At 37.9% G+C, this 111,413-nt stretch overlaps 11 protein-coding genes, 2 long non-coding RNA genes and 2 pseudogenes across 22 annotated transcripts; 5 read left to right on the top strand and 10 right to left on the bottom strand.

Moving 5' to 3' along the window:
- Positions 4,560-7,805, bottom strand: LOC18785910 (annotated as a pseudogene).
- On the bottom strand, positions 10,081-12,252 carry LOC18786738 (caffeic acid 3-O-methyltransferase). 2 transcript variants are annotated; one of them, XM_020556323.1, is made up of 5 exons: positions 11,713-12,252; positions 10,918-11,234; positions 10,748-10,812; positions 10,280-10,611; positions 10,081-10,211 (listed from the first exon to the last, which is right to left on the bottom strand). In XM_020556323.1, the coding sequence occupies exons 1-4, from the start codon at positions 12,165-12,167 to the stop codon at positions 10,315-10,317; spliced, it is 1,134 nt and encodes a 377-aa protein (XP_020411912.1). In that variant the 5' UTR covers positions 12,168-12,252; the 3' UTR covers positions 10,081-10,211; positions 10,280-10,314. The 2 variants fall into 2 exon arrangements, with proteins under 2 accessions (XP_020411912.1, XP_007218135.1); XM_007218073.2 differs by having other exon boundaries at positions 10,081-10,611.
- On the bottom strand, positions 14,805-17,048 carry LOC18784748 (protein DMR6-LIKE OXYGENASE 2). The gene is made up of 4 exons (XM_007219443.2): positions 16,665-17,048; positions 16,322-16,569; positions 15,915-16,236; positions 14,805-15,162 (listed from the first exon to the last, which is right to left on the bottom strand). Exons 1-4 carry the CDS (start codon positions 16,875-16,877, stop codon positions 14,908-14,910), a joined length of 1,038 nt encoding a protein of 345 aa, XP_007219505.1. The 5' UTR covers positions 16,878-17,048; the 3' UTR covers positions 14,805-14,907.
- On the bottom strand, positions 39,608-44,783 carry LOC18787303 (caffeic acid 3-O-methyltransferase). Its single transcript, XM_007220801.2, has 4 exons — positions 44,242-44,783; positions 40,400-40,716; positions 40,256-40,320; positions 39,608-40,140 (listed from the first exon to the last, which is right to left on the bottom strand). The coding sequence occupies exons 1-4, from the start codon at positions 44,706-44,708 to the stop codon at positions 39,844-39,846; spliced, it is 1,146 nt and encodes a 381-aa protein (XP_007220863.2). The 5' UTR covers positions 44,709-44,783; the 3' UTR covers positions 39,608-39,843.
- On the bottom strand, positions 50,111-51,203 carry LOC109947138. The gene is made up of 2 exons (XR_002270111.1): positions 50,609-51,203; positions 50,111-50,518 (listed from the first exon to the last, which is right to left on the bottom strand). It is a non-coding gene; the product is annotated as an uncharacterized LOC109947138 (long non-coding RNA).
- On the top strand, positions 53,008-57,364 carry LOC109947670. 3 transcript variants are annotated; one of them, XR_002270458.1, is made up of 3 exons: positions 53,008-53,612; positions 54,158-54,214; positions 56,796-57,364. It is a non-coding gene; the product is annotated as an uncharacterized LOC109947670 (long non-coding RNA). The 3 variants fall into 3 exon arrangements; XR_002270457.1 differs by lacking the exon at positions 56,796-57,364 and adding an exon at positions 55,410-55,493; XR_002270456.1 differs by lacking the exon at positions 56,796-57,364 and having other exon boundaries at positions 54,158-54,334.
- LOC18786099 lies at positions 54,445-56,800 on the bottom strand (annotated as a pseudogene).
- Positions 59,276-61,667, bottom strand: LOC18785681 (protein DMR6-LIKE OXYGENASE 2). The gene is made up of 4 exons (XM_007219283.2): positions 61,267-61,667; positions 60,938-61,185; positions 60,446-60,767; positions 59,276-59,684 (listed from the first exon to the last, which is right to left on the bottom strand). The coding sequence occupies exons 1-4, from the start codon at positions 61,477-61,479 to the stop codon at positions 59,430-59,432; spliced, it is 1,038 nt and encodes a 345-aa protein (XP_007219345.1). The 5' UTR covers positions 61,480-61,667; the 3' UTR covers positions 59,276-59,429.
- On the bottom strand, positions 65,613-69,033 carry LOC18785894 (protein LHY). Of its 5 annotated transcripts, none has more exons than XM_020556508.1 (9): positions 68,699-69,033; positions 68,286-68,340; positions 68,079-68,190; positions 67,924-67,985; positions 67,188-67,421; positions 66,768-67,080; positions 66,307-66,527; positions 66,033-66,227; positions 65,613-65,951 (listed from the first exon to the last, which is right to left on the bottom strand). In XM_020556508.1, exons 2-9 carry the CDS (start codon positions 68,322-68,324, stop codon positions 65,829-65,831), a joined length of 1,299 nt encoding a protein of 432 aa, XP_020412097.1. In that variant the 5' UTR covers positions 68,325-68,340; positions 68,699-69,033; the 3' UTR covers positions 65,613-65,828. The 5 variants fall into 5 exon arrangements, with proteins under 5 accessions (XP_020412097.1, XP_020412094.1, XP_020412095.1 ...); XM_020556507.1 differs by having other exon boundaries at positions 65,746-65,951; positions 66,307-66,951; positions 67,039-67,080; XM_020556505.1 differs by having other exon boundaries at positions 66,033-66,224; positions 66,307-67,080.
- LOC18785550 (protein LHY) lies at positions 72,772-80,013 on the top strand. 2 transcript variants are annotated; one of them, XM_007218867.2, is made up of 9 exons: positions 72,772-73,109; positions 73,463-73,494; positions 73,728-73,919; positions 74,007-74,118; positions 74,378-74,439; positions 77,366-77,599; positions 77,692-78,957; positions 79,082-79,273; positions 79,355-80,013. In XM_007218867.2, exons 3-9 carry the CDS (start codon positions 73,881-73,883, stop codon positions 79,754-79,756), a joined length of 2,307 nt encoding a protein of 768 aa, XP_007218929.1. In that variant the 5' UTR covers positions 72,772-73,109; positions 73,463-73,494; positions 73,728-73,880; the 3' UTR covers positions 79,757-80,013. The 2 variants fall into 2 exon arrangements, with proteins under 2 accessions (XP_007218929.1, XP_020414050.1); XM_020558461.1 differs by lacking the exons at positions 72,772-73,109; positions 73,463-73,494; positions 73,728-73,919; positions 74,007-74,118; positions 74,378-74,439 and adding an exon at positions 76,227-77,085.
- On the bottom strand, positions 80,310-85,950 carry LOC18785484 (serine/threonine-protein kinase ATG1a). 2 transcript variants are annotated; one of them, XM_020558463.1, is made up of 14 exons: positions 85,257-85,950; positions 85,001-85,118; positions 84,590-84,648; positions 84,125-84,192; positions 83,324-83,417; positions 83,150-83,230; positions 82,884-82,995; positions 82,662-82,716; positions 82,438-82,536; positions 82,226-82,359; positions 81,788-82,149; positions 81,182-81,470; positions 81,025-81,095; positions 80,310-80,905 (listed from the first exon to the last, which is right to left on the bottom strand). In XM_020558463.1, the coding sequence occupies exons 1-14, from the start codon at positions 85,506-85,508 to the stop codon at positions 80,669-80,671; spliced, it is 2,031 nt and encodes a 676-aa protein (XP_020414052.1). In that variant the 5' UTR covers positions 85,509-85,950; the 3' UTR covers positions 80,310-80,668. The 2 variants fall into 2 exon arrangements, with proteins under 2 accessions (XP_020414052.1, XP_020414051.1); XM_020558462.1 differs by having other exon boundaries at positions 82,226-82,536; positions 85,257-85,949.
- Positions 88,309-91,435, top strand: LOC18785489 (probably inactive receptor-like protein kinase At2g46850). The gene is made up of 3 exons (XM_007219388.2): positions 88,309-89,137; positions 89,756-89,839; positions 90,059-91,435. Exons 1-3 carry the CDS (start codon positions 88,360-88,362, stop codon positions 91,129-91,131), a joined length of 1,935 nt encoding a protein of 644 aa, XP_007219450.1. The 5' UTR covers positions 88,309-88,359; the 3' UTR covers positions 91,132-91,435.
- Positions 92,621-94,989, top strand: LOC18785999 (soluble inorganic pyrophosphatase 1). Its single transcript, XM_020558663.1, has 9 exons — positions 92,621-92,798; positions 93,401-93,527; positions 93,661-93,689; positions 93,767-93,832; positions 93,908-94,015; positions 94,201-94,266; positions 94,354-94,474; positions 94,594-94,675; positions 94,807-94,989. The coding sequence occupies exons 2-9, from the start codon at positions 93,401-93,403 to the stop codon at positions 94,847-94,849; spliced, it is 642 nt and encodes a 213-aa protein (XP_020414252.1). The 5' UTR covers positions 92,621-92,798; the 3' UTR covers positions 94,850-94,989.
- LOC18785044 (soluble inorganic pyrophosphatase 1) lies at positions 96,376-98,756 on the top strand. Its single transcript, XM_007218342.2, has 9 exons — positions 96,376-96,622; positions 97,049-97,168; positions 97,266-97,294; positions 97,428-97,493; positions 97,584-97,691; positions 97,838-97,903; positions 98,003-98,123; positions 98,221-98,302; positions 98,485-98,756. Exons 2-9 carry the CDS (start codon positions 97,051-97,053, stop codon positions 98,525-98,527), a joined length of 633 nt encoding a protein of 210 aa, XP_007218404.1. The 5' UTR covers positions 96,376-96,622; positions 97,049-97,050; the 3' UTR covers positions 98,528-98,756.
- Positions 99,498-109,736, bottom strand: LOC18784994 (endoribonuclease Dicer homolog 1). The gene is made up of 20 exons (XM_007220511.2): positions 108,070-109,736; positions 107,837-107,950; positions 107,465-107,675; positions 106,943-107,337; positions 106,632-106,863; positions 105,925-106,097; positions 105,673-105,795; positions 105,411-105,571; positions 104,974-105,207; positions 104,734-104,884; positions 104,468-104,650; positions 103,919-104,080; positions 103,739-103,834; positions 103,006-103,634; positions 102,170-102,270; positions 101,885-102,084; positions 100,899-101,810; positions 100,587-100,751; positions 100,094-100,467; positions 99,498-99,964 (listed from the first exon to the last, which is right to left on the bottom strand). The coding sequence occupies exons 1-20, from the start codon at positions 109,189-109,191 to the stop codon at positions 99,787-99,789; spliced, it is 5,916 nt and encodes a 1,971-aa protein (XP_007220573.1). The 5' UTR covers positions 109,192-109,736; the 3' UTR covers positions 99,498-99,786.

Here is a 111,413-nt window from a genome sequence, read left to right on the forward strand (position 1 = left end):
ACACGCACTGCCGGTGCGTGTGGCGGCTCGTGGGCACTGTAGCAGAGGGGCATTTTTGTCCCAATGCGATCACCTTGATGTCACGAGCGCGTAGGTGTGCTCGGATTCCAATTTGGTTGACGTTCGAACCCCAAACGAATTTCACATATTAGGAGTTATTCGGGTTTGATATGTTCGGACCGTTGGATCGACTCCATTACAATATATGTTAATCTAGACAATTCTAGGATCGTAGGAATTCGTGGATTGTGAATCGGAGCCCCGGATGTTCTGATTCAATAACTTAAAGTTTACGTTTTACGATAACCGTCCGATCGTGTGATCGTAAGCGATCTAACCGTCCGTTTTCAAACTTGCGAGACGGGTATCTTAGACCTTGTGAAACCTTAAGGGCTCGTTTGGTACACAGGACTGTCTTGACATGGACTATGCTTAGGGACTGGCTTGGCTTGGCTTGGATTGGTCTAAGTTGGATAACACTTATCCTGCGTTTGGTGTATGCTTGGACTAGGACTATAATTTTTTTATTTTTTCAAAAATATATATATGTATTTTATAATATATATATATATAATATATATGTATATATATGTATATAAGTATATTATAATAATATTATATATTTTAAATAATATAAACCATACATACATATATATATGTAAGTGTATATAGGTGTATATATGTATATTATAATATACATGGGTATAATACATATACATATATTTATATATATGTACGTATATTATAATATATAATATATATGGGTATGTTATAATAATAATAATAATATACATGTATATACGTGTATATATGTATATTATATATGTATGTATATATACATATATATTATATATCATAAAATACATATGTATATATATTATATATTATAATATACATATATATACATATATACATGTATATATACGTATATACATGTATATAATATATGTGTATATAGGTGTATCTATATATTATAATATATACATGGGTATAATACATATACATATACATATGTATATTATAATAGATAATATATATGGGTATGTTATAATAATAATATACATGTATATACGTGTATATATGTATATTATAATATATATACATATAGTATAAATATATAATGTATATGTCTATATACATGTGTATATGTATATATACTTATATATGTATTATAATAATATATATTACATATACATGTATGCTATTATTATAATATTAATATGCATATGTATATGGGTATATTATAATAATAATATACGTGTATATATCTATATGTATTTATATATTATATATGTATATATGTGTTTATATATATACATGTATATACATGTATATATGTACCTTAATATATAATATAATATATGTTACATATATACATGTATACATGTATGCTATTATTATAATATTAATATGTATGTGTATATGAGTATATTATAATAATAATATATGTGTATATATCTATATGTATTTATATATATTATATATGTATATATGTGTATATATATACTTGTATATGTGTATATACATGTATATATATACATTATAGTATATGTGTATGTAATAATAATAATAATAGTAATATATGTTATTAGTATTACAATATAATATATGCATCTCATACATTGGTAAACATAGGACTAGCTAATCCTCCCTTTCTACATGGGATTAGTAGTCCCCTCTTAAGGAGGTGTTTTTGGTGGGCCCGGTATTAGCAATCCCATCTAAGACTAGAATTAAATGAAACAAACATGGTACTAAATTTAGTCCAAGCCAGTCCAAGCCAAGCCTGTGTACCAAACAACCCCTAAGGAGCTTTTGGATTGTGAAACGGAGGTCGTGGGTCCCGTGGGCCCGGTTGACCTAAATTGGGAAGTTTGACTGCCTGTTGACCGAGTGTCTCTTGAAGCTGTTCCATTGTCCGAATTGGGTAGTTGGACTTTAGAACGTCTCATTCCTAATACACTTACTAGAAACCTGGGAAATTAGGTTATTTAATTCAAAGTTCTCGTTCGAAACACTTCGTATTAATCTCGTACACGTATTCTGAAATAGGTACTTCGACCACGCATACGCAGCAGGCGGGACTCTCTGAGGGTCAAGCAGCGTGGGACTATCTGTGAGTGGACATTTATTTTCAAATCTTTTACATGGTTTTATGATGGGAAATATTATGCATGATGTTTTAAATGGTATATTGAATATATTAATTATTCAATTGTTGAAAGTGATTATTTTTATGATGCATTGGAAATATATTTTTGGGTTTTGGCATATTTGAGTATCTTGAGTATGTATATAAGGATTTTGAGAATTTCTATATATGTTTGGCTATGTGTGGGGTACTTGGGTTGTTGAGATGAGATTGTGGAAAGTGATGAGTATAGAATGTCAGTTCGGAGTGCTATAAGCACTACCCTATGTACCTCCTCGGATTTGGAACTTGGATACGGAAACTTGAGATACTTGGAATTGTCGGAACTCAGGGCATCCTTGATGGAATGTTGCTGTAGACCCTTGATTGGGTAGTCTGCGCGCGTAGGACTGGTCACAGAAGTACGGGTTTTGAGGCTATCGATGGTACGTGCTGGCTAAGAGTTGGCCCCCAGTTGGACGGCTCGTTCCCTAGTCACATGGTGAATTGAGGAATTTATTTACTGGGACTCTGCCATGGTGACTAGTCAAACAATCCCCTGGTTGGATTGTTTCCCCGGTACAACTAGGTGTGGTTATATCATATTATATAATTATATATATAGCTATTCATTCGTTCTTGTTTCTCGGTGAGGATACTTCCTTATCGGTCGTGCCAATAGGTACGCTTTCGAGAGTTTAGTTGTGGGATTGTAAAATTTGGATGGTGGGTTTGTAAAACCTTGCTTTATGGATTTCGGACTTGGCATCCGGTATTTGATTTTGATTTGATATATATATATATGCTTGATTATGATGGTTTTGGGATGCATTTGGATTTCTTGCATGGTTTTCTAAACGGTAGGGTTATATTACGTTGGTTTACACTGAACTGAATTTTTATTTTTGTCCACTCACAATTTTCTATTTTGCGCCCCCCAGCCAGTAGTTGACTGAGCTCCGCAGCAGAGCCGGATCGTGTGCTTCCGAGCCTTGAGCCTTCGTAGGACTCTTTCTTCATGTTATTTCCTTTGAACTCTGTTTTTTTTGTTGTAATTGAATTTCTTAGACATGCTCTGTTATCACCCCTGTTAGGGTTTGATTTGTGAGGCCGGAGGCCTTTGTTGTAAACTGTTTATTCGCTTGAAAACATGCTGCTGGTTGGGATTATATTATGTATTTTTATGCATGTTGGATTTTGTTGGATTTGTTCAATTTATAGGGGAGACTTTGCCAAAATTTTTGGTAGAGAGTTTTGAGTTTTTAGTAAGTGGGCCCAACATCGGGGTGATGTCAATAACAAAGACAGGGTCCGCTCCGGTTTTCGGAAAATTTCGGGGCGGGTCCTGTCATATATACCTATGCAATAGGCAATAGGCAATAGGCAATATGACATAAATGATTATTAGCCGATTCAAGTCATAAGGGGCAACATTGGAACGAAAAATGATTTTAAAAATAAAATAATAAAAGATTACATCAAAAAATATTAAAAAGGAAAGTAATTCTATATGCCATAAAAGTCAAAGGACTTGGATCAAAGTCACCAAATATGAGGATTAAACCCAACTCCTCAATAGGAATTTGGATTTATATCAACTTTTCTATATAATTTAGAACATCTTTGACATTTTCATCAATATATCGCTAATTAACCGCATGATTCATCTGAATAGTAACCTTACTTAAGATAATGAAATGATCATATGACTAATACGAATGTCCGCATGAGAGGTCCATATATAGCACCCCCACTATAGAATTTCGCAAGGAAGCGCCATTCATTTGTCACAGAGTACTTGGACACACACCAGGGCTAAAGGCTTAAAGCCGTCGAGCCTTTTTGGCTAAGATATATAAAAAATGCCAATCTCAATTTAACTTTTGAACTCTGTCTTTTGTGTCCAGAAAAGGAAGATTAGAAAGATTTGTTTTACTCGTTGACCAAAGCAGAATGAAAGATTTGTTCTACTGGATAGTTGATCTCTTTCATTGTCTTCTCTTAATACATAATTTCCAAACCTTTAACCTTAAGAGCATCCACAACACAATTTACCTTTAACCTTTAAATTTCCGAACGGCCGACTTCTTTCTTGTATACTTCTATGTACCTGAAAGATGGATGGTTGGAGGGCCATTCATGCATTTAGTACTCCTCGAGAGGGTAGCAATGGAGTCTGAGAGTCTCCAGTAATCTCTCCACTTTATGGCAGATGAAAAAACTCCTTGTTGATAAATATGTGAACATTCTTCACTTTGTCTGCGAGATACATGTAACTATGGAACAATAATTCATGTCATTGCGTTTCTTCTGTTACTTCACAAGGGAAAGATAAAAGTAAAATAATCTGCCGACAAAATGTTCCGAGTCTTAAATAATTTCTTGCTTATAGACAAGAAACATTTGCAAATATTTTAATAGGCTTGAATTGAGTGTTTTTGTTATTGATGTGATGTGAGCACAGGCTCGGAACACTTTCATTTTTGTGTGTAAGCTTTCATATCACTTGGCTAATTAAAGAATTCCATAACCCAAAGGTTACAGACAAAACATTCATATCTCAGCACCAGTTGCCAGGGCCATGATTTCTTGTTCTCCTCTCCTTCGCTCCCGGAATTTGAGTCATCATAATCACATCAAGTTGGGAAGTGCTTTTCACAGCAGTGCTAGTATCTGGTAGGGGTGGGCGCGGTCCGGTTCGGTCCGGTTCTCACCTCAAACCAGAACCGAAACCGGTATTATTTAACCGGTCTGGTTTGGTCCGGTTTAAGCAAAAAAAATTTCAAAAACCGGCCGGTTCGGTTCTAACCGGTTCCGGTCCGGTTCTGGTTTTGAACCGGATTATTAATTTTTTAATTTTTTAATTTTTTTAAAAAAAAAATTTTTTTTTTAACTTTTTTTAATAAAAAATTATAATAAATAACTTATTTTTTTAGCTTAAAAATGAACAAATAATCCAATTCATACATTTAGAAATTTTTTGAAGTTGAACTTGGAAAATTAGTGATTATAAAAGTTAAAAAATGGCATTAGATTTTAAAATTTTGTAAAAATATAAATATAAAATATATGACCGGTCCGGTTCGGTCCGGTCCGGTGCGGAGAGATGTAAAACCAGAACCGGAACCGGTTGGAACCGGTTCGGTCCGGTTCCGGTCCGGTTTGTTGACTTTTTTGGTCAACCGGTTTTTTTTCCGGTTTTTTTTCACCGGTTCGGTTCGGTGTTCCGGTTTTCCGGTCCCAATGCCCACCCCTAGTATCTGGCATAGCTGGAAGTAGTTCTTCCACAACAATCACTTTTCCATTGTCTGGAATAGCTTTGCAACAATTCTTCAACAGCTTTAGGCAGTGCTCATCGCTCCGATTATGAAGTATCCACTACAAACAAATGTATCAGAAGACAAGTAGAACAGCTTCATATATATAGTTACCATTGTTAAACTATAGAAGAAAACCAAAATTTTAATTAATGCTTGAGAAATTCAAAAATTACCTTCAAAAAAATGGCATCCCCACTTGGAATTGGAACACTAGCAAACATGTTCCACACCTGCAAAAAAAATTTAACTCCCATTTTATGCTGCAGACTGCTTCCGATGAAGCAAAAACTAAGATTTCACATTGAATCAAATAAATTAAAGTCCTACCAGGATAGGAAGGGGATGATTTACGACATGGGGCAAGTCGTAGTAGATACCCCTTATATGGGGATATCTAGATGTGACCAGATTAAGGGTCACTCCAAAGCCACCACCAACATCAATAAGTTGTGTGAGGTTCTTGTCTTGAAAACCCTTGTAGATGTGAAGAAGTTTCTTGATGACAATGGTGGTGTGGTTAAACATTGCTGTGTTGAACACTTGATTAAACCTGGGGTCCAAACCTAGAAACTCAAAAGTTTGCATGCCATGGACCCTGTTAAATGGAATTCCTCCTTCAACAACTGCATCTTTCAGTTGAGACCCAATTAGTATTATAATTAGCACAAACTATGTGGGTTGTTTCTTTGACTTGGGGAACATATATAAAATTTGAATTATATAGGGACTTTCTTCTATTATTGGGTGGACGATTTATAATTTAATAGTTACTTTCTTAGCCAAGATCCCAGACTAACTTTAATTATGCCATTTTAAGGAATGAGATTGTCTATAAATTTGGGTATAATAACAGTGAGCATGTCTCCTTACACCCAAATTCAATCATTCTCCCAGAGTTTTCTAGTTTCTTCATTATACTAATTTTTTTTTTTTATGTAATGCATGTGCCAGTACATTAATCAAACTAAAATAGATAAAAAGGGTGAAGATTTGGGACACACAAAAAGCTACACTTCTTCTTGACACACCTTTTCAGCCTTTAGATGTTTCTTCACCCTACGGTTGAAAACAAATCTGATATTAGAAGCTTATTTATTATTTTATTGGTGTCATTAACCCAATGCACACAGTACGAGACTACCTCTACATTAGGAGAGAATTTTTTTTCCTACAAAGAGAAACTATCGTGCAACAACGGGGAAAACATTTTTTGCTATTCCCAGTCAATAACATAATGACATATGAGATAACTTATCAACGTATTATTGTATTATTGGCCGGAAATAATAAAACAGGGATATCCTTATTACAATAAAGTATTTTTCCTACATTAGCTGTATATTCTCTTCCCCCTCATTTATACCAACCATTTTCTCTCTCTAACTATTCAGAACAACCCTGTTCTCTGTCACCATTTTTTCTTTCTTTAAAGCACACGTTCCACTGTGTAAAAGCAAGAAGAAGATGAAGATAATGTAATTTTGTGATTCCTTCTGCCAATGAAACCTTTGTATTATGAAGTCCAAGCCTCACCTCACCTCACACAACTATTGCCTTCAACTTGTTTAAAAAACAGAATATAAAGTTATCAAAGAGAAAGAGGACCCATTGAAATCATATAAACATATGCTATGTAGTAACTGAGGACTCGTTTGGTACATCAGACTGTACTGGCTAAATGTCTTCATAAATATATGAATTGTTTTTTAAATATCATATTTTTTGAACTCTTAAGGGCTGAAAAAGTATGTGGAAAAGTGTGGCTTTTTGTGTATTCCTCCATCCCGACTCTATAAAAAATTAGTAATAAATTAGTAATAAATGAATAAAGGAGAAAATAAAAGAGTATAACTTAATTAGTGGCAGGACCAAGAGGACTAAATTAACCAGCTTTCCATGAAGACCTTGTCTTGATCCAATGCCATCAAGGGGCCCAAAGAACCACCTTCTACATCATTCACAAAGTACTTAGATACAGGGCCAAGGCTATAGACCCTTTGAAAATCAGACCCACCATTTTCATCCTCATTAGCAGCAACAAGAGAGCAATGGAGAACAGAGTGGCTGGCGAGGAGCCTGAGGATCCTATCCATCATCATGGGTGCCTCAGAATTCCTGGTGCCAATCTTGGCTGCGATCTCAGACAAAGAGAGCTTGGCGCCTGGACCCTCTTTGGCTATGATGTCAAAAACGCCAAGCTCAATTGCTGATTGCAGAGATATGGACAGCACAGAAGAACCCACCAGCTGCATGGCATAGCAAAAGCTTTCTTCTTCCTCTTCCTTTGTAATTTCATCCCCAGGCTCAACATGATTTATTTTGGGATGGCTTTTCCTCTCCAATGAAGAAGCCATTGTTGAAGATAGAAAAGTCCCACATTTGAAACTTACTAAATAAATAAACATTTATAATAAGTGGTTGCAGGGCTGTCCCACCCTAAGGGCAGGGTAGGTAGCCGCCTACTTTATTTTTTGCCAAATCAAAAATTACCCAATACCCAATACAATTAAATTTCTTCTGCCAACTTAAACCCAACCCACTCAATTTTTTTCTTTTAACAAAAACAATAGACCAATCCACTCAAACTTTCTCCTTTAACAAAAACAATAAAAAGCAATATAAGCATGTGAAAGTTGTACGGAAATTTTTTTCAATGTTGACTAACATTGTGAATTTTGTTAGTGCTTTTGCTAAGCACTGTAATGAGTTAAATTTAATTCGAAAAGCTGAACTTAAAGAGATGTTGAATTCTGGGGAACTTGAGACAGGTAGAGGATTTAATCAAGGTCGTAGTTTGAAACGAGCTGGAGCCACTCGTTGGGGATCTCACTTTGCCTCTATTACAAGTTTGTTGAGTTTATAGAAAGAGACTAAAATACTTCTCTAGGAAATTAGTGATTATGGACCTACTTTCTATGATGTCTTTTGAGTTTATGTTTTCATTTCTTTTGATGGATAAAATTATGGAATTAACCAACTTTCTTTGTCAAATGTTTCAGACAAAAACTCAAGATATTATAAGTGCTTTAAACTTTGTTGAAAACATAAAATCAATTCAAAGATATGAGGGCACATGGCTGAGATGATTTATTCATGAGTGTGGTATCATTTTGTGAACAACATGGTATTGATGTTCCTGATATGAGTTTTTGTTATATGATGGGCGCACGTAGTTCTTGTCAACAAAAAGATTTTATTACGGTTGAACATTACTATCACATTGATGTATTTAATTGTAAGATCCCACATCAACCAACGGAGAGGGGGTGATGTGCCTTATATGTGCACACCCGCATCCATCTAGCACGAGGCCTTTTGGGAGCTCACTGGCTTCGGAGTCGTAGGAACTCCGAAGTTAAGCGAGTTGGGGGCCAGAGCAATCCCAGGATGGGTGACCCACTGGAAAGTTGCTCGTGAGCTACCAGAAACAAAACCGTGAGGGCCAGAGAGGGGGGCCCAAAACGGACAATATCATGCTACGGCAGAGCCGATCCCGGGATCTGACATTAATGATGTGATAGATTGCATGTTGAGGAAGTTACATGATAGATTTCCATAGCAAACAGTTGAACTTATTATGTTGATTTCAGTCTAAGTGACTTGAAAGCTTTAGAAATTGAGTTGGGGTATTTTCAAAATGATATACATCGCCTTCCTTGCTTGAAGGATCTCACCACTCTTCCTCAGTTATGTCAAACTTTGGCAAAAAACTACCATTTGCTTTACAGGTTGATTCATTTGGTGTTGACTCTTCCTGTTTCTACAGTAACAACGGAACGAGCTTTTTCATGTATGAGAATTATTAAGAATAGACTCCGAAGCACCATAGCTAATGAATTCCTTGCTAATTGCATGATTCTTCACATTGAAAGAGAGTTTGCTAATAATATCGATAATGAAGAGATATTTGAGGAATTTAAGATTTCTAAGCCACGTAGGGTAAAGTTTTAGATTTAAATAGTTTAGTTTTGTGTTGCATTCCACTTACTTCTTATTTTTATTTTTTTTTGTTAAGCTTTTATTTATGTATAGATATGCATATTTGAGGGTAAGGCTCATTACGTCCCCCCTGACTTGGTGTATCTTCTTATTTTTATGAATAAAATTTACTCGTACCGACGAGTTTTCAAGGTAAGTTTCGCCTACTTGACTTTTGAATCCTGCATCTGCCACTGAGTGGTTCCACTCCAAATAACACCAAGATCTTTTGTGATAAAACTCCACACATATTGGGTTTTAAGTGGATAAGTTGGGAACAATATCGGTGTTGTTAATAGTAAGTCACTGACCCGTCCCTCTGAAATTTAACATGATATCAAAGCGAGACCACGACCTAGACAACAACCATGATAGCATGGTAGAGGATGATGTAAGCCTAACTTATGTTTTGCCTAAATTATGAAACAAGGTAGTTGTCAATGTTGATTTGACTCAACATTAAACCACTCAATTGAAAAGTCGACCAAACCTTGAGATCTTTCCTTGGCGCAATTCGTCATTCACGGCTCGATGGTGTGCAGTGTGCACTCGTATAGCTTAAAAATATAAAATGCCTTATCGATACTTTTATTGAATATATAAATTTCAGGGAAGCTTTGACGCCGAAGATTAAAGAAACATACAAAGATATAATTGGGAGTTGCCAGAGCAAACCCGAAAAGTAATGTCTTATCATTACGTTTCTTTTGTTACTTTAGAAGGGGAAGATCAAAGTAAATTAAGTAAAATAATCTGCAGACTTTAGGTGCAGTACTCTGAGTCTTCATTATTTTCTTGCTTATAGATAAGAAACATTTGCAATCTTTTATTAGCCTTGAAGACTTAACACCTTCATTTTAGTGTGTAAGTTTTCATATGCCTTAGTTACTTAAAGAACTCCATAACCCAAAAGTTACAGACAAAACATTCATATCTGATGCCACTAAATCCAGCACCAGTTGCCAGGGCCATGAATTCTTGTTCACTCCTCTCCTTCCCTCCCGGATTTTGAGTCATCATCAACACATCAAGCTGGGAAGTAGTTTTCGTAGCAGTGCTAGTCTCTGGCATAGCTGGAAGAAGTGCTTCCACAACAATCACTTTTCCATTGTCTGGAATAGCTTTGTAACAATTCTTCAACAGCTTTAGGCAGTGCTCATCGCTCCAATCATGAAGTATCCACTACAAACAAATGTGTCAGAAGACAAGTAGAACAGCTTCATATATTTAGTTACCATTCTTAAACTAAAACAAGAAAACCAAAAATTTAATGCTTGAGAAATCCAAAAATTTAATGCTTGAGAAATCCAAAAATTACCTTCATAAAAATGGCATCCCCACTTGGAACACTAGCAAACATGTCTCCTCCAACATGTTCCACACCTGCAAAAAAAAATATTTAACTTCCATTTTATATGTTGCTGCATACCACTTCGGATGAAGCAAAAACTAAGATTTCACATTGAATCAAATAAATTAAAGTCCTACCAGGATAGGAAGGGGCATGATTTACGACATGGGGCAAGTCGAAATTGATACCCTTTATATGTTGATATCTAGATGTGATCAGATTAAGGGTCACTCCCAAACCACCACCAACATCAACAAGTTGTGTGAGGTTCTTGTCTTCAAGACCCTTGTAGATATGAAGAAGTTTCTTGATGACAATGGTGGTGTGGTTAAACATTGCTGTGTTGAACACTTGATTAAACCTGGGGTCCAAACCTGGATACTCAAAAGCGTGCATGCCATGGACCCTGTTAAATGGAATTCCTCCTTCAACAACTGCATCTTTCAGTTGAGACCTGTGAATTTATTATGTGTAGAAAGTTGGAATTAGATACCCTATTGGCTATTTGTATTATAATTAGCACAAACTATGTGGTTTGTTTCTTTGATTTGGGGAACTTCATAAAAGTTGAATTATATAGGGCCTTTCTTCTATTATTGGGTGGACCATTTATAATTTTAATAGTTATTTCCCTAGCCAAGATTCCCAGACTGACTTTAATTATGTCATTTTAAGGAGTGAGATTGTTTACAAATGTGCGTATAATAGCAAGTCTGTCCCTATACACCCAAATTCAATCATTTTTCAGTAGTTTTTTGGTTTCCCCATTATACTAATTTTAATATAATCATGTGTAATGCATGTGCCAATATGTTAATCAAACTTAAATATATATAAAAACATAAGTAAAAAAATTAAAAATAGATGAATAAAGGAGGAAAGGAAAGAGGATATAATTAATTAGTGGTAGGTTAAAGAGAGCTTAAACTAACCAGCTTTCCAAGAAGACCCTGTCTTGAATCAATGTCAACAAGGGCCCCAAAGAACCACCTTCTTCATCATTCACAAAGTACTTAGACACAGGGCCAAGGCTGTAGACCCTCTGAAAATCAGACCCACCATTAGCAGCAACAGCAGAGCAATTAAGAACAGAGTGGCTGGTGAGGAGCCTGAGGATTCTATCCACCATCACGGGTGCCTCAGGGTTCTCTGTGCCAATCTTGGTTGCAATCTCAGACGAAGAGAGCTTGGCGCCTGGACCCTTTCTGGCTATGATGTCAAAAATCCCAAGCTTAATTGCTGATTGCAGAGACATGGACAGCACGGAAGAACCCACCAGCTGCATGGCATAGCAGAAGCTTTCATCTTCCTCTTCCTTTGTAATTTCATCCTCAGGCTCAGCATGATTTATTTTGGGATGGCTTTTTCTCTCCAATGAAGAAGCCATTGGACTGTCTATATGTTTACGTTCTGAAACTCATTGCTAGTGGAATGGGTTTACTTATAGCTAGGAAACATAACATACAATTCACGTGGCTCTAGTATATAATATTAAGACAGTTGGAATACCAATTTAGTACTATATTGTTAATATTTAGCTGAGTTGAGACTCAATATTGTATTTCAATTATTCGCACTATCTATGTTTTAAGTATTCCTTCAAAAATTATCTCGATTAAATGGTTGTCATTTTAATGTCATTTTTGTTCATCACAACTACATGTCTTAATGTTTTTAATTTATTATGATCTTTTTAAGTAAAATTCGTAGCAAGCCACACAAAATGTCCATTACATCATGTTATTCCGAAAATCCATCAATAAAAGGAGACTTCCACCTAATATGTTATCTTTATTATAACTTTTCCCAAAGCGACAATGTATCATCAAGGATGGTATATGTCTATATGGTAACCAATTACCAAACAACTTTTACCAAAAGGGTAGGTGTTGAGCGATTGATGTGATGAATCCACAAAGTGGCAGTGCCGCCGAAGGACCCCATAGCATGATGAAAGCCTAAACTATGTTTCACGTGGTGGTACTTTATTAGTGGATTTTGGAAGGATGATTTTTAGAAATTGATTTTTCTTAATCTCTACTTAATGGGCTAATTTTGCATGCTCACCAATATTAATCTCGATATGATCAAGACGTCTTTGACATTTTCATCAATATATATATATATATATATATATATCGTAGATCTTGCTACTAAATTTTGTTATAGCAGTTTATGAAATAAGGATATAATTTAAAACATCTTTGACATTTTTATCAATATATATCGTCAATTAATTTTAAGTTTGATATTCATATTCCAATATATTGTAACAATTTTTCGACAACTTTAAGCAACATGGCACCTTCAGGGCATCCCGTCTACTTAATCATATTACAAAAATTCAACTGGAGGGGAATCAAAAGAAATGCTTTGACCATATAAAATGTTGACAGAGTAATGAATTAATAAAGTCTTACTAATTACCAGCAGGGCATGTATGAAGGGGCATTTCCTATGCTAGCATATAGGTTTTATTGATCTTTGAATGGATATTTACAAAATAGACACTTTAAATTAGTGAAATACAATGCAAAGTGAATCCTACAAGAGTATCCCGCAAATAAACTTATTTAAGGAATTCTCAAACGGAATCTATATATATATATATTTATATGCACATGCAACATTAGCCAATTAAGTAGAGATAAAGAAAAACCATTTGCTATAATACCCAATCAGCAAAACCAATTTACAAATAGCAAATGGCAGAGCATCTTCTTCTTTTAAAAAAAGAAAAAAGAAAAAAAGAAGAAGATGCTCTGCCCATTTGCTCTTTGTAAATTGGTTTTGCTTACTCAGAGGCTTTGTCTAATTCACAAATGAATAGTTTATCATAATAACATTAAATAGTTCACACGCGCTATGCAAGTGTAAAAGAATAACAGTTTATAAAATAAGGATATAGTTGTCAAATGATGGTTGACGATGGCAGTTTGGTAAATAACAGAGCCTGTCTAGCTAGCGAACTCCTAACCCCAAGATCACCGACAAAGCATCCACAGTTGGCGAGGCCATGATGATGAGTTCTTTCTTGCTATGCTTTTTCACTCTCAACCACGATTACTTTTTCATTGTATGACCAATTGATTGATTTTGAGTTCTATATTCACATTCTAACAAACTAAAGTTTAACATGTCATTGCCACCTCCTACATGTTCTACACCTGCAAATTAATAATTCAATCAAGACTTCGATGAAAATAGAGCATATATATCTAAGAAGATCGGCCTTGAATATGTTTGTAAGATCAGTAGAGTTACCGCATTACTCATTTTATTTTAGTTTTTAATATTAACAATTGTTCTTCATGAAATTCGAACTTAAAACTTCTTCAAACCAACATAAAAATTCAGCGACACTAAACCAAATGATGATTGACGATACCCTAGTATTGTTAATTATAGGCCATGACTTTTTATTTATTTATTTGGTTGTGATAAATTGATTGTACAAAAAACCAAAGTATACATATAAACCCAATTCAATCAAGAATTGAATGTCTGAATAAAAAACAAACCAGAGCTGTCTTGAATCAGTTACCCAAAACGATTGGAGACCCAAACAGAATCAATGCCATGACAAGGGCCTAAGGAAGCACCATTCATTGTCACTGGACACAGCACAAGGTTAAGGAGGTGGCAATGACATGTTATAGACAACATGTAGATACAGATTGTATTAATCTTTTAAGGGTATTTGGTTTTTGTGATTAATTATTGAGTATAATTATATCGCTAATTTTCAACAACAAAAGAAGTTTGTCAATGAAAAAAAAAATGTCAACCACCAAAAGAAGGTTCGAACTCTTCATTTAGATTTGTCCAAAAAAAAAAAAAAACTCTTCGTTTAGAGGGGAATGTGGAGTCAAATCAATTAGTTATTCAGAAGCCCCTTTAATTTAATTAATTACCCTTAATTTGTGGTTAGAGAAGACAATATGAAAGAGATTAACTAAAGTACCATTGTAATAATTTAATAATATGAAGGACGAAAAGTAAAGTTTGGTCTTAGTCTAGGGACCATTGTTACAATTTTGCCTATAAATTAATACTAGCAATTAGAAGGTTTGAGCGGGTTCAACAACAACAGCATGGGAAGAGATTATTGAGAGATTAATGAATGATTAAGCATGAGAGGTAGTCTGAAACAAGTCCAAAGAGGATCGAGTGTTGAGGCCTCTGTCCCAGAATTTCTCATAGAACTCAGCGTAGGTAAAGCTCCTGTAGAGGGGAGGGTGATGATCATCAACAAGTTGGGGGGCTGGCTCCATCACAGCATCATACGATGGGCAATAGAATGTTGGGATGGAGATCCTTTCCTTGTCGCAATTCACCACTGCTCGATGGAGTACACTCTTATAACGATCATTACTAACAACCTGAACAAAAAAAAAAGAAAAGAAAGGTTTTTTCCACTAAGACAAAGCAAACTAGAACTTGCCCTGGGTAAACAGAAAAGTAAATGGTGCTAGCTGGTACTATTTCTTGATTCATAATTGACTACAGCCATGAAAATCAGTGACGATCCAATGCAAATTGCTGGAACATTTATATATTTTATAGGGAACATACACGTGAAGAAGCTTCTATGTGGTCCAACCCAAAAATTTGTTGAAATTGATTTAATTCAGGCATCATGAAGACCTACTTAAACACGTTAAATACTGTGAATGGTCTAGTCGAGTGAAAAAAGAGCTTGATTTGTAGATTTAAGATCTCAAATTCGAACTCTCATGGCATATTGGTTGTGTGTGTGAGAAAAACCTCCTCTCTTATAATTTAGAGTATCGCTTATTAAAAAAAGAAAATAAAAAACACGTAAGAAGGCTGATGATATTGGTGATGATCTCATCTCATGTAACTGATCAACATCATATGAATTTACGCACTTTAAAGCATTTTTTATCTGCCTGGATCTGGCTGTATTGTATATGCTTATTTTTGTGACTCAGATCCCTAAACACTATTTTCGACCCTTCATCATTTTCATGGCTACCCACACTTGTCAGTCATGCAAGCCAATGGTACATACGCGTCAATTTAACCATCACTGGTTGAGATTGCGTCACGGGTCGAATTTTTCCCTATAAATTATTAAATAGGTTCAATAAATGGGGATGATTCTGCTGACCTGGATTTGATCACCAATGTTGACAATGAACGTATGTGGCATGGGCTTGACTGCAACCCATCTGCCATTGTTGAAGACCTGCAAGCCTGCCACGTCATCTTGAAGGAGAAGGGTGACGACATTAGGATCAGCATGACCAGGTAAGCCATAGGTCAGCTCCGGCTGATGGCAAGGCGGATAGTAATTGATGGCCATGTGCTGCCCATGCTTCCCCAATGCCCTGTTCATGTAATCCTTTTCTAAGCCTAAGCTTTCTGATATGGCTTCCAGAAGTCTCTCTGCTAATCCTTTGACATTCCTGCAATACTCAGCCACATCTTCCCTGCAAAATTTCAAATCTAATTAGAGAAGGCTCTTAATCCTAATTAATTTGCCAGATATTCTAACATATGTTAAGTGTATGTTACCTGAAAGACGGAGGGTTGGAGGGCCATTCATGCATGTAGTCCTCGAGAGGGTAGCAATGGAGTCTCAAGTAATCTCTCCAGCTGGAGACCTTCTCAGTTTTGACATTGAAACTGGTGGACAGTCTTGTGGTCTTCAACGGGTCGTCGGAGAAACACTTGAGCCTTTCATTTTCTGGCAGATGAAAAAACTCCCTTGCTACTTTCAACATGTTGTCGATCACGACCTCTTCAATTGCATGGTTTTGGACCTCCAATATTTTAATTTTACAATGAAATAATTAAATTACATTTTTACCTTAATTAAAAAGAATTTATTAATAATGCGTGCTTAATTATGTGTTACCTGAAAGAAACCATAATTTTGGCAGGCAAGGCCTATCTGGTTGATTATTTCATGGCGCCTCGAACCGTCGAAACCGCGGAGATTGATGAGAGGGATGGAATGATCGGAGGGCTGGACTTGGTCGAGACTTGGACGATCATGTACAGGCCGGACATAGTTGGAGGGAACACAAGTTACACCAGAGGCAAGATCGGATAATAATTTGGCAGCCATTGTTGTAACACTACAAGTTTTCAAAGTTTTCAAGGATCCCTGCTGCTGCTTGCGCTTTGATCTCCAAATATTTCTTTAAGCTTTACCAATATATAAGGTGGTCAGTGAATATCTTCAAACGAAAAAATAAAGATAAAAATGAGAATAAAGAAAAAGACAAGAAAAATAAGTGAAGGGGTGTAATTACAGGATCCTCTTGTGTGTTTTATCCACGCTGAGATATAATGTTACATGTATTATATTTACAGATGGAATATGCTATTAATTCAAAATCTGATAGATGTAAGATATCATAAGATTTCGAATTAATAGTACAAAGTATAGTTTTATTCTTTAATATTATTGCATTCTCATAGGCTTGCCAAATCTGAATATTGTATTTTAGGCATGAATGAATGAACAAGTTTGGCAATGTTCTATACAAAATCAGCATAAGTATTTAATATTGCTATACAATCTAGAAAGAGAGCATTTCAATGATCTTTTTGTTAGCGAGATCCTAGTGTAATTAGGAGATTTACTTCCTAATATATTATGATTCTATTTATTTCCTTTTGTATAGATATTATGTAATTAAGACTTTATCTTAGTTTTCTAGTATAACCCTACTAAGGTTTGTACTATTATATTATAAATACCTCCTTTTGGAGAGTGAAATATAATCTGAAAATATTCTACCCACTTTGTTTGACATGGTATCAGAGCAAACTTTTCTAGTGACCTGTATGTTGTGCCCACCCGTATTCAATCCCCATGTTTTTTTTCTCTACCTGTGCCGTGTGTGCCCCCCCTCTGGGTTTATGAGTTGTGTTGTCGTGTTCGTGCTATTCCTGTCTTCGTGCATCTGCCGTATTTGCGCCTCTGCTGTGTTCCGCTGTGCACTCTGCTGTGTTCATACCTCTACTGTGTTCGTGCCTGTCTTCGTGCATCTGCTGTATTTGTACCTCTATTGTGTTCCATTGTACACTCTACCGTATCAGTTGAATTTCTGCTGCAATCATGAGTGATTGGTGTTGTTGCTGCTGCTTCTAGAAATTTATGTGGTTCAGACTGTATTCCAGGTACTGGCTCCAATACTTGGATAATTGATGCTGGTGCTTCTGATCATATGACTTATGATGCTATATTTTTTGATGAGTTGTCTAGTAAAACCCGTGACACATACATAACTAGTGCTAATGGCTTGCCTTCTCTAATTACTGGCAAGGGCACAATCTCTCGCACTCCTACTTTGTCCTTGTCTCGTGCGTTACTCGTTCCCAACATCCAATGTAACTTGTTGTCTGTTGGCCGATTACTTGATACACTTAATCCTTCTGCTACTTTCTATCCTACACATTGCTCTTTTCAGGATCTCAAGACTTGCGAGACGATTGGGTATGGTAAATGGATAGGGGGTTTATATTATTTGATATTGCCTTCTGCACCAGTTCGTGATTGTGTCGTTCATACTGTTCAAAGTTGCTGTGTCAAGGACAAACAACAAATTTTGTTATGGCATCGTCGCTTGGGACACCCGTCATTCAGCTACCTTAAGCGTCTGTTTCCATATTTATTCCACTCTTGTGATGAGTCCAGTTTTAAGTGTGAGACATGTATTTTGGCCAAGATCCATAGCACTGTGTTTCCTTTGAGTGACAGCAAAGCTGAAAAACCTTTTGATTTAGTGCATTCAGATGTATGAGGACCTGCTCGTGTGACTTCTAATGGTTTCCGTTGGTTGTTACTTTTATTGATGACTGCACTCGCCTAACATGGGTGTATTTGATGAAGAATAAACATGATGTTGCTTCTATTCTTCATGAATTTTGTGCCAGGGTGTCTACTCAGTTTCATGATCGAGTCAAAGTGTTTCGAACTGATAACGGAGGTGAATATGTGAATAATCCCTTGACCCATTTTTTTCGTAATCAATGCATTATCCACCAAACTATTACTTCATTCACTCCTCAACAAAATGGTGTTTCTGAACGCAAGAATCGTCACGTACTTGAAGTTGCCCGCTCTCTTCTATTGGACATGTTTGTTCCCCATCATCTTTGGGGCCATGGTGTTTTGGCCGCAACCTATCTGATTAACCGTACTCCTAGTCGGGTTCTTGATTTCAAGACTCCACTCGATGTATTGTGTGCCCATATTTCTCCGGTCTCTGTCTCTAAGTTGCCTCCGAAGGTGTTTGGGTGTGTTGTCTATGTTCATGTCTACTCTCACCAACGGAGTAAACTGGATCCATGCGCTCTCCGCTGTGTCTTCATTGGTTATTCTACTACTCAGAAGGGTTATAAGTGCTATCATCCTCCTACTCAGAAGATACATGTTACTTTGGATGTGACTTTTCATGAAGAGGTACCGTATTATGTTCCTCCCTCCTCTCCAATTCAGGGGGAGAATGGGAGTAAATTGGAGAGTATCGAATTGTAGGATCTTGAACTTAGAGATGTGGGTGAGGATGATACAAATGATGATCTCGGAGAGAAAACGACCGGTCGCCCAGTAGATAGCCACCGATCGCACAGGTCTTGAGTAGAAGAGGAAGCACTCTGCCTAGAAACGACCCGTCTCCCAGATGGGCATGACCGGTTACGTGACCCAATGCCTGACGATAATACACTATGCCTGGAAACACCGATCACCCAGAAGATAGCTACCGGTCGCGTGACGCTGATCTGGATACACTCTGGCTGGAAATGACCGGTCGCCCAGATGGGTGCGACCGGTTGCCTGGGTCAACTGATGCTATTCCGTGTGTTTCGTTTGATACAATACCCTCCTATGCACTGCCATTGCTCCAGTCCAATCGTGATACTGAGTTAAGTGAGTTAATTTCTGATGATCTGTCTGTGTTTACTTATCAATTACCCCTACGAACTACTCGTGGGAAACCCAAAGTACAATATTCTCCTGATATACATGCCAAATCGAAATATCCCATTAGCCATTATGTCACAACTCATCGTTTATCTAAGTCATATGCATCATATTTGTGTCAATTATCTAGTGTATGTGTGCCAACTAAACTGCAGGATGCTCTATCTAACCCCAAATGGACGGATGCCATGAATGTGAAAATGGATGCCTTAAACAAGAATAAGACGTGGGATCTAGTTCCTTTGCCACAAGGGAAGAAATCAGTTGGATGCAAATGAGTGTTTACTTTGAAGCATAAGGCTGATGGTTCCATTGATCGTTACAAGACTAGATTGATAGCCAAAGGGTATACTCAGACATATGAAGTGGATTATCTGGATACATTTGCTCCAGTGGCAAAGCTCAATATTATGCATGTGCTTTTATCCCTTGCTGCTAATCACGATTGGCCCTTATTGCAATTTGATGTCAAAAATGCATTTCTACATGGTGACCTCTAGGAAGAGATTTACATGGATCTTCCTCCTGGTATTCATGTGACCTCTAAGGAGGGTGTTGTATGTAGACTGCGGAAGTCCTTGTATGGATTGAAGCAATCTCCAAGAGCGTGGTTTGGAAGATTTGCTACATCTATGAAGAAATTTGGGTATGTGCAAAGTAATTCGAATCATACTTTGTTTCTGAAGCACCGCAAAGGTAAATTGACAGCTTTAATAATTTATGTTGATGATATAATTGTAACTGGAGATGATCAGACAGAAATACAGAGTCTCTAGAAATATCTGACATCTGAGTTTGAGATGAAATCATTAGGTGACTTGAAGTATTTTCTCGGGATTGAAGTTGCCAGATCTAAGCATGGTATTTTCTTGTCTCAAAGGAAGTATATTTTGGATTTACTTGCAGAAACTGGAATGTTGGATTGTAAACCAATTTTTACTCCTAGTGAACAGAATCACAAGTTGGGGTTATATCCTAATCAAATTCCTACTGATAAGGAGCGCTATCAACGGCTTGTGGGGAAATTAATTTATTTAGCTCATGCACATCCTGACATTACATATGCAGTGAGTGTAGTGAGTCAATTTATGCACTCGCCTAGTGAAGACCATATAGAAGCTATGATGCGTATTTTGAAATATCTCAAAGTAACTCCTGGCAAGGGGTTAATGTTTTCCAAGTATGGTCATACAGATGTGGAAGGATACACAGTTGCTAATTGGGCAGGTTCAACTACTAATAGGCATTCTACGTCTGGGTATTTTACGTTTGTTGGTGGTAATCTTGTTACTTGGAGGAGCAAGAAACAAAAAGTGGTGTCTCGATCTAGTGCTGAGGCTGAGTATCGTGGGATGGCCCATGGCGTATGTGAGTTATTGTGGTTGAGGAGATTATTGAGAGATCTTGGCTTTGGACCTAAGAAACCTATGGATTTATATTGTGACAATAAGGCTGCGATTGCAATTGCACATAACTCGGTGCAACATGACCGTACAAAGCATGTGGAGGTTGATCGAAATTTCATTAAAGAGAAGTTGGATGCGAAGATTGTTTCCTTCCCGTTCATCAGTTCTGAGTATTAGTTAGCCGATGTCCTTACAAAAGCTGTTTCTACCAGTAACTTCCTCAACTCGCTTGACAAATTGGGCATGTGCGACATCTTTACTCCAACTTGAGGAGGAGTGTTAGCGAGATCCTAGTGTAATTAGGAGATTTACTTCCTAATAGATTATGATTCTATTTATTTCCTTTTGTATAGATATTATGTACTTAGGACTTTATCTTAGTTTCCTAGTATAACCCTACTAGGGTTTGTACTCTTGTATTATAAAAACCTCCTTTTGGAGAATGAAATATAATCTGAAAATATTCTACCCACTTTATTTGACACTTTTTAGGTAATTTGTTAGTTTAGTTTCAATTGCTATAGAATCTAGTAAGAGAATATTTCAACGAGTTTACAAGTAATTTAATACTTTAATTTCTGTTTCTTTGAGCCTATCCTATATGTTTTAGAATTATTCTATAATTGTGGAAAATTCATGAGCTATCCTTTAATTATTTATTCATAGATCTTATTTTAAAGTTCGTAATTCGCAATTCGCAATTCGCAATTTGTAAATGAATAATGCTACTCTTATCATCTTTGAGTGCACTTTCTTATCCAACTTGTTGTAATTATTGAACCTCCACTTGCAAAAATAATCTTTAAACGGTGACTAAAAAATGAATGATTATGAGTAATCAAAACAGGATGGTATTATCCTAAAATCAAAGGTTTTTTAAAAAAATATCTTTTTGATGTGTTATATAGAGTTATTTGACATACATTACCAAATATTTAATTAACTAAGCCTTTCCATTCAACACCAACTCCAAACAACCTTTCCAAGTTCTAATCGCACTTCATCTGTCTCAACTTCATTTTTTTTTTTAATTTGACCAAAAAAAACATCTGTTTTTCAACACTATACACTTCCTCCACCTATTCTACATTTCAACCACATAAGTACGCTCTAACTTTTTGACCCAAATTATTTTAGAAGCATCTAAAAATAGTATAAGAAAATTCAATTCAGCTGCTTCAAATAGTCTATGGCATCAGCTAGGGGTGGCAGAAATCCTCGCAGGAGCAGGTCCCCAACCCTAATAGCGGAAATTTTGGGACAAAACGGATATCGGGTACGAGGATCCCCGAACTTGAAAAATCCCCAACGGTTATGGGGCGGGGATAGTATTGACGTCCTCGTCCCCGAACCTGACCCGAATATATATATATATATATATGTTTATATTTATTATAACTCTAAGTTAACCTCCCTCTCCTAATTCTTCCTAATCTTCTCTGTATCTCTAGTCTCAAGTCTCTCTGTATCTGTATTTAAATTGTATCTCAAGTCTGGATTACAAGTCCACCGTAATCTTTTTTCTCTATATAATATATATGTGCTTGGCAAATGGCTTCTTTATGTGTAGAGAGAATGAGAGAATATTGTTTAAGTTGAAAGTCTCAAATTCATAAAGAGGCCTTCGGTGGAGATTTGTTCTCAAGAGAATCTTGTCCATCTGCTTTGTATTCATTTGATTTTATGCACACATTAAATAAAATAAAGGGGGGGGGGGGGGGGGGGGGGGGGGGGTGGGGGATTCGGGGCGGGTATGGGAAATAGTCTTGCGACAGGGACGGGGATGAGGATTCCCTTAAACCTATTAAACAAGGATGGGTTCGAGGAAGGGACCAGGATGGAGAGCGGGGACGGGAATGGTATTGTCATACCAGACTCCTATCCGAGCCGTTGCCATCCCTAGCATCAACCTAACAACTTGATTACCATAAGAGACCATCCCAATAACACATTTTCTTTAGATATATATACATTTTCTTTATGGTAGGAACCTTCCAACCAGATCAGTTGTATTTCATCTGCAGCGTCAACTCCTCGAAACTTAAAAAACTAGTTGATATTTCAAAATACTACAAGTATCTTCAAACATTTTACCATAGTTGTTGTTTTTGCTGAGTTAAATGCTAGAACTATTCATTTGATTTGACCAACCAAAATGGCGTTTGGCATCCTATTTAAATTGGGAATTCAAAAACTTTGATTTTTCTTAAAAACAAAGAGTTCTAAAATTCATTAAGATTCAAAAACTTGTTTTGGTATCCTATTTGGTTTTTATGTAGTTCACCCCATATCGCACACGATAGACCAAAATAGTCCCTTTGTGAAAATTCCTAGTTTCATTGTTTTGTTTTCAATTTAATTAATTGTGTCCCTCTGATAAAGAAGGTGTGAAAATTCGCCAAGAAATTGAAGGACTACGACATCTGCGGGAATCGAATTCCACTCTTATGTTCTTCAATATCTCAAAAAAGGTTAAGCTTTAACTTTTGGTTTCAAGAAATTGAGGAACGGTCAACCTGCTTTCGTTTTTCGGTTTGATAAGAAACTCTGAAAATAGATGAAAATGTACTAGTAGCAATCCCGGCCCTACCCAGGGGCAGTCAGTGTGATTGCCTTGGGCCCATTATTCAAGGGGGCCCCAAATTTTTTTATTACAATAGGTGTTATATTATATTATTATAAATTGATTTAATATTTTTCCATAATTTTTAGGAACAAGATATTGAGATGAATCTGAAATTTTGGAGTTAAAGGATCCATGACAAGAGTTTTAAAAGAAATTCTTTGATATTGGTGTAGGGGTCTTTTTCTTCCGGAAGCTGCAAATGGGCTGGGCCGCCGTAAAAGGGAAATTGCTGAAATTGCCCCCTGTGTCTGAGTTCGAAAATCAAGCCCCAAAAGCGCTTCGAAAAGGCAGTAGAGCCTTAGGAAGCGTTCTGGTTACCTTCACTAACTAAAACAACAGCAACTTACAGATGATTTCTTGATGCTTACAGATAAATTTTCTAGCTTGGCATGAGAGGCTTGTGGCATGGAAACAAAATCAGCATGAGTTTAGCACCAAAGAGGAAAATATGGTTTTCTAGGGAGAAAGGGGAGTGTTAAGGTGAAGAAGAAGAGGTTTGCAAGCAGATTTGGCTGAGAAGAGAGAAAGAAAGAACCATGTTCTTCCGGCAGCTTGACAGAAATTCTGTCAGATGTGAAAATGGCCTGCCATAAGAAGAAAATGGAGATGAAGGGTGAATAGTGCACGAAATTGCTGGGTTTTGTAGGCAAGAGAGGAAACTTGCTCTCTGGATATGGGTTGATTTTCGTTGGGTAGAAGAGGCCTCATTTTATAGCCATTGGAAACCATCACTTCCTAAGAAACCCTAATGGCTTCTACCCATTTTGGCCAAGCTTTTCCCTTCATTTCTCATCTCCTCCCTTGACTTTTCCTATCTTGGTGAAATTTCCTCTGCCTATTTGCACAAAATCAGAGATTTTGAGGAGCTCAAGGCCCCTTTCCTGCAGCTATTTCAGTGGGAGACTTCCATTCCCAGCCATCTCCTTCCTTTCTTTCCTTCTTTTTTCCATGGCCAGGTCTGATTGGGGAAGGAATTGGGGTATGTATGCTGGTTCGAATGGTGCTTCTCTTCCTGGCAGCTTGCACGTTAGTATCCCTTGGTTCTTCGGGTGTTTTGTGCTTGGAACTTGTTCCTTCCTATGTGCTGGAGCCTTCCAACAACTCTGCATATGTGAACATCTTGCTCCCTTCGTGGCTTCTGTTTTTTCAGCAAGGGGCTGATGATTTTGCTGCTTCTCATTTCTAATTGTATGGGCCTTCTAAGATAATGGGTTGGTTTGTCAAAATAAATGGGCTAACCTCAACAAGTGTTGGACTATTTTTGTTGATGTGTTGGGCTAATTTGGTTAAGCTAATGGGCTATTTCCTCCTTTGTGCTCACCCATATGTTTGGGCCTAAATGGGCTTGAGTCTCGAAGCTCCCAAGCAACTCGAGACTTCCATTTCTCAGCCCATTAATGGGCCTCATGTTGATTTATTACCATCCATACCACAACCCACTCAAGCAAGCCCCGAGCATCTTGCGTAGCTTGGGCCCACTTAAGCTTGTAGTGTGGCGTGTTGCTTATTTACTTGGCGTGGCATGTGTGCAAGCGCATATGACGAACTTTTGCGTGCCCAAATCGGGTTTCTTCTCAATAAGGTATTGCATTGGGCCGAGAATTTATTTGGGCCAAACCATGGATTTTTTGGGCCTCAACAATTGGCTTGACTTGCATTCTTGAAATTCTTTGACTCACTGGTATGGTATCCATAGTTGAACATTTGTTTTCATTATTTAGGAATATGGAAGTCTAAAAATATTTTCGAATAAATACTTTCTCAAAAAACCCAATGCTTAGTTGATAAAACAAGAAATATACTAGTATTAGTGATTAATGTGTATAGGGCACACTTTAGATTTTCGCCCTGGGCCTTTGAAAACTCAGGACCAGCCCTGACTAGTAGAACCAAACAATATAAAAGGAAACCTGTTTTCTGCTCTTTGCATGGTTTGAATCATGAACTTCTTCGTTGACACAACGTCCTTCTCATCATCATTATTAGCCTTTGCAATGTTTGAATGTTGAGCTTCCACAGCTTCCGTGTGTTTTGAGTCCAATTGTTGATCCCGCAAGGAAGGAATTTGCAGAGAACTCTCCCCTCTCTCTCTCTCTCTTGGCTGGAGGAGCTTGACCAGTATACATTGATAGAACTGGAACCCCGGTCAGAAGATGGGAGAACAGCTAAAATCAGTTTGAACAGGAAGCAGTCTATGGACTGCCCACCAGGCAGTTGCAGCAGTTACAGTGGCAGTAGCAATTGCTGCCATATGAGAAATTATAGAGTGGTACCGTACTACCATGTCAGTTGGTGATACTCCCACTCAAAATATGCTATATGTAATTTTTTTAATTAATTATTCTTTATTACAGCTGGACTTTATTTTTATCCGCTGAAATAAATTAGAAAAATAAAAAACTTAAGAAAAAAAAGAGAGAATATCCCAGCAACCCAACCCTTACCCCCACGCCACCCCTCTGTCGTCTTCTCCCGACTGCCATCAACAGTCATTAGTAAGAGAGCCAAATCCCCACAGCCTAATAAATTTTTGCAACAAGGAAACTTCATCATCATTGTCAATGAATCTTAATATATGATGGAGTTTATTAGATCCAATATAATACCCAACACAATCAACCCTTTCCATATCAATTTCATGCTGGTCGATTTGTAGCCTGTTTGTTATAGACCCACCTCCCATCCCAACCTTCTTCACATCTGCTAGTGAGACCTTCATCAATGACAAAATATATATGGATCTTGGGGTAGTCACCAAAAGGTTGAGAAAGTTGAAGAACGGCAACAGAGAGAGAGAGAGAGAGAGAGAGAGAGAGAGAGAGGGACGGGGCGGCGACCAGAGCGGCGGTGCGGGGTAGGCATGTTGGGGTGGGCTGTGGCTATGCTCTTTTTTTTTCCATTGTTTATTTTCTTAATTTTATTTTAAAGGGTAAAAATTAGGTTAATGTCCAATTGTAAAATAAAGTTTGAGTTGTTAAAAAATAAAGACACATGGCATATTTTGAGTGGGAGTATCACCAGCTGACGTGGTGATACGGTATTACTCTATAATTTCTCCATACTTTTGGGGTCTTCCCTATTTTTTGCATTTGCATAAGGCCAAAATGCGGCTGTAGAGCTAGTCGTAGAATGGGCTGCAGGATTTTGTAACTGTTTGGGCCTAAATTCCACGCACCAAGCCAAATGACATTAGTCCATATCAAAAGGTAGGAGTTTGGGCTTTATTTAAAGTCAGAAATCAGCCCAAATGGTTTTTAGAGGCCCAAACTTTTATAGACCAATTAGCAAGGATTAAATTCACAGATTAAAGATTAACTGCCATTAAATGGTAATTTAATCTGGACAAATCAAATTTCTAAATTGATTTCGGGATTAGGCCCAGCTTCTAATCTCTCCAAAAATGCAAAAATGGATCATCACTGTTGATCTCAACCCCAAAGATCAAGTCAGCAGATTTTTTGAAAGATCTTTTCTCAAAAAGAACCCACGTGACTTTGAAAGTCAAAGCTTTCAACTACGCAGAGGAAGTGATAGGGAGTTAGTAAAGACAAGTTAACCAGAAGAACACTCTCCATGACCATTTAAAATGCCAGAAAAGAGGGCGGCCAAGTTCCCTTTCTATACTCATGAGGGCTCTACATCAAAGAAGGTTGTATTTTCAAAAAACACAAACAAGAAATAGGAGAGTTGTTTATCAGAAAAAGTAGATGGACCATCATAGAAACTAACTATTGATGGTTCTTTTTTGCCAGATTAATAACTTCCCCCTTTTTGCATTGGAAAAGGAAAATCCTTTTCAAAAGATCTGCCCCCAGATATTAAAGAATAAACCCCAGTTCAGATTCTCTATAAATATGAGAGGAAGTGAACAGGGTTGAGGGACAGCCAAAAAATCAATCAAGACAAAAACTCTCAAGTTATATCAACAAATTCAAAAGAACAAGATCATTCAATCTCAAAAGTCTTCAGACTCTGAAGCAATCTAGCCATTCAGTTTGAAAATCCATCATACCCCAAAGCAAAATAGCCAGAACTTAGGTTTATGACTTCATTTCAATTCAAAGAAACAGTTTACAAAGGAAACGAGATTTCTCTCATTACAAATTTGGTTCAGCACAAGCCAAATCAAGCATAATTCGGGCTTTTCATAATATGAAAACCTCAACAAATTTACAGCGATGTCTTGACCTCTCAAAATTGCAAGAATAGCTCTTGGATGATTCGTAATCAAGCAGAACATGTACTGTTATAACACCCCCCGTTACGTACTTCAAGAGGTGCGACTTACCCTACCTACTTGGGAGTTATTTACAAAAGATTGGTCAAATTGGACTATAACTGAAATGGAAAACCAATAGAAATTAATTCCTTAAAGAAACTCAAGAGTCACCAAAAAAAAATCGTAGCTCAAACGAAATAAGTACATCTAGCGAAAGCAAATCAACTTAATTAAAAAGTTATGTGTCAACCTCTTATTTTTCTTTCTCTTTTCAAGCTAAGTCTAGAGAACGGAAATCTTATGGGACCATGGCCAAGGACTACTGCCACCAAGCATCCTATTACTCCTCAATAACTTCGGTACCTAGAACCACAATAAACTACTAGTGAGATAAACTCAGTAAGTAGCTAGAACATGCTTCAAACAAGCTCAAACAAGCTCAAACAATTACAAATATGCTCATACGCTTGTGCACCTAGCATGAGAAAGAATGCATAGCCTTAACTTATCCAAATTGCACTTAGAGTGATCCTTCAATACTAGAGGCCTATCAATACTTTTACTGACAGATAAAGGGGCCTTGTCGTCACCTGTCGGCAATACCTACAATGTGAGCCTTATAACATTCTTATTGTCACCCGTCGATGACACTCAGGTTATGTGCCTTTTAACTTATTGGAAGTCATCCGTCAGTGACACCTACATTGTGAGCCTTAAACTTGTTGTGCACCCCCACGCACGAGGCCTGGCTCATAGTGACCTAGGATTCTCTAGTAGTCCTTACTTAAACTAAGCCACAGCCAAATGGTGTACTAAGACTTGTACATGACCTACTCATACCTACTTGCCATGGTTTAGACACACTTACATACACCAATCCAATGAACTTAGGTAGAAGTCAAGTTACTTGCAACCATACAAACATCACAATCAAATGATATAGCCATATATACAGTTACTTATTTACGTACGTATAGGCACACATTCACATTGTAGGAGTTTTTTCGTTCCGGCAGCTACTATAGGCCTGGGCTGCTGTAAAGAGCCAAATGTGTGAAAATTGCCCCTTAAGTCTGAGTTCAAGGATTAGACCCCAAGAGTGTTTTGAAAGGGTAGCTGAGCCTTAGGAAACACCTTGGTCTTCTTCACCAATGAAACCAACAGGCGCTTATAGATAAATTCTTTGCTTAGCGTGAAAAGCTTATGGTATGGGAGCTGAGTATTCGTGAGTTTAGCATGAGAGAGAAAGAGAAGGCTTGGGTTTCCTATAAGAAACAGAGGCTCAAAGTAAGGATTTTGTAAGGATTTGCTGAGGGGAGAGAAAGAAAGAGAGAAATAAAGACAAGAAGTGGGTAGTTTGAGAAATTTTCCTACAGACTGACAAAAAGCTTGGTCAAACTCTGTAATGGCTTGACATAGGAGAAAAAAGAAGCAATGGAAGAACATGGCTTGAAATCGAAGGGTTCCAAGGATGAGAGGTGAAGCTTGCTCTCTCTGGATGTGTTTATCGGAAAGAGAGGAAGAAAATAGAAGCATGGGTGACTTTAGCAGATTTCCAGCAACTTGATGAAAGCTTCGTCAAGCTCCTAGGTTGCTTGACAAAAGAAAAAATGGGAAGAGATGGAGGAATATGGCTCAAATTGAAGTGTTCCAGGGATGAGAGGTGGTGATTGCTCTCTTTGGATGTTGGTTTTGGGAGAGAGAAGAAGAAGATGGAAGAACAAAGCATGAAATTGAAGGTTTCCATAAGGGATGCTTGCCTTCGATCGATCCTCACGATTGCTGGGAGGCTTGCAGCAACCAAGGTGAGTTTTGAGATCAGATCTCAGATCCAATCTGAGATGTCTTTGCTGGGTAGAAAGTGCTTCCTTTTATAGGCACTGGAAACTTTAATTTTGTCAAGCCTCCCTCCCCATTTTCTTCACTTTCTTCCATTTAATCTTGTTTGGTGAAATTTCCCTAGCCTGAACCCATAGGCACACAGCTTTTTAGGGTTCCAAGGTCCTCAGGCAGCTGGACTCCTCCATGTGGGTGAGGCGCCACCCACTTTTGTTTCATGTTTTCTCACCAAAGCTTGAAGAGGAAAGAATGGGTAAGGGTGCTTGATCAAAAGGGTGATCAGCACATGGGTTTGCTCGGTTTTGGTGGTTTGGTTGTGATCTAGTTTTAACAGAGATGCACGACGTTGGATATTGTTTAAGGTGTTGGGCTGGGCTATTTTATTTCCAGCGGCTTGTGAGTTCCCTTTGATTTCGTCAAACTGCTGGAAGCTTTGGCTAATGTGGGATTTTCTCACGTGTTATGGGCTATTAGGTTTTCTTAAGGTAATGGGGTACTAGGTTTGCTCTCATACTTACCTATATGTTTAGGCTCAAGGAATGGGCTTGAGTTTTGGTGCTCCCAAGTGGCCCAAAACTTCCACTCCTTGGACCATCAACGGGCCTCATGAATACTCGTAACCATCCATACCACAACCCGCTCAACAAGACCCAGACATTCGCGTGGCTTGGGCTCACTTAAGCTTGTAGCGTAGCGTGTTGCTTATTTGCTTGGCATGGCATGTGTGCAAGCGCATATGACGAACTTTCGCGTGCCCAAATCGGGTTTCCTCTCCGTAAGGTATCGCATTGGACCAAGAATATATTTTGGCCTAGCCTTGAATTTTTTGGGTCTCAACATTAGCCCCCTTGATTATTGGGGCCATGAATGTGTAATGAAATGGTCCAAATAATCAATTTGAAGCCCAAAATAAATGGCAGTGGCATGGCATGGCATGGCATGAGTTTAGGAACAACTCAAGGATGACTAGTTAAATGTCTCTGAAATTACAGCCAGATTTTTGTCCGGGAAGGTTAGAGGGGTGGCAATGGTCCCGCTTAAAACCTAATTCTTCTTAAACACCGAGGGTATTGCCTTGAGGAACTTTCCTAGACACTGTAATTTTAGAGGTCACTTACTAGAGTTACCAAGAGTTGGCCTATTTTGTGGCATGACAGAGAAGAAGATGCTTGGCGGATTAGCTCCAAATAACTTAGCTTGCATGATTTATTTGCTTGAGTGACTAGAGAGGCTTGATTTTGCATGGTTGTGATTTGCAAGAGTTGCATTGATTTGCACACTTGATGTTGGCATGTATTCTTGGTATTTGGCTTGATGCTTGGCATTGGCACTTATGCTTGATTTTGGATTGATGCTTGGCATTGGCGTGTATGCTTGATTTTGGCTTGTATGCTTGGATGCTTGGCATTGGCATGTACGCTTGATTTTGGCTTAATACTTGGCATTGCTTGGCTTTGGCTTGTATTGAGTTTATAGCACCAGCCCCAGAACACTTAAATTTGGCAGAAAAAACCTCAGTGAAGGTGATAGCGTGCGACATGATGGCTAAATAATTGAAGAATGCTTGAAATAGGGCATGTGCTGGAAGGGTATTTGAAATAGGGCATGTGCTAGAAGGATATTTGAAACATGGCATGTGCTGGAATGATGTTTGAAATAGGGCATGTGCTGGAAGGATGTTTGAAATAGGGCATGTGCTGGAAGAATGTTTGAAATAGGGCATGTGTTGGAAGGATATTTGAAACAGGGCATGTACTGGAAGGATGTTTTGTTTAGCATGGAATAGGTTCTGGAAAAACGTGACTTGGCTTGGCATGATTAGCTTGGATTTGGATAATCTAATGGTTGAGTTAAATCAAGATATAGCTTGATCTGGCATGAGGGTTCACTCTTCCGGCAGAATGAATATAGAGCTTGTGTTATTTTTCAAAAGCATCTTGTACAGCGCATCATTATCTTCAATGTTTTGCTTGGCTTGAATCTTGGTTATTGGGGTTTTGGAATTGCTGGTGGTGGTGATTGCAATGAATTCCTTCCTCAGCCCCCAAGTGCACCATAATCATCATAAAAAGATTTGATTAGCATGAGCTGCAAAAACTCTTGTTCCGTGGACTTTTGAATATTTGTTTGGGACATTGCATGGCGTGATGAACTTAGGATATCCTTTTGTTATAATGGTGAAAATTTGGCATGATAGCATGGCTTCTTCTTTGGTTTGAAAAAATTTGCTTGGCACGAAGCCCTCAAGTATTTTGGAGTTTGCATGTGTAGTTCACTCAATGGCATGAATGATAGATTTGCCTAAGCCCCTAGTCCTCATACAAGATCTGGTTTTGCTTGAGAATGAAGATCTCTTTATTTTCTCTAGTTTATTGCTTCTGATTGGAGGTATTGGTGAAGATAGCGGCCTAATCCCCAACAGAGTTGCCAATTTATGTAGGGGCTTTTTCGTTCCGGTAGCTATTGATGGGCTGGGCTGCCATAAAGAGCAAATTGGTGAAATTACCCCTTGTGTCTGAGTTCGAGAATCAAACCCGAAGAATGCTTCGAAAGGGTAGTGAAACCTTAGGAAACACCTTGTCCTTCTTCACCAATGAAACCAACAGTTGCTTACAGATAAATATTATGTCTTGGCATGATAGGCTTGTGTCATGGAAGCAAAATTGTCATGATTTTGGCACTAAAGAGAAAACTATGAGTTCTTGAGGGGGGGGAGGGAAATGGGTTGTTAAGGTAAGAGAGGAAGGGTTTGCAGGAAGGTTTGGATGAGAATGAGGGAAATAGAGGAGAATGGGTGGCTTAAGTATTTTTCCTGCAGCTTGACAGAGGCTTCGTCAAATGTTAGAGCAGTCTGCCATAAGAGGGAAAATGGGGGAGAATGATGAATAAAGCGCGAATTTGCTGGGTTTTGCAGGTGAGAGAGGAAGCTTGCTATTTGGATGTGGTTGTGGCTAGTGGTGAAGTAGTGGGTGTTTTGGGTAATTTTTCAGCAACTTGACAAAGGCTCTGTCAAGCTCTGGAATGACTTACCAGAAGAGAAGATGGGAGGAGATGGAGGAATAGGGCTCGAAATTGCAAGGGTTTCAGGGATGAGAGATGATGCTTGCTCTCTCTAGATGTGTTTATCAGAAAGAGAGGAAGAAGATAGAAGGATGGGTGACTTTAGCAGATTTCCAGCAGCTTGACGAAAGCTTCGTCAAGCTCCTAGGTTGCTTGACAGAAGAAAAATTGGGAAGAGATGGAGGAATATGGCTCAAAATTGAAGTGTTCCAGGGATAAGAGATGATGCTTGCTCTCTATGGATGTGGGTTTTGGGAGAGAGAGGAAGAAGATGGAAGAACAAAGCATGAAATTGAAGGGTTCCAGAGGGGATACTTGCCTTCGATGAGTTATCATGGTTGCTGGGAGGTTTGCAGCAACCAAGGTGAATTTTGAGATCAGATCCCAGATCCCTTTACTGGGTAGAAAGTGCTTCCTTTTATAGGCGCTAAAAACCTTAATTTTGTCAAGCCACCCTCTCCCTTTTTCCTATACTTTCTTCCATTCCACCTTATTTGGTGAAACTTTCCTAGCCTGAGCATGTAAGCATAAAGCTTTTTGGAGTTCCAATATCTTCACACAGCTGGACTTCTCCATGTGGGTGAGGAGCCACCCACTTTTTCTTCTTGTTTTCTCACCAAAGCTTGCAGAGGAAAGAATGAGTAAGGGTGCTTGGTCAAAAAGGTGATCAACATATGGGTTTGCTCGGTTTTGGTGGTTTGGATGCGATCTAGTTTTAACAGAGATGCACGATGTTGGATATTTTATAAGGTGCTGGGCTGGGCTGTTTTGTTTCCAGCAGCTTGTGAGTTTCCTTTGATTTCGTCAGACTGCTGGAAGCTTTGGCTGATGTGGGATTTTCTCACATGTTATGGGCAATTAGGTTTTCTTAAGGTGATGGGCTACTAGGTTTTCTCTCATGCTTACCCATATGTTTGGGCTCAAGGAATGGGCTTGAGTTTTGGTGCTCCCAAGTAGCCCAAAAATTTCACTCCTTGGACCATCAATAAGCCTCGTGAATACTCGTAACCATCCATACCACAACCTGCTCAGCAAGCCCCAGGCATTCGCCTGGCTTGGGCCCACTTAAGCTTGTAGCGTGGCGTGTTGCTTATTTGCTTGGCGTGGCATGTGTGCAAACGCATATGACGAACTTTCGCGTGCCCAAATCGGTTTCCTCTCCGTTAGGTATGGCATTGGACCGAGAATATATTTGGGCCTAGCCTTGGATTTTTTGGGTCTCAACACGTGGCATGTTGCTTAAATAAGGATTTTTCGCTTTGTGTTGTACTGGGCCGAAAATATATTTGGGCTCAGTCTTGGGTTTTTTGGGCCTTAACACACATATATATTTATCATAATTCTAGAGCAAGTCTAGGATACTTACCTCACAATGAGCACCCCACAAAACCCCTTCAGATATAAGCCTTAAACAGGTGCTAACCTATACGCAAACTCAACCAATAAGGCCCTATACAAAGGCAAAGTAGTCTGCCAGCACTGGCAGCGTGTACTTAAATAATTTTCGTAAGTTCTACTAATTACAAAACAGTTTCAGAATTGATATGCTAAATTGGACATACAGACAGTCTCATGGTAAAAAATTTGAAAACAAAACACAACTGTTTAGACTCCGAAACGAAACCCAACAATCAAAACCATAAACTAGAATTCTGCTGTCAAACAGCAGTGTTCAGCCACCGCATGAATTTTATAAAAATACTTAGCTTTCCAAAAATCGTGAAATTTCGCACACATAAGTCAGAGGTCTTAATCTACGTATTTTTAAAAAAATTGAGTCGTTTTATTAACGAATACTAGCCCATTACAGACTCCCAATCTGTTCCTGAATACAATCTAATAGGACATCTGATCCTGACCCAGTCCAATGACCACACGATTTTATAAGGTCATAGTAGCCTTAACGTTTTACATCATATTAAAATTTGAGGTCAAATGGAGTTCGACTTCCATGTCGTCTACCAATTACGAAACTGACATTAGTAAGTGGGAGACTGAAATCCACGTCACAGGACTAAATTTGAAAAGTCCCCGTAAATTGTATACTTGTCCAAATTCGAAGATCTTTATAGTTATAGAAAGCTGGGCAAGTCTAGTTTCTTAATATCAAAATTTCAGAAGGAGAAGCAATTGTTACCTTCTCGAACCCTCCTCTCTAAACTCCAGCCGTCAGTCTGCTTCCAAAAAACTCTTTTTCCCTTTTCCGAACTCTCTCTCTCCTTTTGGGCATTTATTCCTCTGTAACCAACTGAGTTAAACCCTAAAGTTCACTTTAAATGTGTCACCTAATGGGCCAGCCCTAATCTTAGCGCTAAAACCCTAGTTGGCCTCATAGAACATATCGGAGAGTCGGCCTGCTCACACTAACCTACTTGGGCTTTCGTAAATTGAAGTATCTTGGGCCTAAAAGCTTATAATAAGCTTAAGTTTACCATTATACTCAGCATTAATCACAGATATATCATAGTATAACATAAATTATTAGGAGAAAATTGACTTAAACAAGCCGGGCCTTACAACTATAGTGCAGCTCCAGTTCAGCAATCATCAATCCAGCCACTTCCAGCCCCATCCAGACTGAAGAGAGCTCAATTCTGCCCATCCAACAAGCCTTTCCATGGCTTAAATAGATTAAAGCTCTGCCAATCTCAACATTGGTATCAACTTCCAGCTGAAACCCATCAGTTGAAGGTGCTGATGTTCGAATCCAGTATAGGTACATCCAATCCACCCTGAGTCACAGGCAGCTATCCAAGCAGAAGTCGAAGCCCAACGTTCTGTTGTCCTTTCGGACGTGGCAATTAGGCAGTTCTTCATAAAAACAGTTTGATTTCTTTTTAATATTCATTCTGGCTAGAACTATTAGTTTTACTGTAAAAAATTGTGAAGTCCTCACCAGTCTAAGGCAAGAAAAGAACTTACTTAAGAGATATTTCTCACCAAAATTCACAATCACTTGTTTAAGGTTAGTAACTTGGGGCGCAAGTTATCTATTTCTTTTATATATATATAAGTATGTTACGGTTTTAAACTGCTAGCAGTGGCACGCTCACACACCAAAGAAAGTTGATTTGTTGACCACCAATGATTTTCAAATCAATGGAGAATTTTACCCTATCATCACAGGATTAAATCAAAATGGGTGAACAGTAACAGACAAGACACAATAATAATTGAAAATTTCTCACCTTGAATCAACTCCTAATGAAAAGTATTATTACTGTTCCCCAACTTTGGAGCTCCACTTGTGCCATTATCGCCAACTATCATTTTGGCATCAATTTTCTTCAAATTCTGATTTCCTTTAAGTTTAATAGTGACATGAGATTCATTTGTTGGATCCCTAAAAGTGCAAGCATTTTTGAGTGCTACCTAGTGTTTTTAAAGGCATGCCTTCGTGCGCGTCGAAGTGAGGCAACAGGAAATCGCCAGAGGCGGTCGGCTGTTTCACGAGTTGCACGTTTAGCATTGGGAAGGCGTAAGGAGGTGTTGCAAGGCATGGCCAAGCTGAGCTAGGCGTGCCAGATCTGGACACTTCTGAACCTAAAGAAATTTTGCGAGTATGCAAATTGGCTGCGACTCTGCGAGGAAGACGAATCATGTGTTTTCTTTTTAGATTTATTTTAATGAAATGACGTCATTTCGATTGCAGCGTTTTAAAAAAATTCTAAATGAAACGATGTCGTTTCACTTCGAGTGTTTTGATAAATAAAAAAATTATATATATTAAAAAACAAAAAACAAAAAAAACAAGTTTCTATTTTGATTTTTTTTTATTTAAAAAAAACGCAAATTCTAAATGAAACGACGGCGACACTGAAGCTAGACTCGCCTACATGAAAGCGAAAGCGTCAGTGGATCTTGATTTTTTTATTTTTTTATTTTTGTAAGTTCAGTGTAGATGAGGAGAATGGACTTGCTAACTTGTTTTGGAGAGACTCTACTTCACTTTTGGATTATATTGCCTTTGGAGACGTCCTCATATTTGACAGCACATACAAAACCAATATGTATGACAAGCCTATAGTGTTATTTGTTGGTTCAAACAACCACCGGGAGAGTGGTGGTTGTGCCCTATTGCTTGACGAGACCTTTGGAACATAAAAGTAGTTATTGGAGACATTCATATCCTCCATGAAAGGCAAGAAGCCTACATCAATATGACGGATGGGGATGATGCTATAAGCATAAAGCAACTGAGTATGTGTTGCCCATGTGCAATCATAACTTGTGCTCATGGCACGTGGCAAGGAATGCACATAATAACTTAAAGGATAAAGAATTGGTACAATCATTTCAAGTATATCTTTGGGAACCAATTATAGTCAATGAGTTTGAAAAGAAATGGGAGTTTTTGAAGGATAACAAAACGAGATGCCTGCTCGAAATCACGCCTTAGACTCAAGTTTTTTAGTGGTTTGTGTACTACTCAATGCGTAGAGTGTAGGAACAAGTTTTTGAAAGATTACTTGAGGAAAGGCGTTAAGTTGTTTGAATACATATCACCGAAAACAGTCAAAGAAGTGCTTACAACAACAATGAAAAGTCTTGAGCAACATGCTTCCCAAATTTACACACATAGGTTCTTTTTATTGGTATGTAACGAAATCAATGCTTCGTCAGCACTCATTCATGAAAAAATAATCTATAATTTCATAGGACGGTTGCATATTTTAGTGAAATACGGTGAACCGCAAAATAATTGGAGTTGTGTGTACCTTGGCAGGAAAGATGTTCGAATAGAGTGCAACTGTCAGAAATATGAAAGCAAAGGCATCCCATGTTGCCATTTGTTTTATGTGATGAAGTGGGAGCATGTTATGAAAATTCCCTCGTCACTCATAATGAAGTGATGGACAAAAACTGCCCGAATGGACAGGCATTTGTGTCAGAAAGTGGAAGCAAGGAGGTTGTACAAACCGCGAGATACGAAAGTTTAAGTTGTATATTGCCAACAAAGTATGTTTGTATACATCAAAGAGCACATATGGGTATAGTATTATTCATAAAATTTTCTTATTAAAATAAATTTATGTTCAAAGGGCTTACGCCTCACTGCTTCAAGGCTTACACCTCGCATAACGCGACTAAAACGCCTCGCATCAATGCCTCGCCTTTCAAAACATTGGTGCTACCTGTGATGGTAAGGAATTATTGTTAGCAGAAGAAACAGAGGAGCAATGATCATCTTGGAGCAAGGTGAAAACTTCTGCGCAATTGGCTACCTGATTTTCTGCATTGTTTGCCTTTTCTTCTCCAAAAGGTCTCTGATCATAAAGAAGTCGTAGGTCAAGTAATATTACATGCTTAAGAATAGAAGCACGAGAACTAGAGACGGCTATGTATTAGAGAAATATAGGATAAAAATGATAACCTCATGAAGTGGTTCTTTCTCCAAGTCCACTACTTGTTTATAGCGTGAAGAAGATGCTGATGATAAAAGTTTTCCAACCTTTGCTCCCACATGCAATGTGGCACATGTCGATGTAGCTGAACTAGACTTTCGAGGATAAGGATTGCTTGGTTTTCTTTTGGGACGTGGAGGCGGAATATCAATGCCAATTGATTGTCCTATGGGAACACCATTTACGTGTGCCTCCTTCTCCAGCTGGTCTGATTCAAGACAGAATGGAGTGGAATGTCTCAGATACTCTGGTGAAAGCTCAAGCATCATTAGTTAACTTAAACCTATATTATGTACCCAAAAAAAGAAGGATGTCTATTGATACCCTCAAGAACTTGTGCACAGTTAGCCTCAATATAGGTTGCCTTATGTTACACGTGGTGTTACTTTATTAGTGGAATTTGGAAAGATGATATTTTACACAGGCATACCGCATGTGACCTATTCATTTGTGAATTAGACAAAGGCTCTGAATCAAGAAGATTGATTATCTTTTGCTCTAATCTAGTAAATTGGTTTTGCTGTTTGGCTATTTTAGAAAATGGTTTTTCTTAATCTCTACTTAATTGGTTAATTTTGCATGCTCACCAGTATAAATCTTGATATGATCAAGACATGAACTTTGACATTTTCATCAATATATCGCTAATTAACCACATGATTAATCTGAATAGTAACCTTACTTAAGATAATGAAATGATCATATGACTAATATAAAGGTCCACATGAGTGGTCCATATATAGCACCCTCACTATAGAATTTCGCAAGGAAGCACCATTCATTTGTCAGAGTACTTGGACACACGCCAGGGCTAAAGGCTTAAAGCTGTAGAACCTTTTTTGCTAAGATATATAAAAAATGCCAATCTCAATCTAACTTTTGAACTCTGTGTTTTGTGTCCAGAAAAGGAAGATTAGAAAGATTTGTTTTCCCCGTTGACCAAAGCAGAATGAAAGATTTGATCTACTGGATAGTTGATCTCTTTCATTGTCTTCTCTTAATACATAATTTCCAAACCTTTAACCTTAAGAGCATCCACAACACAATTTACCTTTAACCTTTAACCTTGTCTGACAACATAAATTTCCGAATGGCCGACCTCTTTCTTGTATACTTCTATGTACCTGAAGATGGATGGTTGGAGGGCCATTCATGCATGTAGTACTCCTCGAGAGGGTAGCAATGGAGTCTGAGAGTCTCCAGTAATCTCTCCACTTTATGGCAGATGAAAAAACTCCTTGTTGATAAATATGTGAACATTCTTCACTTTGTCTGCGAGATACATGTAACTATAGTACAATAATTTGTTTCCGCACCTTGTAATTCATGTCATTACGTTTCTTCTGTTACTTTACAAGGGAAAGATAAAAGTAAAATAATCTGCAGACAAAATGTGCCGAGTCTTAAATAATTTCTTGCTCATAGACAAGAAACATTTGCAAATATTTTATTTGGCTTGAATTGAGTGTTTTTGTTATTGATGTGATGTGAGCACAGGCTCGGAACACTTTTATTTTAGTGTGTAAGCGTTCATATCACTTGGCTACTTAAACAATTCCATAACCCAAAGGTTACAGACAAAACATTCATATCTGATGCCACTAAATCCAGCACCAGTTGCCAGGGCCATGAATTCTTCTTCACTCCTCTCCTTCGCTCCCGGAATTTGAGTCATCATAATCATATCAAGTTGGGAAGTGGCTTTCACAGCAGTGCTAGTATCTGGCATAGCTGGAAGTAGTTCTTCCACAACAATCACTTTTCCATTGTCTGGAATAGCTTTGTAACAATTCTTCAACAGCTTTAGGCAGTGCTCATCGCTCCAATTATGAAGTATCCACTACAAACAAATGTATCAGAAGACAAGTAGAACAGCTTCATATATATAGTTACCATTGTTAAACTAAAGAAGAAAACCAAAAATTTAATTAATGCTTGAGAAATTCAAAAATTACCTTCACAAAAATAGCATCCCCACTTGGAACACTAGCAAACATGTCTCCTCCGACATGTTCCACACCTGCAAAAAAAAATTTAACTCCCATTTTATGCTGCACACTGCTTCCGATGAAGCAAAAACTAATAAATTAAAGTCCTACCAGGATAGGAAGGGGCATGATTTACGACATGGGGCAAGTCATAATTGATACCCCTTATATGGGGATATCTAGATGTGACCAGATTAAGGGTCACTCCAAAGCCACCACCAACATCAACAAGTTGTGTGAGGTTCTTGTCTTCAAAACCCTTGTAGATGTGAAGAAGTTTCTTGATGACAATGGTAGTGTGGTTAAACATTGCTGTGTTGAACACTTGATTAAACCTGGGGTCCAAACCTAGAAACTCAAAAGTTTGCATGCCATGGACCCTGTTAAATGGAATTCCTCCTTCAACAACTGCATCTTTCAGTTGAGACCTGTAGATTGATTATGTGTAGAAAGTGGAGTTAGATACCCTATTAGTATTATAATTAGCACAAACTATGTGAGTTGTTTCTTTGACCTGGGGAACTTAATAAATTTTGAATTATATAGGGCCTTTCTTCTATTATTGGGTGAACCGTTTATAATTTTAATAGTTACTTCCCTAGCCAAGATCCCAGACTGACTTTAATTATGCCATTTTAAGGAATGAGATTGTCTGTAAATTTGGGTATAATAACAGTAAATATGTCTCCTTACACCCAAGTTCGATCATTCTCTCGTAGTTTTCTAGTTTCTTCATTATACTAATTTTTTTTATATAATCATGTGTAGTGCATATGCCAGTACATTAATCAAACTTAAATAGATAAAAAGGGTCAAGATCAGGGACACGCAAAAAGCTACACTTCTTGACACACCTTTTCAGCCTTTAGATGTTTCTTCATCCAATGGTTGAAAACACATCTGATAGCTCATGTATTATTTTATTGGTGTCATTAACCCATTGCACACAGTACGAGACTATATCTACATTAGGAGAAAAAAAAATTCCTACAGAGAGAAACTCCCAAACAACGGAGATAACGCTTTTTGCTATCCTTGGTCAATAACATAATGACACATGGGATAACTTATCAACAAAGTCATTGTATTGACAAAGAGTAGCAAAATAGTACTATCCCCATTACAATAAAGTATTTTTCCTACATTAGTTGTATATTCTCTTCCCCCTCATTTATACCAACCATTCTCTCTCTAACTATTCAAAACAACCCTTTCCTCTGTCACCATTTTTTCTTTCTTTAAAGCACACGTTCCACTCTGTAAAAGCAAGAAGAAGGTGAAGATAATGTAATTTTGTGATTCCTTCTGCCCTTGAAACCTTTGCATTATGAAGTCCAAGCCTCACCTCACCTCACACAACTATTGCCTTCAACTTGTTTAAAAAACAGAATATAAAATTATCAAAGAGAAAGATGACCCATTGAAATCACATAAACATATGCTATATAGCAACTTAGGGGTCGTTTGGTACGTCTGATTGTACTGACTAAATGTCTTCATAATAATATATGAATTGTTTTTTAAATAGAAAAGTTAATATAGATCCAAATTTCCATTGAGAAGTTGGGTTTAATCTTAGGATTTGGTGACTTTGATACAAGTCCTTTGACTTTTATGCTACATATGATTACATTCTTTTTAAAATATTTTATGATGTAATTTTTTTTTTAAAATTATTTTTTGTTCCAATGTTGCCCATTATACTTTGAATCGGGTAATAGTAATTTATGTGATAATAATTAGCCATTTATAACATATGTCTAATAGTAATTTATGTAATAATAATTAGCCATTTATAGCGTTTGTCATTGAATAGAAAAGGAAAAAAATCACTAACATATCCCAAAAATCACGTTGTTACAAACTATTATACATTGTCAATCAAAGCATTTGATGGTGGAACTTTTAGTACCTCTGTATGCACACGGAAGCATACATCACATGCAAGAGCAGATCAAAGAGAGGTAGTGATGGATGATGACATTCATTTGCTAAATTTATAATGTAAGACACAAAGGGTTCAACTTGAGAGAGAGAACTTGATCTACTTGCAGCTAGAATAATGATCCAAAATGGCATTTCCCTCTAAAACAACTACCTACGCATTTCTACGGTTTCCAATTGAAGCATGCAAGGAAAAACCAGATCAGTTTGCAAACACATCGTTTAGTACATGAGTTATAGGTAACAATTTTTATTTGTGTTCACCCTATGGTAGAGGTATATTACATACTCTTATAGATATATATAGTAGAATTCCTATGGTGTAGGTATATTGTTCTATTGCCTATTGCATAGATATATATGTATTTTTTCATATTTTTGACAATGTATAACAGTATTTTATGTACTTTTTTTTTTATACGTAACTTACAATTTTTATTTGTCTATTTTTGTATCTAACTTATAGGTAGTCTTCTAATTTATGTTCCTAACTTATATGCAGTCTTTTAATTTAGGCTCCTAACTTATAGGTAACACGATTTATAACTAAGTTTTTTTCATTGCTAATAATAACACTATTTACCTATATGTAAGGTACATAATTTCATGTGAGTGCTTGTCTGATCGATTGGTATAATATATGGGTCTTTACTTTGCATTAATTAAATTGTATTTTATCCATATATTAGGTAAATATTATCACGGAAAGATTTCAAAATTTAAATTAAGAAATTCAATTACAAGGAAATAATTCATTAAATTTAGATTTTAAATGTGTTTTCCTTATTTACTTCAAAGGGTAAAACCAATACAACAAAAAAAGTAATAAATGACAAAGGACCTATATCTAAAATCCAAAACGCGTGGACTAAACCCAGTAACAGCTAATCGTTTTGGACCTATATCTAATAAGCCAAAGTGGCTTTTTGTGTATTCCTCCATAGGCCTCATCATTTGGCCTGCGGGCTCATGGGCCCATGGGGGCCCGCCCGGCCCGGCCTGTTGTGAGCTTTGAAATGGCCAGGCATGCCTTGGGCCGGGCTAGGCTTGGGCTTGGGTGTCTAAAGCCCCGCCTGGCCCATAAGCCCGGCCCGATTAAGTCCAAGAAAGCCCGACCCGGCGCTCCCACAAAAGCCCGGTTCGATAGGCCAGCATACATATATAATTATGTATAAATACTTAAATCACATATATAATTTGTTTCATTTCATTTACTTTTCTTTACTCATTCCTAGTTTATAATTGGATGATTAGCACATTAATTTGTGTTAATTGTTAATCCCAATTATAATTGGATGATTAGCATACTAATCATATATATAAGATGAACAACATATCACATCACCAAATATAATCATATCACGAAACATAATCGTACCACCAAATATAATCATGCTTTTCTTGAACACATCACCAAATATTTGCATATTTATTCATACCATCCTTTAAAAAAATATTTTTTTCATACTTATTATATTTTAAAATTATTTCTTAAAACGTATTACGATCTAATTATGTAATAACCTAAAAAATAATACTTGGTTTTATTATTTTTGTGGAAAATCTTATAAGTTGTGTGACTTTATTGGGTGTTTTATGAATTTGGTTTGAAGTGAAAATATTGGAATTAAGTGAGTTTAATCTCAAATTTGGACTAAAATGCCTTTATGATTAAGTTTATGATTTTTTTTTTAATGAAGTAGGGCCCGTTTAGGCCCGGCCCGGCCCGATGGGCTTTCTCAAGCCCGGCTCATGGGTCGGGCTTGGGCTTTGAATTTTTTTAAAAACCCGGCCTGGCCCAGCCCGATATTTTCTGTCTCCTCTTTAAAACTCGGCCCAGCCTAATCCAAGCCCATTAAATTTAGACAGAGCTAGCGTGATCCGGCCCATTGACGAGCCCTCCATCCCGACTCTATAAAAAATTAGTACTAAATTAGTAATAAATGAATAAAGGAGGAAAGTAAAGAGGATAACTTATTTAGTAGCAAGCCCAAGAGGACTAAACTAACCAGCTTTCCGTGAAGACCTTATCTTGAGTCAATGCCATCATGGGACCCAGAGAACCACCTTCTTCATCATTCACAAAGTACTTGGATACTGGGCCAAGGCTATAGACCCTCTGAAAATCAGACGCACCATTTTCATCCTCATTAGCAGCAACAAGAGAGCAATGGAGAACAGAGTGGCTGGTGAGGAGCCTGAGGATCCTATCCATCATCATGGGTGCCTCAGAATTCTTGGTGCCAATCTTGGCTGCAATCTCAGACGAAGAGAGCTTGGCGCCTGGACCCTCTCTGGCTATGATGTCAAAAACGCCAAGCTCAATTGCTGATTGCAGAGATATGGACAGCGCAAAAGAACCCACCAACTGCAGGGCATAGCATAAGATTTCTTCTTCCTCTTCCTTTGTAATTTCATCCTCAGTCTCAACATGATTTATTTTGGGATGGCTTTTCCTCTCCAATGAAGAAGCCATTGTTGAAGATATAAAAGTCCCACGTCCGAAATTACAATTTATATAAGTGGTTCTACTCCTAATAACACTAAGATTTTTGTGATAAAACTCTATACCTATTGAGTTTTATAAGTGATTAAGTAAGGTACAATATCGGGGTTACTAATAGTGGGCCGCTGGCCTGTCTATGAAATTTAACATATATTTATGAAATAAGGTATGCCTAAATTATGAAATAAGGTAGTTGTCAATGTTGATTTGACTCAACATTAAACCACTCAATTGAAAAGTCTACCAAACCTTGAGATCTTTCCTTGTCGCAATTCATCACGGCTCGATGGTGTACGCTAGATACTTTTATTGAATATATAAATTTCAGAGAAGCTTTGACGCAGAAGATTAAAGACACATAAAAAGATATAATTGGGAGCGGCTAGAGCAAACCCGAAAAGTAATGCAGCTGAGATATGAGAAGAACTTGTGGTCGGTTTTTGAAGCTTATACATATGTGTATATCATTTTGTTTGCATAAGCTTATTCTAACCACGGTTATAAATGTAATTTGTCTTCATTTTGTAATTCATATCATTACGTTTCTTCTGTTACTTTAGAAGGGAAAGATCAAAGTAAATAGGTAAAATAATCTGCAAACTTTATGTGCAGTTCTGAGTTTGAGTCAAGGGCAGTCCTACCCTAAAGGCAAGGTAGGCAGCCACCTACTCCATTGTCTGCCAAACCAAAAATTACCCAATATCCAATACAATTAAATTTCGTCTGCCTACTCAAAACCAACCCATCAAGGGCGGTCCTACCCTAAGGGCAGGGTAGGTAGCCACCTACTCTATTTTTTGCCAAACCAAAAATTACTCAATATCCAATACAATCAAATTTCTTCTACCAACTCAAACCCAACCCACCAGGGGTGGTCCTACCCTAAGGGAAGGGTAGGTAGCCGCCTACTCCATTTTTTGCCAAAACAAAAATTACCCAATACTCAATACAATCAAATTGCTTCTGCCTACTCAAACCCAACCCACTCAAATTTTTCCCTTTAACAAAAACAATAACTAGTTGTCCATGAAGACCTTGTCTTGAGCCAATGCCATCAAGGGCCCAAAGTACTTAGACACAGGGCCAAGGCTATAGACCTTCTGAAAATCAAACACACCATTTTCATCCTAATTAGCAGCAGCAAGAAAGGAATGGAGAACAGAGTGGCTGGTGAGAAGCATGAGGATCCTATCCATCATCATGGGTGCCAATTGTCACATTCCGGATTGGCTCTGCCATAGCACGATATTGTTTGCTTTAGAGCCCCCTGCCCTCACGATTTTGTTTTTGAGAACTCACGAGCAACTTCCTAGTAGGTCACCCATCCTGAGATTGCTCCAGCTTAAACTCGCTTAACTTCGGAGTTCCCATGACTCCGAATCTAGTGAGCTCCCAAAATGATTCGTACTAGATGGAGGTGGGTATGCACATATAAGGCACATCACCCCCTCTCCGTTGGTTGATGTGGAATGTTACAATCCACCCCCCTTAGGGGCCCGACTTCCTCATCGGCACACTCGCACCACACGGCAGAGTGGCTCTGATAGCAAATTGTCACATCCCGGATCGGCTCCGCCGTAGCACGATATTGTCCGCTTTGAGACCCCATGCCCTCATGATTTTGTTTCTGGGAACTCACAAGCAACTTCCCAGTGAGTCACCCATCCTGAGATTCCTCTAGCCCAAACTCGCTTAACTTCGGAGTTCCCATGACCCCGAAGCTAGTGAGCTCTCAAAAGGACTCATGCTAGATGGAGGTGGGCATGCACATATAAGGCACATCATCCTCTTTCTGTTGGTCGATGTGGGATGTTACAATGCCAATCTTGGTTGCAATCTCAGACGAAGATTTAGCCTCTCTGGCTATGATGTCGAAAACGCCAAGCTCAATTGCTGATTGCAGAGATATAGACAGCACATAAGAACCCACCAGCTGCATGGCATAGCAAAAGCTTTCTTTCTTCTTCCTCTTCCTTTGTAATTTAATCCTCAGACTCAGCATGATTTATTTTGGGATGGATTTTCCTCTCCAATGAAGAAGCTATTGGATTGGACTGTCAATATTTACATTCTGAAACTCATTGTTAGTAGTGATTAAACTCATTAACAGGTGAACCAGGTAACAATACTAAGAAAATAGGGAAATAGCTCAAAATGCCACCCATTTTATAATTTTTTGTGAAAATACCACCCCTCCCCCAAAATTTTAAAACTATATCACCTATAAATACATTTTTATTGTCCATTGATTGCACATATATCGCATTTTTAGAAATTTTGTTCTCTCTCACCTCTCTTGGCTTCATCTTTCACTGTAGGTCAGCTCTCACTCTCTCTTTGCTATGTCTCTTTGTCGCTTAAGTCTCAGTCCATCTTCGCTCAGCTCTCACTCTCGGTCTTTCTCAGTTTCTCTCTCTCTCTCTCTCTCTCTCTCTCTCTCTCTCTCTCTCTCTCTCTCTCTCTCTCTCTCTCTCTCTCTCTGACGCAGTGGCCTTCCTCCCTCAACGGCATCTGTTCATCAAAGCTTAACTCCACTGTTCACATCCAAAAGGTACTGTTCATCATCATTTTCTTTGGGTTTAGGGGTTTCTTCAAAATTGATTTAGGGTTTAGGTATTGGTTTGAAATTGGTTTAGGGTTTATGGGTTCCTATGAAATTGGTTTTGGGGTTTCTCTGAATTTGGTTTAGGGTTTAAGGATTTCTCTGAAATTGTCTAATTGTGATGATTCCTTGTTTGAAACAGTGAAGGAGTGTGTTCTTTGTTCTTCGTTTGAAACTGATGTTGTTTTGCTGTTGTTATTGGTATCGTATTGTTGTTTTATTGATGTAGGATTGCCATTTTAGTGGTATTATATTGGCATCGTAGTGCTATGTTATTGCTAGTTTATTATTGTTTTATTCCCGTTCCATTGTGGTTTTAATGGTTTTGGCGATTTATTGAATTGGATTCTGTGTTTGTTTGTTGTTTTTGTTTCATCCAAAGAAGGAAAATTGTAGATATTCATTTATAGTCTCTACATTAGGCACATGAATCTTTATAGTTTGTTTTTGCAGTTGCAGTAGCTTTTGTTGGAATTTTAATATTAAGCAATATTTATTTTCCTATTTCAATGGAAATTAATAGAGTTCATTGGACAATGGTGTTCTTTGTCAATTTGTAGGAAGAGGTATCAAAGCACCTGTTTATTCAATGGATGCATTAGTTGGTTATTTTATATGGTTTGCAGTATTGGAGATGTGCCACAACAACGTGATGGGTAAGCTATGTGAATTTAATGCAGTTTATCGATATTGTACATAACTGCAGTTCTAATTTCTATACTTATTGGCCCGACAATACCTCGTGCGGAATCATAACGGTCAAATTCATTGAGCATCTTAGTGCCGGCATTTCGTTGGATAAAGTTGACCCTTCAAAGATTACATATTACCGACTCAAACTTGCAATTAAGGCTTTAAGGGGGGAGGCATATATATGAGGTAAATTTGATAATGTCAGTGAATTGAGTTCAGTCTTCACTTATCACTTGGGAATTCATTGTGCTCCTTAATTATGTCAGGAAATCCTTTATATGAAGATGCAGACATCGAAGTTGTACTGGAGGTGCTTTATATAGTCATCCATACATTTTAATAGAGCTGTTTGGTTTAGGTAATCTGTGTAACAAGGTGAAATGTAATATTGTACAGTCGGTGGCAGTAGCTAATTGCCTTACATGGCACATACATTGATTCCATTTTCGGTTTTTGTTTTCGAGTTGCAATCATGGTTGGCCTACTTATTATTTAGATTGTGAAGTTCAACTATTTCGTACTGCTTGATATATAAGCATACTTGCTCTTTATGGAGGTATGACAATTTACTTGTTTGAAACGACGTGTTTATTTCCACTGACTTCTACTCTTTTTTGTATCCTTTTTTGACATTTGGTCCATGTAGTTTTGTTCAGTTTTCTGTGCTCAATCCAATCATATTCATAACACAAAATTTGCATAATTGGTAGAAAATAGAGGAAGTGCATAATTCATTTATGCATAAAACGCAATAAACTGGTGATGCAGTGGCGATATAGTGGCAATAAAACGATGTTGAAAATTGCCACAATTCCATAAAAGCCAAATGCCACCCAAAAACCCGTTTGCATCCACAATATGATGATTAGTAAAGCCCGGGTTATTAACAACACACATGGCTTTATCACCACTTATTCTTGGTTCAAGAACAACCAACACCTCAACATGATTTAATTGGATAATATTCTTAAGTATTCTGAGGAGGGATTTGTCCCCAGCACCTCTTACATTCCATACCAATATCATTAAAGGAAATGGCATTGAAGGACCCTAGGATAAAGATCCTAAATTAAAAGGCAGAGCTCAAAGCCTCTACCAAGGCAGCGGCAGAGCCTACAACTCCAGATTTAACATCTATCATGGCTTTTTTAAGCCTAGCAGAATCTACAATAACAGCAGGAGGATGGCTATTTACCTCATTTCCAATTGAGACACCTATGTATGGACTTCCACCAGAGTTATTCACAAAACTATCGCCACAAATCATTGAATCAGTATTTTGATCCATATTAGGGGGGTCATTCCCTTCGATAACAGGCTTACTGACATGGTCACCCCTAATCCCCTTCTCCTTCAAATACCTGTTCAGATTGAAAGAGAGGCCATCCAACGTTTCTTCCTGGATATCCAGATTGTGAACTTGGAATCCATTCGACAAGGAAGTCTTCTTGAGGACACGTGGCTTAAAATCAACCTGTCTATTTTTTGGAGTATTAGTTGCAGCATCTTTCTCTTTTCCGTTGTTGGAAATATCCCCCAAGGTTTCCTTGGTCTACCTTTAGCTTTCTGTTTTCCCTTGACTTGCTTTGTAGTCTCACCAATTTGTTTTGCCTCAGCACATGCAGGGTCTGGGAAGCATGGTTGTGGGGTGGCAACAGGAGGTTGCACTTCAAGGACCTCAGGGAGGCCATTTATCTCATTTTGTGAGTGCAAAGGATCAAATCTGGACCTAGATTTTTGTTTGGCAGCATTGATCTTGCCATCAGCATGTGTAAGCTCCTTTTTTTTTTTTTCTAAAAGGTTTAACTAGGCTCCAAGGACCGAAATGACTTGAATCCGCAGAGGTAGCTGCATAAGCATCCTTAGTACCAGAAGAAGTCCCAATATCAGTATCAACCCCAAAAGGTTCCTTATCAGACACAGACTCTCCTTCCATAGGCTTTTGGGTACCATCATGGACTCTGATTTCAGATGGACATTGGTTCCTATTATGGCCATAAATACCACAGCCAAAGCAGACCAAATGGAGTCCCTCATATTCTATGGCATACCAATTATTCTCAACTTGCACTTCTTCTTTTTTTGGTCGGAATCGAGTTTCATTAAATAGAAGGTCAAAGCCATATTACATCAAATTGAACTCAAATAATTGAGTTCACACAAAATTCAATACAAGTAGACATAGAGCCCACTACAAATAAAATTAACAAAATGTATAAAGCACACATAAAGGCATTAAGCCCACATAAAGACAAAGAACCCACATAATAGCAAAAGGCCCATAAAATACAACACAACATTAGGAAACCCTAACACCAATAACAGGTATGTGCCGCACAATCCAACAACCACAAGCCGCACCACCAAAGCAAGCCAACAACCACCAAAGAGAAACCAGTAACCAACAGAAAATGGTGGTGAGCAAGCCACTAAAGCTGCACCTAGTAGGAGTAGCGCAACGGAAGAAAAACAACGGAAGAAACATCTGTGGAGTCAAAGAGCCGATGATAGTGGTTAAGACCAAACGATGTGATGCAACCTCCAACATTAAGGAGAGAAAATGCATTGCAAAAACCTGTAAAGAGCACAGCAAGCCCGAACACTCCAGGAAAAGCACAGATCCAACAAAACCACCCAAAACGACCAAAATCGATGGGCAATCCCTGGAGACTAAAAGAGCTCGCAACACCAGCCACCACCACAAGACCACAGGGCCACCGATAGATTGGGCAGACAAACTGAATCCATCAAGACCTACCCCAGATCCCAGCACAGGCTGGGAGGGAGAGGGAACGGGGTCAAAACAGGGGATTCAAATCCCAGATCTGCAAAAGAAGCAAAACCAAAAAAAAGGGCCAAAACTAAGCCACCAAAACCCAACATCAAAACGCCCAGCCAAATCAAAGAAAAGGGGAAAGAGAAATAGGAAGAGGAAAAGGGAGCAAATGAGGGATGGGGGAGCGGACTAGAATCTAGGAAGGAAAAGGGTAGGGAGGAAAGGGGAAATGCAGAGGCCACCCACCCCCAAAGGGGATGGCGGCTCAGTCTTCAAAACTAAGGTTTTCTTTCTAAAGAGAGGGAAGCCAGAGAGAGAAGTTTCCATGACTTTTAACCTCAACTTGCACATTAGCAATTAACGGTTTGGTCAAATCCAATTCAATACAGATTCGAGAGTATTTGCCACGGGCTTGAGCAACTGTGAGAGTATCAATGCGATAAGTCACACCAATAAGGTCCCCAATACGTTTAATTGCCTCAGGATTAAACCATTCAACATGTAAACCTGTAATACGCACCCACACAGCCATACGAGTAATAGTAGCTTCATTAGTATAGGGGACTTTTTCTTCCGGTGGCTGTAAATGGGCTAGGCTGCCGTAAATGGCAGACTGATGAAATTGTCTCCTTTGTCTGAGTTAGAAAATTAAACCCCAAAAATGCTTCGAAAGGGCAGCAGAGCCTTAGGAAGTATTTTGGTTACCTTCACCAGCCAAAACAATGGCAACTTACAGGTAATTTTTGCATGCTTACAGATAAACTTTTGAGCTTAGCATGAGAGGCATGTGGCATGGAAGCAAAATCAACATGAGTTTAGCACTGAGGGGAAATTTAGGCTTTCTTAAGGGGAAAAAGGGAAATGTTAAGGTGAGAAATGAGAGAATTGTAGGAGATTTGGCTAGGAAGAGAGAAATGAAGAACAATGCTCTTCCGACAGCTTGACAGATACTCTGTCTACCAGAAGAGAAGAATAGAGAATAGGGTGAACAGTGCACGAGATTGCTGGGTTTTTGCAAGTTAGAGAGAAAGCTTGCTCTCTGAATCTGAGTTGGATTTGTTAGGTAGGAGAAGCCTCATTTTATAGCCGCTGGAAACCACCGCTTCTCAAGAAACCCTAATGGCTTCTACCCATTTTGGCCAAGCTTTTCCTCTCCTTTCTCATCTCCCTCCTTCACTCTTCCCATTTTGATGAAATCCCTTCTGTCTATTTGCACCAGATCAGAGTTTTTTTGAAGCTCAAGGCCCTCTTTTTCCGCAGCTGTCTCAATGGCAGATTTCTATTCTCAACCATCTCTTTTATTGCTTTCTTCCCTTTTTTCCATGGCCAAGTCTGATGAGAAAAGGAGTTGGGATATATATGCTGGTTCGAAGGGTGTTTCTCTCTTTGGTATCTTACACGCTAATACCCCCTGGTTCCTTGGATGTTTTGGCTTTGAAACTTGCTCCCTCCATGCGTTGGAACCTCCCAGTAGCTCTGTTCAATGATCATGCAGACCTTCTCTACGTGGCTTCTATTTTTCCAACAAAGGGCTGAGATTTTTGTGGCTTATTTTGGGGTTTGGTATGGGCCAAGATGGTTCCTTAAGCAAGTGGGCTATTTTTATTAAACATTGGGCTTTTTGATTGTGTCAATAGGCTATTTTGCTTGGGCTATTTTTCTCTCTTATGCTCACCCACATGTTTGGGCCTAAGAAATGGGCTTGAGTCTCGAGGCTCCCAAGCAACCCGAGACCTTCTATTTCTCGGCCCATCAATGGGCCTCGTGTTGATTCATTACTATCCATGCCACAACCCACTCAAGCAAGCCTCGGGCGTTTGAGTGGCTTGGGCCTACTTAGACTTGTAACGTGGTTGGGTGTGAGATAACGATTTCGTGCTTGGCATGGCATGTCACTTGGCATGTTTTAATTATGATGTTTGGTGGGATAATTAGCATGGATCTGTAGAGCAATTGCATTTTATAATCTTAATCTCGATTCCTAGCATGACGGATTATTTATTTGGCATGGCACGTAGAGTGTGACATGTGCATGGCGGTTTTTCGTGTGCTCCAAATCGGGTCTTTTCTCAATAATATATCGTTTTGGACCGAGAATATTTTCGGGCCCAACCGTGGGTTTTTTAGGCCTCAACAATTATGATCAAATCCTAGTTTCCATCTCTGCATCACTAAAGATTGCCCAGCAATTACCCATGGTTCCCTAGAAAAAACGTACCTCATGTCATCCTCAAGCACAAAGCGTACAACATAAAAGTTGTTTTCCAGGTCAATCAAACTCATTGCACCTTTCAAAAGACTCCATTTTTGTCTTAGACGAGCTAATAGGAAGCTATATGTATGGGTCCTGCCCATTAGTTTGATTATAATTGCGTTCCGCCAGGGACGGTAGAGTCGTTCCTTCACCTTGGTGCAAAAGCGTATGCAAGGACCACGAGTACCCTCTGAGACTAAAAAATCATCATCCTCTATTGTGAGTTTATCTTCCTCCATACCCACCAGATCCTCCTTATGCACTCCGATCCCACCTGGGTTCATGAGCTTTTCACGAAAATTCATTATAGGTTTCGGCGCTACAGTAGGAAAAGGCTCAACCTCCATAGCTCCCGCATCAGTACCATCAGGTTCAAGGATACGGCTTCTCTCAACACCAGCAGATTCAAAAGACCCTCCACTTCCCGGAAGTCGGGAAGTAGAGACAGTGAAGTCAATGGCGTCGCCACCGTGTAATCGGCAGATTTTGGAAAAAAGGTGATTTTGGGATGCAGCTTGTGTAGCGCGTTCAAATCTCCAGCTGATTCTGGTATATTTGATTGTATTCGTGGTAGATATATGATTCTTAACTTCCAATTGTTGTGGTTGGCGTCTACAGTTAATCCATACACCATTGTGCTTATTCTTGCAATCATATTATGTCTCCCATGCATAATCCTCTCTTAAATGATGACATAACAAAAGAAGAGGATAGAAAAAAGGGGCATTTGGAAATCTCTGCAAGGCAGTCTTTCGTACTTAAATTAGTTTTTGGCTTTTTTTTTTCCCCTTTCAAAAGTACATTCTTAAGGTGTTTATTAAGGATTCTTTGGTCTTCTTGATGAGAAAATGTTTAGCAATTTGACCATTAATTACCATTTGATTTGACCGAGTATCCGAATGGCAAACCCGGCGATTGTACTGTGAAAGGTGTTTCCAAAGAACATTCAGAATTGCTAAAAGCAAAATTATTCAAAGTACTATATATGTGTTCCTTGGATTGTTGTCTTTTCCCTTGGCTTATGACAAAGTTGAAGACATCCAAATTCTTATGATACCTTAAATAGGTCATCTGACACCTCTTCTCTTTCACAGGACTTCTTTGAGCTGTGGCCTCTGAAATTTCAATGTAAGGCAAATGGTGTTACCCAGGTATAAAGTTTATAGCATCTTTTATAATGTACTTGCTAGTTTCATTAGACTATTCCTTCTGTTTATGTGGTTGAAGAGGAATGGTGAGACACACACCTCCAAAGACGGGTTTTGATGGCCTTTGTAGTTTGTGCTGTTATAGTTATCAAATAGGGCTTATGGAGCAGAGTGTTCCACAGCGTTTAAGTTTTTAAACCACCCCAGTCGAGCCGTAAATCGGAATGCATCAACCTTTCCTGCAGTTTTCTTTAGTATGTCTTAATTAATGTTTGACTCCGATCCTGTCTGTTGGTGACCAGAATAGATATGTGCAACTCATATCATTACGTTTCTTCTGTTACTTTAGAAGGGAAGGATCAAAGTAAATTAAGTAAAATAATCTGCAGACTTCAGGTGCAGTACTCTGAGTCTTCAGTATTTTCTTGCTTATAGATAAGAAACATTTGCCAGTCTTTTATTAGCCTTGAAGACTTAACACCTTCATTTTAGTGTGTAAGTTTTCATATGCCCTAGTTACTTAAAGAACTCCATAACCCAAAAGTTACAGACAAAACATTCATATCTGATGCCACTAAATCCAGCACCAGTTGCCAGGGCCATGAATTCTTGTTCACTCCTCTCCTTCCCCCCCGGATTTTGAGTCATCATCACCACATCAAGTTGGGAAGTGGTTTTCGTAGCAGTGCTAGCCTCTGGCATAGCTGGAAGAAGTGCTTCCACTACAATCACTTTTTCATTGTCTGGAATAGCTTTGTAACAATTCTTCAACAGCTTTAGGCAGTGCTCATCGCTCCAATCATGAAGTATCCACTATAAACAAATGTGTCAGAAGACAAGTAGAACAGCTTCATATATTTAGTTACCATTCTTAAACTAAAACAAGAAAACCAAAAATTTAATGCTTGAGAAATCCAAAAATTACCTTCATAAAAATGACATCCCCACTTGGAACACTAGCAAACATGTCTCCTCCAACATGTTCCACACCTGCTAAAAAAAAAATTATTTAACTTCCATTTTGTATATGCTGCGTACTGCTTCCGATGAAGCAAAAACTAAGATTTCACATTGAATCAAATAAATTAAAGTCCTACCAGGATAGGAAGGGGCATGATTTACGACATGGGGCAAGTTGAAATTGATACCATCTAGATGTGATCAGATTAACAAGTTGTGTGACGTTCTTGTCTTCAAGGCCCTTGTAGATATGAAGAAGTTTCTTGATGACAATGGTGGTGAGGTTAAACATTGCTGTGTTGAACGCTTGATTAAACCTGGGGTCCAAACCTGGATACTCAAAAGCGTGCGTGCCATGGACCCTGTTAAATGGAATTCCTCCTTCAACAACTGCATCTTTCAGTTGAGACCTGTGAATTTATTATGTGTAGAAAGTTGGAGTTAGATACCCTAATTGTATTATAATTAGCACAAACTATGTGGTTTGTTTCTTTGATTTGGGGAACTTAATAAAAGTTGAATTATATAGGGCCTTTCCTCTATTATTGGGTGGAACATGTATAATTTTAATAGTTACTTCCCTAGCCAAGATTCCGAGACTGAGTTTAATATTATGTCATTTTAAGGACTACGGAGTGAGTCTGTCCCCTTACACAGAAGTTTGATCATTCCCGAGTAGTTTTTTGGTTTTCCCATTATACTAATTTTAATATAATTATGACTAATGCATGTGCCAATATATTAATCAAACTTAAATAATAATAATTATTATTAGTCAAAAGATTAAAAATAAATGAAGAAAATATAGAAAAGGAAAGAGGATAATTAATTAGTAGCAGGGGCAAGAGGGCTTAAACTAACCAGCTTTCCATGAAGACCTTGTCTTGAATCAATGTCAACACGGGGCCCAAAGAACCACCTTCTTCTTCATTCACAAAGTACTTAGACACAGGGCCAAGGCTGTAGACCCTCTGAAAATCAGACCCACCATTAGCAGCAACAGCAGAGCAATTAAGAACAGAGTGGCTGGTGAGGAGCCTGAGGATTCTATCGACCATCATGGGTGCCTCAGGGTTCTTGGTGCCAATCTTGGCTGCGATCTCAGACGAAGAGAGCTTGGCGCCTGGACCCTCTCTGGCTATGATATCAAAAACGCCAAGCTCAATTGCTGATTGCAGAGACATGGACAGCACAGAAGAACCCACCAGCTGGATGGCATAGCAGAAGCTTTCATCTTCCTCTTCCTTTGTAATTTCATCCTCAGGCTCAGCATGATTTATTTTGGGATGGCTTTTTCTCTCCAATGAAGAAGCCATTGGACTGTCTATGTTTACGTTCTGAAACTCATTGCTAGTGGAATGGGTTTACTTATAGCTAGGAAACATGACATACAATTCACGTGGCTCTAGTATATAATATTAAGACAGTTGGAATACCAATTTAGTACTATATTGTTAATATATTTAGCTGAGTTGAGACTATATATTGTATTTCAATTATTCGGACTATCTATATTTTAGGTATTCCTTCAAAGATTATCTCGATTAAATGGTTGTCATTTTAATGTCATTTTTGTTGATCACAACTACGTCTTAATGTTTTTAATTTGTTATGATCTTTTAAGTAAAATTCATAGCAAGCCACACAAGAGGTGTATTACATCATGTTATTCCGAGAATTGGTGAACAGAAGGAGACTTCTACCTAACATTGGGCTTCGATTTCTGGAGCTAGAAGGAGGGTTGTTGCTTATGACTCAGGCTGGATTGGGTGTAACTATGCTGGATTCAAACTTCAGTACCTTCAACTGATGAGGTTCAATTGGAAATCAATACCAATGTCGGGATTGGCAGAGTTCCTAATCTATTCTAGCCATGGGGAGGCTTGCAGGATAGACAGAATTGAGATTTCTTCAGTCTGAACAGGGTTGTGAGTGGCTGGATTGATGATTATTGACCTGGAGCTATACTACAACACCGATTCTGCTTGATTATGAATCATCCAAGAGCTATTCTGGCGATTCTGAGAGCTCAAGATATCTTTGTAAATTTGTTGAGGTTTTCGTGTAATCAAAAACCCGAATTCTACTTGATTTGGCTTGTGTTAAACCAAGTTTATAACGAGAGAAATCTAATTTTCTTTGTAAACTGTTTTTGTGAATTGAACTGAAATCAAAAACCTGAGTTCTGGCTAATCTGTCTCTCGTGAATCGAAGGGTTTGATTGCTTCAGAGTCTGAAGACTTTTGAGATCAACTGATCTGAATTTGTCAGTGTGACTTTGAGTATTTTTGTTCTGATTGAATTTTTTGGATTTCCTAAACCCTATTCACCTCCTCTTATATTTATAGAGAATATGAATGAGGCTTTGTTTTTTTTAATATCTAGGGGCAGATCTTTTGAAAAAGATTTTCCCTTTCTAATGCAGAGAAGGGGAAGTTATTAATTTGGCAAAAAAGAACCATCAACAGTCAGTTTCTATGATGGTCCATTTGCTTTTTTTGGAAAACCAACTCTCTTTTTCTCTGTTTGTTTCTTGCAAAACATAACCTGCTATAATAGTCCGTTTGCTTTTTCTGGCGAACAACTCTCCTGCTCCCTGTTTATATCTCGAAAACATAACCTGCTATGATGCAGAGCCTTTCTGCATATAGAAAGGGAACCTGGTCTTCTTTTCCTGGCATTTTTTAGATGCAGAGCGTTTTCTGGTTAATCTATTTTTATTAACTCCCCATCACTTCCTATGCCTTAGTTGAAAATTTTGACTTTTCAAAGTCAGAAAGTCACGTGGGTTCTTTTTTGGGAAAAGATCTTCCAAAAAATCTGCTAACTTGCACTCTGGGATTGAGATCAATGGTAAGAGAGTTTTTTAGAAGCTGGGCCTAATCCTGAAATCAATTAGAAGCTTTGATTTGTTCAGATTAAGTCGCCATTTAATGGCAATTAATCTTTAATCTGTTATTTTAATTTTTGCTAATTTGTTTCACAAAGATATGGGCCTCTAAAACTACTTGGGCTGATTTCTAATTTCAAATAAAGTCTAAACCTCTGTTTTCTGATATAAACCAATGTCAATTGGGCTGACACGTGGAATTTAGGCCCAAACACACTCTCAACCACGATTACTTTTTCACTGTATGAAATTGCATTGCATTGGATTAAAAAGAGTGAATTCCACGTCGAGGAATTAAAGTCTTGCCTAATTGTTTAAAAGATTTTTAGAGTTTTCATCAATCACCAATTGATTTTGAGTTTTATGTTCACATTTTAACATGTTTATTGCCACCTCCTACATGTTCTACACCTGCAAATTAATAATTCAATCAAGGTTTCGCTCAAAATAGATCAATTATATATCTAGGAAGATCAGCCTTGAATGTTTATAAGATTAGTAGAGTTACGGCATTATTCATTTTATTTTAGTTTTTAATATTAACAATTGTTCTTCATGAAATTCAATGTAAAACTTCTTCAAACCAACCTAAAAATTCAGCAACACTAGACCAAATGATGATTGACGATACCCGAGTATTGTTAATTATAGGCCATGACTTTTTATTTATTTATTTGGTTGTGATAAATTGATTGTACAAAAAACCAAAATATACATATAAACCCAATTCAATGAAGAATTGAATGTCTAGAAAAACAAACCAGAGCTGTCTTGAATCTGTTACCCAAAACGATTGGAGGCCCAAACAGAATCAATCCCATGACAAGGGCCTAAGGAAGCACCATTCATTGTCACTGGACACAGCACAAGGTTAAGGAGGTGGCAATGACATGTTATAGACAACATGTAGATACAGATGGTATTAATCTTTTAAGGGTATTTGGTTTTTGTGATTAATTATTGAGTACAATTATCGCTAATTTTCAACAACAAAAGAAGTTTGTCAATGAAAAAAAAATGTCAACCACCAAAAGAAGGTTCGAACTCTTCATTTAGATTTGTCCAAAAAAAAAAAAAAAACTCTTCGTTTAGAGGTGAATGTTGAGTCCAATCAATTAGTTATATTCAGAAGCCCCTTTAATTTAATTAATTACTCTTAATTTGTGGTTAGAGAAGACAATATGAAAGAGATCAACTAAAGTACCACCGTAACAATTTAATAATATGAAGGACAAAAAGTAAAGTTTGGTCTTAGTTTAGGGATCATTGTTACAATTTTGCCTATAAATTAATACTAGTAATTAGAAGGTTTGAGAGGGTTCAACAACAACAGCATGGGAAGAGATTATTGAGAGATTAATGAAATGATTAAGCATGAGAGGTAGTCTTAAACAAGTCCAAAGAGGATCGAGTGTTGAGGCCTCTGTCCCAGAATTTCTCATAGAACTCAGCGTAGGTAAAGCTCCTGTAGAGGGGAGGGTGATGATCATCAACAAGTTGGGGGGCTGGCTCCATCACAGCATCATACGATGGGCAATAGAATGTTGGGATGGAGATCCTTTCCTTGTCGCAATTCACCACTGCTCGATGGAGTACACTCTTATAACGATCATTACTAACAACCTGAACAAAAAAAAAAGAAAAGAAAGGTTTTTTCCACTAAGACAAAGCAAACTAGAACTTGCCCTGGGTAAACAGAAAAGTAAATGGTGCTAGCTGGTACTATTTCTTGATTCATAATTGACTACAGCCATGAAAATCAGTGACGGTCCAATGCAAATTGCTGGAACATTTATATATTTTATAGGGAACGTACACGTGAAGAAGCTTCTATGTGGTCCAACCCAAAAATTTGTTGAAATTGATTTAATTCAAGCATCATGAAGACCTACTTAAACACGTTAAATACTGTGAATGGGGTCTAGTCGAGTGAAAAAAGACCTTGATTTGCAGATTTAAGATCTCAAATTCGAACTCTCATAGCATATTGGTTGTGTATGTGAGAGAAATCATCTCCCTTATAATTTAGAATATCGCTTATACAAAACAGAAAAGAAAAAACACGTAAGAAGGCTCGTGATATTGGTGATGATCTCATCTCATGTAACTGATCAACATCAGATGAATTTACGCACTTTAAAGCATTTTTTATCTGCCTGGATCTGGCATATGCTTATTTTTGTGACTTAGATCTCTGCCACTTCCTGCCCTAAACACTATTTTCGACCCTTCATCATTTTAATGGCTACCCACACTTGTCAGTCATGCAAGCCAATGGTACATACGCGTCAATTTAACCATCATTGGTTGAGATTGCGTCACGGGTCGAATTCTTTCCAATAAATTATTGAATAGGTTCAACAAATGGGGATGATTCTGCTGACCTGGATTTGATCACCAATGTTGACAATGAACGTATGTGGCATGGGCTTGACTGCAACCCATCTGCCATTGTTGAAGACCTGCAAGCCTGCCACGTCATCTTGAAGGAGAAGGGTGACGACATTAGGATCAGCATGACCAGGTAAGCCATAGGTCAGCTCCGGCTGATGGCAAGGCGGATAGTAATTGATGGCCATGTGCTGCCCATGCTTCCCCAATGCCCTGTTCATGTAATCCTTTTCTAAGCCTAAGCTTTCTGATATGGCTTCCAGAAGTCTCTCTGCTAATCCTTTGACATTCCTGCAATACTCAGCCACATCTTCCCTGCAAAATTTCAAATCTAATTAGAGAAGGCTCTTAATTTGCCAAATATTTGACATGTTAGGTTTACCTAATCAATATAGATTAACAGTCTCGTAATATAATTAACATATTAAGTGTACGTTGCATTATCATAAGTATTTGTCTGACAACATAAATTTCGAACGCCCGACCTGAAAGACGGAGGGTTGGAGGGCCATTCATGCATGTAGTCCTCGAGAGGGTAGCAATGGAGTCTCAAGTAATCTCTCCAGCTAGAGACCTCCTCAGTTTTGACATTGAAACTGGTGGACAGTCTTGTGGTCTTCAACGGGTCTTCGGAGAAACACTTGAGCCTTTCACTTTCTGGCAGATGAAAAAACTCCCTTGCTACTTTCAACATGTTGTCGATCACGGCCTCTTCAATTGCATGGTTTTGGACCTCAAATATTTTAATTTTACAATGAAATAATTAAATCACATTTTTACCTTAATTAAAAAGAACTTATTAATTATGTGTTACCTGAAAGAAACCATAATTTTGGCAGGCAAGGCCTATCTGGTTGATTATTTCATGGCGCCTCGAACCGTCGAAACCGTGGAGATTGATGAGAGGGATAGAGTGATCGGAGGGCTGGACTTGGTCGAGACTTGGACGATCATGTACAGGCCGGACATAGTTGGAGGGAACACAAGTCACACCAGATGCAAGATCGGATAATAATTTGGCAGCCATTGTTGTAACAACACAAATTTTCAAAGTTTTCAAGGATCCCTGCTACTGCTTGTGGTTTGATCTCCAAATATTTCTTTAAGTTGGGTATGGTGGCCCTGTGCGGGAGGAAAGGTAATAAGGTGGTCAGTGAATATCTTCAAACGAAAAAAAAATAAAGAAAATAAAGAAAAAGACAAGAGAAATAAGTGAAGGGGTGGAATTACAGGATCCTCTTGTGTGTTTTGTCTACTTTGAGATATAATGTTACATGTATCATATTTACTGATCGAATCCGTTATTAATTTAAAATCCGATAAATGTAAGATGTCATAAGATTTCGAATTAATGTTACAAAGTATAGTTTTATTCTTTAATATTATTGCATTCTCATTGGCTTGCCAAATCTGAATATTGTATTTTATATATATGTAACCTTAGGCATGAATGAATGAACAAGTTTGGCAATGTTTCTATACAAAATCAGAATAAGTATTTAATATTGCTAAACAATCTAGAAAGAGAACATTTCAATTATCTTTTTAGGTAATTTGTTAGTTTAGTTTCAATTGCTATAGAATCTAGTAAGAGGATATTTCAACGAGTTTACCAGTAATTTAATACTTTAGTTTCTGTTTCTGTTTCTTTGAGCCTATCCTATCTCTTTTAGAATTATTCTATAATTGTGGAAAATTCATGAGCTATCCTTTAATTATTTATTCATAGCTCTTATTTTAAAGTTATTAATTCGCAATTTTTAAAATTTAAATGAATAATGCTACTTTTACTATCTTTGTGTACCACATTTTCATACCACATTATGTGGCAGATGAGATGAATAACTACATCAATTAAAATTAATTTTATATTATTGTTTATTTTATGATTTATTGACACTTGTTAATTAATGTAGATGTCCACTTCATCTGCCACATAAAGTAGTATGAGAATGTGGTATACAAATGTCATAAAAGTAGTATTACTCTTTGTAAATCTCGCATCTTTGGGTGCACTTCATTATCCAACTCGTTGTAATTAACGAATCTCCACTTGCAAAAATAATCTTTAAATGGCGACTCATAAAATGAATAATTATGAGTAATCAAAACAGGATGGTATTATCCTAAAATCAAAGGTTTTAAAATATATATATATATATATATATATCTTTTTGGTATGTTATATAGAGTTATTTGACAAACATTACCAAATTTTTAATTAATTCCGCCTTTCCATTCAACGCTAACTCCAAAGACCCTTTCCAAGTTCTAACCGCACTTCATCCGTCCCAACTTCATGTTTTTTTTATTTGACCATAAAAACATCCTGTTTTTCAACACTTTACACTCCTCCCCCTATTCTACAATTCGACCACAAAAGTACGCTCTCATTTTTTGACCCAAATTATTTTAGAAGCATCTAAAAATAGTAAAAGAAAATTCAATTCAGCTGCTTCAAATAGTCCATGGCATCAGTTAGGGATGGCAGAAATTCTCGCGGGGGCGGATCCCTAACCTTAATGGGAGGAGATTTCGGGGCAAAATGGGTATTGGGTACGGGGATTTTCGAACTTGAAAAATCCCCGACGGGTATGGGGTGGGAATGATATTGACGTCCTTGTCCCCGAACCCAGCCTAAATATATATATGTTTATATTTAAATAAATACATAATTATAATATTTATGTTTAACCCTAAGTTAACCTCCCTCTCCTAATTTTTTCTAATCTTCTCTAGTCTCCAACCGCACCTCTCTCTCTCTCTCTCTCTCTCTCTCTCTCTCTCTCTCTCTCTCTCTCTCTCTCTCTCTCTGTCTGCTCCTAAGGCACATTTACGTATCAGTAATGGAGAAAGTAAGGAATCAGAGAAGTATTGAATCGGTATGGAAAAAATCATTCTCATTAAGCTGTTTACTAAACATATGAAATTAGCAAAGGAATAAGGTTGATTCCCATTGTTATTGTTTACTAATTTTCATGAATCAGAATTCAAATTAATTTGATTACTAAAATGCCCTGCACATTTTCACCACAGCAAATATATAATTCTCAAATTGGCTAAGGAGACCAAACTAATCCTACAGCAAACTAGTAAGATGGTGTAAACATGAGGAATCAATATGTTAAACAATATGAACATCAAAAGCCTAATTCAATGATAATTTTAATAACACCTTTGTCCAGAGCCAATTTCAAACAAAAAAATAAACTCCAATAACACCTTGGAGTGTCTTTGTACTTCTTGGCGTTAGTTTTTATTTTTATTTTTAGGGTTTGGGGTGTTTTGGAATTATGGAAAATGGTAAGGGTATTTTTGGAAGTTAATAAGGGAAAACAGGAATGGGAATCGTATCGACTACCTCCCCCTAGTTGATCTAAAACCTAGTTTTGAGGGGATGTGATTACGGATTTTGAGGTAGGGCCCACTTATTTTTTTATTCCTGATTGCAAGTAAACGCAGGGGAAGTCATGAATGAAAATCATTCCCTTTCCTTCCATACCCATTACTGATACGTAAACATGCCAGAATTCTTCCTAATCTTCTCTGTATCTCTAGTCTCAAGTCTCTCTGTATTTAAATTGTATCTCAAGTTTTGATTATAAGTCCACCGTAATCTTTTTTCTATATATATATATATATATATATAAATGCATGAAACAATTAATGAATAGATGAAAATAGATGCAATTAAAAATAGCATTACTCAAAATACTCAAAATATTATTAATAACTTGCAGAATGCAAAACACTTACAAAATCTTTGTTTCAGCACTTAGTTCTTCAGAGCATTGATACTGAAAGAACTTTGAAACTAAGAAAAGAAAGTGGACTAAATTACATTCTGCTCAACACTAAGGCCGAAGCCGACTTAAATAGGCAAATAAAAGTAGACTTAGTAGACTATAGCAACTTTGGATGAACTAGCAACTTCGGATGCTCTGGATGGTGACTGTAAAAGCACGCGAAAGCTTTTGCTTTTACTGAGTGCTGTGACTTTTACTTTGTCGGGGAATCTGACTAAAGGAGCACGGGCTATCAGACTGTTGAAGCACGGGTCCAATATTTCAAAATGCTTTGTCTCAGGGCTCATGATGTTGGCAACTTTAATCTTCACCCAAATCAAGAGGGCTAAAATCATAGGGGTCTTGGCCATGGATTTGATCATCAGGGGGGTAATCACACTCCACCGCATTTTTGGCGCTGGAGTCTTTTGACTAGATGACTTTGGTTGATTGGTAGATGACTGTGACTTGGGAGTGGCATCACTATCATCATCTTCATTCATTTGTGAGGCTTGTATATATATGTGTGTGTGTGTGTGTGTGTGTGTGTGTGTGTGCGTGCTTGATAAATGGCTTCTTTATGTGCGGAGAGAATATTGTTTAAGTTGAAAGTCTCAAATTCATAGAGAGGCCTTTGGTGGAGATTTGTTCTCAGGAGAATCTTGTCCACCTGCTTTGTATTCATTTGATTTTATGCACACAAAAATAGGGAATTCGGGGATGGTATGGGAGATAGTCCCTCGACGGAGATGGGGATTCCCCGAAACCTATTAAACGGGAATTGGTTCAAGAATGGGGACGGGGATGGAGAGTAGGAACATGGATGGTATTGTCATACCCAGCCCCTATCCGGCCCGTTGCCATCCCTAACATCAGCCTAACAACTTGATTACCATAAGAGACCTTCCCAATAACACATTTTCTTTATATATATACATTTTCTTTATGGTAGGAACTTTCCAACCATATCAATTTCATTTCGTCTGTGGCGTCAACTCCTTCAAACTTAAAAAACCAGTCGATATTTCAAAATACTACAAGTATCTTCAAACATTTTACCATAGTTGTTGTTTTTGTTGAGTTAAATGCTAGAACTGTTCCTTTGATTTGACCAACTAAAGTGGCGTTTGATATCCTACTTAAATTGGGAATTAAAAATTTTTTATTTTTCTTAAAAGCAAGGAGTTCTAAAATTCATTAAGATTCAAAAACTTGTTTTGGTATCCTACTTGGTTTTTATGTAGTTCACCCCATTCCGTACATGACAGACCGAAATAGTCCCTTTGTGAAAATTCCTAGTTTCGTTATTTTGTTTTCAATTTAACTGATAAAGAAGGTGTGAAAATTCGCCAAGAAATTGGAGGACTATTCCATCTGCGGGAATCGAATTCCACTTTTATTTTCTTCAATATCTCATAAAAGGTCAAGCTTTAACTCTTAGTTTCAAGATAAACCAATTTTCAACATTGCTGATGTGGCACTACCTAGAACATTAACTTTTCTAGATGGTTAGTATATGGTAAAAAGTCAGGTCCCATTCAACAACGTTGGAACGTTTTTCAACTGTTTTTTTTGTTGGCTAATTTACGTTTCAACTTTTCTTTGAGTCTTCCATACCGTCATTCTGATGCCCCTTAATCTTGAGGTCCTGTGTAAGTGAAAAACTCTGGGGTAATACATCTCTTGAGAATAGTGCATGAAAGGCCAGGCGCCCCTAACAAAGGTAGTTAACATGATAAGAGAAAGATGAATTGGACAAAACCGATCCGATTGCAAAACATATACGTTCAAATACCTCTTCAGAGACCTCTTTCCATGAATCATACACGTTGCTGACACATCTACTGCGACGGTGACTAGACTCAGCAGCTGGGTGACTTGTATTAGGCTCTTTTTGTTCTTCCTTCCCTTTCTCATTCTTCTCTATTGCAGCTGTCTCGTCTTTGCTGTCGGATGGTGTGTTGGAACCATATGAGGAACGGTCAACCTGCTTTTGTTTTTTGGTTTGATAAGAAGCTCTGAAAATAGATGAAAAAGGACTAGTAGAACCAAACAATATAAAAGGAAACCTGTTTTCTGCTCTTTGCAGGGTTTGAATCATGAACTTCTCCAGTTGACGCAACGTCCTTCTTATCATCAGTATTAGCCTTTGCAATGTTTGAATGTTGAGCTTCCACAGCTTCCGTGTGTTTTGAGTCCAGTTGTTGATCCTGCAAGGAAGGAATTTGCAGAGAACTCTCTCCTCTCTCTCTCTTGGCTGGAGGAGCTTGATCAGTATCCATTGATGGAACTGGAGGGGTCATAGAGATGGGAGAACAGCTAAAATCAATTTGACAAGGAAGCAGTCTATGGACTGCCAACCAAGCAGTTGCAGCGGTTACAGTGGCAGCAGCAATTGCTGCCATACTTGGGGGGTCTTCCCTATTTTTCGCATTTGCGTAAGGCCAAAATGCGGCTGTGGAGCTAGCCGCAGCATGGGCTGCAGGATTTTGTAACAGAGAAGACACAATAAGACTTGAAAATTTCTCACCTTGAACCAACTCCTTATGAAAAGCATTATTAGTGTTCCCTGACTTTGGAGCTCCACTTGTGCCATTATCGCCAACTATCATTTTGGCATCAATTTTCTTCAAATTCTGATTTCCTTTAAGTTTAATAGTGACATGAGATTCATTTGTTGCATCCCTTAAAGTGCAAGCATTTCCAAGTGCTACCTGTGAGGGTATGGAATTATTGTTTGCAGAAGAAACAGAGCAATGATCATCTTGGAGCAAGGTGAAGACTTCTGTGCAATTGGCTACCTGATTTTCTGCATTATTTGCCTTTTCTTCTCCAAAAGGTCTCTGATCATAAAGAAGTCGTAGGTCAAGTAATATTACATGCTTAAGAATAGAAGCACGAGAACAAGAGACGGCTATGTATTAGAGAAATATATGATAAAAATGATAACCTCATGAAGTGGTTCTTTCTCCAAGTCCACTACTTGTTTATAGCGTGAAGAAGATGCTGATGATAAAAGTTTTCCAACCTTTGCTCCCACATGCAATGTGGCACATGTCGATGCAGCTGAACTAGACTTTCGAGGATAAGGATTGCTTGGTTTTCTTTTGGGACGTGGAGGCGGAATATCAATGCCAATTGATTGTCCTATGGGAACACCATTAACGTGTGCCTCCTTCTCTAGCTGGTAGTGAAACAATTTCTTGTCAGTCTTCGTATTTAAATTTATATAAGTTTTACCGGACACCAAAACTAGTGGTCTGATTCAAGACAGAATGGAGTGGAATATCTCAGATACTCTGGTGAAAGCTCAAGCATCATTAGTTAACTTAAACCTATATTATGTACCCAAAGAAAGAAGGATGTCTATTGATACCCTCAAGAACTTGTGCACAGTTAGCCTCACTATAGGTTGTCAATGGCAAAGAGGTTCCAAATGAGGTGCGCCCATAATCAGTGGAACTTGATTGCATCTAACCTATCCCACCAGATTTAATGTTGTTGAATTACCAATTAGCTTTGTTTGAAACAAATGGCGATGTGATTCATAGTAAAGATATAACATTAAGTAAACAGTATAAAACCTAAAGTGCAAATTAGAGGATCAATATTTTTGGAAAAACCGGCAATAGGCCGGCGGAATCACACATCTCAAATAACCAAGAGGTGAGAAGGTACCAATTGACCTTGGAAAAGAATTTCTGAGCATGACTCCTGATCTGCACAGCAGTCTTTGTTCCAATATGTTCTGCAAATCAAAAACAGAAGTAAAAAAAAAAAACATGTAAGTAAAGAAATGAACAAATGCGCTAAGATAAAATCAAAGCTAATGTGTCCTAACCTTCAATGCGCTGCCATGCTCGGCCATAGAGCTTCAGGGCTTCAAGAAACTTATTATGCTCCTCATGTGTCCATCGCTCTCGCTGCTTGGTAATTGTATATGGCTTTCTTGCCTGCCATCAACAAAAATCCAGAAATTCAGCTACTTTGCTATTACTAAACAATTTCAATTTTAAGTTTAACAAAAAGAGAGTCCCAGCTCTGTTACCTTGATGGCCAAATCTTCCCTAGATGAGTGTGGTTCCATTACTAGTCAAAAACAGCTGAGAAGAAACCAAGGCAGAATTAAGCAGTTGATTTTTGTTTTTGTTTTTTTGGTAACAATTAAGCAGTTCAATTTCAAATGCACTGAAGCTATTAGTGCAAATTTTAGCCATCTGCTGGGTTGCCGAGAACATGAAAACAAGAAAATAAAATTAATTTTGAATGTTGAAATATGAGCTTCTTCATCATTTCCTCAGTTCAGATGAAGTTTATCAGTTCTCTTCTTCATCAAATTCGAAGCTCAAAAGCTCAAAATCATTACACATTCATTTATTTATACTTAGAATTTTCTGATCAGCAACCAAACGGAGAGTGAAGAACAAGGCCAATCAATCCCAAAGGGAAGCGAAAGCGTACCTTCTGAGAAATCCATGGCGGATTGAGAGCTTTCGAGAAGACGATGGATGGTGACTGAGACTCCAATAGCTCGCCGGACACTGGCCGGAGATGGCATAGTTTTCGTTAGTGGATGGGAATGGTTCAAAAATCGAAGGCAAACGCACAAACTCCATAGAAAGAGTATATAGAGGCATTGAGTTTGGCTGGGGGAACCATCTCAGCCTTAGGCCCGCCATTTGGTTCGGCTAAACCAAACGGACGGATTGAACGAACTTTTCTGAGTTTGGCAACCGATTTCCAGAGTCTAAAAAATTTAAAATTTGGTTTAATTTTGATAAGTGCTAAAAAAATCTAATTTTATCAATATCCACCACTGATAACGGAAAACATTGAAGGAATCACATAAATATATGTCAAAATATTTAGGCAAATATTAGGATAATATCATTATAATCTTATAGAATTTTTCTTGTAGTGCTGTTCGTTGAGATGTTCATATGGGATAATTTTTTCATGTGTCATTTTGTTATTAGTTGAAAATAACAAAACAATATTATTTCCGTTACAAGAAAGCTTTTTTCCAAGTGTAGGTGGTCGCTTCCACAACATAATTTTTTTCAAGCTTAAGGTAGTTAATCTCTATTACTAAATGCGATGATAATGGTATTGATTGATACTTAGTGCCCGTTTGACATTACTTATTTGTGACGATAAGTGATTTTTTAAAAAATTTGAGAAACCTAGCCAGTTTGGTAAACTATGAGAAAATCACTTATTGTTAAAAATTGTTGTGAGAGAAAACTATGAGGGAAAGCAGCTAATGAGGTACTTTCATTTTCTAATTATGCAGGAATCAGTTTCGAAGAGGCGCTGATTTTAATGATTATGCTGGAATCATTTTCTGATTATGTGGGAATCAATACCAACAACACTTTTAACGAAAAGTTTACCAAACGCCAAACTACTTTCTCTCACAACTGATATCTCTCACAGCAAATTTGACAAAGATTATTTTCACAGCACATCAATGTCAAATTGGCCCTTAAAATTCTCACACAGTTCCATTTGGGCTACTAAGAACCCGCCAAGTTCACACAACATGGACGAAATTTTGGGTCCACTAATACACATGCGGTTAATACATTATTGATATTGGACCAAACATGTATCGATATATTGTCGATATAATTGATATGTCGTCGATAAATTGATTGAACTAGTTCAGTTAACCACACTGAAGAATCATATATATGCAGGAAATATGAAAACCAAAAGAAAAATAATTAAGAAGATGAACTCCGCCTTATGTAATAGGTAAAAGTGTGTTTTTTTAACTTCTAAAATTATGTTCGTTAAACATTCTAATAAAAATACTTTGTAGAGAGAGTGTTATAGGTCTTTCTTCTCGATATCAAAAGAAGTTTTAAGTTCAAATCTCCTTAACTCTGTTGATAAAAAAAGAAAATAAATTCTCTATAAATAAATACAAATGAAACTTTAACTTCATTTATCTTCAAGCAATAAGTCATTTAACGTTTGCTCTTGAAAAAAAATAATAACCAAGTGTGCCTACATCACATCCACTACCACTTCTTGTGAATTTTACTTTTTCCAATCAAATTATTTGAGGCTGCTAAAGCCTCCTCGTGAGACCCGCACGCCAAGGCATCGCGATAGGTGTCGCACAGGTTGCGGCTGAGTTGCTTTTCCCTCACATTTGCACTTTTTCAATCTTTTTAAATATTTTTATTATTTATTTATTTTCACTTTGAATCTCATCCACAAACTCTCTTAGCTGTGCGACATGGGTCCCAGATGACGTGGCATTTCAAGAGGAAGGGAGGGGACGTCCGGTCCGGTCGCATGGTACGGACCAACGAACGAGAAATATGTGGCATCGTTCTCCCCCACGTGGGGAGAGATCCAACCGCACGAAGCACCGGTTCGCACACTGCGGTTACAGTCCGGTACCATTTACTGAAAACAACAACGGTCCCATACCACACTTTTTCGGTAAATCAGGTCCATGCAGTGCAGTTCGTGGAGTTGATCGTGGCCGTTCGTTTGTTTGGCGGCCAAGTCTCCCTCCTCCTGCTTTGAAATGAAAAAAACTATGCCGCAGCAATTTGACCACGAGGAATTTTTCAAAGAGGAAAGCTTCTGTTTCACTTTCATGTCGGCACGTTACTACCAAGAGCAAAAATGCTCTCTCTATTGTACTCTACCCTAAAGTATGTGAACTAATATCACGACATAGCAGTATTATGCTATCACACACAAACTTTTTTATTTGAAACTTCCAATCCAAGTTACCTAACAAGTTTGGAAACCCTTAAATCATTCACTTCGCTAAGCATTCGTTTGTTAGATGTCGTGTTAAGCCCTTAATTCTTTAATTTATTGTTACATGTCATGTTAAGCCTTTAATTTGTGTTCGTTAGTCGCTCCATTGTGTTTGAAATTTTTGCAAAAGTGTAATTATATTCAAGCTAATCAAACTCTTTCTAAACGAGAACTTAGGAAGTCAACAACACATCTTTTAACTTACGACTGAGCTATGAACCCATTGGCTAGTCCAAAACACAATTGAGTTCAGCATTCTTGAAATGTTAGAGAAACTAATCATGTACAAGGTTTATCGGGGGCACCTACATTCATTAGGTTTAATTAGTCATGTTTAAAAAAAATATAAAATAAAAAAGATCTTTGGGAGTGTTTGGTATACCGGATTAAGGGTGTGACTAAATTTATCATAGACTAGACCACCCATTTTCCTCATTACCCATGTGGAAAATGAGCTTGTTTTAAGTGACACTTAGCTAACTCAGCTTTTAGCTTTAACCCTATCTTCACCTTTTCTTCCATGGCATGTGGTTTGGTTCTGCTAAAAACCCTAAACCCAACTCTAATCACTTTTTGTTATGGCCGATAATCCCTGTTTTGCCCCTTTGTCAAGCAGCTCTTTCTCAGTCACACGAGGACCTACAAACCACATTATATGTAAATGAATGGCCTTTTGTTTTAGTAAAATTAATGAACTGTACTGGGATGAAAAGTTTAGCAAGACTTTTCCACTTAGAGAAATTCCTCGTGTTGGTGTCCATATCAATTCAGCGGGTGCATAATCCTTTGTATTGTTTCTTTCTCAATTCAAGAGGGGAACATGTCACATGCCCGCCCAAACTCATTTCAGACTTATGCTTTTGTTATTAAATATATATATATATATATATCAAATTTATGGTAGTTGGTTAGAGCAGTGAATTTGTCCTTTGTATTCAAGTTGAATTTTTTACATCGTAGTCTACATTATTGTTTGTATTATGCTTTTTTGCGTACCAGTGATTGGGGTATGGGAGTCTACATAAATATTCCCCTACTAACGTTTGTATTATGCTTTTGTTTTTATTGTTTTTAAAGTCAAAATCTATATAAGTTAAATCAATTGATTAAGATAATGAGTCCACAAATTAGAACTGAAAACTTGGCATGGTGGCCTAAAAATTTGATTATAAAAAAAAAAAAAAAAAATGGTGGCCTACCGAACAAAGTAACGGCCATGATCAACTGTGTTACGTGCACGATCCTCTTGATTTACCAGAAATGGATCGGGTCGTTTATTTAAATACAAAAAAGGTTTTGGATCATAGCCGCACGTGAGAACCATACCTACCGTGTGCCTCTGTGCGCTTCACACCAACGGTCTGATCTCTTTCCATGTGGCAATCACGTTCGTTAAAATCCATCGTCCTCGTCCGTTGGTCCGTACCGTATCTGAACCGGACATCAACTGTTTCCCGGTTTTTCTCTCCCCTCCCATACATTTCAAACGCCACGTCACCGGAGGGCCCACAGCGCACAGCTGGATGCGCTTTTACGAACGTAGCCTCAGCGCGGGGGGTTTGTGGTTGTGGATGAGAATCGACGGTGAAATTTTTTATTTATTTCTATAATAATTAATTTTAAAAAAAGAAAAGGCAAAAGCGCATGTGTGGGCTACAACTAACGCAGCCGCTAAATTTGCGACACGTGGCGTGATCCTAAGGCACACTTGTATCAAGTAGAAGGCTTTAAGGCCTTGACAGCCTCAAATAATTAAATAAGAAAAAATAAAATGGAGGGGAAGTAGTAGTGGCTGAGATTGCTCCTTGCTCACAACAACTGGAGCTTCTGGTGTGTTGGAGTTTTGGTATTAGGTCTCTGTGCACAGCTCCCTCTGTCAAGCCAAACTCACTGCCTTCTATAATACACTCCTTTCTATTGAGAGCCTGTGAAACTGTCTTTGATTTTTGCCAATCGATTTTTCGAAGCCATTCGGATCCAGCTGCCACTGCCGGAAACTATGCCTTCTCCGGTGAGTTGATTGAAGTTGCAGCCAGTCGCTGTCTTCGTCTCGAAAGCTCTCAGTCCACCATGGCTTTCTCAGAAGGTACGCTTTCGATTTCCTCAGGGATTGATTGGCCTTGTTCTTCTCCACTCTCCGTTTGGTTGCTGATCAGAAAATTCAACGAGCCTAAAAAAAGTTCAAAATATAAATCTATACATGCTAAGGATGAAGAAGAGGACTGATAAAGTTCATCTCAGCTGAGCAAGTGGTGGCGAAAGCTCATGTTTGGACAATGAAACTTAATTTTCTAAATTTTGTTGTTTTCATTTTCTCGGCAACCAAACAGATGGTTAAGATTGCAGAACAAGGTCTGTCTGAGTCAGTAATAGAAATGGATGTTGTATACTGATCAAACTTTCTCTCTCTTCTTGTTCGCCTTTTTTCTTTTTTCGTAGTTAAAGGTTTTGGCGTGTTCCTGTTCGTTTTGGTGAGGATTCTGAATAAGGAAATTTATTTTAGTTCTTTCGGTGACGCGTCTCTCTCTCTGTGATGCGCGGTGGAGTCTGAAATTTTCATAGATCAGTTCTGTTTTCGATTATTGGTTTATATAAGTATCATCTAGTTAGCTTCAGTGCATATGAAATTGGACTGCTTAATTCTGCTGCTATAAAATCAGAGACGGATCTCTACCGATTGCTGTGGCTTGTTTTCTTTTTGCAGTAGCATCACCTTCTCAGCTCTTCTTCAGTAGGACAACCAAGACGGCTTTACTCGTTATAAAGCTCGCTGCTTTCATAAATGAGAGAAGGTCCTTGTTCTATCCCTTGCTCGTCAGAGAGGATTTGAAGCAGCGCAAGCTGCGCAGGTCCGGTAATGGACACACAGTCATCTGGAGAAGATTTGGTCATTAAGGTAACACAGATGGACTTTCTTTTGTTAAATTTGGAATTGCCTAGTGAGGTCTAAGTAGCTGAATTCCTGTGTTCCTGTTATTGGTAGGCAAGAAAGCCATATACTATTACTAAGCAACGAGAGCGATGGACAGAGGAGGAGCATAACAGGTTTCTTGATGCCTTGAAGCTCTATGGCCGAGCATGGCAGCGCATTGAAGGTTAGTTTGAATTTTGTATTATCCCTTGTGTTCATTTCTTTACTTATATCTGTTGAGAAAGGACTCCAAGTGGATTTGTTTGCATTTATAGTGTCAATTTCTTTTTAGTCTTCAGCTGAATCTGCCAAGTATCTTTTGTTAGCAATGAATTGAAATGCTGTTTCTTATGTATTTTTTTTAAACTTATTTTGGGACATCATCTTTCTCCTTCTCCACCACCCACACCACCGCCCCCCCCCCTTTCTTTTTTTGTTTGCAGAACATATTGGAACAAAGACTGCTGTGCAGATCAGAAGTCATGCTCAGAAATTTTTTTCAAAGGTCAATTGGTACCTTCTCACCTTATGCTTATTTGATATGTGGTTCTTTTTTTTTTTTTCCCGTCCTATTGCTTGGTTTTCCAAAACATTGATCCTTTAATTTGCGTTTCTAGGTTTCTATTTTTTTATGAAATGCTGTTGGTAATTTATTCTATCATAGCAGGTGCATTATAGTTCCGTTGCCGTGACTATAACCATGATGTCATCTCATTTAGCTATGAAAAACTATGAGGCCTTTTACAGACTCTTGTAAATGCTACTCTGGTAGAATGCATTTGTTCTTTCATATGATTGCTAGCCATACTAAATTCGATAAAAAGGATGGCCCTGTGCTTGAGGTTCCGTCAATGGGAGGTCTGGAAAGGGTAAGATGTACCCACCCATACCACTGTTTCCAAAGAGGCTGTTTCCACGACTAAAACATGCAACCACAAGTTGTTTGGGGCAAGCCATACGTGGAACTGGCTGAAATTATTTTATCTTTAAATTTTCAATGCTATGCATGATAAATCAAATGTTTGCGGAAGTGACTGAAATATAATTTCAAATTTGAACACAAATGCAGTTACTAATTTATTAAGTTTCTCTGAAGGGTTATTTTTATAGAAAATGGGTAAGGGAATTCGGTTTAGCTGCAGGGTTTCTTACTGGTTCCTATCCTTTGGCTGAAAGAAATCCCTGTAGAATATGCCCAAAAGTAGATGTCAACAGAAAGTCTGAAAAGAAATTTGTAGTAGCAAATGTTGGTTTATTGTTGTGATGCTGTCAAGGAGATTTCATCAGTATACGATAGGGCCAATTTCATCTGTAGGAAAAGATGTACATGCTTTCTGCAGTTAGGGAAATATCAATAGATGAGTTGTGTGGTTCTTTCATAATTTCAAGATGTCAGTCATGATCTTACTAAATGTTTCCTAGTCATTCATTATACAGGAGGGCTTGACCTTATAGAGTTTGGAAAGGTATATTGGCTGCTCTCATTTGATTATACCTAGTGTAGCATCCGTACAGATCAGTAACTGGGAAAGTTCTTGCAACATACTGTTTATGTGACAGGCCCACATTGTGGACTATAGTATGTACACTGATTTATTTTCTCAGCGCACTCGGAATGATGTTTGTTTTTAGAAAATTATTGCACTTGTTAGATGAATTAGCTGAGATTGACTTGTCTACTGGGCCTTTGATTGATCATCATTCATCATCTACATGATTTTGTACTCTGACTACAGTTCTGAGTGAGAAGCTTAAATTTAAAGACATAAAGTGGCTCAACTTCAATGGATATTCTTAGGCTTCAAAGAAAGAAAACTTTGCTGTTGGGTTTTAAGGTGAAATGGAGGCTACAGACTGGAGCATATAGGTATTTTGAGCATTTTATGGGCATAACTGTATAGGAGAGAGAATTTTGATTTAGGTACGGCTAGGAAAAGTGTGGAACTTGGTGCTATCAGGTGCTGTTAATAACGAAAGAGCAATGGAACTGGTTGAAATTTGATAGAGAAAAGATGGTGTCATGCCAAGGTAGGGGTTTTAAGGTTTTCAGAGTGATACATAGGGTTTGCTTATTGGCTGCTTCCAATAGAGTAAATATTGAAAAACTGAAGGAATAAATTTGTGAGAAATTATGGCTGATCGCAGTTGGGTTTTTAAGGTTTTCAGAGTGTTGCATAGAGTTCGCTTATTGGCTGCTTCCTTTCAAAAGACAATGGATTGATATTGCAATGAGTAAATATTGAAATACTGAAGGAATAAATTTGTGAGAAATTATGGGTGATTGTAGTACTTGCACCCAAAGAAGGATGTATTTCTTGTGTTAAGTTGATTTTGAAGCTCAAATTCTCTCTTAAAAGCTAGATGTGATGAAGTTGGCATTTTGTAGTGCTTGGAACTGAAGCTTGCCTCCACCAGTGGTTGATGGGTTTCACTCATTGTTTATCTCATGTGGCTAATACAACAGAACTAAAACTCCGTAAGTAAAAACTTTATTGTGTGGAGGGTGAAAATAACTGGATTCCACCAGCTTCTACTGGTGCAAAATTATTGTTCCTTTTTTTTTTTTTTTTTCTCTATCAGGGATTGAGGCATTTGGAGTCAAGGCAGCAGATGTAAATAGAAAAATCTTTACTTTAGTACCTCCATTGTACTAGGTTTCATAGCCACCCCAAATCTGGTTGAAGGAGTAAATATGGTTTACTGGTTATAATGTTTTATCTGTACTCTGAATCTTAAGTCGCTATTTGTTTGGTTTACTTATTAAATATAAAGAAAAGAAAAGATCATATACAACAGTAAATTCAGGTGGACCATGTTAGATGTTGTCTTAGATAGGTTAGTCCCAATGAATTAATACGCCATCGAGTTCCGCTTATAATTGATGGTCCTTATTGGAATCTCTCATTGGCAACATAGAGTGAGGCTAACTGTGCACAAGTTCTTGAGGGGATCAATAGACATAATTCTTTTTACGTTACAATGGTGTGGTTCCATAATGGTCTTGCTTGGAACATCAGAGGGAAAAGCTTTTGCACTTATGCATGAGTTTCCAGTGTAATACATTTTTAATGGCTCACTCATGGAAAGTTGGAAACAACTTTCAGTTTCCAACCTTCCTCTTCATATCAACACTACTAGACCATACCATGAGGTGATTATCCTTTTCTTTCTCCTTTCCCTCCTAGAGTACAGATGTCTTAAACAGCACATTACATTGATATGCACTGGTTTCTCTAGACAAATTCTGCACTGTTTTTTAGGTCCTCATTTCATATAGGTTAAATTAATGATGCTTGAGATCTTCCAAATTCATCAGACTATTTGAGACATTTCACTCAATTCTTTTGGCATCTAACCACTGCATTTGGTGCCCAATAAAACTTGTATTTAACTTCAAATATGAATTCTGACAAAGAAGGTTTTGCTTCCAGCTGGAGAAGGAGGCACACAATAAAGGTGTTCTGGCAGGACAATCAATTGACATAGATATTCCGCCTCCACGCCCCAAAAGGAAACCAAGCAATCCTTATCCTCGAAAGTCTTGTTCAGCTGCTCCTACATGGGCCACATCGCATGTGGCAGCCAAGGATGGAAAACTTTTATCATCAACATCATCTTCGCATTGTAAACAAGTACTGGACTTGGAGAAAGAACCACTTGATGAGGTTATTATTTTTATTATATATTTTTATGATCCAAATACATTTCATGTTCTCGCGATTCCTGTAATAGTACTTAACTGCGACTTCTTTATCAGAGACCTACCAAAGAAGAAAATCCAAGAAATGGAAAAGAAAATCAGGATGAAAACTGCTCAGAAGTCTTAACTATGCTACTAGAAGATCATTGTTCCTCTGTTTCTTCTGCAAACAAAAATTCCATACCCACACAGGTGGCATTAAGAAATGCTTGCACTTTTAGGGAGTTTGTGCCTTCCCCGAAAGAGGTAATAAGTCAAGATGTAACAAATGATTCTTATGTCACTACTGAACTTAATGGAAATCAGAATTTGAAGAAAAATGATGCCAAAAAGATAGTTCAAGATAATGGTACAAGTGGAGCCTCAGAGTCAGAGAACAGTAATGCTTTTCATAAGAAGTTGGTTCAAGGTGAGAAAGCAGATGATTTGAATTGTGCATTGCCAACAGATGGGATGCAAGGAACTCAGACCTACCCGAGGAATGTTCCTGTACACGTACTGGATGGGAGCCTAGGAGCATGTAATCAAATTACTCCAGCAGATATGTCATTCGCGGATACTGCTTTTCATCCTATGGGCAAGGTTCATGGACAGCCTAACCTTTTTGCAAATCCAACTGCATCTACTACTACTGAACATGAAAGTAATACATCAAGATCTTCTGTTCACCAATCATTTCCAGCTTTTCACCCTCCCTTCACCCCATTACACCATGGTCAAAAGGATTACCAGTCATTTCTGCACATGTCCTCCACATTTTCAAGTCTTATTGTGTCTTCTCTGTTACAAAACCCTGCAGCCCATGCTGCAGCTAGCTTTGCAGCCACATTTTGGCCTTATGCAAATGCAGAAAATACAGAAGATTCTCCGGCATGCCCCCCTGGAGGTTTTCCATCTAGGCAAATGAACTCCCCTCCAAGTATGGCAGCAATTGCTGCTGCCACCGTAGCTGCTGCATCTGCATGGTGGGCATCCCATGGATTGCTTCCCTTGTGCGCTCCTGTTCAAACTGCTTTTAGCTGTCCTCCTGTGTCCATGACTGGGGTTCCATCAATGGATACTGGTGAAGCTCCTGCAGCCAATATAGAGAGAGGAGAGAATTCTCTTCAAATTCCTTCCTTGCAGGATCAACAAGTGGACCCAGAACACTTGGAAGCTGTGGAAGCTCAACATCCAGCTTCAAAATCACCAAGTATGTCATCATCACACTCTGATAACGGAGGTGCAGAACCTAATACTGTACTTAAAGCTGCTGCTGATGAGAAGGTGGTAGCATCAACCGACGAAGTTAATGATTCAAACAATGCAAAGAGCAGAAAACAGGTTTTCTTTGATATTGTTCAGTCCGCATAGGAAGGACTACTAGTCCTGCTTTCATCACTCTATACTTTTCTTCCATTTTCAATAAAATCTTGTTTCTTATTTTAAAATAAATAATAAAAAACAGGTTGACCGTTCTTCGTGTGGTTCCAACACACCTTCCAGCAGCGAAGTAGAGACAGATGCATTAGAGAAGCAAGAGAAGGGGAAGGAAGAACTGAAAGAACCTGATCTAAATCACCCAGCTTCTGACTCTACTTATCGTCGCAGTCGAAGTATCATCAACATTAGTGATCCATGGAAGGAGGTTTCCGAAGAGGTAGCCCAACATAGGGATTGATTTCGATAAATCTGTTTTTGGAATGAATTGTTATCTGATAATGTTAACTACCTTTGTTAGGGGCGTATGGCCTTTCAAGCACTATTCTCAAGGGAGGTATTGCCCCAAAGTTTTTCACCTCCCCCTAAGGACAAAGAGCATCAGACCACTACAGAAGGAAAGGAAAATGCTGAGGAGAAAGATGAAGATGCATCACTATTAGACCTAAACAAAAAGACATGGGTGCCATTTTCTTGCCACCTGGGAGTGGAGAAAAATGTGTCACCCGTAGGAGACAATGATGCAGAGGGGCTGCTGACAATAGGACTTAGCCAGGGAAAACTTAAGGCTCGTCGAACAGGATTCAAGCCTTACAAAAGGTGCTCGGTAGAGGCCAACGAGAACAGAGCAGCCAATGCCATCAGTCACTGTGAAGAGAAAGGTCCCAAGAGGTTACGCTTGGAAGGGGAAGCTCAAACTTGACATTTGGCATTGCATTGCAAATCAAAGGAAACCTTTGTTGTTGCATGCAATCTAATAGTTTCCCCCTAATTTATATATTGTTCCTTTGTGTTTCATTTCAAGTCCAGCAGATCAGAAACTTGCCTTGGTGTGTACCATATATAATCTACATTTGTTCATTAACTATGTTGAACCCTTGGAACTGCGCTTGAAAGATTTCCTTAATTAGACTTTAGCTAAGAAACGTTTTAAGTATTTGATGGTCCTTGATATGCCCACTTTCCTTAGACTCTCATCCAACGATTTTACTCTAAAAGAACCTGCAGGTTGCACAGAAACCCCTGTTGTTCTTGCGAGTTCAACTTATGACACATTTTGTGATGCGATCAGAAGCTTTTGCATGCATGATTTTTTTTATTTTTTTCTTTTTGAAGCCTAATTATTATTTTCTTCTTGTTTGTAGGGCTTCAGCTCCCCTCGGTTATTATGAGCCTTACTCAAGTTACATGGGGAAAAATGTTTCAAGTTCAACTGCCATTGTAAACAAAAGGATTAAAAAAGAAAAGATAAAGAATAGTAATAAACATGAAATTCGGCATTTACTGACCACCATCACCATCCATATTTACAGTTTTTCCCATATAAAGAATAGAGAAATTTATTTACAGGAACTCATGCAATAAGGGTGATCTTGTGTCCACAGTGCCTGCAGGCTATATTATATACGTTCCTATTTAGCTGATATATATATATATATATGTATATAATATATGTCAATGCTAATCATCATCACTCATGTAAATAAAGTGATGTCTCATTATCATCCCCCAAAAGTTCAAAACTGCTTGCTGATCTTACCGTGATTTACCCCATACCCGTAATATGCACACAAAAAAGCCGGTTTTGTCAATGGCTGTACACGAAGGGTCATATTTACTTAGTCCGGGAGTCTGGAGATTGCACAGGAGCAGGCTGCGACTTGAGAAAGTTGATACGACGGGACTCCAAGTTTACAATGTACTGTTGGATTCGCTTCTTATTGGCAGGAGTCAATGAAAATGGTGGGTTAAGTGGCAGGGATGTTGCTTCTCCCGCAATAAAAGAAAGCAGAAGCATAGCCTTCGAGTACAATGCTTCTGCACTACCCTTGTTCTCCAAGTACTCGTCTACCTGGAACACAGGCAAAATTTGTTTGGTCAGAGATTTTGTAATCTGCAAACAAGATTACAGACGTAACATGAAAAAAAAAATGGAAAAAAAGATGGAAGCACACAAGGAAGTTTACTTACAGCACCACGTGTTCCAACTACTAGTGCTTTTTGGAAAATAATTTCCATCGCGTCTGGCACTTCAGCAGCACCTGCAATATATATCACACATTAGGGAGCAAAAGTTCAAATGGAAAACTAGAAAGCATTATCACAGATAGTTTCTTGACAGCCTAACCATCCATATCTTGGATACGATAGGATAACTTCTCTGCCCGATCAAATGCACCAATAAAACCTTGCTCTGCCCACATTGAAACAGATGAAGGCCTGCTAAAATCTACACTTCCTGAGGCGTTTGGTGACAAACCAGCACCTCCCTGCACACGTGAGGATTCATTCGCTGAACTGCCTTCAGGTAGTTCCTTCGCTTCACTCCAAGTGCTGCAAATTTGAAGAGCTTTCTTCCATATGGCCAAAACAACCAGTTGAACTGAAAATGAGTCTAGAAACAGTCCTGCATTATCCTGCAACCAAAAGTAACAATTACCTTGATAAATTCCAGAAAAAAGTCAAGAGCCGTTGTCTAATCATGCTAGTATAATTAAGTGAATCCTTGTGAGGATTCTGTCTGCATTCATGTGCGTATGTTTGTGTGTGTGTGTGTGTGTGTGTGTGAGAGAGAGAGAGAGAGAGAGAGAGAGAGAGTTCTGTACAAACAAAAGAAAAATGAAAATACACTACTGTAAATAAAACATCATGATATTTTTTTTAGAACACAATAAAACATCATGATATTGAACTAACTAAATTATGTTTGGTGCAGGAGAACTGAGTGATGCACCTTTTCCTGAGACAGATCTGCAAGAACCTGAGCGTACTGATGTAACAGATGGAGCCTAGTAGAAGGATGCAGTACAGATAGTCCTTGCACTTCCAGTAACAGGATTGATTCACAAGATGTTGGTGATTTAGCTGATCCACAAGTTTGTGAACTTTCCACACCAATAGAACTAGTTGCCTGCTCCTCTGTTTTCTTTGCAACTGATATATCACGATCATTCTGCTTTGAACCACTGATAGAAGCTCTCGTAGTGGAATTAAGTTGCAGGGATGTTTCAAGGTAATAAGAGAAACTCTCCATTGACGCAAAATGAGGATTGACCATAACATAATCTTTCTCAATGGACTCCATTGAATCAGAAACTGGAGAGGCAAACCAAAATAAATAGTTGAAACAAAGCACAAGCATTCAAAAGGAATTACAAATTGAAATACAAACCTCCAAGGTGATCCTGTATGTTTGGATCTTGATTAATAGATTTCCTCAGCCTATCACATGCAACATCTTGCACAAGCCCTTGAACACTCCTAGTGCTGGATGTACTGCCACAATCTTTTCTTTGTAACATTTTTCTGTCATGTGCAGATGGAAAATCTGAACTCAGATTTCTGCTAGATGAGTTTATGGGATGCTTGGAATTCAATTGCAACCTCTTATCGGAGACAGAAGAATTAGACTGTTCAACCATCGATTTAAGCGGTGGAAGTAGTGAAGTGTGTTCAACATTCCGAGGAGCTGATTCAGCTTGACTGCATATATATATGAGTATATAAATATCTATCATATCATACTTAACACATACCCAAATTGTACAAAATGTCAAATGTACCATAATCAATGAATAACACAGTTTGAAGGCTGTGGAATGCTTTACCTAGCTTCTCTGAGAAACTTGTGATTGAAGAACTCCGTAAATGATAGTCGCTCAACTGCAAATTCAAGTTTTGACTTTTACATTGTAGTTTTGTGGAAGGGTTAACTAATTTCTTGATATTCACACGACAATATGAGTCAATTCTCACTCTTGAGCTGTGATTGTAAATTTTAAACACACACAAGCATAACACCAGAGACACCTTAATATAGCAATCATGACCTGGATTTTGACGTAACAGGCTTCTGCAAAGATCTACACAATCTGCATGCAATTCTTCCAAAGCACCTTGTGGAAACCGCACCCCAGTAGATGTCAGAATATTTTGAAAAAGCTGTATATAGCAAAAATCATTAAAAGACACAAGATAATCTTTTCAAATATTTGCATAACATTTCACACTACTAGTCCTTGTTTGGGTAGAAAAAGTTAGGAAAATGCTAAATCTTTACAACTGAAAAAAAAATAAAGTTAAGATTTCCACTGACCTGTAATTGACAATTCCCATCAAATGGCGGCTTCCCGGTCACCAGCTGAAACAAAATTGCTCCAACACTCCATAAATCAGCCTGCAAAGACTATAATGTTAAATTAAAGATGACAACAAAAATGGCAAAGATACCTACAAGTTTGTCAATAATGTCACTTTCACATTCTATCACCTTTGCATCATACTTTTGGTTCTGAATAATCTCTGGAGCCATGTATAATGGTGAACCACATAGTGTGTCAGCCAAGTCTTGGGGCGTGAGGGATCTGGCAGACAGATGCATCCAGGCAATGCCCAAGTGCAAAACATATTTAGAAATACTTCTCGCCAATAACTTACTTTCAATTATTGCTAGAAAGAAGTGACCAAAGCTTTTAAACTCTTCCTGTGAACTCAACTGCTTCAGATAATTTTTAGCAAATCGAATTTTTGCTTTAGGTAGGATTTGCATAATTTTAATAAACTTCTCTACATAAACATCCAAACAGTTCATGCCGTCTCAAATTTCTCACAAGTTACATTTAGATATCTGCATCTCTCAGTAGTAGATGTTACTTTCATAAACCACATGTTATGAACGAAAGGTTTGAATAACAAAGAGAACTCAGAGGCTGATGTTCAACAAAAAAAATATTCTTGTCACATGGTCAAGTTGAAGGCCAAACAATAGAATGAGCTTTTGGCTAAGCATCACACTACCAATGTAAAAGGAAATGACACAAGAAAACTTTTATTGGGTTCTTCTCGGCAAGCCAAATAAGTGGGATAATGATGTACTGGCATTGGTTGAATATGTTAGTTATGGACCACTCCATTATGAAACAATTGTCATAGCAAGACCTCATAAAAACACCAGTAAACTAAACAAGTACACCATTTACTATACAGGCGGCAGACTTTTTACTTCAGTTGCAGCATTAAGTTCACAATGAATATGGAAAATGGCAATGCAAAAAGATTATTAAACTTTTACCTCGCAAAACCAAAATCCCCTATCTTCAGTAGTGGGGTTTCTTCAATGGTTGTTGACAAGAGTAAGTTCTGCAAGTTTTACCAGAAATCGACAAGTAAGTCACTAACCAAGCAGAATAACCGCCAAATTTGTCAAAAGTAATCGACAATATAACGCCAAATTTGTCAAACGTAATCAACAGTATAACGCCAAATTTGTCAACAGTAATCGACAATATATCTATATCTATATATGTATATAAATCTTCTGAAGAGAGACAGTAATCGACAATATATCAAACGTCATTAACATATCAAACTTCTAGCGAGTCACGACTTGTGACCAAACAAAAAAGCATAATTCCCTGACAAATTTGCAAGTTATGCTGATTAATGTGCCTATGATAAACGCCCTCAGGATTAGATCACCTACAATTGACTTTATGGAGAACATATAAAATTCTGGTTCATCGTGAAAATACAGTACCTGTGGTTTTAAATCCCTATGAATGAGGTGCTTTTCTTGAAGCACTTGCAATCCTGCAGCTGCTCAGGGAAATCCAAATTAAACATGTTAAAGTCCATTAGTATCTACTTATCAGAAGAAACAGAGGGCAAAAACAGAACAGAAAAGGCAAACTATCACATTTAAGAACATTGCCATTAGCCTAATCATAAATGAAAATCCAATCATCCAAAGATTATTTCTAAGAAAGAACAGATACCACACTGGCCAACCATTTAAAAAGTATTTAAATTTTATCCAATTGACGAACCGGAATTTAATCCAAAAGTCATTGAGCACAAACCCAATCATCTAAACACCAAAAAAAACAAAAGAATTTCAATAAAAACTCAAATTAAAAGCACAGCTGAGCAGAGGGAAAAAAAAAAATACCCAATTGCCTCATAAAGTGCTTGGCAACATTTTCCGAAACTTTCCCATGTCGATGAATATAAGCAGCCAGGTCACCGCCGTCACAGTACTCCAACACAAGGTAAATTTTGTCCTGGGTCTACAAAAGAACCCCAACCACCGTCACCGACATTACACACAGATATAAATAAATAAATAAATAATATACATATATATATATATATATAACTAAGAACAAAAAAAAACCTCCTCAAAAAAATAAAAATAAAAAAGGTACCTGGATGGCCTCGAAAAGGCGAATGATGTTGGGGTGGTTGATGGTGCTTAGAATGGAAATTTCTTTGAGTAAACTGTCGCTGACTTTTGGGCTCAGCTGTTTCTTGTCAATTTCTTTAACAGCAACTTCAATACCCAGTTGGCGATGCCTTGAGCGCCAAACCACCGCGAATGAACCCGACCCGACTTTTGGGCCCAGTATGTAGTCTCCGATGAGGCGAGACTGATTCGGGTTTGGGTCCCGAAAATCCATGTGTGCCGTACAGTCTACAGAGTCTGTCTAGTGCTTGCTGTAGAAGAAGATCATTGTCAAAATTTCAATTTCAATTGTGGGTTTCGAGTAAAGCTATGAACTTGATATGAGAACGGTGCAGATGGATGCTGATGATGACGACGATGATGATGCAGGTTGTTGCGGAAGTGGGAGTGGAGGTTTTGTTGTATTTAAGAGGATAAAGGGAACAATGGTCATATTGGAATTTTTGGAACCAAAAACCAAAACCAAAGGAATAGAGAGACTTTATTTACTTTTTGCGTGGAAAAACGACGCCGATTGTCAATGAGCGCTTCAAGCACAGCACAGAGAGAGAGAGAGAGAGAGAGAGAGAGAGAGAGAGACGCTGAGTGCTGAGTGGATGGCTTTAATATCAGCAGAGGTTTTGAAGTTTGGTTACTGTGGTAAATGCGCTGTTTATGTTTCTAATTGTATTTGCTTTGGGTTCTAATTGTATTTGTTTTGAGATTTTACCTCATTCAGAGCTAAATAAATTCAAGAAATTTAAATTATTCAATAAATAAATAAAAATTAAGTAGCTATTTTGGCTAGAAACCAACCATGACCAAATTTTCAATCCTGGTCCAGCCCTAATTCCTATGTGATTGGGACCCTGGCCTAGATTGGAAATCCCTCTGATGATATGAATACAAAATGCTAAAACATGTTTGATTTTAACTTTCTTGCGTATTGGTTGTTTGCTCACTGCACTTGCCCATATCTTAGACAAATATACAAATTCAGAGGCCCACAGGTGTCCTGGTCCAGATCAATATCTCATAAGATTAGACCTGTAAGGAAAGGAACATCAAGTTTTGGATTCCCAGGAGACCTGAATGTTGTAGTGGATTTTGTTTTGGAACAATGCAATTCAATTTACATAACTAAAATAGAGAAAACCCCACAAGATGGTTGTTGAAAATTAATGAGCATAGAACCAAAAAAATAAATAAATATTAATGAGCATAAATTGAAAAAAAAAATTAAGAAGAAAAGAAATGAGAGCAATTTACCTAGCCAACAATGGGATGCTTTATTATACAATGTATAAAAGTTGTGTTTTTATGTGAAAACAAAGGGTACGATGACAAATTTGAAACCATTAGGGATTGAGACCATTTGAAGAGGTTGGGCTAGGCAGGGTCACTTACCAAGTCCAAATTGAAGAAGTTTATTTACCATGGGATTGGTCATGTCCAAATGGATTGTAGTGGGACCCAAAAAGGTAGAAGCTACATAACCATGGATGAGTTGATAACCATTCATGGCTATATAATACATTAATGTTACGATTTAATGTTACTAATCTTTGGTGATTGATCTCATTGCCAGCTTAAGGGAAATTCTATTTGATTTGTTAATTAGTTAGTGTAGTCCCCCTATAATTGTTAATGTTAGTAAGATATATGGACAGAGCTAGGTATAGGCCTGAGGTTGCCATGACATCCAAGCGTCTATACAAGTCTATTCCACCATCGATAAGAAACACTTCAAAACTTAAACTATAGAAGAAAATTATCCCTTACTTATCAACCGTTATTACAGTGATTAAGTGCAATAACAATTGAGTTCATGAATTTCTTTTTTCTCCAAACTGGTTTTTAAAGTGTTTTTGAGTTTTTAGGGGATCAATTACGAGGCAACAAAGACCTCTTCACTTACAATATAAACTACGTACACTTATTCTAGCAGCCCCCAACTTGGTTTCTTTTCTCAACCTAAACACATTTGAGCTGGGGAACACACACAAGATTGAGCCACGTACCCCCAACCCAAATTTTGTCATCCCAACACAAAGAGTTAGGTCACAACTCACAACATGAACATGAGTACCAAGAAAGAATGCTAAACCCAAAAAATTATTTTCTCATTTTTTACCAAAATTTCAAAATTTTGGCTGAGAGAGTGAACTCAACTCAACTGTGAGCTTGCACAGATGTCACAGCCATGTTGCAAGAAACGCGGCTATGAAAACCCACCAAGCGTGGCATTGGGGCTTGAGATCACAACTTGGTTGCATAGTATATAGCAGCAGATACATAATTTAGCCTCTTTTTAAGAGCAAAGATAATATTAATTTCTATTAATATTGCATTAAGATAATTTTAATTTATAATGATATTGTATTGTGTGGATCTGACATTCCGTAATTCTCAAACTACATACTTAATTGTACGTTAATGCCATTATAATACCAAAATCTCGAAGCCCATGCAAATATTATAAATATCTTCAAATCTTTTATTTATTTTTTATATAGGCCTTTGAAGTGAATCGGAAAGCTCACACTTTGGCCACGCCCACAGAATGCACAGCATTCCATATGAGGATACAGTACGAACTGTAGCCCATTCCACAGACCATAAATCGTCTCCTCTTTTTCAAACTCCTAAGCTATACTACCCTCAAAACCCCCCTTACATTCCTCATCTTGCCAAGTCATCACCTAGCCCTTAGTCTCCGTGGGCCCTCTCGAGACGAGAACAACTTCTACATGGTTGTTTCTGTCACGTGACAAAGTCGAGTGATAAGATAATCTAATTAAAAACAAGCACTATCTTTTAACTGAACTACTCTGCCACTCATCATTGTCACGTGGTTGTTTGATATGGCAGAACATGAGCTTCAGTTTGTATTGAATATATACGTATGAGTGATATTACACTATCAAAACTCTCTCATTATTCAACTGCCACTAGCATATAAGCATTGCAACAAAATGGCTATTTACTAGGTACAGTCTCATCAAGCCTTCAGTCTTCTTCTTCCTTTAGTATATCTTTTTACTTCCAAATATTCTCTACACTAGTCAGCACTTTCAGTACTGGCCATGTTACCTCTATATCTGGCTTCCTTTCTTCTCCTTGGACTCTTTAATTGCCTATCAATTTCTCATTCCCTCCATGAACACCAGAAACTAGAACAACCCAATTTGCTTCACAACCAGCTGTGCCATGAAAAATGTGGACAACTTCAACTACCATTTCCATTTCACTTGAACAAGTCTTGTAGTTCAGTCTCTGATGCTTTCCATCTCTCATGCCTAAACTCAACTGCCCTTTTCCTCAACATTGGTTCCGAAAGCTACCGGGTGCTAGAATTCTTCTCTGATGGTCTACTAGTGGACTTTCCAGGCTCCTCTTCTTGCCGTCAGTACAATGACTTGAACTCCTTTGATTTCTTGGGAAATGACCACTTTGGTGTCTCAGTTGAGAATGTAATTGGTTTGTATGATTGTGAGGACTCTTCTCTGTGCAAGACAGAATGTGAAACAAATGATTTGCCTGGTTGTGACGGCAATGTGAATGGTTCTCCTGCTTGCTGTTACCCTCTCTCTGATCATAGTGTGTGGCATTTGGGCGAAAAGTTTTCGGTGTTTTCCAAGTTTGGATGCAGAGGATTTTCCAGTTGGGTTGTTCAAAGAGGGTCCAACTTGGGAAAACGAGGGGTAAAATTGGAATGGGCAGTACCAAGGAACTCATCCAAGGGAGTTTGTGCTAGCAATGCTTACATTACTAATGCCACAGTGGTTGAAGCAGGGGTGAGGTGCATCTGTGAAGATGGGTTCCTTGGAGATGGGTTTGCAACTGGGGAAGGATGCATCAAATGTGAGTATTTATTAGGACATTTTATATATCATCAAGCTTTTCTCAACAAGTTTGTTTGGTAGTTTCATTTTGGGCATGATTATATCTGCTTGTTAGGTTATAGTTACCATAGAAGGATTGATGCTATGTGGGCTTGAACTTTCCACTTCTGACTTTAAGAAACAAATTCTGATAATCTATCAGATTGAATTACTCTCTAATACATAGCTTATTGAGTCATTATTGGCGCATTGTACTTAATTAGTGCATATGATTATCTTCTGTTAGTTCTGTGTATGCCATGATTGTCATCATGATGATTTAGGCAACTCTAACTTATTAAAAGAAAAGTTTCATATATCCTTCTTTCTGCAGATTTATTTTATTAAAGATCCTATGTATCACAAGCAAAGGTTGAGACTCTTGCTTTCTGCATTTCTTTAGATCATCCTAAAAAAGCCTATATATGATTTGTAGCCTTTGTAAAGATAAAGCAGTTTGATATTCTTTAATCAATTGTATGCCTTCAGAATAATTGTTTTGTTTAATTTTTCTTTTCACATTGTTGGTGTGGCTGAAAACTCCAAGCGGCCACTATATTTACGGCGGCATCATTTATATTTGGAATGCCTTTGACAGCCTGCATCAAGGACAGAAAGGAAGCATATGGGAATGATTGCTTGAAGAAAAAGCGTGGTGGAAAAAAACTTGTAATTTTAGCAGGTAAGTGACAACAAAATAAGCAAAATAAACCCATGTCTGCATTTAATCTTCCTATGCATTGTTGTTTGGCTACTTAATCTAGCAGTTAAAAGAAAGTATTTTCAATCGTATCAACTCCTCTCTTTGAAGAAATGAATTATGACATAATCAATCATAAATTTTCCTAAATTTGTCTCATCGTTCCCCTTCAGTATAATATCTTGACATCTTGAACTGCAGGAGTTCTTGCTCCAGTTTTCATCATAGCCTCCTTGATTGCACTGTTGTGTCTACTAAAGTATCCTGCTAAACCAGGGACATTTGATCCTGCTCAGAAACCCGACTTTCAAAGCACCATATCATTCCGGAAAGCTAGTAGGACCCGGCTATTCACTTACCATGAGCTAGAGGAAGCTACCAAAGGATTCGAAGAGGGTCAGAAACTTTTAAGTGGAAACAATGGCACTATCTTTGCTGGGGTTCTAGGGGATGGATCGCACATTGCTGTGCACAAGGTAGAATGTGAGAATGAAAAAGACCTCATTCAAGTCCTATCACAAATCGAGGTTTTATCTGCTGTTCTACACCGGAATATAGCCCGATTACTTGGATGCTGTATTGACTTGGCCTACACTCCACTACTAGTATACGAATATCCTGCAAACAGTACCCTAGAGGAACATTTACATCAAAGAGGAGGACAAAATGTTGCTCTTGACTGGTACAAGAGGCTGAGCATTGCTGCTGAAACAGCTAGTGTTCTTGCCTTTTTGCAGTATGAGATTTCTCCTCCCATTTTCCACTGTGACCTCAAACCTGCTTACATTTTCATTGATGAAAACTTTTCCAGTAAAGTTGCTGGGTTTGGGCTACTGATTACAAGTCTTGGAGATGGTTCTCAGTCACACAACCATGAAGATTCGCGTTTTCACAAAAATGATGTGTATGCTTTTGGTGTCATGCTTCTTGAGATTATTGCAGGCTCAAATTGCTTGGACTTGCCTACAGTAGCCCTGCAAAAGATAAGGAGTGGCAAGCTAGAAGAGATTGTGGATCCACATCTCTACTATCACGAGCAACCTTCGTATAGGCGCGAGCAGATAGAGATTGTTGCAGACCTTGCCATGAGGTGCCTGTTGTTTGGTGGAGATGGAAAGCTGGGAATGTATGATGTTGCCAGGGAACTAGTACATATTAGAAGAGACAGCAGTGATGGAGGTAGCAAGAGGGGGCCTGCACTGGAGGAAACATTTTCAAACTCCAGCCTACTTCAGATGATATCCATGTCTCCTGATTCAACATATGTGCCTTGAATTTGTTCTGATCGGTCCTCGAAACTGCTGCTCAACAAATTTGGCTGTTCATTTTCACTTTCCATAGAAGTTTTACATGCACTCTTGTTACTTCTATGTGTTGTATGTGGGAACCTAATTAAATCAAAACCCTAGGTCAAATAATTCCTTCCATTTGGGGATTATTTGACCTAATTGGGAATTATTCAATTTAATTGGGGATTACCCAATTAAATAGAATATTACCTAATCGGGTCGAGAATTAATTCTATTCCTACCCCAATTTCCAATTAAATGAGGAGTTATCTATTTAAGTCAGGATTTGATTTGATACCTACCACAATTAGGGATTTGATTTACCCTAATTAATCAAATCCCTAATTAATCAAATCAATTCCAAAAAGGGGAGGAATAATTCCCTTCCATCTACGGAATTATTCCTCTGAAACCCTAGCCTCCGAGACTACTATAAAAGCATAGCCACACACAATGGTAGAGGTACGTCTAAATTCCTACTAAAACTCTGCAGAAATTATTTCTCAAGAACCCTAGCCACTTCCTCTCTTTCTCTCTCTCACACAAGGCTCCGGCCACCACACACGGCTCCGGCCACCCGGTTTTCCTTAAAATACCCTACCTAACTTAGGCATCGGAGGGCCTTTGGCCAACACCCCCCGGGTGTGGTCCTTTTACTCCGATCTGTTTTGCAGGGAGAAAGAGAGAAGCAGAGAAGACGAAGGAATCTTTGGCGAATATTCTCCCGTGAGATTATTTGCACAAACATTGTACATCAGCTGAAGTGAATTAAAATAGATCAAAACTTCAAAACTATTCATTGCATATATAATATACCTGCCTGCCTGCCTGCATGCCTACTTGCATCAACAGAAAGTCTCATCCTTTGATGAATATAGAGAGTTGAAGAAAGTCTAACCCTAATCAAACCTTACTCTCTTTCCGTGGTGTCTCTATCTACCTCTCTGCCAGAGGCCTTGATCAGTCTTTTTATACATAGAAAAACAGAATTATGACTTTATATAAATATTACTTCTGCAAGACAAATGTCTCTAAAGAACACTGGTGGGCTCGCTTTCTGAGTCTCAGAAGCAGTGGATTTGGACATGCTAATTCATAGAAATCGAACATAAACAGTAGCAAAAGTGGTATTAATTATTATATTATCATAATTAATTGGGGAGATCGTCCAATGATCCAATAGGAATTGTTAATCCACCAGTTCTGTACAATGGGATGATTTTATTTTATTTTTAAACTAAATTAAAACTCTGAATTTATTTAGCAGTTCAAATTTCATTGCATTGCTCATTGGCTGCAAACCAGAGCAATCTTATATATGGCCTCATGGTTACACTCAAGAAGCAGAAATTAGTAAGTAGCTTGCAACACCATCACCACGAATCTGAGAAAATAAAGATAGAATGTCCTATAACTAACATGAAAAATTAACTAACTTCCAAGGTTCAGGCTAACAGGTAGGGTCTGCAGCTACCTTCTCTCTAACATAGACACGTGGCAGTGCCTCAAAGTTTTGACCAATCCCTGCCTCTCTTTCCCTCCCAACCTACTATAAATATGAATATCATCCAAAGACTCTAATCTTAACACTTATTTGCTCAACCATCTTCTTTCTTACTAATTTCTATCTCAACCTCCTAAACAGTCTTAAGGTGCGTATGCTTCAACCTGTTCTTTATTATACCACACAATCACTATCGAACTCTTTTTTTTTCGGTTCATGTTATTTAATCTCATAGATCTTTTTTTTTCTTAATGTCAATCTTTGTAAACCAAAGATGTTGTCTTGGGTTCGAAACCTCCGATCTTTGTATGCCTTTCCATATTTAGGATGAGGATGCATGTGAGAAAGGGTGTTAGCTCGATATACATTGTTAGTCTATTCATTGCCAATTAAGCTTTCGAAGTCCAATAATTGTTAAACACCTTTTGAACCACAATGCACATAACTAAACTAGCTAAGTAGCTATCTTATAAGCTGGAATTTTGTACGAAAATGTAAAATTATGAGGGGCTGCACATGTTGATTTACCTCAAATCTTCTAGGAATCTTGATGCCTACATCTTCGTCACCTCTCCTTCAGTTACCATATCTAGAATGGTAATGGATAATCCTAGACCATGATTTATTGATGTACGGTCAAAATTTTCTATTTACATATTGCTGAACATGGACAGGGCAAAGGAGATAAATATCCTTGTTGTTGTTTGCATGTGATATTTTACATTTTACCTTTTGCCTGCCTATGGTTAGATGGCTGATGAAGAAAGTGAAGTTCAAGCAGTACCACGCCAAAAAGCTCCCAAGTTAAATGAGAGGATTCTTTCATCTCTGTCGAGGAAATCAGTTGCTGCACATCCGTGGCATGATCTTGAAATTGGTACTTATAATTTTACCATGATATATCCCTGCAACTTCTTCTTTTCTTTTATCTTCTTCTTTTTCTTTTCCCTGGTGCCATGGTACCATTTAAACAGGAAGAAACTAATCATGCTGCAAATTCTTGTCTACAGGACCTAAAGCTCCCTATATTTTCAATTGTGTATGTATCCTCTCCAACTTATCAAGTAACTGGCATAAATTGCTATTGAAGTTGAATTGTTTGTTGGGTTGGTTCAGGTTGTTGAGATAACAAAGGGAAGCAAGGTCAAATATGAGCTTGACAAGAAGACAGGACTAATTAAGGTATGAAAAACCAAGGTTATATGTATATTTATGTATGTTAAGAATGTTGTCCTTAATATTTAAGTAAATTCTCAGGTTGATCGGATTTTGTACTCGTCAGTGGTCTATCCTCATAACTATGGTTTCATCCCTCGCACCTTGTGTGAAGACAATGATCCACTGGATGTGTTAGTTCTCATGCAGGTGAGTTTTTAGACTGTAATATTCATCTGTTCTTCAAATTCTTGATAACCAAATTCCTTTGACCGGCGATGGAAATTGGAACAGATTGCCAGACAGACAAAATGCTTGAATGTATATATTTTTCACAAAATCTTTACAAGTATTGAATTTCATAGGCATTAATTTGTATCTTTGAACTTAAATAGGAACCTGTTCTTCCTGGTTGTTTTCTGAGAGCCAAAGCCATTGGACTAATGCCTATGATTGACCAGGTTCTCTTCCACAGCTCGCTAGCAAATTGAAACTCGACTGCTACTTTTTATTGAATTTTGAGCACTGACTTTAATGAATTCATCCAGGGAGAGAAAGATGACAAGATCATTGCAGTCTGTGCCGATGATCCAGCTTATAATCACTACACTGACATCAAAGAGCTTCCCCCTCATCGCCTTTGTGAGATTCGTCGCTTCTTTGAAGACTGTATCCTTTACAATCTTGCTTTGAAACTTAATGCATTACTTTATAGATGTTTAAATGTTCTTTGGGAGTTGTTACAATTTGAGAAAAACTGCACAGTGGTTTCTTAACATATTTCATAGACAAGAAGAATGAGAACAAAGAGGTTGCAGTTGACCAGTTTTTGCCTTCCCACAATGCTGCTGAAGCCATCCAGTACTCTATGTAAGACTTTCTACAAAAGGGAAATATACAGTCAAGAAAGAGATACAACTTTTGTATCTAAACAAATCATTCAATTAGGCCCAAAAAAACACCATGCTTTACTCTCCTGACTTGTAATTTTCTTGGTGCAGGGACCTTTATGCAGAGTACATAATGCTCACCCTAAGGCGATAAACACATACAGGCTACAATATTCCACCAATTACAATAAGTCATTTCATCAATGATAGATGAAGATTTGAGGCAAAGAAACTTCAAGTTTTAGTTTTCGTGTTTCGGATTATGATTGACCTTGTTCGGTTGATTAATCAAAATGACCAGACAATTTTTGTTACATTACATGTTCAAATTTGATTGTATTATAAATTATAATCACAATTCTGCTACCTGGTACATTCCATTATATGTGGTTTAGAGACAACTCAAAGCAGTACCATGTTCAAATGTTATTGGCTTTAGAATTTGTATATGAACAATTACAATCAATTTCCTCTTCTCAATTTGCTAATCTATTTTTGTACATTGTAGTTTAGAGAAGGAAAATTTCGAGATCCAATTTAAAATTGATGACTTATTCTCTATTAAAATTTGCACATGAGAGAACGGAGAGCTGTTTAAATTTCTGGTAGACTCAAACTTTCAGGACTCTACATTTTGACAATAAACTAACCCACAAAGCAAAAATCCAACAAATGGAAAACAGAAAGGTAGACTCAATATCTTGACTATCTGGTTAAAAGGCCTTGGTTAACAGACTGACAATCCAATGCATAGAAAGGGGCCAAAATCGCATTTACCAGCTAAATAAAGCATTGATGTTGCTGAAGATTACAAAATACGAAAAGCATTGCTTGCCTTTTCTACTTTGGCAAAAATGCGCAAACACTGCAAATCTTAACAATAATACTAGAGATACCGTTTTCGGACACGAACTAATGTGACAATTTCTTATTTGCTGTGAATAAATAAAGCTCAACAACGAAACATTATAACATCAATTGGTGTCCAAAATTTGGTATAATAAGTTAATATCTCATGTATAATGTATTATTGGCCTTCTTAACTAGAAAATCTTCTATATCACGAAGTTCTCCTTCTTAACACTTGGCATAGGCTCTCTAAGACATTCATAGAGCAAAAGTCCAAACTCTTTTGGTATTACTAGCGGCAGGGCCACCCACCCTAATTCCCACACCCTAAAATGCAAATACATCAAACTCTTGGACACAATAGCAAGATTAACCAACTAAATTTAAAATGATATCAAAAGTAGTGATCTTAGAATCCCAACAACTATAACCTCCAAAATCATGTTCATCTCCACGTATTGGACTCTCTAGTGACACAAAGTGTTAAACCATATACAACAAAGTTCCAATATTTCTTTTGCAAGACAAGCCCCTTCCAAAGAATGCCTGTTGGGCTCGATTCCTGAACCTTAAAAGCAGCGGATCTAGAGTCTAGACATAAGCAGCAAACCAGTATATAGAAATGCAAAAGGAGTGCAAATATTAAAATTAAAAAGAGGATTTTTACGTTTGAAACTGTCCAATGATCCAATCTGAATTGCTATAATCCGCGTCACATCCACATGTTATGTTCATGCTAGCTATGATAAATACTGAGATTCATTTTGACTTAATGAATTTAATTTTCATATATAACATAAATAATAAATAATAATAATCACCAACAAACTTGAAGGTTCAACGTGAGGGGCAGCTAACTTCTCTCATAGGCAGACACGAGGCAAAATGCCTCAAAAGTTTTGACCGACCCCACCTTTCTCTCCTCTTTTACCTCCCCACCTACTATAACTATTATATTCATCCAATCACTCCAACCTTATAGCTCTCACTTCTCATTTGCTCATTCCATCTTCCCTTTTCTTAATTTCAAGTTTCTTTATCAAACCCCAGCAACCCCAACAGCAACAGCCCACTGAAGGTGTGTTTCTGTGCTTCAACTGATTCTGTATTTTGTTCTGATTATAATCTAAACCCTTTTTTTGTTTTTTTAAGGTCTTTTGTTTATGCTTCCTAATCTTGTAATAACGATCTTGTCTTTTATGGGTTGCTGGGAAGAAAGGAAATTATGAATGAATGAAGCTTTGACTTTTGTTCAACACATTTTTTCATCTAAAAAACGTGTCTTTGATTGGATACAGAGATTTAAATTGACCTGTTAATCTCTAATCACACTGCATAATCTCTCTTTCAATTACAATATTTAGATTGGTAATTTGGTTTTCTTTATTTTTTGAAGTGTTCATTGTTTCTTGCTCAGTATCCTACTTGTTGTTTGCATGTTTGATTTACTGCTTGCTGCATTTGACATTTTACCTTTTACCCTTTTACCTGCCTGTGGTTAAAGAGATGTCTGAAGGAAGCGAAGAACCTAAACCGCAAAGAGCTCCCAAGTTAAATGAGAGGATTCTTTCATCTTTGTCAAGGAGATCAGTTGCTGCACATCCTTGGCATGATCTTGAAATTGGTACTTATAATTTGACCATGATAAATCTCTACTTTTTGCTTTGCTATCTTCTTTTCCTGGAAGAAAACTAATCATGTTGTAAAATCTGTGTCTGCAGGACCTACTGCACCCCACCTTTTCAACGTTGTATGTATCCCCTCAAACTTCATCAAGTAACGAGCACAAATTTGGCATTAAGCCAAAATTAGTGAGAAGAGGGAATTCATAAAAGTTTGTCAATAAAATACTGCATATTGAACTGTTTGCTGGATTGATTTAGGTTGTTGAGATAACCAAGGGAAGCAAAGTCAAATATGAACTTGACAAGAAGACAGGACTCATTAAGGTACAAAACAAATCGCAGCTCCATAATTACTTTCTGCATATCTCAACTTTGATATTAAGATTGTTCTTAATGCTTTAAATAAATTCTCAGGTTGATCGGATTTTGTATTCATCGGTCGTGTATCCTCACAATTATGGTTTCATCCCTCGCACCTTGTGTGAAGACAATGATCCACTGGATGTTTTAGTTATCATGCAGGTGATTTGCCAGATTTTCATAACCATCTATTTTTAAAAAAGTTTTGTCAGCCAAATTCCATTGAGTGGTGGTGGAAGTTGGAACATTATGTCAAGGGGACAAAATTCTTGAGCCTAAGTATTGATTTAAATCGATGAATTAAACAGGAACCTGTCCTTCCTGGTTGTTTTCTGCGAGCCAGAGCCATTGGAGTAATGCCCATGATTGACCAGGTACTCTTCCAAACCTCTCAACTTGAACCCCGCCCACTTCTTTCTATTGAATTTTGTCCATGAACTCTAAAAATTACGGATTTTATGCTTTTAATCCAGGGAGAGAAAGATGATAAGATCATCGCAGTCTGTGCAGATGATCCAGAGTATACGCATTACACTGAACTCAATGACCTTCCCCCTCATCGCCTTTCTGAGATCCGTCGCTTCTTTGAAGACTGTATCCTTCACAATCTTACTTTGAAACTTAATGCATTACTTCAGATTTTTGAACTACTTGAACAACAGTACCATTTTTTTCTTATCGTATTGCATAGACAAGAAGAATGAGAACAAAGAGGTTGCAGTAAACGCCTTTTTGCCTGCAGCCGCTGCTCTTGAAGCTATCCAGTACTCAATGTAAGTCTATCTTAAGGAACCACAAGTTTCTGAGCCATGGTGGTCCAAGCTCCAATGTTTCTTGTTCGTTAAGAAAAAGATGAAAGCTCTGCATCCAAACAAATCATTCAAGCATCTCCTTTACCTGTCATTTCCCATTTCCCAAGTTTGATGAAGTTCTTGACCTGTATGTTTTGGTGCAGGGACCTTTACGCTGAGTACATAATGCACACCTTAAGGCGGTAAACATACAGGCTACATTTTCCACTAATTACAATAAGTCATTTTTATCAATGGCGGAGGAAGATTTTATGCAGAATTTCCCCAATTTTACTTTTTGTATTTTGGATTATGATTGATGCTTGTTTGGTTGATCAGTAAAGTGAAAGGAAATGACTAGAGAATGTTGTTTTCATTTGTTTAAATTGGGTATTCTATTATGATATCAATCTTACAACTAGTATTTTCCAATTCATGATGGACTTTTTTATTTATCAACATTGGGACGAGAAGTACCACAAAACTAAGAGCTAGTTGATCCATCTTTACGTTACGGGTTTTGAATATATTGCTCCGTGGTTGAGCATTTACCCCAATATGACAAGAGTTCAGCTCTTGCCCTCCCCGTCCCTTATTTTTTATTTTCTATTAAAAAAGAACTGTATCATCTTGAAATATTCTTGGATTTAGAATTTGTCTATTGCACCCAATTTGTCTTGGATTTAAAAAAGAACAGTTACAATTAATTTCCTTTCCTAATTCCCTATGTTCGATGGAGAATTAACTTTCACGAAAATCAATCTGCGCTGGCTAGCTACATCAATTTAACATGTAAAGCTAGTCAAAATCCATCCTAGCAGATTTTGACAATAAAATAGCACAGAAAAGCAATAAAAGTCCCTACCTAGTCAAAATGCACGTACTATTTGTCAATTTGAAGTTTTTACACTATCTCAGCCATCTTGGTGCGGTTTGGGAGTAATGTGACACTCTGACAAATACCAAGTCTTTTCCAAATTCTTACACACCATGTCACAGGAAATTTAGAAAATTAATTTTTTTTCACACGAAATACTTTTTAGCTCCTTTTTTCAAGATTTAGAAATATAGTCACTCGATGCATTTTCAAGACTCATTAGGTAGTGCTTGAACACCCTCGAGCAGTGCAAAACCCCTTGAATGATTAAAATTCTGAAAATTGAAAAACAAAAAGGACTAAAATTCTTCAAAGCAGTTGGCATATACTATCATGGTCCGGATAGGCAAAATCACATGTATAAAATACACCAGTCATTTTAACAGCCATACGAAAAATTGTTGTTGATACAAAAAATCTGCTCACATTTGCTACCTTTTGTTCAATTGGACATGCACGTGTAATGTGTTGAGTTCATTTTAAACACTTGAGATACAGAAAATATGGCATATCAGGTTGAAGTTACAGCTTGCTCCTGGTAAAATAGCAAAAGCAATGCTAGAATTGCAAACACCACCCTTCAATGCCATCACGAGTATAACTTATTTAAAAGTTCCAAGAGAAGAACTGCTGCCGAGTCCTTGGCCTTCTTAACACTGGGCATAGGCTCTCCCACGCATTCGTCTGTCTGTCCCCTGTCGGTGGTATTCACACGTACAGCAAATGTGAACCTCTTTGCATGTGCAGGGCCGCCTTCATTCACGCACCTAAAGATGCAAATATAGCAAACAGAAAACTAATTCAGTTGAATTCCACCTACTTGACCCTAGTGATAGAAAATGTTAAATATGACCAAATTGTTTTACTCCTATCTAGATGTGTTCAGAACTTCTTACCGGTAGAATGGCATGGGCCAATTTTTTCGCAAGCAGATGTCATTTAAGGTTTGTCGGGTAAATGTTTGGCTACCATTCTTCTTCTTCTTCCCATTCTCCTCCTCCTTCTCTTTTGCTTCAGCTGTTTCCTTATCTTTCAAAGCAGCAAGTGCATTCCTAGCAGCCAGTTTCTGTGCCATCTTCTTTTGCGGATTCTGAGCAATTCCCATCTGGATGCCATCAATGAAAACTTCGACAGTAGCCAAATTTCCACTTCGAGTGGCTTTGTATTCCAAGCCTTCAGCCTGTTGCTGGCATCTTTCTTGCAGCTCTCGCACAGGATGCATTGGGAGTGTCTCTGGAGTAACCATTGGGTGCAATAGAGGTTGAAAGACCTATAAACATATAGAGAGATTGAAAGAGAACAAATTCTCTGTATCAGTTCCCCCAACTCATAACCAAAGAAAATAGAAAAGATAAAATGTAGAACAAGCTATGTGCCTCTACTATCTACCTTCCAAACAACTGCAGTATCACGTCCGCTGTCAAGAAAAATGGCACCCGCAATAGATTCAAAAATGTCCCCAAGAACCTTTGGAGCTTTGCAATCTCCCAAACCAAAGGAGTTGAACCCTGGCTTTGATAATTCATTTTGCACTTCCTTCACAAAGTCATGAATCTGTAAACGCAATCCAAAAACGCTAGTTAGGATTTAGGATCCATAGTTGCTGTCCATAACAAATCAAAATAACTATGCTAGACTATCAGCTCCCCCATTCAAGAATGATAATTTAAAATTTTAAAGGTGAGGAAGAAACTGAAGAACCTGTTTTTCAAGGGCACTTGATCCATGCCGAAGGTGTAGATGGAGTTTATGTTTTACAGCAACACGTGCAAAATTTTCATTATTAACAGCAGCAGCTCGCAGGTCAGTCAACCTGCCTGGAGGCAGATTTGTGTATGTGAAGAACAAATGCCTTGTAATGAGATGATCTAAGACGGCATCGCCAACAAACTCCAATCGCTGATAGCAGGACACTCCAGCAGACGGTCGGGACGCATGACTAATGGCTTCTACCAAAAGGCCCCTATCTTTAAATTTGCTATTCAAAGCACCCTCTAAGGCATCAAAGTTGACACTCCTAAGTACATTCTCTGGAACGGTAGATGACTTTGGTGTGCTCTCTACCCCATCAGGATTAAACTCTACCTCAATTCCAATCCATTTCATGAGATGGTTAGCAGCGTTTTTCCCGCCTTCTACATAATAAACTCCAATAAGTGCTTCGACAACATCTGCAAGTGTCTTGCTAGAGAGGACTCTATAAGAACTTGAGTCGCTCTCAAGCTCACCATCCTCTAGCTCATCATCCTCATATGCATCACCAGAGCGATTGATTTCACCTACAGGCCCATCCTCGTGATCAAACAAGGATGATTCTTCATCCTTCGTATACTCATCAAAGACAGGCAAGACCCCAGGAGCAGCCCACCGAGATGGAGAAAAGCGATCTGCTTGGATATATGATTGAAGTCCTTTCTTCAATGCATACTGATATAAAACCATGTTACTCACCATTTGTTGCCTCATCCTAGTAAGCTGACCCTCATGTTTCTGAGGGTATTTAAGAAAGAGAAATCGACTAACAACCCATTTCAGGTAAGCATCACCAAGAAGCTCTGCTCTTTCATAGCAAAATGTCTCCTGGCATGAAGCAGCTGTCAAGGCTTCCAAGATCTGTAGATAGGCAGCACACATCAGTCAAGTAGTTAATGGCCGCTTAAAATAAATAACCTGAGATGATAAAATACCTTTGAAGCAGGGATAGGATAATTTATTATATCTCTAAGTTCAACTGCAAGCAGCATGCTTTCAACCCTTCTCATTATCGAGGGCAATCTCTGGGCTCCACGGACAAGTGATCCGGGCAGTGGGTGTACTAAACACAGCTCAGGAGGGAGGAAAACATAGTACGTTTTGTCAAGAGTCTCTTCTGATTCACCATCGTGTTCTACATAAAAGCTTCATCAGTTCAAAGAAGAGAAGAAAAAAAAGGTGAAACATGTACTAATTTAATGGTAAAGAGTAGCATGTACCTTCCATGTGTTCAAATCGAGGAGACAGGAGATTCTTACAATATGAGACACCGCGTCCTCTTATTAGAGGTTGTTGTTTATAAACCAACTCAACTCCATACCTATATAAAGAAGATACAATAGCCAAATGCACCCTTTATTGTGCAAGAAGAAAGAAGAAAGCTTTTCCAATCTGTAAGGGTTTACAACTATTGTAACTGGAAAATTTATTGGAACATTTCTTTAATGAATCCAAAAATTTTCCACCTGACAATAATAAACTTCCTTCCAGATTACGATTAGGTGGTGTTTGGTTCATGAAAATGAAAACCTTTTCAGTACCCAGACAATTGAAAGAAAAATGTTGTCATAAAATTCTATAAAATTTGTAAAAGAAAGTTTGGTTGTTAAAAAAGAAAACTAAAGAACACTAAAGGGACTGTCTTTATCTGAAACTGCATTTGCAGATGAAACTCTATGTTTCCAACCATACTAGAATTTTCAAAATCTTTTGAGAGTTTCCCAAAAATGGCTTACTCCTCGTTTTTAGGATACACTTTTCATTTTTACACAAGAAAACAAGTTTTTTTAAATACCGATTTTCAGTTTTTAGTGAAAATGGGAACTGAAAATTGAATGCTATTCACGAACCAAACACAACCTTAGCTTTCCTCCTCTTCAAGCACGTAAGCTAGGGCGCATTGTAGCTATCAATTAGGAATCAACCAACTTCTAGGCTTAGAAGAATAAATCTAGAAAGGCATGATAAAGTAACTAATAACATCAGACAATCTAGAATGGCAATGAGTATGTAACTAATAACATCAGACAATCTAGAATGGCAATGAGTATCATACTTTTGCTTGTAATAATCAGCGTATGAGCTGTACTCCAGAGGGCCAAGGTAGCCTTCTTTCCTTGGGAAAGAGTTTTCTGCAGTCATATCATAGCATATTGAATCCACATAAAACCTCTTTCCTGAGTGAGCAGCTGTCACAATCCTCCCTACCAAGTCTTTGACACTGCTACAAGTATCTGCCATAATTAACTTGCCTTTGGGCAAATCCATATGCTTTCTCATTTCAAGGGCATCCCGATCTGGTACCAATCCAGAAGCTTTAACAACATCAAACCGTGCCACAGCACCTCTGATACCATAGGTTGGATGGGATTTTTGCCCAAAAGCCATGCCATTACGCAATTTCCCAAAACCATACTCCCTTCTGTCTCCGCCTAGTGTACGCTCATTTGTGCCAAGGTAAACATCTGGTCGAGCTCTTTGAAGGGGATTGTTCCAAGCATCTGCACCATTTATATTTTCAACCAGATCCCAATCAATTTCTTTCATAGGATCTCCAAACTTATCACCGACCACAGGAACAAACAAATAAGCCTTTGCAGGATCCCAAGGAGTGGTGGAAGGTTCAACATCCACATCCAGTACAATACTCATCAATCTCACATGAAAACTTTTAAGGGATGCCAACTGTACACAAAAATTGAAGTTTTGTTTAAACATCAGTAACTCTAACTCTAACAGTAAACCATTTATAAAATAAATACACTCCAGAATGGTAATAGATTACTAACCTGACTTTCAGTAATATCTATTGAACCCTTGAAGACAAGGGACACCTTTGTAGTCATGGTTCGAGCGATAAATAGATCCATATACATCGATAACACCTATTAACAGAAAATGAGTAAACAAAGAAAGGGGCTGGAGAAATTAATACCATCACGCTTATGGTACAAATGGAAATAAGGTACCTCTGCATCCAGTTCTTTGCCTACTAGAACTGCAAAATCCGAAACTTGAGTCAAGAATGGATCTTTTGAAGAGCCAACGTCTACACATTTCACACCATACATGTAAACATGAACCAATTTGGAGTCACTGCCCAAATCTCTTCTGGATAAGATCCATTCTCCCTGAAATGCCAGAGAGTAAAACTATGAATTCTGTAACACATCTGCGTAAGAACGAGGAACCTCCAACCAAGAATCAGCAAGTATTAAACATGGATCCTGCTATACTTAGACAGAATTAAGTGTCTAGTATAGTAAGAATATCTTCCAAATCAGATAATTTTACAGGTTTGAGGTTTATATTTCGCATCAATTAGTGCAAAGTCCCAAGCTTTAGATTGCTTTTTCAGAACACATATATTAATATGAACCCAACAAGAAGAAAGAGAATTTTTAAGAATTGTTGTAAAAACCTTAAGAAATAAAAACATTTAAGAAAAATTTATTGCTCTGCCTACCCAAAGATCAGCAATTATAATCTAAAGCATATGGCATACGGAATGAACGAACCTGTAGAATATTAGCTACGCCTTCAGGATAGAACTCTCTGTGCCTCGCAGTCCCAGGAAGTGGATCTCCTTCATCAGTCTGGTCAACCTGTTCTTTTTCTTCCCCACTTCCCTTGTCTGGCAAGAGCATGTCGGTAAATGCTCCCATTTCATGGAGTTTCTTGCAAGCAGCCAAACAAACGGCCTGCATGATAAAGAAAATATAAATGAACATCCTTGGATGATGTGAAGCAAAGGTATCGTGATCATAGAAGAACAAAAGCATGCCTGTTGTGCAAGGTGCATTGAACTGCACACGGGACCCTCAAGTGTCTCAAATGGTGCATTACAAGGGAGTTGAAGTTTGCATGAATATTCTGTGGGACCTCCTGGCTTCTCATGCCTCACCATGACAAACTCGGGACGAAGAATTGAATACCTGAATAACAGATTTAAGGAAAAATCAGTAATATGCAGCAACAAATCTTGGATGTTCTGGCATAAACATTACTCTGACGAAAGAAGAACCTGTCACTGGGAAGCTGAGAGCAGTAGAAATGGATGAGCCCAACAGCAGAATTTAAGCTTACAACAGCACCAGTTGACTCGACCTGGTACACTGTACCTGGTGTTGTATCCACTGAAATTAACCTAGAAGTATCCTTCAGATGACTCAGGTCAGTTCTCTCTATTGCTTCTTTCCGTAAAGTCTCCTCGCTATTCCTGGCATTCCTTAAGAATGCTTCATGCGACAGATTTCCCCTACAAGGAACCCAAAAAAGAAAAGAGAGTTTGTAATCTGCTATCATATGAAAGATAATGAAAAGATTAAAGTATAGTGACAAATTTACCCCACACATTTAAAAAATTAGGTTCAAGTAATATGAGCAATTTTATGTGAAACACAATAAACAGATCATCATGACCGATATTAATGTTGATATAGATACCAAGCAACTAAGTACCTCTCCACCATCAAGATGTAATCTGACCCAGGTTTTCTAGCACGACCCCTAGACTGAATGTAAGCCAAAACAGTTTTTGCAAGGTCAAAGCGAATAACAACATTGCACTGCCGAATATCAAGTCCTTCCTCAGCAACACTAGTGGCAACTAATAATGTGACCTACATAGAAGAAATTCTTATATTAGAGAACATCTAACCATGAAAGTTATGCCTTCCATTCAATTTAGTCCAAAAGTGTAGTGCATGGCGTTTATACATACACGACCATCCCGGAATTTGGCAATAGTATCCTGCATTTGGCAACTTCGCATTTCCTGACTATTGTTGTGCCCGATCAGGCTTGCACACTCAATAAAACCTAAAGAAGGAAGTTCTGCAAATACCTGCATGCTTGGAAACACTATAGGGTGAGGAACTTGCAAATATTCAATAAAGACAGAGAAACAATGTTTATGAACTCTATTTTTTTTTTAAAATAAATTAAAAGAACAAAATCTATCAACAAATACAACCTTAGGAAGGACTAAAGCAGACACAACTCGCTCCACAAAGATGATTGCACGAAAATCTTCTGTATGCTGATACTTGAGAAGTACTTTAATCAGTGACTGCACTTTTGGAGTCACCTTCCCATCAGCTACAGCAGCTCCTATTACCACATCTACATGCTCCCCACCAGAGACAACTACACCACACCAAGTAGGCAACTTTAGAAGAAATGCCAATCAAATGAACTCATTAATGATCAAGAGCATGGTCGACAATAAATAGGCACAGCAGATGTGTATGGTGTTTGTGGTAGTTGAGTAACCCTGGAACATATTGAAGGCTCATCCAGCTCAAGTAATTTTCCCTTGAATGCTTTACATAGTAAATAAGAATTATTTATACATGATCTTCAATGATATGGGGCATTTCATGTGCAGAATGATGATAGAAAACAATCCTTCACCAAAACAGTCCAGGATACGTTCTAAATTTCAAGCATACAGAAATTATTTTCCATATTTTGACATTCTGTAGTCTAACTTTAACCAATGACTTTATTTCTTCTTTTAATAGCTTGAAAACAAATTTCCAATTTCCTTAACTTTCCACTTGTCATAAGTCATGAATAACTCCCAAAAGGGGACCAGCATGATTTTTTTGGCAGCTCGAGAAATCTAATTTCTTGAAACTTAATACTGAACAGTTAACAAAAGTAAACAGCCCGACTAACCATGGCTATCAGGTAGCTCTCCTTCTTCCATTTCATCAGGGTCATTTTCATCGCAAGAAACGGCACTTCCCGAATCTGCCACTTTTGCTTCCTTGTCAGAAACAGCTCCCTCCGATAGATGACATTGTAAGAGAGATACAACTTTACTCAGGTAGGATTCCTGAAACTTGACATCAAGCTGGTAGTTTGCCCTCTCATCATTTTGCAGAGCTGTCAAGAAAGATTGTGCAACCTGAGAAAATAACAGACTGAGCAATAGTTTCACAAATGATTAAATAGCTAATCTTGACACATATATTAATAATTGGTACCTTGTAAGCACACCATTGACCCAGTTCACCGAGTGCATAATTGATAGCCCTCAACTTTTGAATTAAGTTCACAGCCCCATCACTTTCTGTTCTTTCAGAAACACCATAAACTTGGCGCAGCTCTTCCTTAGCCCCAGCATCTCTAGCTCCCATAAACTGCCATTTACTTTTTCTAGAGCTAGACTTCGCAGCTTCTTCAACTTCCCCTTCCATTTGTTTTAGCTGCTCATGAAGGGACCATAAGCTGGCTGCTTTGTCATACTGCACCACAATTTCAGAGGGCGTTGGAACATGCTTTTCAAGCTCCTTACGGTCTTTTATGGTACAAACGATGGAATCTAGTTTACTTTCGAGATTACGAATCTTTATTGCGCAATCTACTTGGCTGGAAACACCTGAATCAAACATAGTCATAAGAAGCATCAATTTATTGGGATTTAAAACATTGCCATGAAAAAAACTAGAGTTGAATTTAAGATGCACGATCTTGAGTAATGTCATAACTTGACAAAAGAAAAATACCCTTTAAGTTGACAGGAGAAGCAGTCATTCCAAATACAGCCGGTCTCTTCTCCTTTGGGGTTGTGTGATAGAACTCAGACATCACTAAAGAATATGGATGTTTCTTCACAGCGTGATGACACTCATCCAGAATCAAGAGATTGATTGATTCCATTTTTATAATGCTGTGCCTCAGAATGTTCAACAGAATTTGGGCTGTCATTACCAGAACCTGCAGGGAAAAATATCAAATAGTAAACAAGAATCAAGGACCGAGCGGGAACTATCCTAAGCAACAGATGATACCCAAAAAAGGCATTAGAAGTGAAGGTGTTCAGAACATGAGAAGAGTAGCAAACTACATGTTCTAATAACAAAAACTGTAAGACCTACCTGTTTTGTGTCGAACTCACGCTGCCATCTTCGGGTGTCCCAGAAATCTTGACCCATCTCACCACAATAATGGCCCACTTCGTAACCAGTTCGCTCACGAATAGCTTCTGCTTGCTGAAATTGAACAAGAAAGGAAAAAAAAAAAAAGGCATAAACTCAAAACGTGCAAATTGCACCAAAGAAAGTAACACTTATAAACAGAAAACAAGTCTTTAAACTTACACATGCATTACCTGATAAACAAGGGGAACTTTAGGAACTAAAAATACAGAGAGCATCTTCTTGTTCTGCCTTTGCATATCATTGCAAATACTTTGGATGAGGAGAACAGCAATGAGCGTCTTTCCCGCCCCTGTTTCAAGAAAAGCTATTGTATTTCTCTTCTTCGCCTGTTCAAGAACATCCAATTGATACTGCCTGGCTCTCTCCTCAGGAATTTTTTCTTTAACCTCTTCGGGTTTCTTCTCAGCCTTCCCATTGCATTCCTGGTTTTTGACATCAGTAATCTTCCCTTCTTTGTTATGATCAGGTTCGTAAGGCCCTAATCGAAAAACAATATCATTCGTTCCCAACTTATCCCTCTCCCAATAACCCTTTGCCTCCCTATCTCTACCACCTTCCCTCCTATTATTACTACCATAATTCTCTCTTCTCCTAGTCCGATCTCTATCCCTATCTCTATCTCTATCCCTCCAATCAATATCCTCTGAATCACGAGGCCTCTTCCTACTATAACTATTCTCCCTCATGTGATGTTGCATTCTGCCTGAAGCATAATACTTCTCATTCCTGCCATCATCCAAAGCAACCCTCTTGGGACATCTCTCTTCACCATTCATCTCTCTCCTCCTCACAACCCCATTGCCCCTACCCTTCTCATACTTATGATAACCATTTCGATCACCCTTAGTGTCTCCATTAGCAATATCCAAATTCCTCCCACCGGTTTCACCATTGAGCCCAACCGAGCCATTAACTTCCACCGTCTTCAAAACCCCAGATGCCTCCATCTGAAAGCAACCCTCCACAGCAGCATTGCCAATAACACCATTGGCATTGGCATTCGAATTCGGATCAATCACGCCGGGGAGGCCAGCTCCGCTCTTGATACTGTCAAGAATGTGATCAATTCCCCCGAAAAAATCGCTCACCAGACCATCCTCCTCCTGGCTGCAGCCATTGCCGTTGGCCAACACCGGAGGACCACCAACTGGAGCGTCGCAGAAATCAACCAAATCACCAATTACATCACATGATATGTCCTCACAAGCATCGAGCCAGTAGGAGGAATCTCGAATGGCCTCCGAGCCATTCCCAGTCCCAGTGTTCCCTGAAACCCTAGCCTCCTCCTCCATTATAAGCTCACAGCTCTACTATCTACTAAAGCTATATCTATCAGACTATAATCAGTATCTATAAGTATAGCAATCTATATAGTAAAATTGTATATAAATCTATGAAAAGCTCAATCCCATTAGCAATAACAACAACAATTAAATTGAAATTGAAATTGAAATTGAAAGATAAAAAGTGTTAGAGAGAGAGGGAGAGTAAGAGAGGAGTGGATAGACCGTACGGAGACGCAGAATGAATGATGAAGAAGATGGGTTTGTTTTAAAAGGAACCCTAATTAAGACCATGACCAATTTTTGTTCTTGTTTTCGAATTTTTTTTTTGGATTTTGGGATTTTTTTTTTCTTCTTTCTGAGATTCCACGGTCTATCTACGCCTATTATGCTCTCTCTATCTCTCTTCTTCCTTCTTTGACCAGAGACCATAAACACTCACGCTCGCTCCATGCTCTCTCGCTCTCGATTCTTTGCTCTGCTTTCAGATTTAGAGAGAGAAATGGAGCAGAGAGGAGAGAGAGAGAGAGGACAGTAGCCAAAGCCAAAGACACAGAGACAACAGACACACGGTTTGCTTTTTCATGCTTTTCGAAATTCCCTTTTTGCCCTCTTTCTACTCTCTAATTAATATTCCCTTTTTGCCCCTCCTTGTCCTCTTTTCATTGAGACTTGCCACGTGGACATTCAACGTTGTTCTGATTCGTTGGCGAGTTGGACAACACTTTCCACTACTTTGTACTTAACACTCGCCAAGTCCAGTGGTCTGTGGAATCCACCCGGAGATTGAGGACCGGACAAGGGGGTAAAGCTAAAGCCACCGCACTGTTTTTTCAGAAAGTCAAAGGCGATGGGACTTACTGACCGTCGGATCGGATGTATGTTGGAGATAGTGGGGGAGCTGGGAATAATTTGCCTAGATCAGGTTGAATATTTTTATCCTATCAGATTTTTTGTGTCGTGGGACCCCAAATCAGACTGGTCGTGACTTGGCTCTCTGTGTAGTGGATGCTAGTGTTATCCCGGAATATCTACACTATCTTTATGGCATTATTATGATTCCATGTTTATTTTTATTTTTTTTTCTAAAATAAATAAGAATTCAACTCAAACATTAGCTTAATTTTAATTAATTTCTTGCTTCTTTATTTTTTTGTCTAATTAATTAATTTCTTGCTCACCATGGCCACTTTGTTAACAACAAAGGCTTTCCGAACTAGTTATAATAAAAAATAAGAATATAAAAGCGTATCCTTTTACCAATTCGAATTAACTCACAATTAGTTTTGTTGGATTTTGATTGGCCTATTTGGGAACTGCCTAAATCTAAATAAACTGTTTATGTTAAACTTTACTTTTTAATATACTAGTCATTATCATGCTTCATGCCACACATCGATATCAAACATTTAATGGCCAAAATTAAAATTCATACTCCATTCGAAGTCACATTATATCAGAATTGGCTCTGACTTTTGTGTGGTCTAGGGCATAAATTAAAATGAGGTCTTTCTCCTTTGTATACAAGCAATGTTTAACAAGAAATCAAGAAAAAAAAAATTCTACAAATATTGCAGAGTTTTGATTAATCTAGCTTTGCTTTCCGAAACTTATTGCATAGAGGATGATACAATGCAAATCTACAGAGAAAAAATTATAGTTAAACCATGCAATTCACAATACATATCTTTTATCACACCTTAGCTTCAATTAAATATGCCCTTTTTCTTTTTCTTTTTGGTCAACAAAGCTTCATTAGGCACCCGCAAAAGGCCAACAAAACAAGAAAAACATGGCACCTAAGAAAACTAATGAATTTTTAACCTTTAATCCCTGAAATTTCAAAGAATTAGCACTAATTCTTATTTTGGATTATTAAGTTTTGGACACCTAAAAATATATAGAGAATATGTAATTTTTTAGGCCCATGAATAACTGCATCATATATCTCTCAAAATTTCTCATTCTTCAATGGTATGAAATTCCCTTCAATATCTTCAATGGCTTTTAAAATAAAATTTTTTATTTATTTTAGAATTAAAAAAGATAATGGGTAGTTGTGTTCCATAAAAATATGATCCATTATCTGATTTTTCTTTTAATTTTAATTTTTTTTCATATGAAAAAGCGTGAATTTACTATATTATCATCATTTAATTAATAATTTTAATTCTTAATGTTTGCATTAACCAAGGGCATTTTTGATATTTTGAATGTTTCACCATTTATCT

This window comes from Prunus persica, chromosome G2 (genome assembly GCF_000346465.2).
Source record: "Prunus persica cultivar Lovell chromosome G2, Prunus_persica_NCBIv2, whole genome shotgun sequence".
Lineage (NCBI taxonomy): Eukaryota > Viridiplantae > Streptophyta > Magnoliopsida > Rosales > Rosaceae > Prunus > Prunus persica.

What these genes read in the sequence shown, in the direction of transcription:
- LOC18785484 (XM_020558462.1), bottom strand. Translation starts at nt 85,508, where the DNA reads ATGGATTTTCGGGACCCAAACCCGAATCAGTCTCGCCTCATCGGAGAC. An exon ending in GCCTTTTCGAGGCCATCCAG is followed by an intron (nt 85,119 to 85,256) that starts GTACCTTTTTTA and finishes GTTCTTTTGTAG; the next exon opens with ACCCAGGACAAAATTTACCT. An exon ending in TAGTTGGAACACGTGGTGCT is followed by an intron (nt 80,906 to 81,024) that starts GTAAGTAAACTT and finishes CCTGTGTTCCAG; the next exon opens with GTAGACGAGTACTTGGAGAA.
- LOC18784994 (XM_007220511.2), bottom strand. Translation starts at nt 109,191, where the DNA reads ATGGAGGAGGAGGCTAGGGTTTCAGGGAACACTGGGACTGGGAATGGC. An exon ending in AAGTTCCCCTTGTTTATCAG is followed by an intron (nt 107,951 to 108,069) that starts GTAATGCATGTG and finishes GTTCAATTTCAG; the next exon opens with CAAGCAGAAGCTATTCGTGA. An exon ending in AGAGCTACCTGATAGCCATG is followed by an intron (nt 106,098 to 106,631) that starts GTTAGTCGGGCT and finishes GGTGTGGTGTAG; the next exon opens with TTGTCTCTGGTGGGGAGCAT.
- LOC18785894 (XM_020556504.1), bottom strand. Translation starts at nt 68,324, where the DNA reads ATGGAACCACACTCATCTAGGGAAGATTTGGCCATCAAG. An exon ending in GGGAAGATTTGGCCATCAAG is followed by an intron (nt 68,191 to 68,285) that starts GTAACAGAGCTG and finishes TGTTGATGGCAG; the next exon opens with GCAAGAAAGCCATATACAAT. An exon ending in AGAAAGAACCACTTCATGAG is followed by an intron (nt 67,081 to 67,187) that starts GTTATCATTTTT and finishes CTTTATGATCAG; the next exon opens with AGACCTTTTGGAGAAGAAAA.
- LOC18787303 (XM_007220801.2), bottom strand. Translation starts at nt 44,708, where the DNA reads ATGGCTTCTTCATTGGAGAGGAAAAGCCATCCCAAAATAAATCATGTT. An exon ending in AAGGTCTTCACGGAAAGCTG is followed by an intron (nt 40,717 to 44,241) that starts GTTAGTTTAGTC and finishes ATCAATCTACAG; the next exon opens with GTCTCAACTGAAAGATGCAG. An exon ending in TCATGCCCCTTCCTATCCTG is followed by an intron (nt 40,321 to 40,399) that starts GTAGGACTTTAA and finishes TTTTTTTTGCAG; the next exon opens with GTGTGGAACATGTCGGAGGA.
- LOC18785681 (XM_007219283.2), bottom strand. Translation starts at nt 61,479, where the DNA reads ATGGCTGCCAAATTATTATCCGATCTTGCATCTGGTGTGACTTGTGTT. An exon ending in AAAATTATGGTTTCTTTCAG is followed by an intron (nt 61,186 to 61,266) that starts GTAACACATAAT and finishes AAAATATTTGAG; the next exon opens with GTCCAAAACCATGCAATTGA. An exon ending in ACATTGGTGATCAAATCCAG is followed by an intron (nt 59,685 to 60,445) that starts GTCAGCAGAATC and finishes TTTTTTGTTCAG; the next exon opens with GTTGTTAGTAATGATCGTTA.
- LOC18785044 (XM_007218342.2), top strand. Translation starts at nt 97,051, where the DNA reads ATGTCTGAAGGAAGCGAAGAACCTAAACCGCAAAGAGCTCCCAAGTTA. An exon ending in CACCCCACCTTTTCAACGTT is followed by an intron (nt 97,295 to 97,427) that starts GTATGTATCCCC and finishes GGATTGATTTAG; the next exon opens with GTTGTTGAGATAACCAAGGG. An exon ending in GAAGCTATCCAGTACTCAAT is followed by an intron (nt 98,303 to 98,484) that starts GTAAGTCTATCT and finishes GTTTTGGTGCAG; the next exon opens with GGACCTTTACGCTGAGTACA.
- LOC18786738 (XM_020556323.1), bottom strand. Translation starts at nt 12,167, where the DNA reads ATGGCTTCTTCATTGGAGAGAAAAAGCCATCCCAAAATAAATCATGCT. An exon ending in AGGGTCTTCTTGGAAAGCTG is followed by an intron (nt 11,235 to 11,712) that starts GTTAGTTTAAGC and finishes ATAAATTCACAG; the next exon opens with GTCTCAACTGAAAGATGCAG. An exon ending in TCATGCCCCTTCCTATCCTG is followed by an intron (nt 10,813 to 10,917) that starts GTAGGACTTTAA and finishes TTTTTTTTGCAG; the next exon opens with GTGTGGAACATGTTGGAGGA.
- LOC18785550 (XM_007218867.2), top strand. Translation starts at nt 73,881, where the DNA reads ATGGACACACAGTCATCTGGAGAAGATTTGGTCATTAAG. An exon ending in AGAAAGAACCACTTGATGAG is followed by an intron (nt 77,600 to 77,691) that starts GTTATTATTTTT and finishes CTTCTTTATCAG; the next exon opens with AGACCTACCAAAGAAGAAAA. An exon ending in ATGCAAAGAGCAGAAAACAG is followed by an intron (nt 78,958 to 79,081) that starts GTTTTCTTTGAT and finishes AATAAAAAACAG; the next exon opens with GTTGACCGTTCTTCGTGTGG.
- LOC18785489 (XM_007219388.2), top strand. Translation starts at nt 88,360, where the DNA reads ATGTTACCTCTATATCTGGCTTCCTTTCTTCTCCTTGGACTCTTTAAT. An exon ending in TGGGGAAGGATGCATCAAAT is followed by an intron (nt 89,138 to 89,755) that starts GTGAGTATTTAT and finishes TGCCTTTGACAG; the next exon opens with CCTGCATCAAGGACAGAAAG. An exon ending in AAAACTTGTAATTTTAGCAG is followed by an intron (nt 89,840 to 90,058) that starts GTAAGTGACAAC and finishes CTTGAACTGCAG; the next exon opens with GAGTTCTTGCTCCAGTTTTC.
- LOC18785999 (XM_020558663.1), top strand. Translation starts at nt 93,401, where the DNA reads ATGGCTGATGAAGAAAGTGAAGTTCAAGCAGTACCACGCCAAAAAGCT. An exon ending in GTGGCATGATCTTGAAATTG is followed by an intron (nt 93,528 to 93,660) that starts GTACTTATAATT and finishes TCTTGTCTACAG; the next exon opens with GACCTAAAGCTCCCTATATT. An exon ending in ATGTGTTAGTTCTCATGCAG is followed by an intron (nt 94,016 to 94,200) that starts GTGAGTTTTTAG and finishes GAACTTAAATAG; the next exon opens with GAACCTGTTCTTCCTGGTTG.
- LOC18784748 (XM_007219443.2), bottom strand. Translation starts at nt 16,877, where the DNA reads ATGGCTGCCAAATTATTATCCGATCTTGCCTCTGGTGTAACTTGTGTT. An exon ending in TCCAACCCTCCGTCTTTCAG is followed by an intron (nt 16,237 to 16,321) that starts GTAACATACACT and finishes GAAATTTTGCAG; the next exon opens with GGAAGATGTGGCTGAGTATT. An exon ending in ACATTGGTGATCAAATCCAG is followed by an intron (nt 15,163 to 15,914) that starts GTCAGCAGAATC and finishes TTTTTTGTTCAG; the next exon opens with GTTGTTAGTAATGATCGTTA.